The 115,297-nt window shown below is 36.1% G+C and overlaps 1 protein-coding gene across 2 annotated transcripts; it reads left to right on the top strand.

Moving 5' to 3' along the window:
- Window positions 1-10,239: 10,239 nt before the first annotated feature.
- LRRC9 (leucine rich repeat containing 9) lies at window positions 10,240-94,263 on the top strand. 2 transcript variants are annotated; one of them, XM_045580042.1, is made up of 30 exons: window positions 10,240-10,445; window positions 11,607-11,747; window positions 12,245-12,308; window positions 12,902-12,972; window positions 18,003-18,185; window positions 21,091-21,246; window positions 24,371-24,567; window positions 25,714-25,845; window positions 30,917-31,093; window positions 31,407-31,524; window positions 36,989-37,121; window positions 39,286-39,408; window positions 40,233-40,348; window positions 47,780-47,899; window positions 51,773-51,964; window positions 53,798-53,923; window positions 56,612-56,746; window positions 58,015-58,192; window positions 60,445-60,665; window positions 61,832-61,954; window positions 65,636-65,766; window positions 67,957-68,065; window positions 68,658-68,797; window positions 75,307-75,443; window positions 78,943-79,160; window positions 83,000-83,068; window positions 84,629-84,769; window positions 90,401-90,545; window positions 93,150-93,318; window positions 94,167-94,263. In XM_045580042.1, exons 1-30 carry the CDS (start codon window positions 10,254-10,256, stop codon window positions 94,222-94,224), a joined length of 4,215 nt encoding a protein of 1,404 aa, XP_045435998.1. In that variant the 5' UTR covers window positions 10,240-10,253; the 3' UTR covers window positions 94,225-94,263. The 2 variants fall into 2 exon arrangements, with proteins under 2 accessions (XP_045435998.1, XP_045436000.1); XM_045580044.1 differs by lacking the exon at window positions 39,286-39,408.
- Window positions 94,264-115,297: the final 21,034 nt, after the last annotated feature.

Raw genomic sequence — 115,297 nt, 5'->3', positions numbered from 1 at the left:
AACAGGTACTCTATCTTTGGGTACATGTTGAATTGTGGTACAATCATATTCTGGTTGAGTTTCACACAACTCCAGGTACCTGGTCTATTTGCTTATAAAATTCTGGATTGTTGCTAGCAACACGGGCTCTCTGCTGCACTGAATCAATCCAAATATGAGACAGTAAAGCTCAGTTCTCTGGAATTATCTCCTCTTAGTACATTCAATGATTTGCATGATTGGGCAAGGCCACCGAGTTCCAATAGTCTCTACTATTTTGGGGGTTTGTGGAATAGATTGATAATATCTATATATTATTCTTTCCGTATTTCTCCATCCTGTCAAGCTTACCAAAATGCTTAAGGAAAATAAGCAAAGCACCATAAAAGACCTAAAACGCATTTAAAATCACAGAAATGATCCATCCTGCATCTGTTCTAGTATACCCAGATTATTAGGGTCTTTCCTCCCCAAGCAAACGTTCTGAACACACAATAGAGGAATATATTCTCAAAGTATGGGCTAGAGACCAGCTACATCAAAATCACTTGATTCTACCTTAACATGCTTATTCCTGGGCCCTACCCCAGTTCTAATGAGTCCAATTGCTGGAAATAGGCTCAGTAATATGTAATTTAAATAAGCACCTTAAGTTATTCTTACATCTGCTAAATTTTGAAAATTATAACAGTAGCAGCATCCTTCCTAACTCAGCTCTGACTTGGCATTTTTACAAATCTATTCCATAAGTTTATCATTTTCCATCCCTTGCCCCTTCTAATGACCCAAAGTATAGGGTATAGGAGAGGACGTTCTTAATCACCACTAAAGCAACATAAAGCTTGAGAGCATTATTTGGAAGAGGACCATGTTTTCAATAGTAACAAAAACAGGCTATTGCAATGAAGAATACCACCAAATCGTTCAAAGACTAAGCCAAAGGTCAATTCTTTGGTCCTAAATCCCTCCCAATGCCAAGGTCAGAGTAGGCTAGGCCAAGTAGAGATAGCAATGAGCAGTTAGCCATAGGCAAGGAAGTCAGGTAGGTTAGGGAGAAGTATTTATAACCAAGAACTCTGAAAGACTAGTGGAGCTGGGAGTATTTAATACTAGACCGTAGCTGGTTGTATATTTGCAGCAAGATGTAGTGCTAGAAGAGCTAAAAACAGATGGGGTTAGGAAATACAGAAGACAGGGCAGGAAGAGGGCATTGACAGCACCCAGCAGGAGAATTCAAGGAACAGGCTAATCTAGTAAAAGCTATATTAATAGACACATCAAAACAATGTACAAAGACGGGTCCAAAGATAAATGTGTAACTCAGGTTTAGAAGCTACATTAGATTTGTGGTTGGAGTGGGGGTAGGATTGGGGGGGAAATTTGAGATAAAAATAAAACAAGGACCTTAAATGGACAGATGATGACAATGTGCTGTGACTGAGGAATACAATCAATGTTCTGAGCCTGCAGTATAAATAAAAGACACAAGAAAAGGAGAGAAAGAGGGAAGAATTCTCCACACAAAAAACTGGTCAGCTCTTTAGCAAATTAAGACTATCACGTCTGCTTAAATTTAGGCCATGGCCAGGTAGCTCAGTTGGTTAGAGCGTCATCCTGACATGCCACGGTTTTGGGTTCCATCTTCTGGTCAGGGCACACACAAGCATAAACCAATGGATGCATAAGTAAGTGGAACAAACAAAACAATGTTCTCTCTCAAAATAAATAAATAAATAAATAAATAAATAAATAAACAAACAGACAGATAGATAAATGCATTCTCTCTCAGTTTTCTTCTTAGAGCTAAATGCAAATATAAATGGGAGGTTAAAATGAGGAGGTTTTATTGTCTGAGAGTTAGTGCCTCCTTACAATTCCATTCTGGCTGCCTTTTAAGAAAAGCTACTAATTACATATCTACAAATCCGGGACAAAGATTATTTAATTTTTTTTAGATAGACCCATCAGAAATAGCATTCTGTTGGTCTAATTAAAACTTTACTTTAGCCAGGCCAATGTTGCTCAGTGGTTGGGTGTTGACTCATGAACCAGGAGGACACGATTCCATCCCCAGCAGGGGGCGCGCAGGAGGGAGGTAATCAATTATTTTATATCATCGTTGATGTTTCTATCCCTTCCACTTCCTTCCTCTCTCTGAAATCAACAAAAACATTTAAAAAAAAAAAACCACTTCACTTCAGAACAATTCCTAACTTTAATTGAATGATACATATTCACTGCCAGACAATAATAAGAGGCAGACCTCTGCTGATGACTTTAGAAGTGCCACATAATTATCTCTTCTACTGTCAAAGTAAACCCTAAGTTGTGCTGCACTCATTTTTTGTGTGATATATAAAATTCAAATGTGTGACATAGAATTTTCACAGATAATCTAATAAAATCAATAAACTGGAAAGTATACATTTGCATAAGGATCTAATGTTAACAGTAATATAAAAATTAAATTAGCATTTGAATTCTCCAGACTTTTGGTTATCTGGAACTAAATTTAAAGGCATTTACAAAGCCAATTGTACTCTAAAAGTCTCCAGAATTCTTTAGCAATAAGCATAGGGCTTTGGGGGAAATAAATTTAACTATCAATTTAAGAGGTTTTAATTAACAAATTACTGTGCAACTCAAGATTTTCTTATTTAGGTTTGTAAAGTCACCTCTATTTTGTTTTAAAAATTGTCTTTAAATCAGGCAGTGACCAATAAGTTTGTTACATTCAGTGGAAATAAACCTTCCCAATTGTTTTCAGATTTGAGCTGCCTTTACCCATAAATAAAGAGATTACATTTATATGTTTGTCCTTTGTCTAGGAGTATAAAGAAATCAATGAATGAAATGAAGTCTTATTTCACTTACAATATTTATTTAGTTTGCTTGATTTTCAGTGGTTTCAATTTCCATTGTTTCTTGAATAGATACATAAAACTGTATCATTAAATGTGAGAAAAGGAGATTAACAAGACTGATCACTCTTTTGTATTTTTCCTGTGGCTTTTAACTGTAATTGACTTTTGCTCAAAATACTATCTGGAATATGTTAATGACATTCTTCCTTTAAAAATTACCCAGAACAAAGGCTTTAGTTTGGCAAATCACCAGTGGTTATTAGTCTACAGCTATATAGGAACTCTAACTTAATTGTTGGCTGATCAAATCCTTGAGCTTAATCTAGAAATAACATTCTTAAAGTTACTTGTATATATAATACTGGAAGCCTGGTGCAGTGTGGTGCCTTGGTCTGGCCTGTGGGGATCCAGCCAAAACTGGCTCTCTAACATCCCCCTAGAGGTTCCAGATTACCATATGGTGCAGGCCAGGCTGAAGGACCCAACCAATGCATTATTGGTCAGGGAGAGACCACAGGAGGGCTCCAGGGTGTGTCCAGCCAGTCTCACCCAATCCCAGCCCAGCAGCATGCTAACCTACCGGTTGGAACATTTGCCCCCTGGTGGTGAGTGACTATCATAGTGACTGGTCAAATGATCAGAGGGGCAATTAGCATATTAGGCTTTTATATATATTTAGATGAAGAAAGCTGTGTGTTAGCTCTCTCCCAGACTTGTACTGCGTAGGAAAGTCACAACAGATTTCTAATACTATACTATGACAATTACTATACTTTTATCCAAAAGACCTGCATCCCCTCCCAAAAGAAAAGCTTAATGTACATAATTCAACTACTTGATTTCTTTGCCAACTTTTTAATATAAAAGGTTAGCTCTCTAAACTGTTGTCTAGTCTTTATATGCAGCTAAGATAAAAATTTGTCCAGGCGGGTCATCTTGTTCAACTAGATTTTCAGAGAAGATAATATTAAAAGTGCAGTTATGTATCAGATTTCTTTGGTATTTGTTTTAAACCCATAAAAAAAAAACCACAAGTATTTAATTAATCTGTTTTTAATGAATCAATTAATAGCATATGAAAACTGAAAGTTCTGTGAAATAAAAAATATAGAGGAGCGCTGGCCAGTGTGTTCAGAGGTTACAGCGTTGACCTGTGCACGGAGGGTGAAGGGTTCAATTTCCTGTCAAGGTCATGTACTTCGAGTTGCAGGTTCAACCCCCACCTCAGGGCATATGTGAGAGGCAGCCAACTGATGTCTCTCTCTCACATCGATGTTTCTCTCTCTCTCTCTCTCTCTCTCTCTCTCTCTCTCTCTTGCCCCCCCCCTCCTGGTGGCTCTCCCTCTCTCCCTCCCTCTCTCTCTCTCTCTCTCTCCTCTCTCCCTTCCACTCTCTAAAAATCAATGTAAACAATATCTTTGTGTGAGGATTAACAAAAAAAGGTATGTAGAGGAAAAAAGCACCTTTTTCTATATGTTTATGTATGTTTACAACAGTCAATATTAATTGAACCATGACAAATATATTGAATCATTGGTAGTTGTTAGATTGGTGGAAATATTTTTTAAGTATTTTTCTTGAGAATACAGTTTAAAACTAGAGTCTATTGAATGAGGTGGCCACCTGGTGATGGAAACGAGCACTGCAGGCACTGTTTTGTAGGTACTTTCTACACAAACCAACGGAACCACAAAAATATAGCAGCGCTGTCCAACAGAAACACAATGTAAGTCAAACATGTAATTTAAAATTTCCTAATCACCGCTTTTAAAAAGAGAAACAGGAATTTTCATAAGTTTATTTTTATTTAACCCAATATATAAAAATATTATTTCTGCATGTAAACAAGAAAAATCGTTTATTTCTTCATATTAGGTCTTCAAAATAGGATGTGCATTTGACAGCACATCTCCATTCGGACCAGCCACATTTCAAAGCATTCAAAAGTCGCACGTGGCTATGGCTAGTGGCTACCATGCTGAATAGAGCCGATCTAGAGAAGAAAATGAGAGCTGCCATTTGCTTTTAACGAAATCCATTCACTTCTCAGCCCCTATGTCCACTCTTTTAAAAGTTCCTCCTTTTCCCTCTTTAAATTTTACTTTATTCTGTAAATATTTTTTGCCTCCTTGACATTTTAGAATACTTAAACGACCCTCAAAAGCTTGTCTGAAAACAAGAATACAAGAAGACACTGGGAGGGCCCATTTCTGCGGAAGGAGGGGGGTTGGGGGCCTCTGCCTGCGCTGCCCGCCCATCAGGCTGCAGCCGCTCAGCGGCTCTGGGCAGCGCTCCACTCCCTGCATGGGCGGCAGCCGTCCTGGGCTGCACAGGGAACAACACACCGTGCGGACCAGGGACTGTCACGTCGGGCATCCTTGTGACATCACAGCGCCATGCTTTAGGGATTCCAACCCACAGAGACTACACGGGTGTCCAGGCCCTGAGGCTCAAAGATTTTCAATGAGCGCGAGCAGGGGTTCGAGGAGGCAACGAGGTCTTCGCTACGATGCTCACGACCCGCTGCTTGCAGTCGCGTCCTCCGACCCAGCGAAAGCCAGTGAATAGCCCCGCGGGCCACAGGCACCCCACCAATTTCCAAGGGGCCCTGGCCCGGCCTTCCGGGTGGACCCCGACTTCTGCTGATTGGCTGGAGGGTGCCGCCACGTGATCCAGAAACGGTTCCGCCACTGCTTCCCCTGCCTTTCCCTCCCCTCCCCACCCAGAAGTCGCCAGAGGCTTGAGCGCGTTTCCTGAGCAACCAATAGGTTGAGTGTACACAGCAGGCGGGGGGCTAGAGAGGGTGTCCTGGCTGCTGCTGCTGCAAGACAAGGACTGAGAGGTTGGAGGGGACTCGGCAGTCTTTACTGGCTCAGAATCCGTCTTCTCGCTGGGACTTGGTGAGTGTCTGTCACACGTAGTAGTCCGACCCTTGGTGTTCAGGCTCCCCTCTTGTCTGTCTCCAGCCACATTAGGAGTAAGACAGGAGAGAAGCAACATGGAAGCCAAGGGATCTAGGAATGGTGCAATAGGGATAATCATGAGACGGTGACATGGCTTCTTTATCTGAGGCCATCAGGGACCAGAGCAAAGCTTACTGGTGAGGGAGGGAGGGCAGCCCAGAGCCACTTGCACATCCCTTTCTGTGCCTGCTGAGAAGCTGGGCAGGGAGAAACCTCCTGGATAACTGCTCCCCTCCAGCCACAAGGGCATCTGCCCATCGGAGGTAATGGATGGATTCTGACCACTTTGTACCCATGGGAGGAAAAATTTGCTCATACAGGGCTTCTAGTTTGTAGAAAATAAATTTGATTCTCTCAGAATGACCCTCTACCTAGCGCTCATGGCAAACAGAATATGGTCCTTTACACTCTGTTATTATACTCTGATTGGTCATGTACAGCAAGTATTTAATTTATTCCATAAAGGACCCTATGGTATGACAATTAACTCAAACTATTCAACAAACTGTTATCAAACACCATGTGTGTGCCAGGCACTGTGATAAGTTCATGGTCTCTGCCTTCGATGAACATGTAACCTTGTAGGGAGGAAGGACCTACAAGCATCACAATACAGTGAGGCAGGTTCCATACATAGGGCATATACGCATGCAGGCCTTAAATGGAGTCACAAGGAAGAGAGTGATTATAATACTACCAGACCGAAAATCTTCACATAGAAAATTCTCAATTTAAATCTTTAAGGATGTATGGAGTATGCCATTAAGTCAAGGGAAACGACATTTCAGGTTAGGAAAAACAGCATATGCAATAGTATAAAACTATCCCAGCCTGCTCAGAAATATAATTATGGCCAAAGCCTGGGGTGGTCTAGGGCTGTGGTCAGCAAACTGCGGCTTGCAAGCCACATGCGGCTCTTTGGCCCCTTGAGTATGTCTCTTCCACAAAATACCACAGCCTGGGCCAATCTATTTTTGAAGAAGTGGCATTAGAAGAAGTTTAAATTTTAAAAAATTTGGCTCTCAAAAGAAATTTCAATAGTTGTACTGTTGATATTTGGCTCTGTGGCCTAATGAGTTTGCCCACCACTGGGAGTTTGTGACTGATGAGCTTGAGAGGTAGGCACAGAGACCATGAATACCTTCCAAGGGGACTAGTGTGAACAAATGTACCTTTCAGGAAGCTGGCTGTCCCAGTAGAGGATGGATTGGAGGGAAGTGGGACTATAGGGAGGGCCTCCAGCTAAGGTGAAATGATGAGGGCCTGAACCAAGGAAGAGGCGATTGGAATGGAGAGGAGGAAAACATTTGATAGACAATTTAAGAGGTCTGTGCAGAAGGATTTTCATGTGTGAGTGAATGTGAGGGAAAAGGAAAAGAGTGGTTGAGGGAACTCCCAGGTTTCTGACTTGGATGGATAGAAGGATGGTGTTATTTGATAAGAGAAGGCACACGTTAGGAGAAGCAGGCTGGCTGGAGAATATAATGAGCTCAGTTTTGAGCATGCTGAATTCGAGTTGTGTGTGACACATTCAGTTGGCCTTTTCCACGTGGGTAATTGGATTTGTTGCACAGGGAAGAGGGAGATACAGATTAGCAATTTTTCACCAAGAAGGAAACAATTGCTCAGAAAAGTAGGTTTGAAATAACAAGTAGAGAGAAGCCCAGGAGAAAAAGTCACAGCGAAGAGGACAACTTAAAGAAGAGAGTCATCAGAATTGTCAAATGCCATGTCAAAGTCAAGTTGAAAGCTGAAACATGCCCAGTGTCTTTGTCAATTAGATTATTGTTGTTCTTTTTTAAAATATATTTTATTGATTTTTTACAGAGAGGAAGGAAGAGAGATAGAGAGCTAGAAACATCAATGAGAGAGAAACATCGACCAGCTGCCAAACGTACATGCCCTTGACCGGAATCGAACCTGGGGCCTTTCAGTCTGCAGAACGACACTCTACCGCTGAGCCAAACCGGTTTCAGCTATTGTTGTTCTTGATCAAAGAAACTATAAGGCCTAAGATGCTCCCAATCAGATTGCATTGAGCTAAGAACTGAATAGAGATAATGGAGTATTGTTAATGACTAGAAGTTTTTCCTGTGAAGGTATCTAAAACCAGCTATTCTTAGAAGGCAGGGGGATTTTTTAAAAAGTTAGCAACCACCTAACATTCACATATTGAAGAGAAAAGAGATGCTAGAAAGGAAAAGATGAGAACACGTGAGAAAAAGGAAATGCTGACAGAACAATAGTCTGAAAGAGACTCAAAAGGATGGAATCAGTACACAGGAAGAGAGATTCATTTTGGACAAAGAAGAGAATACTTTTACTAAGACAGGAGTCAGGAAGAGAAAGAAATACATGTTTAGGAGGAGATGGAATTTAGAATGCTTGTTATGATGGCATCACTATTCTCTGGGACAAGGTTATCTCCTGGAAAAGAGAATTTGAGAAGCGTGGTGGAAGTTTAGCCTAGTCTCTAAGTCATGAGTCTCAGATCTGTAGCTCAGGTCCTGCTCTCCTTGGGAAAGGAAGCTGAGGAGGAAAATATAAAATAACTGTTGTTGAAGATCCAGCGGAAGTTAGAGGCATGCATTTGTAGTAACTTTGATTCCGCGCTGGTTATGTGAAATCTTCCTGCAGCATTCCAGAGCAGAAGAGAGAGGTGATGGAGTAAGTCAGAGATTTGAGATTTGAAGGGTGAAAGCTGCAGAAGCTCATAGTGGTTCCAGATCCCCTGGAGGGACCAGAGAAGACCTGTGGGCCTTCGGATGAGCAGGTCCTGAGGAGAGCTTTCCCAAAGTGAGGTGAGTGAGCACCAGCTGGCCACAGAATACGTGTCCAGGTGGAATCAGAAGCTTTAGCTGGAAGCCTGGAGCCTTCTTGTGACTAGAAAAAGTATACAAAGCTTGTAAGTACCAGAAAGGTCCAGGGTTCTCATAATTCATATTTAATTATGAAAATTGTCTCCTGGAAATTTGGCATTTTAAAATTATTTTTTGCTAATTAACTCTGAATTACAATATATATATATATATATATATATATATATATATATATATATATATATAAATATTCTAAATGAGGGTGTTGATGAAGGGAAAATAAGGTGAATACCAGGTTAAATTAGTATCCCAAATATGTATATTTTTCTCTATCAAGAAAAAGTCTTCTTAAATGGAGAGCTCTGCCTTGTTCTCATGAAAAACTCAAACTATAAAGATGGAAATTCTTCCTAAATTAATTTTTACAATGGAGTCTCAAAATTCCATGCGAAATTTTAAAAACCAAATACAAAATAATCATACATTTCATTTGGAAAAATAAATATTAAATAATAACCAGGATTTTTCCAAAATAGACTATGATATGGGAATTCACAATATAAATCATAGTGCTTAAAACAGGATAATACAATAGAAATAGACAGAGCTGAAAGCATAGATTGAAAAGTCCAACATTAGACTCAGTACATGTAATAATTTAGTGAAAAACAAAGGGAACAGTTAATGTCTTCTGAAAAAGCAGTCTTGGACATACACTATATATTTTGGTGACTGTGGGGGTAAATTGTATTAAATCTATTTAGTTATTAATTAATTCATATAATCTAAAATGAAGAAGTTGGCTAATTCATTTTAATCAACATATATTAACATGCCAGATATGTCACTAAGCCCATGAATTCTTTTCTTTGCTCTGTAAGTACACTTAGGAAACTAAAAGACATGAACTGGAGGCAGGGTAAGGGTGTAGATGAGAGATAACTATTGTCTTTAGGTGGTAAAATAGGCTCATACTGGGGAAGAAAATTATACTTGTTTTATATGAACCCAGAAGGTAAAATGGCAACAAATAGCAAGAAGCTATGAAGAGACAGTTAAATTCAGAATAAAAAATAACTTTCTAGCAGAAAACTTTATAGATGCAATGGACTGTCTTGGGGCCCAGGCACATACTTGGTAATGTACTGTGTGAAGATTTCAAGCCATAGGAGGGCAGTTGCACCGAAGTAGGTTTAAAAGCCCCTTCAGTATGGAATGGTATCACACTAATGTTTGATTTTTTATTTTCTTTAACAGATAACATATTATCACCATTATTTTTAATGGAAGATGATTGAATGTGAAAATATAAACCAAGAAGAAATAATTAAAGAGCTGGTGAGTTAGGGCCAAATTTATTTCCAATCACATCTGCAAGAATATTAAATAGAATATTTTACACTACTTTCTGAAGTTTACCTTGAGATTTCTTCTACAGCGTGACCTTTGGAATCCGAGAAAAATTATACATATGGTACAACATTCCTCCTTGTGAGAGTAAAACATGGCATCAGTGCAATTGACAGTTTACAATTTTTATGGCAAAAACACATTTTTATTATTTTAAATAGGTTATAACCTAGTTTCTTTTTTGAAAACAGTGTTTATGCAATGGTTTATCTTATGAGATGGTTGTACAAGAAGGATCAGATACTTCAAAACTGGAGATGTTTTTCTCAGGGTATCCCTGTATAGTCGGATTATCATTATTTCCTAATTTAACAAGTCTCACAATCATTGCTCAAGATATAAAAGAAATTTCAGGATTAGAGACTTGTTTACAACTCAAAGAACTTTGGATTGCTGAGTGCTACTTAGAGGTAAGTCTAAACATATAACTTTCTATGAAATATTTTATATTGAATTCTATGGTTTTGGAAAATAATTCATTGAAATATATGCTTGAGATATGGATCAAAACAGATAAGTGAGGGGGGAAAAGAGACCATACATGATGAATTGCAATAATACCCTTTATCCAGTAAAAGAAAACAAAACACAAAACAGATAAATGAGCAAAAGATATAAATAGATTTACACATAGGAAAACTAGAAATAAAGAATTAAAATATAGACTACTTTTAAATAAATAATTAAAATATATCTACTTTTTAGTAATTAAATCAGACCAAATAATACCCAATATTGCTTAGGAATGAAATCAGTTCACTTAGATACTCTTGGTTGTATGAAAATTATAACATTTATATTGAAAAGCAAAATTGCAAAATGTGTAAAGAGCCAAAGAAAAGTATATACTATTTGACTCGGAAATCCCTATTCTAAGATTTTGTCCTGGAGAAGTAGTTCAGCAGCAGAAAACAACTGTATTCATGAAGTTTTTTATTGCAGTATTATTTATAATAAAAATTTGAAATATAAATATGCCACATATAGGGTTACTTTAAAGAAAATGATTATAAACTTCCTGAAATATTTTGTAATTATTAAATATTTTCATATTTGAAAATTATTAAATATTTGACAATTATGGAAACATTTTAGATAGTCTTAAATTTAAAAAACACTAATCTGTAGAGTTGTTAAGATTATAACCATATAAAATTAGGTGCATAGTTGACTTAAATAAAAAAAGAATATAAAATTGAAAATAGTTGTATATAGGTGCAAAGGTTATATGTTTTTCCTTTAAAAAACTTAGTCCTGGCCGGAGTGACTCAGTTGGTTGGAGCATTGTCCTCTACACCAAAATGTCATGGGTTCAATTCCAGACAGGGCACATACCCGGGATGTGGGTTCAATTGGGTTGTGTTGGGGAGGCAACCAATTTATGTTTTTTTCTCTCTCTCCCCCCTTCTAAAAAAAAAAAAAATCACCAAAGTCCTTGGGTGAGGATTTAAAAAATTTAGTTTATTTTGTAATAAAATTTGACTTTTAAAAGAAAATGTACTTAATATCTACTTTATTATAAGGATTATGGTAAAATATAAGCTAACACTGATCTTTTTTTAAAAAAACAGAAAATTGGAGGTCTTCGAGAATGTAAAAAATTAGAAAAACTATATTTATATTATAATAAAATTTCTAAAATAGAAGGTTTAGAGAAATTATTGAAACTGGAGGTTCTTTGGCTGAACCACAATACAATTAAAAATATTGAGGTAAGATAATTTTGCTATATGTAAAGTTAATTACTACTATGGAGTTTAAACTAGAATGTCCAAAATCTTATGCTTAAGAACCAAAATACTCATGATTAGTTTGTTATTGTTAAGAAAAACTAACAAAGAGAACTTCATCTACATTATTTTCTTTACTCCTCCCACAAAACCTGAGAGGTAAAGTGTTATTTCCTCTTTGGAGATTTAAAAAAAAAAAAAGAGATTTAAAGAAGTTTATATATCATTTGACTAAGATTATAAGCACACTTTTCCCTATTCCCCCTTCCTCTTCCTCATTTCCTCTCCATTTTCTTGTTCCCTTCTCCTCCAGTAACTCTCTCCAGGTGCCAGAGAAACAAAGATGGCTTCCTTGAGGCTCCCACTTACTTCTGTGGTCAATGCTCAGAGCACCTGGAGAACTAACCAGATTGATCAGATGGTTTATAAGTATAGGTTTTATTGATTTCTCCTAAATTATATATTGTCTAAATTTTTAGGGATTGCAAACTTTGAAGAACTTAAATGATCTCAACCTTGCTGGAAATCTAATAAGCAGCATTGGTATGTACTGTTTCATTTGGAATGTAAGGTAATCTATATATACATATAAAAGCCTAAGTGACAGTCCGACCATCCGACCAGTAGCTATGACGTGCACTGACCACCAGGGGGAAGACACTCAACACAGAAACTGCCGAGCTGCCGTGACTTGGCAGCTGTGGTTCTCGGGTAACACCCCTGGAACCAGAGAGGAGGGAGCCCAATTCTAGGGTGCAGCACCCTAGAACCACCCTCTCATAATCCAGGACCCCTTGGGGGATGTCAGAGAGCTAGTTTTGGTCTGATCCCCACAGGCCAGGCTGAGGGACCCCGCTGGTGCATGAACCCATGCACTGGGCCTCTAGTGCTACAATAATATTTTATCAGTATAAAAAGTACATTTCTTTTTTTTAGACCTTTTTGTATGACATCTTTGCAAAGCATTTCCGAATCTATGATTCTAAATCAGAGGTTACTAATTATACAGTGTTGTTGTTTGTCTTGTTTACCTGCACAAGATGACGCCCATATTCAATTCAGAAATATGACAGGATATGAACAGGAGGTAAAACAAGAAATTAAATTTTCTTTCATCTTGTTTTTTGAAATTAAAGGTCGATGTCTTGATCCCAATGAACAACTGGAAAAATTAAACCTTTCTGGTAACCAAATATGTTCTTTCAAGGTATGTTTAAGTAGAATGAATTTTATTTACCAACCTACATCATGAACCATCTTATTGCAGAAAATGGACTAAATATCCAGCCCCCTTTAAAGAAATAACTTGTTCCTGTTGGACTATCCAAAACTCCTGGGAATTTTAGAGTTAGCTGACTAAACTGACCCTAATGATCTGGCACTATTAAAACCAAATAAGGTACTAATTTCTCTTAGTTTCCCCCTGGTCTTTCTAACTATACCTCTTCTGACTATTCATCCTTTCATAACATCTAAAAAATGGACTGCCCAGGTCAGTCCCAGGGTCTTTTCTTATTTCTATCTGCATTCTGTAAATATTTATATTCTGTAAATAATCTCATCATGTCTAAGACTAAATACCTTTTATCCACTATGCCTCCTAGATTGGTATCTCTACTTTCCCTCACAGCTACTGATGCATGAATCCATGCACCGGGCCTGTAGTGCTACAATAATATTTTATCAGTATAAAAAGTACATTTCTTTTTATCCGTATAAAAAGTACAATTACCTATTTAAACTATAGATGTCGCCTGTGCTGACTCAGACTGATTTCCCCTACACCGAACCTTCTTCCCCTGCAGCCTTCTCTGCCTCTCTAAAGAGATCTTCATTCTTCTAGTAACATAAGCCAAATACCGTCCTTTTGACTCCCCCATTCCTTTAACTCCATTCAATCCATCAGCAAATTCTGTTGGCTCCACCTTCAGAATATGTCCAGAGTCTGCCCATTTTTTTGCCACCTGTATCACTACTGCCCTGGTTTAAGACACCATCAAATCTAACATTCATTATGGGGGGGGGGAGCCTCCTAACAGGTCTCTCTGTGTTGAACTTTTTGCTATGATGTGTATTCTCCCCACAGCCTTCCATTCCTTTAAAACTATGTCAGATCAAATGACTCTTCTGCTCAAAACCCTCCCCTGACTTCTCTCATCTCTTTCAGAGTAAAAGCCATTAATCAGTGATTACAATGGCCCACAAGACATTAAATTATCTACCGGTAGTTCCTTAACTGTCTCTCTGACCACTCTCCCCTTTGCTTACCCCTCTCCAGCCATTCGTATCTCCTCACTGTTTTTTGCACATACTCACCTTAGGGCCTTAGCGATTGCTGGGATAGCCTTCCCATATGTTTTCATTGCTCATTTCCTCACTTATTCCAGGACTTTGGTCAAACATTATATTCTTCATGATGCCTTTCCTGCACAATTTAGGTAAAAGAGCAATAGCCCCTACTGCCCTCCCAATCCTGAAGCACTCACATATCTCTTTCCCTGTTTTACTTTTTGTCTTGGCACTGATCCACATCCCTTACTAGAATACAAGCTTCGTGAATACAGGAACTTTACCTGTTTTGTTCACTGCTATGTTCGCAAGGCTTAAAACAGTACTTGACATGCAATAAATCTTAACAAACATTTGTCGAGCACTTGAATGAAAGAGAAAAAACCATAGAAAGACTTGATGCTTATGGCACATAATGTGAGTGGAAACATGGCATTCATAATTTTGACAGTGTCAGATTGAAGGTGCATATTCCAATACTTCCCCTATACAATACTGAAGAAAGATGAGCACGTTTACAATAGAAATAATTTTAAATTGATCAGAATTAAAATAGACATTCTTTTACTCAGAGAAGAATATCAGACACCAAAAAGCTATGGACTGAGGCAGAATGTTATAAGCACCTTAAAAAAGAAATTTAAGCACAATTTTATCTTTTTGATCAAAATCAAAAGGAAATATTTGATGTGGTCACGCCTTGAAGGGTTGACAGAATTTTGACAGGCATTGTGGGCAGATCTTCCAGGCAATGGCAGGTAGGCACTCTAAGATGGGGAGAACAATATGCACAAATGCATGGAGGTCAGAAATCAAAGGGTATATTTGATCAGAGGAAGCTATGAAAGAGAAATCCAGAATGCCGTGGGAGGTGATGTTTAAACTACCAAAACTAGGAGTTACATAAGGAGTACTCATTCTGTACAAATTTGTGAACTGGTCTAAGTGGTGGAAAGGGATATAGCAAATTCAAGAAACTAAAAATCCTGTGTGGCTGAAACAGAGTGAGGAGAGAATCATGAGCTGAGGCTGAAGAAGATGAGGCAGAATGCTGGGAGGATAAGGGATTGCCCTGCCAAGAAGCCAGATGGAGGGTTACCTTATGCTGGGTAGCCGTGGTGGCCTCATGTGGCCAAGAGCCTGGACTTCACAGGGAGAAAGATCTGTCAGTTCTGGCCCTGCCACAAACCAGACGCAGTGGTAACATAAAGTTTTAGTGAAATGAAAATGTAAAGATCTCAATAGTAAACACTCAATAGATATGCAATTTTATTATTATTACTATTACATTATGTTAACCTATTCTCTTTCAATCTGGGGAGAAAATAGGGTTATTGTGAACATTTGTTGTATGGCATAATATTAAAGAGGCCCCCTATGATAATGATAGCTATCCTATATAATAAAAGCCTAATATGCTTAGTGTCTGGTTGACTAGTCGGCTTCAACCAATCAAAGTGTAATATGCTAATAATATGATAAGACCACTCAACTGCTTGCTATGACATGGACTGACCACCAGGCGCCAGATGCTCCGACTGGTAGGTTAGCTTGCTTCTGAGGTCCGGCCAATCGGGAATGGGCAAGATGGGCCGGACATGCCCTGGAGCCCTCCTGCAGTCACTCCCTACCTGGCCAACATCCCACCTCTCTCCCTGGCCTCAATCATGCACTGGTGGGTCCCTCAAGGTGGCCTATGCCCTCTTGCAATCTGGGACCCCTCAGGAGATGTTGGAGAGCTGATTTCGGCCTGATTCTGCAAGCCAGGCTGAGGGACCCCACTGGTGCAGGAATTTATGCACCGGGCCTCTAGTTTGTTGTAAAAGCATTGAACATGATTCACAGCAACTTTTACTATTCTCATCTTAAGAATATTCCTGAAACACTGTTATCTTGAATTTTTATCTCTAACCTTTCCATCCTAAAGATACTAAAAAGATACTATCCTAGTAATGATGGAATAACTTCTATGCCACTTTCCATCCACACCAGCTAGCACAACACTAATTTTCAGTGATGAAAAGGATTTCATTATCATCTGACTTTTGAGCGTGGGTGAGGGGTTTCTGTGTAACACTTCAGACTTCATAGTCTCCTAGTCCAGACTGATGGTCAAATGCAACATAGCCACCCATAAATTAAAGGGGGTCTATACTTATAAGAACGCTCTCAGATTCGCCTCCCTTGTTCCTGCAGAATTACACCAAATACCTGTTTGCACAGCTCTGACCAGAAATTGCCCTTTCAGAGCAGCTCTGCTTAGCGCCACTCCTCCCGTGGGCCCAGCCCTCAGCCGCAGCTCCTGCCTGTGAGTCAGATCCTCAGTTGTCCAGAGAGAGTTTGGAGACGCCTTGGCTACCTAACCCTGTTACTTTCTCCTCTAACAGCCTGACTTCACTACTTGCTTCCCTGTTCCATTCGTGCTTTATCTTCAGAACTACTGTTTCCTGGTTCTTGCTTTAGATTTCCCTTAACTCTGATTCTGACTGTCCTGTGTAGCATTGCATCCCCTTAAGTCCAATCCTACCATAGCACCCTCCTACCCCAGGAACCACCCTAGAAATGCTATTGTTGAGCGAAATATGGGGCTATCTTGGAGGTTGAGAGAAAGTAATAACCATTCAATTCAATTCACATATTTATTTAGTGCCTACTGTGTTCGAAATGCTGAGTGCTAGGGATGTAAAGTTAAACAGGTCACAAACCCTGCTCTCAAACAGTTTATTTCAGCAATTGCTAGACGTTTTCTATAAAAGGCCAGGTAGAAAGTATTTTAGGCTTTGTGGGTCATATGGCCTCTGTCACGTGCTCTTTTTAATTTTTTCCCCCACAACACTTTAAAAATGTAATCGCCATTCTTAGGGCCAAAGTCCATATAGATAGGTCCTTGCCTTATAGATTTATGGGTGAGCAAGCAATCGGCAGTACAGCATGATAGATTCTATCACAAAGGTAAGCCAGTGGTTAAGAGTTCATAGGAGGAGCACCTACCCCAAGCTTGGGGTGATGAAACAGGGCTCCTAGAGAAGAGGAATTTTAAGTTGAGTCTTGACAGGTTAAGAGATTAAATCAGGGTGAAGTTGAATCCACTCAAAGGCAACAGCTTGAGTGAGGGTCTAAAGATAAGATAGGGTCTGGTACATTCTGAAATTTCTAGTTGTTCAGTATGTGGCTAACGCATAGAATGCCAGGGTTTAAATTGGAAGGCAGAAGACTGAAGGGTGAAGCAAGGGCCAGATGCCAAAGGAAGGCAGGTGGAAAGATGGCTGAAACTTCAGGATAAAAGATATTAAGGAGAAACAGTCTGAAAGTGCCTCCATAGGTTGTGAGAAAAATGAGGCCTCAGGAGAAAGCTAGGTTTCAGAAGTCCTTAATAGGTAGAAAAGGCATTTACGGGGGCGGGGGGGGGGAATTGACAACTAAAAATCAGGAATTTGATGGTGACTGTAATAGAGCCAGGGCCCCATGGCCTTTGATGAGAGGAGCAGATCTGCAGGCGGAGGAAAATGGCGAGCCGTGTGTCTCAGTGGTAAGTGTAGGGAAGGCTGGGGAAGGGAGTGGGAGACCTACAGGCACAAGGGGGCGGGGTTACAAAGGAGCTATGCACAGAAGAACCATCTTACTGAATTAATGTGCTCAAGTGACTGGCTCCAAGGTTCCAGGTGAAATACATGATTTAGTAAATGTTCTTTGGCCTTTTAAAAAAGCACAATTTGCACACATAGTTATATAGAGTCTGCTATTTAATTATCGATGATCTACATATATTTAGCATGTTTTTCGTCAGATAAGGACATTTTATTGATATACATCTAAATCACTTTCGCATATTTAAGCAGATAATTAGAATGCATTACATTACATTATAGTGATCTTGAGTGTTCAGAAGCCCCCTTTAGAAATGGACAGTTGCCATTAATTAAACATTATTATTGCTGCTTGTTTTAGGACCTTACCAACTTAACCAGGCTTCGTCACTTAAAGGATTTATGTCTGAATGATCCTCAATATAAAACCAACCCAGTGTGTCTGCTGTGTAATTATTCCATACATGTACTGTACCACTTGCCTTGCCTTCAAAGACTTGACACATATGATGTGTCAGCAAAGCCAATCAAGAATCTGGCAGATGTAAGTGCATCCCTAATCAGGTATCTGTGACTTAAGTTTAATTAACTGCTTCTTTCTGGCTGTGTCCACATATGGCAGATAGTATTAGCTTGTCAGTTCTTGTCACCAAGTCTACTTTTGCCCTAGTGAGCTGGCTATTTCACACACATATATACCATTAATAAAATAATTCCTCAGATCTCAATTTTGATGACAGTACTGAAAAGTGAAATAATAAAAAAAAGTTGTTAATTTATACAAAACTAAAAGGTAATCTGAAAAATTTTAATCACTGTTAAGATTATTTGCACTAGTGCTATATATACACAAACATTAATAAAGCCTAAAGAAGGTAGAAATGAATCAAGTAACTTCCTCTCATTTGAAATTTTATGTATAAAAATGAGAAAGTATCCATGGTGGATGGTAGAATGCTAGGATTAGGTCAATTTTAATCTAATTAAAGGTGAGCCGAAACCAGTTTGGCTCAGTGGATAGAGTGTTGGCCTGCGCACTGAAAGGTCCCATGTTTGATTCCGGTCAATGGCATGTACCTTGGTTGTGGGCACATCCCCAGTAGGGGGTGTGCAGGAGGCAGCTGATCAATGTTTCTCTCTCATAGATGTTCTAACTCTCTCTATCCCTCTCTTTCTCTCTGTAAAAAATCAATAAAATATATATTTTTAAAAATTGTTGGGGAACCATCCACACTGCCAAAATCTTGAAGATCTCTGAAATCTTGAAGAGAACTATTCTGGAGCTGCTGCTGCTGCTGCTGGTGAACCTCCCAGTAGAGGGTCTACTTTGATGTGCTACTAAAGGGTCTGTAATTTCAGAATAGAGTGCATAGGGAGTCACCATGTTTATTAATAGTCGTTCCACATTATATTTTTACCTCTCCCTGCCACATTTGTTCATTCAATTAACCATCCAATACATAGTTTTGAGTAGGTACAATGTGCCAGTCACGTGGACACCTTCACATATGACCCTCCCATTCTTTCCTGTGGCTCATCTATCATCTCAATTAGATAATGTTTTTATTCTTTTATCATAACCTCTTTCTCTTCTCTTGATAGTCTGTGAATTTATTCTAAACTTTCATTCTCTCTTTTCTTCCCCCCGCCCCAAACTGGGATTATCATCCCTCCCACCCCCAGCTGAGAAATAAATTTCTTACAATATTAAGCAAAGGGCTAGAGTTCTTGTCTACTAACAGATGTTTGGAATCATTGAAGGGCCAAGAGGAATGCCTTCTCTAACAATGTTAAATTTAAAATACAGCAAAGCTTTGTAGTGAAAACCATATTTTTACATCAGGCAGTAGTTTGACATCAGGCGGTTACTGCAAAGGTGAGCAGGGTGAATGTTATTCATGATATTACTTGGCTGATTCATTCATTTAACAAATGACATCCCAGGCACAGTTCAAGGCACTAGAGACATAGAGTGACATAAGCAGGAAAAATCCCTGCTTTCTTGGAGCTCTACTGAGAGCAAACAGATAATAAGCAACTAAATAAGGAAACAGATGGTGATAAATGCTATAGAGAAAATAAAGATGAAGAAAACAGGATTGTTGGTAGGGACAACGGACAGGGTGTTGACTATTTTATATAGAATTGTTGGGGAAGGACATGCTAAACTGACATTTGAGCAGAGATTGGAAGGAAGGAAGGATGCAAGCTGTTCAGGAATCAACAAATATAAAGACCATGATGCAGAAGCATGCCTCACATTTAAAGAACAACAGAGGCTAGTGTGGCTGAAGAAAGTGAGGGTGAGAGAAATAAGAGATAAAGACAGGAGTGGTGGGGAGCAGATCATGGGAGACTAGAATGTTGAAGGACTTTGGCTTTTACTATGAGTGAGATGGGGGCCACTGATGTTAAGCAGAAGGATGACGAGATGACATGTCTTAAAGGGATCCTTTTGGATAATGGATTAACAATAGAGAATTAGAGGAGGAAAACATGAAAACAGAGAGACCAGTTAAATTCCAATAATTTGAATGAGAGATGTTGATGGTTTGATAACAGGGTTTTAGTAGAGGTGGTGGTGGAAAGTACTCTGGTTTGGGTAGTAGTCAGAAGGTAGCACTCGTCTGGATTTGCTGATAGATTAGATGTGAAGTACAGAGGAAAGTAGTACAGAATAAGTCCAAGTTATTGGCCCAAACAACTGAAAGAGGGGAGGAAATTGCTATTTCATAAAACGAGGAAGAGCATGGGAGGAGTAGGTTTAGAAGGAAGAATTACAGTTTAATTTTAAGCTTATAAATTTTGAATAACCTTTTGAACATTCAAGGAGTATATCCAATAAGTAGCTGGATATATGTCTGCTCTTTTATAGAATTGCCTGCATTGAATTAGATTGATAATTTACTCACTCTAAATAAAGTGAGTTCACTTAGAGCATCCTTTTATAAATTGGGGGGGGGGGAGAGAAAGAAACAACCCTACATGAAATCCTATTCTTAGCCATGCTTTTAAAACAATGAATTAATAATATTACATTTGCTTTTAATTCTTTTTAATATCTTTACTTTCTCCATAAGTTAATCAGATAGGGAAAATGTAGTTATGTATTTGCTTTAGTAATACTGCCTCTTTAGATAAATGATACTATTTTATAAATTAAATTCTATCTCTTTATGTTGTCATCTTGGAAGTAAATATGAATATGCCTCACATTTAAAATATAATCCACAATCCACAAGGATAATGGAATTTTATATTTCACTTACCAAGTTTAAATATAGAACTCTGTGTAGTCACTATCATTTCAACATCATCATCATTAGTAACTGAACATGCAGAGCTTTCAAATTGTTAGTTAGAACATATTGCACTCATATTGCTAATAGTTGCCTATAATGTGTGTTTTTTAAATTTCAGTTAATCTTTTCTTTTTTTCTCACTTTTAGACCACAGCAATGAAAAAGATAATGTATTACAATATGCGTATAAAAACTGTTCAGAGGCATCTTAATGAAGACCTTGAAAAGCTAACTGAACGAAAATGTAAATTACAGAAGTTGCCAGAAGAACGAATAAAACTACTCAGCTTTGTGAAAAAAAACGTAAGATATACTGCTGTAAAGTTTCAGTGGCCACATCTTAAGGAAACTGGTGGATAAAATAGCATTATATTTTCATTTTATGTATATATACACATATACACATATAATGTTATTTTAATTAATATTGAATTTCAAGTCAAGCTTAGTCCCCAAAATATATTGATTCCAGCTGTGTTACTAAACTTCATTCTGTGCTTATAAATATACAGTTCAAAAAGGTATCGGCTTAATATATAAAAATTAAAAAATTTCAATATATAAGATTTTTAAAGTAATTCAATTTGATTCAGAGTTGTAGAGATTTGTTAGACTTATTTTAGCCCCATTTTTATTAGATACTAGTAGGTTACACTCAAAATTCATTTTCATGTCTAAAAGGATGAAATATTCCTTTACTAATATTATTAAGGTATAAAAGAAGGTCAGAACTTTATATCAAGCTATACCTTAATAGTTATATTGTGTGTACCTTTTTTTACTTAGAATAAACTAGATTTCCTTTATGAAAAGTAGACCCTGAAAATTTAAGGATTATTTACTTCAAAACAGAACTTTGCATATAAAAAAAACATATATTTTTTAAGTATGAGAAAAAGTGGGTTATTCAACAAATTGTGTCACAAAACTAGTTGAACTACTTGGGGGTGGAGAAGTTGGACCCTTAATTCATATTTTATCAAACTAAATACCAATGGGGAAAATATTTAAATGTTACTCTGAAAAAATTTAAGAATATATAGATGTAACTTATCTCAGCCTACCAAATAAAAGAAACAATAGAAATTGCAAAGGAACAGAATGTAGATTTGTTTGAAAAAAAGAAGGTAAAATGCCTTTGTACAAAAAAAAAAGCATAATTAATGAAAATAAACAACAAATGACAATCTGAAAAAAATTGTTTTCAATAAACATGTTAGACAACATGATATCCTTAGTATAAATGGACCCATAAATAAAACAAGAAAAAAGTAAATAGAAAAATTGACCAAATTACATCAATTATCTATCTAATGATAGGATAATATGCAAATTGGTTGGGACACCATCATGTAATGACCAATCAGTAGGGACCTGAGACTGCTTGGCAGCTGGCTGGGGTGGGAGACCTCAGTCTGCACCCCTCTACCCAAACGCTGGTCCAGGATACCGCAGGCTGTGGCCCCCACCCCAGGGCCTGGCTGGGGGAAGCTTAGGTTGTGTCCCCCGCCTGGCAGGGCTTGATAGGGACCTCAGACTATGCTCCCTGCCCTGGTGCCAGGCTAGGTGACCTCAGGATGCACCCCACACCTCGGCCCAGTCCAGGAGACTTCAAGGCCACGTTCCCGCCCTATGCCAGGCCTGGGGACTTCAAGCTGTGCCCCCCACGCAGCAGGGCTTGATGGGGGACCATAGGCCATGCCCTCTGCCCCAGCACCAGACTGGAGGACCTGAGGCTGCACTCCCTGCCTAGTGGGGTTTGATGGGGGATCTGAGGCTGCACCCCCGCCTGACAACAGGCTGGGGGCCTAAGGCTGTGCCCCCCTCCTGGAGGGGCTTGATGGGGGGTGGGGCTGGCCAGATCTGGGTCTCTTGCAATTTCGAAGCATCTGCAGGTGGGCAGGGACTTGACTCTGGGTCCCACGGCATGCTCAAGACTCTGACAGGAGGAAGATTTTCATATACATTTTACTAATTTTCTTTCATCTCTTTTATTATAGAGAAAGGGCTAATAGCAATATTAAAATAGTTCCTCTAATTAATTCCCTTTCAATGTGCATGATTTCATGCACCAGGCCACTAGTCATTTTATAAAAGAAGAAATTAAAAATGACTAAACAAACATTTGAAAGAACCTCAGCCGATTATTAATTTCTGAATGTGAATTAAAATAATGAGCAGCCATTTTCACCTGCAAAATAGTCAAAGCATAACACATGGTAGTACTCAGCCTGGTGAAGATGGGTATGACACTATTACACCACAGATGGGAGTATAATTGGGTCAGATATAATAACAGCCTAAAAATGCTCAGAGCCTTTGACCCTGTAAATCTACTTCTAACACTCTATTCTGAAGATTTGGATATATTTCTTTTAAAAGCACCGTGTTTCCCCAAAAATAAGACATCCTCGAAAATAAGATCTACTTACAGGTTTCCTTCTAAGTGAAATATAAGGTATCCCCCCGAAAATAAGGCACACACCCCCAAGGCTAAACATGAGAGATTTGGTCCACTGATTCTGAAAGAAATGGAGTAACAAGAAATTCACCAGGAAGTTCAGGAATTGGATTGTTATGATGACGTTCCAGAAGATGATGACATGATTGTCATTGAATAAATGAGTAAATTCTTGATACTGTAGGATTCACAGTTTGTCTGGTTTGTGTTGTCAACTACTGTACTACGGTACCGTATACAGGTAATAAATTTCCTTTATTCTCATTTAACAATAAATGTGTAGTGTATTCTTCTTCAAGGAAAAATAAGACATCCCCTGAAAATAAGACCTAGCGCATCTTTGGGAGCAAAAATTAATATAAGACACTGTCTTATTTTCGGGGAAACGGTATATATTTTTTATTGATTTTTTACAGAGAAGAAGGGAGAGGAATAGAGAGTTAGAAACATTGATGAGAGAAAAACATCGATTATCTGCCTCCTGCACAGCCCCTACTAGGGATGTGCCCGCAACCAAGGTACATGCCCTTGACCAGAATTGAACCTGGGACCCTTCAGTCCGTAGGCCAATGCTCTATCCACTGAGCCAAACCAGTTAGGGGGGATATATTTCTTTACATAAAGCTATTTATTACTACACTATTAATAACAACAACAACAACAACAACAACCCTGGAAACTACCTAAATGTTGAAAATGGACAATATTTTCAAACCAATTTCTTTGCTTTTCTAACTCTAACCCTAACCCTAACCTTAATCCTAATATTTAAGGTTGTCTTTCTCTTAGCCAAAAGAAATTGGCTAACTGAATTTATACCAAAGTTATAATCACATGCTGGCCATATGTTTTATGAAGTTTGGTCTATTATCTAGATTTCTTCTTTGTTTATTTAAATTAATTAAATATTTAATAAAGTCCACTAAAAATTTTTGCTATCTGGTATCGATACATTGATTTCAACAGTTGGAACGAGAATTGGCTGAACTCAAGGGATTTGGCAAAGGGCAAATTGAAAGATCGAATAACAATAAAGTAACCGAGCTTGAAATATTAAAGAACTCTGAAACTGTCTTAGAAGAGCCAAGCTTTCAGCAGAAGATACTGACCAAACTAAATGCCTTGAATGAAAGAGTAACATTCTGGAACAAAAAACTAGATGAGTATGTTTAATAAATTATCTAGTTGTTCAAATTTAAAACATGGCAGAATATAATGTTCTGGGCCATCACTTGAGCTTAGTCCCCTTCAGGAGTGGGAAGGATTATAGTATTAAGTAAAACATGGAACGTGTTTCCTAGTAGAGATAGGCATCTTTGGTTCAAAGCTGACATGTAGTTTTTTAAAAATATGTTTTTATTGATTTTAGAGAGAGAGGAAGGGAGGGCGTGGGGGGGGAAGATCAATGTGAGAGAGAAATTATCAATTGCCTCCCATTCATGCTCCAACTGGGGATTGAACCCACAACCTGGGTTTGTGCCTTGACCAGGAATCAAACCAACAACCTTTTGGTACATGGAATGATGCTCAACCAACTCGGCCACACTGGCTTTTACAGAGGCAATACTTAATTAGGAACAGTGAACATCCACTGAGTGGCATTCTGTCACATCCCTATTTTAGTGTTTGCAATCTAAAAACATTTATGTGTCTTTTCAAACTAACTGCTACCAGTGCAAAAAGCCCATGGCATGGAGGAGACTGAGCAAAGCAAATAGACAGTTCTGTGGAATAATGTAGAAATAATTTTTTAAAAAAATGTAGGTTGCATGTTAAGTAGAAATATAAAGCAAGAAGACTTAGTAAGTATTGTGAGTTTTTAATTTTATTTACTAGGGCATCAAGTGGGTAAGTTAGTATGCCCTGCAATAATGCTAACAAAATAATAACTAACATTTATTGAATTCTTATTGTTACTCAGTGCCAAACTCTTTGCCAAGAGCTTCACATGCATTTTGCATATAATCCTCAAAAAAAGCCTACTCAGGTATTGGTACCATTAATATTGCCATTTTACTGAGAAACTTCAACATAAAAATGTTGTGTCTTGTCTAAGATCTGAGAGCAAGTGGTAGAGCCAGGAAAGTCTTTGAACCTTCACTTGTTCTGAGATTAACAAATATTAAGATGATTTTAGTGCCAGAAATATAATGTATTTTGCATGGTTTAACTATTAACACCACACTGTCTTTTTCCATTGACAAAAAAAGCCTTGTATTTTAACATCAGCTTCTTAAAAAATCAATCATAAATTTCAATGTTGTGACGTAGATAATTTCAATAGTTTGACATATTTTTTTCTTAAATAGAATTGAAACAAATTATTGTATTGAAACAAAGCGAAAGAAGAAAACTAGTGGGTTATTGATCCCGTTTTTGTCAATGGAGTTGGAGACTGTAGGAAATATTCACTTTGAAGAAGGCACTCGATCTGATGACTGGTAATTCTGTTTGAAATTTAGTTATAGCTTTAAAAATAATTCTAAGTGCTTTGGATCATCAAAATATCAACTTATAAAAATGTTAAAATAACCCACTTTCAAAACTGTTCTTATATAAAATATTCATTCATTGAGAATTGACAGTTATCTGTTTATATCATTGCATGAACTAACCTTGAAAACATCCTAATGGTATTTTATGGCCCTTTACCCAATTTCCTTTAGCCCAAAAGAAAAATATAATTTAAAAGTTCACTGGTCAAGTATTAATTTTATGTATGTTTATACTGATTATTTCTGGACAGATTGTAGTGCTGGATTCTGAATATTTGGGTGAGAAGTTAGAACAGAGAAGGAATGACAAAGCAGGATTGGCAACCGCAGATTACAAACACCAGAGAAGGCTGCCTAAGAAATTTCCTGGAGGCTCCATCATCAAAGTCAAACCAAGCTGTCTAGAGCTATCTAGAGTCCGGGTGCACATAGACTATACAAGTTAAAGTAAGGCATACACTTGAAAACCAGGAATCCAGGTGGCCAGTGAATTTAGACAAAAATAGAGAGAGCTGCCGGAAACAGAAGCAGGCAGCCAGCATCCACCCTTCAGAAACAAGGCCTCCTGGTAGACATAAGGAGGTGGTTGTGTTGCCTCAACTAGAGGATACAACCAAAAAAATAATGATCTTTTTTTTTTAAAGCCTTTACAGAAAAGTATCACTAATTATTACTTCCACATTTCTGTAATCAATTTCTCAAAATGGGAAAACACATGAAATAGCCAAAGATTGCCCTAGAACTCTGCAAACTTGGGTGTGTGGACAGAGACCAAGAAACACATAGAGCTATAGAATGGACTTGGAACTTCACCCCAGGGGATGTTTCTACTCGCAGTCCAACTCAGTGTTGAAATAAACTGTGATTCTTTGTGAAAGCAAATGCAAAATTTGCATTAACTTTTTAGAGGGGGAAAAAAAAAAAGTGTGATTGTTATGGGTTACTTTCAACCAAGCCCCCTGATTTCTAACAGATGTGGTTCTCAAGAGCCTTGTGGGTACCTGGGTGAAAAAGTGTGAGAAGCTCTGCCTCAGGAAGAAAGAGACCTTTTGAAATCTTTCTTTTGTATCAATACATCCATTTGCCCAGCAGTTACCAATGGTTGCTTACCCACCATACTTTATTTTTATGTACAAAATATAAAAGGTATTCATCCCAGTTCTCATTGCAAAGAAGTAGAGGCCTTAATTTTTCAAGTGTAATTTTTCAAGATGCATGAATAATTTTTCAGCCTGTCACTTATATGCACTCAATCTAAACATAATTTTTTGTATCTGTTTATTTTTAACTTGTTATAAAGTAAGCTCTTTGTTAAACAGGTAGATTAGTGGGAAAAATATGTAAAAGAAGTGGCCCATACACACTCTCTGTGTCTGTGGGCTATGGCCATGGGCTGTGCATAAAGCCATTTAGGTTATTATGTCAGCCTGATAGTAAATTAGATACCTTGATGGATTGTAATAAGTACTAACAATTGTTTACTTGGTTTTAATAAAAATAACCTTGATCCATTTTAAGGAGAAAATCAAATATTTGAATTCCAAGGACTGTTTTTCACTTCTAGCATACTACAAACTTGGCCTCCTTAGTTCTGATCTTTTATGTATGTTGAGAAATATTTACTAAAGTGCTTTAAATTGTACTAACTTCTCTTTTATTAATATTTTTAAAGGCAATGATTTAGCCCATGGACTGGAATAGAGCCAGAGCTCACATATAGATTACCCCTCTAGTTCAAAGAAGAGCATCTCTATGAAACCTTTCATAAACCAAAATGGTGTAAAGTGAAGAAGCATTTACCATTACCTCATTTGGGAAATTTTTTGTGCATTCCCAAATCCCCCAAATAATCAACAAAATCATATCATTTAATACATAAAACCTAAAATAACACTAACATAGTAAAAGCAGGAATGATATGATACACAGCCTATATAAAATAGAAGTAATGTATGTACAGGGTAGTTTCTTTTTCCCCCCCAATTCTTGACACTATTACAGATTACCCCATTTCTCTGCCTCCCCCCGCCCCAACCTTTGACTACCTCCACTAAGACCTTCTACCCCTTCCCTCTGGCCATCGCCGCACTGTTATCTGTGTCCATGGGCTGTGCAGATATGTTCTTTAGCTAATCCCTTCACCTTCTCTCATTCAGTCCTCCCTCCCACCCCCGCAACCCTCTCTTCTCTGACAGCTGTCAGCCTGTTCCATGCATCCATGCCTCTGTGTCTATTTTGTTCATCAGTTTATTTTGTTCATTAGATTCCACATTTCAGTGAGATCATATGGTATTTGTCTTTCTCTCACTGGCTTATTTCACTTAGTATAAAAATCTCCAGGTCCATCCATGCTGCTGCAAAAGATAAGATTTCCTTCTTTTTATGGCCATGTAGTATTCCATTGTGTAAATGTAGCACAACTGTTTAATCCACTCTTCTACTGATGGGCATTTTGGGCTATTTCTAGATCTCGGCTGTTATAAACACTGGTATAGACATTGGGTTGCATATATTCTTTCAAATAGGAATTTGGAATTCTTAGAATATATTCACAGAAGTGGGATTGCTGTCTCAAAAGGCAGTTCAATTTTTTTAAAATTTTTAAGGAAACCCCATACTGTTTTCCTCAGTGGCTACACCAGCCTGTATTTCTACCAACAGTCTATAAGGGTTCCCTTTTCTCCACATCCTCATCAGCATTTGTTATTTGTTGATTTATTGATGGTAGCCATTCTGGCAGGTGTAAGTGATATCTCATTGGGTTTTAATTTGCATCTCTGTGCTGATGTTAAGCATTTTTCATATGTCTATTGGCCATCTTTATGTCCTCTTTGGAGAAGTGTCTATTTAGGTCATTTGCCCATTTTTTAATTGGATTGTCTTTCTGATGTTGAGTTGTATAAGTCCTTTAAATACTTTTGAAAATCAACCATTTATTAGATATATCATTCTAAATATTAATTTTGTACCCTGCTACTTTTCCAAATTATTTTATCTAGTGGATTTGGTGGCATCTTTAGGATTTTTTATGTACAATATCATGTAATCTGTGAATAATGTCAGTTTAACTTTCTCCTTTCCAATATAGAAGCCCTTTATTTCTTCTTGTCTGATTGCTGTGGCTAGGACTTCCAGTACTATGTTGAGTAAAAGTGGTGAAAGCAAATATCCCTATCCTATTCCTGATCTTAAGGGGAAAGGTTTTAGTTGTTGCCCATTGAGTATGATGTTGACTGTGGGTTGGTCATATATGGTCTTTATTCCCACTTTCCTGAGAGATTTTATCTCAAATGGTTGCTGGATTTTATAAAATGCTTTCTCTGCACTTATTGATATGACCATGAGGGTTTATTTATTTATTTATTTATTTATTTATTTTTACTAAGGTATTACATGTGTACATATCTTCCCATTCTCCCCTCTCCCCCCCCTCCCTCTCCATACAATAACCATGAGGTTTTTACCCTTCAGATGTTAGTATTAGGGAGAGACCACCAATCAGGGACCTCTGTGATCTTAGTCCACACCCATGCTCAGGTCCTATGCCAGTGAGAATAGACATCTCATCAAAGGCAAATATATATCATAAAGGGTCACTTAATTTTCTTTCAAATTGATCCATTTTTAAATCTCTTAATCTAAATTCTGTGGTACTTTTTAAGACAGGACCAGAATTATTGTGAGTATGGCCAGATGAGGGCAGCAGAGAGCAACATCAGTACATTTTCTTGAGCTCTTCACATGGCCCATCCCTCCTCCTCCTCTCTCAATTCTTAGTTCAAAACCCTTCTTAAGTAGCCCCACTCTATTCCTTACCCCAAGCCTCTGTTTCTTCAAAGCCCTTATCCGTTTAGAAATTATTTCATTTATGTCTTATTTATTTCTTTGTCCAACCCCCTTGTAGCATAGGCTCCATGAGATCAGGGATCCTGCCTCTTTCACTTCTATCAATATATTCCTAGTTTGAAATTACTGCGATAAATCCCATCGAGAGATATTAGTGATTTAGAGTAGTCTAATTACAGTGGCAATGATAAAATAGGGTCATATTAAGGATGTATTTTAGATGTAGGGCCAAACAGACTTGCAGAGGACTTGGGTACTGATGAGAAAGAGAGGAGGCAAGATTTATCCCTGGTTTTTCAACCTAAGCTAATAGTGTAACCATATACTGATGTAGAAAACACTCAGGAAGAACAGGTTTAGGGGCAGGCATTGGTCAAGTTAAGTTTGAGAGGCCTATTACATATGCAAGTGAACATATCAAGTGGATAGTTGGTTATATCTAGTCTGGGTATATCCAGATAAGTTGAGTAGAGATAAAATCTAGAAATAAAATTTTGGAATATATATATATATATATATATATATATATATATATATATATCTCCCCAAAATGTATGCACACTTTAACAGCTGACAGCTCAATTTTGAAAATGGAATGTAGATTCATAAACACCATTTTTTATAATTATTAAAGGTATGCATATAAATTTGGGGACACACACACACACACACACACACATATATATATATGTAATATTCTGTATTATATATTGCCAAAGGACCAAATGAAATTATCTAGGCATAGTGTTCATGAAAATAAAGGAGAGCCAAAGACTTAGTCCTAGGTCAATCCAACATTCAAGAGTCTGTCAGAGGAAAAAGAAGGAGCAAAGAAAACCATGAAGGAGCAGCAAAGAAGAAGAAAGCAAGAAACATATAGTTTCACTGAAGCCAAATGAAAAGTGTTTCAGAAATGCAGGATTGCTCTACTAATATATTTTTAGTCAGAATAAATACATAATGATTAATAAGAGAGCTATTATTTTTATGTTTCAAAGTTTAGCATCTCTTTTATTGTTTGAACCAACGTAGAGCCACTATATGATATATCTTCGTGGCGGAAGGAACATAAAATATGGCCTATAACTATTATCATATGCAACTTTGTGTTCTTCCACATTTTGAGGAAAATATACTATTTTCTTTATATATGTTCTGTATGCCCACCTAGGTTCAATTCCTGTTATGAATTAATTCTAGCACGTTTTTGTTCATGGGACTTCAGATCATATGGTATTACAGGAGTGAAAGTAAAACGTGTCATCAAAGTTAACAACCGTATTCTGAGACTAAAATTTGAAGAGAAATTCCAAACATTTTTGGACAATGAAGATATGCATGATTCAGAGTAAGAAGTTAAATTCCATAATGAACATTTTTTTAAAGTCTGATTCTATTTTATAAAAATGTCTTTCTGTTTTAAAAGTTAACAATATTGAAAATATAACTTCTTAGTAAATATTTTCTTTTCATACATCTCCCTTGACCAAGATGACCTCTTTATCTACATTTTGGTTCTTTTTGAGACTGAGGGTGAGTGGAAGTTTAATAATGACACTGGAACATCCAATATCATTAGGATAATCCTGGGAAGGATATACAATTATCTTAACTATAACTAAGCTTTTTAAATTCCAATTTTTCCCCTCTTTATTCTTAAGGACCTACCGAAAGATGCTGGAATGCCTTTTTTATGTTTTTGATCCTGAAGTTGCAGTAAAGAAAAAACATCTGCTACAAATACTTGAAAAAGGATTCAAAGACAATGAAACAACCAAAGTAAGGAAAAAAATGTCATTTAGAACAATGCTCTCTTCCTCATGAACAAAGTTTCAGGTTAAGCATGAACTTTTTCCTAAATCCTTTAATTTTTTTAATGTTTTTATTGATTTCAGAGAGAGAGAGAGAGAGAGAGAGAGATCTTTCATAATAATATAAAAACATGTAAATTCACTGTACCTCTGCTACGCTCACAGCCAATCAGAGTAAGTATGCATATTAACCCAACAAAAATGGCGGTTAATTTGCATACATACCTGGGTCCCGGGAACCTCCTCAGCAGCCAGGTTACACACAGCTGGCCATCACAGAGGTGGGGGCGGGAGGCTTCCCAAGCCTAAAGCCTGAGGCGGAGGCTTTAGGCCAATCGTGGAAGGGGGGAGCCCAATTCCCAAGCCTAAAGCAGGGGGTGGAGGCTTTAGGCTGAGCCTATGATTGGAGGGGCTGGAGAAGCGGCTTTCCAAGCCTAAAGCCTAGGGTGGAGGCTTTAGGCTTGGGCAGAGGTCGAGCCTAGGATCGGAGGGAAGGGGAAAGAAAAATCAATGAAAGCATATCCTCAGGTGAAGATAAAAAGAAAAATAAAGAAATGTCATATCTTCTGAAAGGCACATCTTGAAAATGCCTGAAGAAAGTTGTCATTTTTTTTTTTTTCACCCCCTGCCCTCACCCCCGAAAGTTGTCATTTTTTCATGGTAAAGGGACTGGAGTCCATATTGATGAAAATACCTTGGTGGGTGTGGTGACTGGCAGTGGCTACAGCAGTGGGGTAATGGGGCTGGTGCTTTCCCCTCATCAGCCCAGTCACCTCCCACAAAGGATTGCCAGATTGTGGCTTAGGTTTGGGAGTGGGCCTAAGCCATCAGTAGGACATCCCCTGAGGCTCCCAGTATATGAGAGGGGGCAGGTTAGGCTGAGGGACACCTCCCCAGTGTACAAATTTCGTGCACTGGGCCCCTAGTCAATAATGAGAGAGAATCATTATCGGCTGCCTCCTGCACACCCTACACTGAGGATCAAGCCTGCAATCCAGGCATGTATCCTGACCAGGAATTGGAACTATGACTTCCTAGTTCATAGGTCGATGCTCAATCACTGAGCCACACTGGCTGGGGAATCTTCTTTGCTTTTTAACCATATGTATATACTAGAGGCCTGGTGCACAAAATTTGTGCACTCAGGGAGGGTTCCCTCAGCCCTGGCCTATGCCCTCTTGCAGTCTGGGAGCCCTCGGGGGATGTCTAACTAATGGCTTAGGCCTGTTCCCTGTGGGAAGCAGGCCTAAGGCATCAGTAAGACATTCTTAGCGCTGCCACAGAGGCAGGAGAGGCTCCCGCCACTGCCACAGTGCTTGCCAGCCATGAGCCTGGCTTCTGGCTGAGTGGTGCTCCCTCTGTGGGAGCACACTGACCACCAGGGGGCAGCTCCTTTGTTGAGCATCTCCCCTCTGGTGGTCAGTGCATGTTATGGTGACAAGTCATTCTGTCATTTGGTTGATTTGCATATTAGCCTTTTATTATATAGGATAGCAAACTTCTATTTCACAAAAGGCTTAGTGAAAGTACATAGAAAGTACAGCATCCTCATTCTTTGTATTGTACAAGAATAAGTTCATTAATTTATCTGCCAGACTACTTAATCTTTCTAGGTATCTTACTTTTTATTTGTGGTCCTTTTATTGATGATCTTGAAGTGTCTACTTTCATCTTTTTTCAACTTTCTAAGGTCCATCCCATCTTGGGGGGGGAAATATATATATATATATATATATATATATATATATATATATATATATATATATAATTTTTTTTTTTTTTTTTTTTTTTTACTAACACTGCTGTGCTGTCTGTCATCCTATTTTTCTCTTTCTTTTTACTGCCACCATTTATTTATTCTCTACTTCCCTGTCTGCACTTTGATGCTGACATTGCTCTATTCCTGGTCACTCCTTAGCTCCAAAATATCATCAACCCTTCTCAGTCCTCTACCTTCTTGTTGAGACAGCTGTAGCACACTGGTATAGAGCAGTGTTTTCTAACCCTTTTCATATCAGAAAACACATAAAACAAAAATATTGCTGCATTTGAATCCACTACCCTACTCACCAGTTATGGTACTTCCCCTCTCGTGCCTGTTTCTTCCTATCTTTAAATGAAGATGATAATGGTATCTACTTCACAGAGTTGTGGTCAGGATTTAGTGACATATGCATTAAAAAAGTTCTTGTATATCAGTGTCCACAACATCATTTTTGACAAGAGCCAAAAACTAGAAACAACACAATGAATGGGTAAACAAACCCATTTTTTTTCAGCCATAGAAGATAATGAAATTCTGATACATGCTATGACATGGATGAACCTTGAAAATATATTAATATATGAACAAGGGAGGTGGGGAGGATAAAGGAATAAGGAATTATTGCCTAATGAGTACAGAGCTTCTATTTGGAAAGTTGAAAAGTTCTGGAAATGGATAGTGGTGATGGTTGCACAATATTGTGACTATACTTAATGCCAATGAATTGTATGCTTAAAAGGTTCAAAATGGTATCTTTTACCATATTTTTACCAACACTTTAGAACAAAACAACAACCTCCCAGCTGCTCTGTGGAGATTGGATTGAAGGGAGTAGGAGCAAATAACAAGGGCACTATATGCAGGAGGTGCTACACAGCTTAGGTCAGAGGTGAGGGTGGCTTCAGCAGGTGGTATGGTGAGAGTGCCCTCCCTGTACTTTCTGGAAGAGAAGTATGAGGGAGGTGGGGAATTGAGAGTTTTAGAAGGTAAAGTGCTCAGGGTCTCTTCAGAGCACTGTGAACCATTATGGGCACAGAGGGTAGGGGAAGGATGGGCTAACAGTTCTGTCTGTTTTCTGCCTGCCAGACACTGTGCCAGTGCTTCAACTCCTGCATCTAAAGGAGATGCAATATCTCTAATCCTCCCAACGGCTCTCTACAATGCTCTATCCAGTACAGTAGCCACTACCCACATGTGACTGCTCAGCATTTGAAGGGCTACCAGCCAGAACAGAAATAGACTCTAAGTTTACAATATATACCAGTTTTTTTAAGACAAAGTACAGAAAACGGGACTGTAATTTCTTATATTGGTTATTTATTGAAATGATATTATTTTGGAAATATTTGATTAAGTAAAATGTGTTATTAAAATTTATCAAAAGGGCCGAAACCGGTTTGGCTCAGTGGTAGAGCATCGACCTGCGGACTGAAAGGTCCCGGGTTTGATTCCGGTCTGGGTCATGTACCTTGGTTGCGGGCGTATCCCCGGTGGGGGGTATGCAAGAGGCAGCTGGTCAATGTTTCTCTCTCATCGATGTTTCTAGCTCTCTATCTCTCTCCCTTCCTCTCTGTAAAAAAAAAATTATATATATATATATATATATATATATATATATATATATATATATATATATATATACATATATATACACACACACACACACACAAAACGGGCTTTGCCTAGTTCCACAGATGACTCATGCTCTATATATATAATTTTTTTTTTTTTTTACAGAGAGGAAGGGAGAGAGATAGAGAGCTAGAAACATCGATGAGGGTTCTTGGACCAGTTCCTGGCACATAAGATTTTTAAAATAACATTTACTACTATTGTCTGTACATTTGATACTATTAACTGATTTTTTTCCTTTCTGAAACTCTCCTTTGGCATCCATGATATTGCACTATTTTTATCCTTTTTTTCTGATTGCCCTATCTTTGTTTCCTTTTTGTTCCTTGTCTTGCTTCAAAACATCAGAATGCCCAAAGATTAGATTTTACTAACATGCCCTTCTTTCTACAACCACCACCAATTACTCTCATTGTTAAGATCTTAGAAATGGGGGACATATTGGCTGGGGGGGAAAAAACCTCATATTTCATTGTTTTATGCAATGTACATGATTTCAATAATAAATAAAACCAGTATAAACAAGTTTAGGAATGAAATTAACTGACTTTTGATAAGCATACAACATGATTGGATGGAATTAGAAGTAATTAGTAATTTTAAAAGTACTCTCTTATCCTGATTGTTACCATACTGTGGGTTATAGAGAGAATGGAAAATATTGATTAATGCTGTGAATTGGTTAAGTGGAAATTGATTAAGTGGCAAGCAGTTGGAGCACATTTGTTATATTGAAATGTAACCATTTATATGCATTTCTCCAAAAGTCCTTGAGGATAGGGTCTTTGTTTATAGATTATTAGCTGAAGTCTGAGGAATAAAAGATTGATAGTTGGGCAGATGGATGAATGGCAATCACACCTGTTCCTGTGCCTTCATATGTTTTATTCCTCTTAAAAATACTTTCATCTATAAATTTTTTGATTATTGGACTTATGTCTAATTTTAACCACTTCAGTTAAAAAAAAAAGATAAAATATTTGATGCCTGGTATTTTTTTATTATTGGGTATAGTTTCCATCCCCTCTCTTATTTGACAGCTACGACTAGGCTATAACCTCACAATGCCATATATATAGCTTGCATCTAATAAATATTAAGTGATGTTGCCAAAACCGGTTTGGCTCAGTGGATAGAGCGTCGGCCCGCGGACTGAAAGGTCCCAGGTTCGATTCCAGTCAAGGGCACGTACATTGGTTGTGGGTACATCCCCAGTAGGGGGTGTGCAAAAGGCAGCTGATCGATGTTTCTCTCTCATGGATGTTTCTAACTCTCTATCCCTCTCACTTCCTCTCTGTAAAAAATCAATAAAATATATTAAAAAAATATTAAGTGATGTTTCCTAGAAATCAAAGAAGGTTGTACTTACTGGGATGTGGAAATTGTGGTGATATGAGCCACATTTCATAATTTATTTTATAAAACTTCTGGACAACAGATTTCAATGCAAAAAAAAAGACATAGGCAATTCAGCATTTACAGAAAAGTTATATTTCTAGATAATTTGGCTACTAACATTAAACTAATAATAACTTCAAAACTGAGATAGTGACATGGAGAAGTAGAAATAAATTTAGATCACGGCTCTGCCAAATTCTACTTCTGTCTTTGGATAGATCGTACAATCTCTCTTAGCTCTATTATTATTTTTTTTTTGACTGCTAAAACTAGAGATTGCTTGCTCTTTAGAGTTGCTTTCACAACAAGTAACAGATATTTTTGATAAAACACTTTGAAGAAAGAGATCAAGTCACAGTGCAAACTAAAATTTCTATGCATTATCACAGTGATATATATCTGAAAAACAAGGTAGATTATTAGACCAGATATATTAGAAAAAATATACATGATAGAACCTTCATTAATGTAATACCTCATTCCCATAGATATTTTGGAATATGCACAATTACTAATGGGGTATCAGTGAATATGTGTAAAACTGTAGCTCCTGCACCACATAAACATAAAATAATAAACCCACTATGTTGAAGTGTTACCAATTTTATAAAAGTACTGGCTTTGTTTTTCATTACAGCTGTCTCTCAGAAAGGAAGCTGTCCCTCTTGCTAACAGCCTAAGTATGTGCGAGTGTCCCAGAATTGAACTTCTACAACAAAAGCACAAGGATGAGAAGAAAAACTCTTTAGACCATGAGCTCTTTAGATATGGTAATACAAATATACTCTATTTCTGAACTTTTAAGTTCTAAGTCTTCAAATTCATTCGTTTCATAGCATTTTTGATACTTGGCTTATTAACTCAGGGAGATTTTCTGAAACCATTTTATTTAGTATTTACGATTGAGTGGATACATGACTTTCTGATCTATTACTTTAGTCAGGTTGTCAACAAATATTGCTGAGTGATTATTATGTGTCAACATTAATAGGATGAGACTCATTTGTTACTCATATTTAATCCACATTATCTAATATAAAGTCTGCTTTTGTTCATTGTGTCCTAAAATAAACTTTAAGTATACATACATACATACATGTAAATGTTTATACATTATTTACACATACCCCAAATTTGTGGGAAAGAGAACTTGGCCCATTTATGCAATAATCATCATAGAGAGCACTCCGAAAGGCAGGCCTTATTTGTCCTTAATTATCAAAATATAAGATGATAAGAAACCTGGTTATAAGTCCAATATTGGCTAAAGACCCATTGTGAAGTATATAGATTGCTTTATAAGTTGCCTTTTTAAAGGTAATCTTTTGTTATTTCGTTGATTCAGTCATCAGAACTTTATTTACACCTTGAATAGATAGATATAAAGGCACATGACCCATTTGTAGACGCTTCTCGAAGAGGTTCCCTGGTACCTACAGATTAGGGGAAAGACCAGCTCATCATGTATTCTCTTGCCTTGCCCTCTTTCACAGTTCATTTTTCATCCCACCAGTATTTACTGAATGCTTACACACAGTGAAGCACTTGGTAGGTGATAGGGATAGTCAATGCAAACTAGACAGTCTTGTCTTTTATGGTGCCCACAAGCATTAATTATTATGCAAATTAATGTAGATTTACAATTATCATAAGAGCTACAAAGATGAAATATTAATGAATAGTATCAATTATCATAATGAGAATTGACCAGGTCAGGGAATAAGGGACACCTATTCTTTGGTCTTAACTATCCTACCTACTGAAGATTGAGCAGTCAGAAATTTGGTTAACTCATTTATAAGAGTGATATTCTAGGTTCCAGAAAATTAAGCAGATTATTGAATCTAGAAAGAACTATTTATTTGAAAAAATAACATTTAAATCTTTTTTTTTCATCCTTCTTCATTTTTATCCTAAAGATGGTGTTTTCTATCTTTCTAGTATATGCTTTCTAAAGCAATTAGTTTCTACCAATTAACATTTTATAGCTTACTAGAGGCCTGGTGCATGAAAATTCGTGCACTTGGCAAAGGGGGAGGTGCGGACGGGGGTTTCTTAGCCCTGCCTGCACCCTTTCGCAGTCCGGGACCCCTCAGGGGATGTCTACTTGTCTACGATCCCTGGGGAATTGGGCCTAAGCTGGCAGGTGGACATAATTCTGGCAGCCCAGGAGCCAGTGGGAGCAGGCCTAAGCTGTCAGTCAGACATCCTTAGTGCTGAGAGGCTCCTGCCACCACCGCTATGCTTGCAGCCGTCATGCTTGTGGCTGAGCAGATCTCTCCCCCTGTGGGCATCTACCTCCTAATGGTCAGTGTGCATCATATTGACCAGTCTTTCCTGGTCATTCCACTGTTCGTGTCAATTTGCATGTTATCCTTTTATTATATAGGATATGTAAAAAGTCATCTGAATGTAGTATGCATAATAATTAGAACTTACTCAATATGATTCAGTGACTCCTGGAGATCCTTGAGATTTAGTGAATCTCAAGGTTCCCTAAAATCTAAAGGGAAAGAAATGTTCAGCCATCAGTAGACATTTATTGAATGGCTCTTTATGCTCCAAGCCACATGCTAAATACTAATGATGCAGAGATGAATTTTTACAACAGTTAACATTAAGGACAACAGATTTCTTATTTTAAATTACTTGATAAAATATTGCTAAATTATTGGGTCCTTTCCTTCCTTTTCTGTAAAGCTTTGATTGATATAATCACAAGAATCTCCTTTTATAACTATTGCATTTATTCAACAAGTATTTCTTGAGCTATTATTTTGGATCGAGCAATGTGCTATGTGCTAGCCAATGGCAACAAGTTAGGCAGGATCTCTGCCTTTACAGAACATACAGTCAGGTATGGGGCCAATAAGGAATGTTATATTGGAAAATTACTAAAATGAACTGTTAAAAATAATTTGTTTTTCAACTTAGGCATCCTCCTCATTACAAAGGTTTTCCTTGGCCAGAGTGTTCAGGCTCGTGAACATGACACCATCAATCAAGCCAACTACCCAATGGCTAATTCAGTGTTCATCCCTCGAAAATGTGCACTAAGTATGTCTGCCAGAAAGAGAAATGTGCTTTCATCTTTCTGAATAGATGTTACAATTTAACCTCTACTTAAAGAAATTAGTAAACTTTTCTACAAAAAAATGTTCCTAGATACTAATGAACTTTCATTTTTCTAACCCCTTCATCAATGTCATTTTTGTGTGCAAATATTTTATTTGTAAAATTTTATATTTGACATACATATTATATATATATATATATATATATATATATATATATATATATATAATATGATAAAAGAGATAAAACCGTTTTAACAACAAAGGTTTTAGATAAATACATTTTTAGAAATATACATTTTATTGATTCTTTACAGAGAGGAAGGGAGAGGGATAGAGAGTTAGAAACATCAATGAGAGAGAAACATTGGTCAGCTGCCTCCTGCCCAATCCCTACTGGGGATGTGCCGGCAACCAAGATACATGCCCTTGACCAGAATTGAACCTGGGACCCTTGAGTCTGCAGGCTGATGCTCTATCCACTGAACCAAACTGATTAGGGCTAGAGAGATACATTAGTCAAAACAATATATCACATATTGAATAGAAAAGTGGAAAAGTATAAAAAGGGAAATAATATGAAAAAAAGTAAATCCTACTAGTCTACGTTGTGACAGAGTGACTAGTACGTATAGAATTAACAGTCTAGGTAGTGTGGAAAAATATAAGAAAAAACCTTCCACACTCTAACATAATAGTTGGAACTTACTGAATTTGTTATTTATGAATCTATATAAGAATGAAAAGGTATATTTTGTGTCATGTTGAAGAGTGTTTTGCCTGTTTTTGTTTCTGATTTTATTCTAGGTTCTATGGTGGGACAAAGAAACTGTGATTGCAGCTTTCGGCAGTCTAAGTGGTTTGTCTTTGATCATGACCTTGTTTTGCCAGAATACATCGTTGAATTTGAGTTCGTTACAGTGGTATGGATGTTATTTTTAATACTAGAGTTTCTTAAATGAGAACATAACATTAATTTGAAGTCTAATAATGCTATTTCAAATACATTATATAAATACACATATGTATATGCATATATATATACTCAAATTTTAAAAGCAAATCATTATGACACCTAAGTATTTTAATTATGCAAATATACTACATGAGTACCATATGGCTGGAGTCCCACTGGAAAAGATTCAAACTATATTGAAGAATCTATATATATAAAAGCCTAAGCAACCATTGCAACCAGTCACTATGATGTGCACTGACCACCAGGGGGCAGATGCTCAATGCAAGAGCTGCCCCCTGGTGGTCAGTGCATTCCCACAACCAATCTCCCACAGCTGACCAACCTCTCATGGTTCCTCATCCCAACTGGGTGGGTGGTAAGTGCACTCCCACATCCAACCTCTCATGGTCCCTTCCCCCCAGCTGGCTGGTCCCGATCAGCCCCAATCACCAGCCAGGCCGAGGAACCCCACCTATGCATGAATTCGTGCACTGGTCCTCTAGTATGGAATAAACATGAAAATCTGCTTTCACTTCAACCCCACTCCCTTTCAGGAGGCATCCATTATTAATGGCTTTGTGGGTTTGTTTTCAGACTTATTCTATACATTTACAAATATAACAACACATTTTACATTGTGAAATTAAATTCTAAGTATTCTGTGATGATTTTGCCATTAACAATAGGTTTTAGACATATTTTCACTTCAATATATATAGGTCTATACATCAGTCTTTTGGTAGGTGCAAACTATTTAGTAATAATCATTTATTTGACTTCCCTATTGATGAAACATAGGTTTATTTCAGTATTATTACTATTTAAAACAATATTTCAGTGAACATTATTGTAGACGTTTCTCTGCAACATAGATTTAAAGAATAATTTGGATAGTAAAAGGGCATATACATTTTAAATTTTGATAATTTGAGCATTCTCTGCAAAGATGTCACCATTTTATAAATTTCCAACAGTATTTTAGTGTTTGGTTTATTTTCATCTCTGCTGACACAGGATATTACCAATCCTTTTTTCCTCACTCAGATGGGAAAAAAAGAAAAAAGAAAAAGGTTATTTTATTATTTCATTTGTTATGGGTTATTTATAATTTTTTGAATCACCTGTAATATACTTTAACCATTTTCTATTGGGCTCTATTGTTTTCAAACTGATTGGAAAAATTTTATATGCATTCTGGATATTAATCCTTTATCATGCCTATATGCTGCAAGTATTTTCTGTCATATTTTTTGTAGCAAAAAACATTCATTTTAATTTGTAATTTACACATTATTTTTTAAGAATTCAGATATTTCTTTTTTTTTCCAATATGGACTCTAAATTTTATGTCTCATTTCAGAAGGCTTATATAAATTTCTTTGTTTTCCTCCCAAATCTTATATAGATTATTCTAAAACTTTTAGGTATTTAGTTCCATATAGGTATTTTTTTATATTGTGTGAGGTAGGTATGGTAACCAAATAAATTTTCTCTTAAAAATGAATAGCTACTTGACAAACATCTATTTTTCCTCTATTTAAGATACCATCTTTGTTTTCATATACAAGGGGTCGATTTATAGATCTTTCTATTCTGTTCCATTCATCTTTGTCTAATCTTAGACCCCTATCACATTGTTTTGGTTATTACAACCTTGATATGTTTTGATAAGTGATAAGGCAAATTCCCTCCTCCTGTCCCCAACTCATCGAGAAAATAAATTCTCAGCTACTCTTGAGCATTTTCTTTTCCAAATAAAATTTAGAATAAGCTTGTTAAGTTCTATTTTAAAATCCTATTAGGATTAGATTGAGATTGTATTGAATTTAAAACTTCATTTAGGGTAAAATGAATACTTTGCATTATTGGGCCTCTCATCCAGGAACATGATAAGTTGTTTCATTTACTCAAGTCTTCTCTGACAGTTTTCTTTATATAGGCCTTAATTCTTGTCAAGTATAGTTCTGGGCATGTATATTTTATATTGTTATTATGATTGAAATTGTATTAGTCAAGTATGCTTTCAGCAAAAGATTTAGAAATGCAGACAAATAATAAATAGAAAAAAACCTTAAAGTATAAGTAGGTGTGAGGTGGACAGTTCCTGACCATTCAGTGATGTCAGCAAAGACAGTAACCCCATCATTCTTCTGCCTGCCACTTCACGAGCTCTTTTGACCTGAAGATTCAGTTCCTTCTTTAGATTAGGGAAGTTTTCTTCTTGTAATTCCTTGATTATTTCCTCTGTTCTATTTTCTGGCAAGCTCCCTGGAACTAAACATTGGCCATTCTAAATTATCCTCCACATCTTGTAAATATTTTCATTTATATTTTATATCTTCAATTTTAAAATTTTGTGTTCTGGATGAGTTCCACAATATCAGCTTCCACATGGCTAATTTCATCTGCTACCATATCCAATTGGTTTGTCAAAGCATTCATCAATTCCAATTATTGTTTTTATTTCAAGGTTTTTATCTTATTTTTTCCTATATTAAATACTTTATTCTATTATAGATGTTTTATTCTCCTATGTTTTTGAAAACTCTCTTATAGATTGTTTTGTTTTTTTTCTAGAGTCACTTCTGTCTGTTCATATTTTTCTTGCTTATCACTATGTAATTTTTACCAAAATTATATAATTATCTAATTAATAATTACCTGGAGCATTCTCCTGCTGTTTTACTTGTCCACTCAGAACACCAGGTTTCTCTGGACCTGCTCTGCAGTGGTTTTCTCCTGCATGTGTTTTGGCTAGAGGTTACCTTTCTGCTCCTATTTCTCTGTTATTTCAGTCCCCTCTGATTTATGTCTCACAATTTCTAGTCTTTTGTTGTGCCCTATCCATTGTAATGTAATTTTTTGCTGATTTTAAGGAATATTTAGTGGGAGGGGATGAATACATCACACCTATTCTTAGCCCACAATTTTTAATCTACTTTCATACATTGCCTAATATGATTCTTATCACCATATGTATCTATAATAATAAAAGGGTAATATGCTAATTAGACTGGACATCTTCCAGACAAAGCCATGGTGATGGGCTTAGGCAAAGGCTGTTAGGGGTGATCAGGCAGGTAGGCAGGTGAGCAATTATGACCCAGTGATCCCAGATTGTGAGAGGGATGTCTGACTGACGGCAATCAGACATATCCCAAGGGGTCCCGATTGGAGAGGGTGCAGGCCTGTCCCATGCACGAATTTTATGCACCAGGCCTCTAGTCTATAATATAAAAGCATAATATGCTAATTAGACCAGACATCCTTTCAGATGACCTTTCAGATGAAGCCAGGGCTGAGAGGGCTGAGGCAAAGGTGGCCACTGCGGCAGGCAAGAGCCAAGAACTTTGCATGAATTTTGTGCACTGGGCCTCCAGCTACTATATAACTAAATAAGCTTATCTTTTCTAAATAGCCTATTTCTTTTTCAAAATGATAAACTCAGCAACCAAATTTTCAATATTTTAAATAAATTTTTAGGTCAAGACTTATTCTTTATTTTCTTCAGTCAACAATGCTATTCTAGAAGAAAGCAAAAAAAGTTCAGAAGGATCAGTACTGTCCCAGGAATTGAAATTTGATGATGAAGTTATAAAAATGGACCCCAGGATCAAGCCAAGACCAAAACTTATTAGTTTGGATGATAAAATAATACTTTCCCTTGCCAAGACTAACATATACAGTCATATTGTGGTAAGTATTATAATGAATAATATTTTTGGACAAGAACCTTAAATTTGGAATCAGAACCTATCATATGAAATCTAAAGATATTAAATCACCTATCTGATCATGCCAGGCATCATGTGGTCAAATTTCAAAGTACCCAACCCTTTTCTTCTATGTGGGCTACATTTGTGCTGGTCTGGTAGCAATGTTATATTAACTATACATGTAATTTAAATTTTTCTATTATTCACATTTACAGTATATATTAAAAATTGGCGCTAGTCAAGTAGGTTACTTAGTTGGAGTGTTGCCCCGATACACCAAAGTTGTGAATTCAATACCTAGTCAGGATACATACAAGAATCAATGAATGCGTAAATAAGTGGAACAACAAGTCTATGTTTCTCTCTCTCTCTCTCTCTCTCTCTCTCTCTCTCTCTCTCTCTCTCTCTTTGTCCTCTCTCTATCAATAAATAAATAGATAATAAAATTTAAATGGCAGGATTAATTTTAGTAATATATTTTAGTTAATCTAACATACCCCAAATATTATCATTTTGAAATACGATTGACATTAAGATTCATTAATCAAATTGTTTCATAGTAACTATTTGAATTCTGGAATATGTTTTACAGCACATTTTAATTAATTATCTCTTTTTTATTTTTTTATTTATTGATTAAGGTATTACTTATATGACCTTATGCCCCCATTGCACCCCCAACCCTCCCATTCATGCCCTCACCCCCCTCGTTTTTGCACTATAATATCAAGATGTCATATTTGAATAATAAAAATGTTATTATAAAACCTTAGTAATGCAAGGCATAATACGCATGAGTGTGTTTTGACTAGATTGAAATCCCATAACGTGTATTTCTGTAAAACTTAAAGGGATTGAATAAAAATTAAAAATACAACAGAAGATAGGTCTTTTGTTATCTGTAGTTTGTAAGATTAAAAAACAAACAGAGAGGAGTAAACAAACAAACAAACAAACAAGAGAGGCTTTTTCATCTTAAATTTGTTTATACTGCTTAACAGAGAGGAGGAGAATACGATTTCAGAATGCCTTAGCCTACTATGACCTCAACCTGGATGCATTAATTTGGTCAACACCCGTGAGGATGGAGAGGCTTTTTCATCTTAAATTTGTTTATACTGCTTAAAAGCCAGCAGACTCTCTAGAACTTCCAGTAAGAATACTAGATGTCACAAAAACGTTTAGAGAGCACATCCTTTGTTTTCCTCCTTTGTGCCATTACTGTAAGTTCAGGTACATACCTCTCGCTCTCCTTTTGGTCTTCCCCACCGGACTGAGTTTTATGAAAATATACATAAAAATAAAAAAATTATATAGAAATAAAAACCTCAGATTTGTAACATATGATTTTATATTTTCTTACAGCACAATTACATACCAAAAAAAAATTAGGGTTGTCAGTGATAGTCTGTTTTTTTCACTGATTTATTCATCTAGCATTTACTGAGACGGGGCTATGTTTTAGGCAATGAAGTAAATATTGGGGGTTCAGAATGAAGAAATTATTTTTTCTGCATCAAGGACATCATTTTAGTGGAGGAGACAGATATGTAAAAAAAAACATAGGAAGCTTGGAGTTGCTGGGAGAGTTCCACAGAAAGAGGTGAGTTTCGTGCAGATTTTTGAAGGATGAGCGACATTTAGTTGTTTACATATTCCAGGCAGAGGAGATACTCTACCCAGAGGCACATGGTTTTGAAAGAGCATGGTGTCTTCAGGAAACCAGAGAAACTCAGTGCGACTAGAACACAGGGTGTGTGATGGTAGAAGGTAGAGGTGTCAGTTGGGATACAGGAAGCAATAGGTGGAAGAGTAGGAGATTATAGCCATATTAGAATGGATTTTTAAAAGCAAATTTAAAAGTTTAGATTCTTTAAGAAACCTGCTCTCTGTAAAGACTCTAATTCTAGCATCTTGTGATTAGATTTCACTGAAGTCAGACTGGTGGTATGGAAATCCAGTAAAAACTATTGTAGTAGTCCAAATGACAAACAATAGTCTGAACGGAGGCACTGATAGTGAGGACAGTATGGAGTGATTGGTTTGAGAAGCATTTCTAGAATCAAATGAATGTGGAAAAGAGGTAAAGAGGGTGATCAACAAATCTGTTAGACAGATAGTGAAACTCTTAATCAGGATTGACAACATAAACTATCAAGCATATATTTAGGGAAGTTGATGCATTCAGTTGTGGACATGTTAGGTGTAAGGTATCTGTAGAATTTACAATGGATGATACCTACAAATGACCTGTAGAATAAACTGGTATGCTTAAATTGGCCCTTCTTAATTTTAGCTAAGTTTTTACAACTATTTGACATTCACTTGTTTCTCCCTACCAGGAATTTAGTTGTATCCATCCTATCTAATAAAAGAGTAATATGCAAATCTACCATCATTCCAACACACAAAATGGCTACAACCATGTGGACACAAGATGGCCGCCACAAGATGGCCAGCAAGGGAGGGCAGTTGGGAGGCACCAGGCCTGCAAGTGAGGGCAGTAGTGGGCAATCAGGTCAGCAGAGGAGAGCAGTTGGGAGGGACCAGGCTGGCAGAGGAGGGAAGTTGGGGAAAACAGCCTGGCAGGGGAGCAGTTAGACATCAACCAGGCTGGCATGGGAGTGGTTAGGGGGTGGTTAGGCTGGCAGGCAGAAGCAGTTAGGGGCAATCAGGAAGGCAGGCAGGCGAGCAGTTGGGAGCCAGCAGTCCTGGATTGTGAGAGGGATGTCCGACTGCCCAATAGGATCAGGCCTAAACAGGCAGTTGGACATCCCTCGAGGGGTCCCAGATTAGAGAGGGTGCAGGCTGGCTGGGCTGAGGAATCCACCCTCCCCCCATGCATGAATTTTGTGCACTGGGCCTCTAGTATATATATATATATATATATATATATATATATATATATATATATATATGCCTAAGTGACTGGCCAACCAGCCAACTGGCCAACCGTAAGCTAGCTATGATGCACACTGACCACCAGGGAGCAGATGCTCAATGCAGGAGCTGCTGAGCTGCAGTGACTTGGCAACTGGGGTTCTCAGGTGATGCACCTGGAACCAGAGAGGAGAGAGCTTGATTCTAGGGTACATCACCCAAGAAATGCCCACCCAAGAACTGCATTCTGGGACTCCTCGGGAGATGTTGGAGAGCCAGTTTTGGCCCACTCCCTGCAGGCCAGGCCGAGAGACCCCATCAGTGCATGAGTCCATGCACTGGGCCTCTATTATTTAACTATTTTCTTAAAATAATTTCATGCCAATTAAAGATAAACTTGGACAAAGTGGAAAATTAAATTAATCAAGAACCAGATCTAATGATGCTATAATAAACTAAACCTTCTAAAAATGCTACATTAGATTTTAAAAATATATTTTATTGATTTCAGAAAGGAAATGAGAGGGAAAGAGAAATAGAAACATCAATGATGAAAGAGAATCATTGATCAGTTGCCTCCTGCACACCCCATGTTGGGGATCGAGCCTGCAACCCAGGCATGTGCCCTGACCAGGAATTGAATCATGACCTCCTGATTCATAGGTCGTCACTCAGCCACCGAGCCACTGGCTGGGCAGGATTTTTTTTCTTCATATTGGCTCAATCTTAATGTCATTTAAGTAACTATGGTAGAGAATATAATCTGTCTTATTTTAAATTTATGTTTTATTTTACTTCAGAATCTGAATCTACATGGTAACAGCTTGAGTAGACTGAGAGATCTCTCCAAGTTAACAGGACTTCGAAGACTTAGTATCAGCTTTAATGAATTTACTTGTTTAGATGATGTATACCACTTGGTAAGAACTGTCCTTTTGAAATTATTTAAGTAAAGCAGAATTATTAATTTAATGGATAAATTGTACTTGTAATTATGACCTCATGTATACCATATTCAAGAATATATAGCCCAGATCAGGAACAAAACCTAAATAGACTATACTATTTTACTTTCTCTAAACTAGAGATTCCATTTGAAAACCAAATATGCATTTATGGCTGTATCTAATTTCTAGCTACTTCTAAAAATTTTTATTAAAACCATTCCAGATTGCTTTTAAAATATCCTTTGGAAAGTGTCGTTTTCTTTTTATTTTGCTCTTACTACCTCACATGTAATATTGTCAGTTCTTCCCATCTGTTCATTATTCATGTTATTTTTTTTTCTCTCTGCCTTGTCCTTTCTACCTGAATGTCACATGCATGGCTCTTCTTTGACTCATGTTTGTCATCTCATAGTTCATAGGACAAATACAGAAATGCTCATATACACATTAGTTTGGATCTTGTCTGGCTTTTGCTTTCCTTGTCATATATTATGTAGCAAAACTAATTACACATGTGATTTCATAACGCCAATCCAGCATTCCAAGTTTCCCTGGGTCCCAGCTCATTGACATACCTTTTCAGAATATTATTCTCAGCTCTTATTCATTCTCTTACCGGCTAGCAAGGATATCAAACCCTTGTACTGCTGCTTCTACCACTGTTGTGGGGGCAGTTACTTTGTTTATTGGCCTTAGGTTTCAGGGTTAATTAAGCTCCCTTCTTTGTATCTTGTGGTAAGCCAAAGTACTATTTATTTATTTATTTATTTATTTATTTATTTATTTATAAATTGAATTTATTGTGGTGGCATTGGTTCACAAAGCCATATAGTTCTCATGTGTACAACTCAACAAAACATCATCTGCATACTGCATCTTGCACCCATTGCCCAAAGCAAGGTCTCTTTCAGTCCCGGCTTTTCCCCTTTTTCCTATTTCTGTTTGCTCTGCTCTAGTGATTCGCTGAGACCCCACCCCACCCAATTTCCAACCCCACCTAAGCTGTGGGCAGCAGCTTTTGCATATGAATGGCCTGTCCTTTCTCAGGCTAAAAACCTGTCAAACAACCTGCAGCTTGGTGAGGTAGCCCCAAACCTATCAATAAAAGGCCCAAGACCCACTATCCTGCCTTGCTTCACAGCTGGACCTCATCTGGGCACTTCCAAACCCAATAAAAAGAGGGGAAATTTGCAGTTCTCTCTGGGTGGCCCTAGGCAGTTGCTGACTGCACCTTCCTGGAGACTCAAGAGCCAGTGTACCCAGTGATCAGTGTCAGACCATACCAGATTACAACTCTACACATTTGTAAGCAACACACTCAAGGGGCACATTCGGTGAGCACTAAAGCCCCAATGAAGCAAGTCCTGCTCCATAAGGGTGTCTCCTGCATAGCAGCGTTCCCACTGTAGTTGCAGCTGGTCCTCACAGCCAGTTGTCCTGAGGTCAATTCCTCCCAGTGACACTAAAAGCATTCAAGTCTCAACTACAACAAGACTGTGCTAACAGCCCGCAGAGAGGTGCACCTAGAAACTCTCAGCTTAGGTGACAGGGAAGGCTGAGCCACTGAGCCCTATAGGACAACTAGTACATAAGGCCACTCTATCAACTCCAGGAGACTTAGCAGCTCTACCCAATATATAGAAACAAACACAGGGAAGCGGCCAAAAAGCGGAAACAAAGAAACATGTCACAAACAAAAGTAATAGAAGAAATCAAACTATTGGATATAGAATTCAAAACCACAGTTACAAGGTTATTCAAGAATCTTCTAAAAACCTCTAAGGGACTTCGTGAGACTTTTAAGGAGCTTAGTGAGAATGCAAAAAAAGAAAAAAAGAAAAAAAAGAAAGAAAGAAAAGGACCAGTCAGAAATTAAACTTACACTGACTGAACTAAAGAATAATATACAGGGATTCAACAGTAGACTAGAGGATCCAGAGAATCAAATCAATGATTTGAAATATGAGGAAGCAAAAAGAACACCCAACCAGAAGATCAAAAAGAAAAAGAATTAAAAAATATGAAGATAGTGTAAGGAGCCTCTGGGACAATTTCAAGCATACCAACATCTGAATTATGGGGGTGCCAGAAGAAAAGAGAGAGCAAGATATTGAAAACTTATTTGAGGACATAATGACAGAAAACTTCCCCTACCTGGTGAAAGAAAGACTTACAAGTCCAGGAAGTGCAGAGAACCCCAAACAAAAGGAACCCAAAGTGAACCACACCAAAACACATCATAATTAAAATGCCAAGAGCAAAAGACAAAGATAGAATCTTAAAAGCAGCAAGAGAAAAGCAGTTAGTTACCTACAAAGGGGTGCCCATATGACTGTCAGCTGATTTCTCAACAGAAACTATGCAGGCCAGAAGGGAGTGGCAAGAAATATACAAAGTGATGAATAGCAAGAACCTACAACCAAGATTACTCTACCCAGCAAAGCTATCATTTAGAATTGAAGGTCAGATAAAGAACTTCACAGACAAGAAAAATCTAAAGAAGTTCATCACCACCAAACCAGTATTATATGAAATGCTGAAGGGTATTCTTTAAGATGAAGAAGAAAAAGGTAAAGATTAAAAATATAAACAACCAAGTGGCAATGTATCTATCAACAATTTAATCTAAAAATCGAATGAATAAAAAATCTGATGAACAGAATAAACTGATGAATGAAATAGAATGAGGGGCATAGAAATGGAACAGACTGACAATTCTCTTTCAGAGGAAAGGGAGTTATGGGAGGGGGTGTGTGGGAAGAGATTAGACAAAGATCTTTTATGCATGTATGCATTACCTATGGACACAGATAATAGGGTGGTGAGGGCCTGGGGTGGATGGGAAGGGAGCTATGGGGGAATATAGAGAGACCTCTGTAATAATCTCAACAATAAAGATTAATTAAAAAGTTAAAAAATAAAACTATCCTAATAATACACAAATTAGATAATATGCTATCATTAAAAATAATTTTAAAGAACATTTAATGGCCGAAACCAGCTTGGCTCAATGGATAGAGCATTGGCTTGGGGACCGAAGGGTCCTGGGTTCGTTTCCGGTCAGGGGCATGTACCTTGGTTGTGGGCATATCCCCAGTAGGGGGTGTGCAAGAGGCAGCTGATCGATGACTCTCTCTCATCGATGTTTCTAACTCTCTATCTCTCTCCCTTCCTCTCTGTACAAAATCAATAAAATATATATATTTTTAAAAAAGAACATTTAATGATTATGTGAGCATCTTAAAGGATACAAAATTCTATGCAATATAATCTTTTTATACAAAAAAATATATGTCCCTATAATAAAAAATTTTCAATTATTCTGAGCAATAGAATTACATGTTTTCTATATTTTCTTTGTATCTGTTTATTGTAGTTCCCAAATTTTCAACAGAAAATATGTTACTTTAATTATTTTTTAAAAATTCATGCACTTTTGAATAAGAAAATCTTAAAATAGGTTTGGTTTGTACCTCTGAAGAACAACCTTTTAACCATGTTCAATAGTTTAAAGCAAAAGCCTAAGTATTAAGAAGTGTAATTCCTTGTTTTGAGGGACAAATTATATTCCCAGTTTCTCTTTGCCCTCTCTTCTCTGAAAGCAAACAGTGCCACTCTATGTTAATAAGGGTGAAGTGTGAATTAAGAGAGAATGACTAAAATAAAATACCTGTAGCTCTATAGGGAATGTATACATTGATACCATGATTGCAGTATAACTACTGTTTTAGGTTTCTGTGAGGATTACCAAAAGCATGTAGAATACTTAGAGGATCATAGAGAAAGGAACTATGCAAATACAAACCACAATCCTTTCAGTATCACTTCTATTTGTATCTATTGCAGTACAACCTTGAGTATTTGGATGCAAGCCATAACCATGTGATAACCCTTGAGGGATTTAGAGGTCTGATGAAACTGAAGCAATTAGACTTGAGCTGGAATCAACTGAAAAAATCTGGCGATGAAATAAATATATTATGTAAACACACCACAAGCCTTCTTACTCTTGATATTCGACATAATCCATGGCAAAAGGTATGCAACAGACATAATAAATAAGCAAACAATTATTTTTATTTCAAAGCCATTTTCTCACTACTATTCGATGATAGCCAGAAATAGGCAAACTATCTTCATTACATTAGAATTTCTTCTTTAAAAAAATATTTTTATTGATTTCAGAGAGAGAGAGAGAGAGAGAGAGAGAGAGAGAGAGAGAGAGGAACATCAACAATGAGAAAAAAATCATTGACTGCCTCCTGCACGCTCCCCACTGGGAATTGAGCTCGCAACCCAGGAATATGCCCTGAGCAGGAATTGAATTGTGACCTCCTAGTTCATAGGTTGATGCTCAACCATTGAACCATATTAGTCAGGCTAGAATTTCTTGTAAGTATTTCATAAGCTGAATTTAGTATAGTAATCAAATGAATCAAATGTTGCTATAAAAAGTAACATTATAGCCTATAAGAAGGCTATAATTTCATGCCAGAAATTTTTGTAATCTAATGGTTTGATAGTATTATGGCTTTAAGAATGTTAGATGTCATTGCCATTTAGAAAACTTCTGAGAGTTTATGTAGCTCACTGTGCTAGAACTTTATTGTAATGAAGCAAAGGAACCAAGGATAATAGAGTACAGTAAAAGAAATATACTACAAAAGGGGGACAAATTTGTCATCTCCACTATATTATACTATAAAAAGAAATTTGAACACTTTTTTCTCATCAAAAAATATGTAGGTTCATGCTAAGAAATTTCATTATGCAATGATTATATTTAAAGTGTGCCGAAACCAGTTTGGCTCAGTAGATAGAGCATCGGCCTGTGGACTGAAAGGTCCCAGGTTTGATTCCGGTCAAGGGCATGTACCTTGGTTGCAGCACATCCCCAGTGGGGGGTGTACAAGAGGCAGCTGATCAATGGTTCTAACTCTCTATCCCTCCCTTTTCCTCTCTGTGAAAAATCAATAAAATATATATATATTTCTAAAATGAAGTGTATCTCCAAGTATTGAAAACAATCCCCAAGTTTATAATTTCAAGAATCCTCCTTTCTTGCTTTTCAAAGATTGGTTCTATTCAATTGGCCATATTACTGTTTATATTTCTTACATCTTGTTCCATAAAATTTTTATCAAAGCAGACTTCTTGAATCATCACAGTACACCTATATCCATGTTGTCAAATTAAATGTCCGTAGCTGACTAGCTGACTGCTGATCTAAATTAAAAGGAGGCACGGCCATTGTTCTTTGAACACTTTCACCCCAGTCACTTTTCAACAGCTTATGGGATTTCCCACTTTGTAAGAATAGAACCATCCACCTCCAACAGGACAGATTAATTCACAAATATAATTTAATTTTAACTATTATGTAAAGAACTAGAGACCCAGTGCACAATATTCATGCATGAGAGGTGTCCCTCAGTCCAGCCTGCACCCTTTCCCAATCTAAGACCACAGGCTCCTAACTGCTCACCTACCTGGGTGCCTGATCGTCCCTAACCACTCTGCCTGCCTGATCACCCCTAACCACTCTGCCTGCCTGATTGACCCTAACCACTCTGCCTGCCTGATCACCCCTAACCACTCTGCCTGCCTGATTGCCCCTAACCACTCCGCCTTGGCCCCTGCTGCCACGGCTTTGTCCAGAAGGATATCTGGAAGGACATCCAGTTGTTGGGTCTAATTAGCATATTACATTTTTATTATTATAGATAAGTTAAGCCTCTATTTTTAGATATATAATAAAATGGAAGATGCATAATTTTGAGTTATATGGGAAGGAATAAAAAAACCCTTACTACCATGCCATAACAGATGTAATATTTTGTAAAAATTTAACTTTCTGTTATTTTTCCCCAGCCAGCCACACTAAGGCTGAGTGTTCTTGGAAGACTGAAGACCCTGACTCACTTAGATGGGGTTGTAGTTTCAGAGGAAGAAGCTACAGCAGCTATGAAATTCATTAGTGGCTCAAAGATTACTCAGGTTAGATTTTACTCTTTAATACTAATTGTGATATTTTGAATATACAAATAATATTTTCTATGTTCTTATTTTGTTATTGAGATTTTATATCCTCTTAGCATGCTAATAAAAAAGCAATTAATATATAACAATTATATCCCTTGAATTTTTTTCTGTTGAACTGTATCCCATTTAACTTTTTAAAAAATATATATTTTATTGATTTTTTTTTTATAGAGAGGAAGGAAAAGGGATAGAGAGTTAGAAACATTGATGAGAGAGAAAAATAAACATTGATCAGCTGCCCCCCTGCACACCTTCCTGGGGACATGCCCTCAACCAAGGTACATGCCCCTGACCAGAATTGAACAGACGCTCCATCCATCAAGCCAAACTGGGTAGGGCCCATTTAACTTTCTATAAAGTAAAATAAGCTTAGAGGCCATGAGAAATCATTTAGTGAATTATGTACATAGTATTGATATTATATGTTTGTGTTTGAAAAAAACACAATCTATTAACTTGAAGGAGGGGAGAGGTCTATGTTACGCAGATTAATAGTGCTAATATTTTGGACAAAGTCACTTCAACATTCTAAATATCTCCAGTCTAGTTTTCTATCTATTTACTTTTGTAAGGTATTTAAATATTAGTTAATTTTTGAATCTATCAAAATGAAGGAAAGAAACTCTTTTGTTGTTTAAAAATACAATCAACTCCTGAAGAAGAGTTGGGGATTTACCCTATCAGAAATCAAAACCTACTAAAATCCTTTAAGACAGGGGTGGGAATATCTAGCCTGTGGGCTGTACTAGTAAAAGGCCAGTGAAATCATTTAGTCTGGCCCTGCCAACACATTAGGGGTGAGTTAATTAAATGTTTGAGTAAATATAGCAGACTAATTTTTGTATGGCCCACAAACAATGTTTTGGCCCTTAGCAGAAAAAAAATGTTCCCATCCCTGCCTTAAGACAATGTGGAATTGGTGAAGAATTAGACAGATAGACCAAAAGTATAGAATAAAAAGACTCAATATTGACCCACACATGCATGGAGACTTGATAAATAACAAAGCTGCCTTTATAGATCAGAGAGGCTAGTCAATAAAAGGCACAGCGACAAGTGCGTTAAGAACTTTACTGTAAAAAGAAAAACCAATATATTTTGGGAAAAAATATCAGAGATTCTCAGTGTGATCTTGAATTAGGATAGAATTTATTACACGAGAAACAGATAGCATAAAACTGTAAAAGACTGGATTTGTTTTCAGTAAAATTAATACATCTGTTCCTCAAAAGGGATACCATGAAAAGACATACTCGGAAAGGAAATTTGCAACACATATAACTAACAACAGATATATATTATATAATTAGAATACATCATGAAAATAACCAGCCATCATATAGAAATAAATGGTCCTGAGATTTAAACAGACACTTCACTGGAAAGGAAGTCAGAACAGCCAAATAACTTAGGGAAAGATGCTCTACCACATTTGTACTAGTATTCAAGAAAAATGAACATTAAAACTATAGTGACTGCTCTAGTGGCTAGAGTGTCAGCCTGCGGATCTAGGGGTCCTGGGCTAGATTCTGGTCAAGGGCATGTATCTTGGATGCAGGCTTCTCCCCTGGCCAGGGTCCTTGTTGGGGCGTGTGCAGGAAGCAACCAATCGATGTGTTTCTCTCACATAGATATTTCTCTCTGTCTTTCACTCTCTCTTCCACTCTCTCTAAAAATCAGTAGGAAGATATCCTCTGGTGAGGATTGAAAAAAAAAAAACCACAAAAAAAATTGCAGTGACTTACCAATTTATAGCCACCACTTGGCAACAATTTTAAAGCTTTTGCTTCAAGTTTTAGCAAAGATCTGAATTAACATTACAATCGGTACAATTACTTTGGAAAAACAATTTGGCATTATTTAGTAAAGCTGAATATAAATATACAACTCAGCATATATACTGGGTACATATTTGTATATACTCTAAAGAAACTCTTATTGTATACACCAGGGGTCATGCACAATAATTTTATAGACAGGAATGTCTATAAAAGCAAAGAACTGAAATCAGATCCAATGCTCATTAACAGAAGAATTAGTAGGAAATGCTACATAGCAATGACATCTAAATAATCTACAGCTACATGCAACAGTGTAGCTAAGTCTCTTAAATATAATGTTGAGTAAAAAAGCAAGTCATAGAAAACTTCATATATATTATTCAATTTACATAAAGTTCAAATATGTGCAGACTAAATTATATATTGTTTATGAACACAAACAAGTCAATAAAGTAAGTAAATGGTAGATACAAAATTTGAGAGCATTTGATCATTCTTAGGGGATCAACTGATTCACTTAAGTGATGGCTTTTGAGGAGAAAGAGAAAAGGATTAAGAAGGGTAATATGAATAGTGTAGCTCTTAAGCTGCTTTCATGGGTGGATTATATGGTGTTTGTATTACAGTATTGCTTTCACAATTTTATAAATATTACTTGTATGGTTAAATATCTGCTAAGACAAAAATAAAGCACATAATTTAAGCTTTATCTATACATTGAAAACATTTTAAGGCAAAGGAAGTGTTAGATTTTAAAATTATTAATTGGGCCACTCATGTAGGAAACAGTACTTTTAACTAGATATAAATAAACTTCTATATGTCATTTCCTTTACTCATCATGCATTTTTTATTGTGTTAGTTATCTCTCTTACGGCATGCTAGCAGTAAAGAAGAAAGACCACGGATTCTTAGTATATGGCCTTCTGCCAAAATTCTGACACAGATTTCGAAGTTAGGACCACATGCACATCTGAATGCAAACTGGCACTTGAAGGTAAAAGCTAATTCTATTAAACCCATTTTTTAAAAAAAAGCTTAATTTCAATAGATTTTTAGTTAGCTTTGGTCTGTATATCATAAAGAGGACACAGACAGGTGTCAGAAAAGTGGAAGCGTTGAATTAAAATTAAATAGGAGATCAAGTTGTATCTAGTTATTTATGGGGCTAGACTTTGACAGTAGTCCCCATCGTATTGGGGATTTTTGCATAAAGGTAGACTACAAAATCAAAGAGTAGATTCTGATAATATGTCAAAATAATCAAGCAAACTTTAAAGGTCAGAGCCAGAGATCAAACCAAAAGTTTGGGTGGCAAGGTGAAAGGGATGGAAAATCCTGGCACAGGCACCAGGGAACCTCATTTCCTTTAACCTCACAGTTAAAGGAAAAGGTTCTGAAGGCCCAGCAGCTACTTGCCACCTAAAGCACCCTTATATATCTTACCAAAGATAGAAACTGGGTTATAGAAAAGCTGAACCTTGAAAATAGAAGATATTAGTGGCATGATTTATATATATATATATATATATATATATATATATATATATATATATATATATATTATTGATTTTGTACAGAGAGGAAGGGAGAGAGATAGAGAGTTAGAAACATTGATGAGAGAGAGTCATCGATCAGCTGCCTCTTGGATACCCCTTACTGGGGATATGCCTGCAACCAAGGTACATGCCCTTGACCGGAATCGAACCTGGGACCCTTCAGTCCCCAAGCCAACGCTCTATCCATTGAGCCAAACCGGTCTTGGCAGTGGCATGATTTTTATGATGGGATATATACAGATAATTTAGCTGTGATGCAGGTCCAGTGACAGCCTTGGGACACAGGGAGTTCTGGAATTAGAATGGCCCTTTAAATTGTTCCAAGTTGGCCAGGCCTTTATATCCCTCGGTCATTGGATGCGAGGAGCGTGACCTCCTCGGGCAAGGCAGCTCTCTGCAGCTGAGGCTGTCCCTGAAGGGGCTGAAAGCTGAACGCTTTCTGCCAACAGCATTCCCAGCAGCTGCGACAAGTCTTCCGTTGCAGTGGGAATCTGACTGGCACAGCACAATGACCATATTCCATATAAGTCCCTCTTGGAGTTAAAATGTTGTCAAATTTTACTTTTTTGTAACCTAAGGGCTTCATAACATTGTGAAGGAATTCCTTTGATGTTACCACATTTGAATCATTTCACTGGTCGTTATTTATAACACCGAATTTATTGATGAGATTCAGAAGTAATATATACTGTTAATTACTCTACAGATAACTGCCTTAAATTTAGATGGGCAACATCTCTTTGAGATCACAAATTTAGAAAAATTGGAAAATTTGAAATGGGCATCATTCAACAACAACAACCTCACTAAAATGGAAGGCCTGGAATCCTGTGTTAACTTAGAAGAGCTCACATTAGATGGGAACTGCATCTCAAAGATAGAAGGTAAAGTATTTGAGAAGTTGGAAGTCAGGATATGAATATCTAATTGACAAGAGCAGAAAATGAATGGCACAGAGGATGCAATTTCTGAAGAGGAAAAGCTCTAGGGAAGTGCCAAGAAGGTTAGGAGCAGAGTATTCTAAACACCGATTAGTGGGGTCCATGACCACCTGCTGAATATCATGAGCCCAAGTAGCCGACTTTCACCTCCTCCGCCTTCCCTCTCCTCTGTGCCAGTGTTTACCAACTCTTACCAAACCTAACCCATTACAAACAGGCAGTAATTAATACTTATAGAGTTGGGGGGAAAAAAGGGGGGAAGAAAAGAATGAATGAGGTACTTTTTAAAAAGATAAAACAGCCGAAACCGGTTTGGCTCAGTGGATAGAGCGTCGGTCTGGGGACTGAAGGGTCCCAGGTTTGATTCCGGTCAAGGGCATGTACATTGGTTGTGGGCACATCCCCAGCAGGGGGTGTGCAGGAGGCAGCTGGTCGATGTTTCTCTCTCATCAAGGTTTCTAGCTCTCTATTCATCTTCCTTCCTCTCTATGCAAAATCAATAAAATATATTTAAAAATAAAAATAAAAAGATAAAACAGCCCACTTTGCTTTTCAAAATATGGAATTAAAGTTACATTTGGAAATTTGAAGACTTCAACAAAAATGAAAATTTATTCACAAGAGGTTAAAATCCAAATGTACTATGTAACCTTTTATATGGACCCACATGCAAGTACAATTAGGCAGCTTTACTAATGTCTGGGTATATACACACATACACACACATACATGGGCATCAAATATTCCTGGATGTGCATTTTAGTAACGGGAGGTCCTTGGCAAGGACTGAAGGTAAAAATTGGAACTCATAGCTGGAAAAAAGACTTAATTTATAATTTACTCATTTTTGAATTCTTGGATTACTTTTAGCACATGTATGGTGTACTACCTTTTTCATAAAATAAAAAAAAATTATGTCAAAAATTATATATGCAAACACAAATATTAAATATATTTTAAAACAGCATGAATAAATAGCATTTGTTATACTTTATGTTAATGGCTGTTAACAATATATTTCTAAACCTTGCTTGAACATAAGAATCACTTGAGCTACTTCTTGAATATACAGATTCACAGGTCTCTCTGTAGATTTTGGTTAATAAGCCTGAAGGTAGCTAAGGAATTTGTGTTGAAAACCATCAGGAGTCTTCCATTCCCATACAATAGGGTGCTAATTTAGCTTTGTACATATAATTGAGAACCCTGTTTTCTTTTTTTCCCTTCCGTAAGCTCACTAAAGGGAAGAATCCTCCAACCTATACTCCTTTTCCCTATACCTAAACTTTAACAGATATTTCTCTTCATTTTTCCAGACATGCTTGGATGGTTTTATCTTAACATACCCTGGATCGAATTAACTTTCAGCATTGCATAGTCCTATGATAGAAGTTGGTGGGAAAGGGGAGTGAGTAAAATTTACTGAGGACCAATTATTTGCCAAAAGCTATAACTGATGCTCTTCAAATGCCATGCTAATCCTGTGGCCCTTTAGAAGTATAATAGATTGTAGTATGGCCACTTTGTGGATGAGAAAAATGAGACTCAGATGTCACATTATTTACAAATCTAATAGTGATACAATTGAAACCAACTCTGATCCAAAGCTCTTATCTTTCAACTGCACCTCCTTCCTACCTACAGTTATAAAGTGCCTACACTATGTAACGTACACAGGAGTTGGACTGTGGTGAGAGGTGGCATTTTTTAAAAAGTTCTGTCTTAGAATTCTTTTAATCATACAAAGGTAAAATTAGCCTATTTGATTGTTTTTAATGCAAATAATACCACAATGAGGAATATGCTCCAGAGTATTGTACTCCAGTTCCTTACCCTCTTATTAAATGGGGTAATTATTTTTACCTTTGTGTAGAGCTTTGTGTTGCTGTGATCATGAAAAATCTTAATTATATCTCTTGAAGTTTATTTGAAAGCAAAACTTAGTATTTCCTACTACGTAATACCTTCCCTTAACAGCTAAGAAGAATGAGTCTACTTAGAATTCCAAAACTGAATTTAATACATTAGCTAAGACTTCATACAATCTATATCCTTAAGTAAAAGGAAAAATGATGATGGTTAATATTACAGAGTCTGCAGAAAAAGAGAAACAGAAAAATGAGCAGACATTTATTTTTTTAAATTAACCTTTCAGTGCTATCTGAATCTTTTCTTGGATTTGCTTATTTTTCTAGGCATTTCCAAGCTGACTAAATTAACCCGCCTCAGCATGAACAATAATCTTCTCACTGGTTTGGAAAAGCATACCTTTGATAACTTGCTTCATCTTCACTCCCTTTCTCTTGAGAACAACAGAATCACTTCCCTGAGTGGCTTACAAAAAGCTTTTACTCTAATTGAGCTATACATAAGCAATAACTATGTTGCTCTCAATCAGGAGATCTACAACTTAAAGGTGACTACCTGGGGTAATGTTTTTGTCTTTAAAAATATTGTTCCTTTGTACTATGAAAGCAACTCATGTTCCCTGTACTCCATGGGTAAATTTTTTTAGTGCTCAGATAAAATAACCCATTCCTCCTAACTCAGTATTTCTAAGAATTTCCCAAGCTGGATAGAGAGTAAGATTCTTTAACATTTCCTGTTCTCAGAGCAATTCTTAATTATCTCTCACTTACGTACTGGTTCCTATTGGTAGCCCTGTCTTTCTGGTCAACCTTGCCTTAACTTTGTTCTCTTTAGTTCTCCCAAGCTATTGTATAATAGGGTTTACTGAAAGTTTGAATAAAGTGGAGTTTACCACAGCACAGAATAGGAATTAATCTCAAATGTAATGTGTGATTTAATTGTTTATAAAGTTCAATGGCCATTTCCTACCACTGGAACTCTCACCTTGCTCCCTTTTCTTTTGCTAATACCATATTTCTAGGACTTTACGTCCTAACAAAAATGTAGGTCCATTTCCCATCTTCCCTCAAGTTCAGATTTCTCCCATCTTATTCCCCAATATAAATAGTTCTTCTAACGCTTGCAGAGGCAACCTAATCAACAATAGCAGCAACAAAATATACCATTTTACATTATGATACAAAATAGTTTCACTCCCTCTAACCTTAACCTCTTCCAGCCATATCCACTCAGGACCCTTTCTTCACAAAGGTACATTAAAATGTCTTGTCTGATAAAAAAAATTTTAAAAAGCACATTTTCCTTAAAAAACAAATTCTGCCACACTCTTAGAAGGTAAGAGCACTTTAGTTTTATCCCTCATCAGAAGGCAGTGTTCTCCATCCCAGTTATATCTCTATGCACATATACATACTATTTAATAGGCCATTATTCCATAAAAAAAGTATACTCTTTTAAACTTCCCTCCAAATTATTATTACTGATAGATGATTCATTTAGTACCAGCATTCAAAAATGGATTCTGATAATATTATACAAAATTGGACCCTAATGGTCTGACTGGGTAACACTTGTACTAAAAAGTATACTTAAAATCACTCAAATCACTATAAAATGATAAGGTAATTCAAATATTAAAATTCAAGGATAAACTCTTAAGGGAAAAACATTGAGATATATATCACTTTAAATGTATGTATTTTTATTTCCCAGAATTTATGCAACTTAGTCATTCTAAATGTGTATGGAAACATTATTGTATGGAATCAAGAAAATTACCGGTTGTTTGTAATATTTCATCTTCCAGAACTGAAAGCTTTGGATGGAATCTCAATTGTAAGTTGTTTTATGACTCAGCTTTTGGTCCATATGGAATATATGAATATTCACATATCCATAGGCCATAATCATATTTAACATTCTTTATCTCTAACTTACTCTGCTTATTAACATCTAGGTTTCCAAAACACATTATGGACCTGGGTTTCCAAATTTTTTCCTCTGGCCAATTCTCCCCACCCCCCTTTTATTAGATGTATTGGGGTGACACTGGTTAACAAAATTATACAGGTATCAGGAGCTCAGCTGTACAGTGCATCATCTGTACACTGTGTTGTGTGTTCATCCTCCTCCTCTGGCCAATTCTAATCATCTGAATTGAGGTGGCAGGGAAGCAAAGATGCTGCCTACATTTGCACCCACTAATTCAATGCCTTAGAAATAAACAGCACAATTTTATGGAACAGGAAAGAAAAAAACTGCTCTGGAACCCTACCAAAAAAAAAATGCTCTGGAATCCTACCAAAAAACTGTTCTGGAGTCCTACCAAAATAGCTCCCTATTTCCTGGAAAATAGAGTTATTATATCTAAGAAAATATATTTAAACCAACAAATGATATGTTATCATTACCAGTAAATGAACCAACAAATTACATGTCAACATTACCAGTAAACTATAAAGAAAAATAAGACAGGACTAAATATGAAAGCAATATTTAGAAACTTAAATTCTATAACAACTAAGTTAATACAGGGCTCCTATATAACACTGCCTAGCTCCTGCCAAACAATAAAATTCATCAAATCTTCTAGAAAATTGATAGTTCATAACTGTTTGGGACTCAGAGGTGCTCTGAGAAGACTGCTCATTCTGGTCTTGCTGCTCTTTGTGGTCACAAGACTAGGAAAGGAGAAGCCAATTAATCAGAAAATTTTTAAACAAGAATAGGTTTACTCCCTCCAAACACCACAAAATAAATCATGGCCCCAAACAGAATGGGAGCAAGGAGAAAAGCCTTGAAGCCCTACCCGGTTTGGCTCAGTGGACAGATCATCTATTCCTCAAAATAGGAAATAAAAAACATTCTCCCCCAACACAAACAAATTCTATAAAATCTCCTACGGGGTTTTATTTAGGTATTGGCTTTCACTGGGGGATGTTTTAAAAGTAGACTTAGGAAACGTATGTGCTCTAATGATGGTGGCGAAGATCTTATCCTTCCTATCTCTCTGTGCCCTCATTGAAGGATCACGTGAGAAAGTGCTTTTAGAAGGAAGTGTGGGAAAACTTTTTCCCCCAAGGAAAAGTTACCCTCCGTTCACTGACAATAAGTGTTGTTTAACTATTTTTCCTTTCACTTTGACTACCTAAAAGTTCAGGGTCAAATTATGGTTCAATAACAGAAAACCCTGGATTTATGGTCTATCTGTTTCTACCCCCAGTTTTTATCTATTTTGACTTAGATCATTCTTGGTCCCCATCTCCATTATTTATTATTTTCATTTTACTGTTGAATTGTATGTGCTTCCTGTAAGCTGCCACAAATTCTTTGTGGGGTGAGGTAGAGTATAAATATATGAATTAATAATGGAACATGAAGACCAGACTGAATAATTTAGACTTTAATTGAGGCATAATGGAAGGGCATTAAAGATTGAATAGGGAAGTAACATATTCAAAACTATATATTAGGAACTTTAATCTAACAGAAGTGTTTACAGTAATAGATGAGAGACCAATATGGGGCTATTAGAACAGTCTACATGTGAGGTATGGAGAACCCGAGTCAAGGGGAGTTGACTTTAAATGGAGAGCTGAAAGGTATGAGAAATACTGGGGAGAACCGACAGAAGTTAGCAATCAATTGGCTTGAAGGACAATGAAGGGAAAGAGTAAAAGATGTCTACAAGGGTTGAGTCTATACCAGTACGAGATATTGTAACAGGAATATGAATATAAGAAGAAAAGCACTTTTCAGAAATAAGATTATTAATGTTGAACACACTAACTTTTATATGATAGTGGATCATCTGACTGGAGAGGCCAGGCAAGCAGTTGAAAACACAGGACTAATTTTAAATATGGAAATTAGATTTATATTTGTTTAGATTTGGAAGTAATTTGAAGAAAGTTGATAGTTAAACCAAAAGCATATGTAAGATGATCTAAATTAAGAGAGTAGAGAAAGTAAATAAATCCAAGTGAGGCTTTAAAACTTACATTGAGGAAATTTACAGAGGAAAAGAAGCCATAAAAAGTATATGCCCAGGGAGATAGACGAGCAATATAATTCCAGAGATTTTTTTTTTTTGTTAATCCTCACCCAAGGATATTTTTCCATTGACTTTTTTTTTTTTTTTTTTTTTTTTTTTTTTAGAGAGAGAGTGGAAGGGAGGAGAGACAGAGAGAGAAACACGTCAATAGGTTGTTTTCTATATATGTGGCAAAATCCAGTCTGCATATGCCCTTGACCAGAATCGAACCCTGAACCGTCTGTCCACTGAGCCAAAACAGGTAGGGCTTCAAGGCCTTTCTCCTTGCTCCCATTCTGTTTGGGGCCATAGTTAATTTTGTAGTATTTGGAGGGAGTTAAACCCATCCTTGTCTAAAAGTTTTCTGATTAATTGATTTCCCCTTTCTTAGTCCTGTGACCACAGAGAGCAGGCTTTTTGTGGATTTTTTGTTTTTTTTTCTTATTGGCATTTTTGGATTTCTGGCTTTTCCAACATACATGAGGAAAAATGAAAACCCAGGTCTAAAGGGAAAATTCACTTCTGTGTATTTCCTTTACTCTTCCATCACTATCACACTCACAACACTTACCAGCTATGTTCGGGGGTCTTCCTCCAGGGGAATCTACAACTTGTCCATCTGTAGTCTCTCTTTTGCTGGCAGACAGAACAGTATCATTGGCATTCTGTGTCTCATATTAGGTCCATCTCTGCATTACTATAGACCCCCCAATTTTCACCTATTTCATAGGCCCACATGGCCATCTTAACTAAGCATAGGGTGATATCTGCTTGTCAATTCCAATTAATTTCCAAACTTAGAAGGAAGTTCTACAGGTATTAACATGGCCTACTTTAATGTACCCTTCAAATTTCCATAGGGCCATGCCCCATATGGGCATCCCTTTAATAGGCCAGGCTTCCATTGCCCTCCTGCCTAATCATATGGCTTAGCTAGGAACATTGGATGAAGACCATATATATATATATATATAATAAATAGCAAAACACATCAGGGAACTCACCACAATGTCATTTCTCAAGTCCCAAGGTACCTGGCTGGTCTGTTTTCTTCCCTTCAGTCTCCTTCTTTATTTTATACTAGAGGCCTGGCGCATGAAATTCATGCATGGGTAGGGTCCCTAGGCATGGCTGGCATTCAGGGCCAGTCTGGTTCCTCTCAGCCTCCCCGCCACCTCTTTCTTCTTTCCTTCACTCCCTGAGTGCCCCTGGTCCACCGCCATGTTCTGCACCACCCCCTAGTGGTCAGTACACATCATAGCAATCAATCGAACTTCCCATCTCCCAGTTGAACTCCCAAGGAGACAATTTGCATATTAGCCTTTTATCATATAGGAGGATCCCATGTGTAGGGGTTTTAGTTGTACTCAATAGGAGGAATAGAGAGAAATGAGTCCACTTTATTTTGACCTGAAACCAAAGAAAGAATGTCATTTAGTCATCTGTAGGGGAAGGCATTGCTTTCTAAATGTTCTCATATATAGGACCCACCAGAGACTGAGTGTGCAAAAGATTTGTTTGGTGGCAGACTAACTTCTGACATGATTGCAGAACGACAAGGACATTCAAACTTCACCCAAATGCAAGAATTAAATTGGACTGCATCATCCATCAGGTAAAAATATTTTATTATATGTTTTTTGTATAATTAAACATGTAATTATTATCAGTTTCTAAGGTTTATAATTTATACAGCTACCCAAATATAACTTATAATTCAGAAAATTATCTACCTTACTTCAAAATCTATGCTAACTTTGCCACCCTTTGAAATATTCTTATAATTTTTATCATCACACACTATGGTTAAAAATGTCATTAATCTCTTTCTAAGACCTTATATTTCTCTTTTCTTTTACAACCAAGCTTTTAAAAGTTAGAATAAACTAAGTTTACTTGTCACATCATACCACCCTAATTAATGCAATCCAGTTTCATTCCTCTAACACTATTCTTATGAATGTTACCACTGTCCTCAAGGTTAATAAATCCTTTTATTGCCTCTCCTTTTTCCTTATTCTGCACTAATCACACACAGAATAAGGAGAAAAAAAAAAGGCAATAAAAGGATTTAGTTTATGATAATGACCCCAACTTTTGACTAAACCTAGGCTCCGCACTTGAATATTCAATTGCTTTCTATCAATAGTGTCTAGAAAATAACATCCATGTATTGTTGCCCATGCCAAAAATCTAAGAGTTACTTCTCTCTCTCCTTTGTCCTTCATTTTTAATTAATCACCATGTTCTATTGAGTCTATGTCTAAATATGTCTCATAATTACCCTCTTTTTTCCAAAGTCACTGCCATTAGCCTAGGTTGGAAAAGAAACAATTTTAGAAACTTTCTTGACCTTTTTTATTGCCATATATAACCTTCCCTGCAAGTCCATCTACAATCCATACCATCTTTTAAGATGCAAGGTTTATCAGAACACTTCCTTTGTTAACATTGTTCAGTGGCTTTCCATTGTCTACATAATAAAATTTAAAGTCCCATTGTAAAACATAGAAAACCCTTTAATTACCTGCTTATTTTTATCTCTTTTAATCCTTACCTTTATTGCCCTATAACTCTTTATGCTCCAGAAATTCTAAATTATTATAATTCTTCAATCTCAATCATAAGATGATGTGTCATGTTTCTGCCTTTGCTTATGCCTGTTCCATTGCCTAGAACTTTTTCTTTTCTAATTTGCCTAACAAATGCCTATAAATTCTTCAAGTCTCATTTTAAGATTGTTCTCCCCTGCAAAGAAATTCCTGACTTTCCCAAATATGTTTTTCTTTTCCTAAAAGGCCATTACAACTAACTATTATAGCAATTTTTCTTCTTCTGCATCCCACTCCTTCAGGGTAGAGACAATATCTTTTGTAACCTTTTCTGACATGTTGTCTGCACTTAGGAAATAGTAATGAAAATATGTTGAATGAATAAAAGTATGTCATAATTATATTTTCAGGGGTTAGAGTTTGTTTAAAGAAATGGGCAACACAGTTATTTAGCTTTATACTCTTTCTCACAACTCAAAGGAAGGTAGAAGAGTTGTAAAGCATTCTGTTTAATTATCGAAATGTTCTTACAAAGTGGAATGCAATAAAAATTTTCAGATTTCACAAAAACCCTGCTATCAAAGATTTCACTTGCTTTCACCTTTTCTTTTCCATTCCTAACCCCTTCCTGGCATTTCAGAAATCACCTATTTCACTCATATCCTCTGCAGTTTACAATCTGAAAATCTTATGATTTACCATATCACCTTCACTATGATTTAATGAACATGTGAATTTATAAAGAAACTGAAGATGTTAATTGTTTAAAGTTTCTTTTATGATAGTGTTATAATAGACATTTTTTAAAGCAATGAAATTCTATGTCATTTTTTTTACATATGTGCTCCTCCAAAAAATGTAGTTATCTCGCCGAAACCAGTTTGGCTCAGTGGTAGAGCGTCGGTCTGCAGACTGAAAGGTCCCAGGTTCGATTCCGGTCAAGGACATGTACATTGGTTGTGAGCACATCCCCGATAGGGGGTGTGCAGGAGGTGGCTGGTCGATGTTTCTCTCTCATCGACGTTTCTGGCTCTCTATCTCTCTCCCTTCCTCTCTGTAAAAAATCAATAAAATATATTTTTAAAAATGTATTTATATCATCACTTGATCCATAAATTTTACATGAAGGCAATTCTTTTTATAGCATTTGTCAGATGAGATTTTTGAAAATGCTTTTGGTGTTGTACATGAGGGATTCACCTAAATAATTTTCCTACTAAAATTGTAACTATATTTACTTTGTCTAAATTCAGAACTGTGGATTTGATTCCAATTGACCAATTTAGAAATGTGTGTAATGTGAACCTACAGAACAATAATCTTACCTCATTCAGTGGATTAATCTATCTGCCTAATGTGAAGGTAAATCACAAATTTTCTTTCAAAGTTTTCAGTAAAAGCTGTAATCATCTTTATTTTGGATTAAAAGGTATTTTCATGTTATTAAAGAAAAACAATTCCTAAAGTGTTGTGTTTTTTTTTCACCAAACAAGAAAAGCATTACCTTCCAAAGTTATTTTGGTTGACCTCTGTTTTATGTGATTGTCTTATAAGCAGTAAATCTTACTCAGAGTAGTGGCCTCCAGGCTTATAGCTTGACTGAGCCATTTTATAGTCTTTTATTTTATAGTCTTTTAAACACAGGGAAAATAGCAATCTCTCCAACCAAACAGTTATTTCATCTAAATCAGTGTAGACTGAGAAAGTTAAACAGCTCTCTTTTGTCTCCATTATTTTATTTAAAATGTCATTTCCCAGAATGTCAAATAATTTTTTTAAAAATTCAAAGCCAAATCCAGACAATTTGCAATATAAAAATTTGTAATTTTAACAATGATATCATTAAATTATGTTGTACAGTACAACCATTTTAATAGCTTTTGAGATATTAATTCAAACATATATATCAGCATTTGTTTTTTAAAACCTGATTAATAAGATATTCTTTTGATAGGTCTTATGCCTCAACTATAATCATATTGAATCAATCATACCCAGACTAAAGCCTCAGAATCACTTGTCCAACAGACAAGTACTCTACCAAAAAGTGTCTTCAAGTGGGTATGGGCAGCAAGGAACATCAAAAATAAACAGGTACTTTTATTTTTACAATTATAAATAAATTTTGCTGGGAATTTAAAAAGCAATTAAGTCACATTAATGATAGCAGCAACATACATTTAGCTTATTTTAATGCTTATTTAATAGCTACATGCCAAAGATGAACTTCACAAGTAAAAAGGTACTCAAAATACTCCTTTGTCATTAATTTTTCTTTGCTCCCTCCATTTCACACTCATATTGTAAAAAAAGAAAATGAAAAAAAACCTTGGATGTTTAATGGCTGTGTGTGTGTGTGTGTGTGTGTGTGTGTGTGTTAATTTATATATAATTCACATATAACATTCACCCTCTATGTATAATTCAGTGATTATTTTAGTATATTCACAAAGTTGCAACCATCTAATTCCAGAATATTTTCATCTCCCTATAAAAGAACACCTAACCTAAAAGCATAGGCTTAGGTTTCTTTTGTTTTGTCTTTGTTTCTAAATTATCTGGTTACTTAATGCCCCAGCATCAATGGAAACGATAAATTATGAAGAAGTTGCGAACATACCTCCCATCTTCCTACACATTTTTGGTAGAATATAAATATAAATATAAATATATATTATATAAATTTTACCTTTTTCTATGACTTCATTTAACTATAATCATACAGTAAGTATAGTCTTTTGTGTCTGGTTTATTTTGCTTAGCATAATTCTTTTGAGATTTATCTTTTGTTGCAAGTGTCAGTGATTCATTTTTATTATTGAGTAGATTTCATTGTTCAGATTATATGACAAGTTGTTTCCTCATTTATCATTGGTGAACATTTGGGTTGTCTCCATTTTGAAGCTATTTTGATTAAAGCTTCTATAAACATTTCATTTATACACATCCTTTATATTTAGAACTATTTATAGTAGTTTTTACAGCTTTCTTAAAGTACAGTTTACATATTATGTTCACTCATTTAAGTGTATGAGTTTTACTAAATTTGGGGGGGGGGCGGAGAAGATATATGTATTACTATATGTAATACTTTAAACAATAAAAAATATTAAAAAATAAATTTATAAAATTGTGCAACTATTATTACAATACAGTTTCAGAACATTTCCATCATATTTCAAAAGGATCCTTCAGGTCCATTTTCAGTTAATTCCTTGCCCCACCTCTAGCTCCAGGAAACCACTAATTTATTTTCTATAGAGGTCTGTTTTCTAGATATTTCATATAAATGGAATCACATACTATATGGACTTTTACATCTGATGTCTTACATTTAGCGTAATGTTTTCGAGATTAATCCATATTATAGTGTATATTAGTAAGTGAACTTTTTATTGCTGAATATGTTGGGTATTCCATTGTACAGATATTTCACACCATGTTTATCCATTCACAAGTTGATGGACATTTGGGTTGTCCCCACTTTGGGGGTAGTATGAATAATACTGATATAAACATTTATGTAGAAATATTTGTGTGCATTTATATTTTCATTTCTCTTAGGTAGACACCTAGGAGTGAAATTGATGTATTGTATAGTAATTTAATGTTTAACTTTTTAAGAAACTGCCAAACTATTTTCAAAATTGGTTGCACCATTTTGCATTATCAATACTACTTTATACAGATTCTAATTTCTCCATGTCCTCCTTAGCACTTGCTATTGTCTGTATTTTTTATTACAGCCACTCCAGTGGTTTTCAAGTGCAATTTCATTATAGTTTTAATTTGCATTTTCCTCATGAGTAATGTTATTGAGCAGCTTTTCATATGCTTATTAGCCATTATTATATCTTGTTTGGTGAACTGTTTAAAACTTTTGCTTATATTTTAATTAGTTTGTTTGACTTTCTATTATTGAATTCTTTAAATATTCCAGATATAAGCCCATAATTAAATAAATGATTTACAAGTATTTTCTCTCAATGTGTGACTTTTTATTTTCTTAAATGGTGTCTTTAAAAATTTTTTTTATTTTGATAAAGTTCAAATTATCAACTTTTTCTCTTACACATAGGGATTTATGAACTCTTCCTAGAAACTCTTTGCCTAACCTAAGGTCACAAAGATTTTTCTCATTTTCTTCAATGTTTTATGTTTCTTTCTTCTTTTTTTTAATGTAATTATTGATGTTAGAGAGAGAGGAGGGGAAAGGGAGAGAGAGAGATAGAAACATCAACATTGATCAGCTGCCTCCTGCAAGACCAGGAATCAAACGGGTGACCTCCTGGTGCATAAGTTGACACTCAATCACTGGCCAAAGTCTTATGTTTAATCTCTTACATATAGGACTAAGAAGCATTTAATTTTTGTGCATACTTTGAGGTAAAATGTGTGGTCTAAATTTATATTTTTGCATGTGGTTATCTATTTATTCCAGCTCTATTTAAAATACGATCCTTTCCCTATTGACTTTCCTCGGTACCTTTGTTGAAAAGCAATTGATGGATAAATGTAGAAGTTTATGTCTATTCTATTTCATTGATCTCTGTATATGTCTTTTTACCAATACCAGATTGGTTTGGTTACTGCAGCTTATAATAAACTAGAGGCCCAGTGCACGAATTCATGTATGGGAGGAATCCCAAGGGAGGTATAGGGAGCCAAAATGTGATCGGCCCTCCAGATGGGCAGTGGGATGCCTTTGCTGGCTGAGATCTGGATCCTTCCCATTGACTTTCGCATTGGTTGTTGGGAGCCACCTGGTGGCTGCTTTTATATTTTTTCTTTTTTGTGGAGCGTCTAGGAAGGGGAAAAGACTGTGGTGCCTGAGTCTGACTTCCAGGTGGCCAGTGGCACTGTTGGGATCCAGCAGGCAGCACTGGTTTATTGGTGCCTGGCCCATTCTCTGGAGATTGGACCTGCAGAACTACTGAGGGAGTGAGTAGCTGCCACCAGGCTGGTGGGCCACCTGGATGGGTTGGTCAGCTGAGTAGTGCTCCCGCTTGTGGGAGCACCCTGACCACCAGGGGGCAGCTTCTACTCCTTGGTCGTCAGTGCATATCATAGAGACTGGTCAACCGAATGTTCCAGTTATTCTGATAGTTCAGTCGTAATGGTTGCTTAGGAATATATATATAATGTGAACCCTTCAACTTTGCTCTTTTTAAAGACGGTTTTGGATATTCTGGACTCATTGAATTTCCATACAATTGTTAAGCTAAGATGGTTATTTTCTTTCTTTAAAAAAAAAAATAAATCTTTATTGTTTAGATTATTACAGTTGTTTTTCTTTTTTCTCCCCATTGCTCTCCTCCATTTGGTTCCTATCCTACTTTATGCCCTTACTCCCTCCCCCACCCCCTTATTGTCCTCATCCAAAGGAGTAAGATTTTTGTCCAATCTCTTCCAGCATCCCACATGCCCTCCCCACTAAGAATTGTCAGTCCACTCCCTTTCTATTCCCATGATTCTATTATACTCACCAGTTTATTCTGTTCTTCAGATTTTTTATTCACTTGATTTTTAGATTCACTTGTTGATAGATATGTATTTGTTGTCACTTTGTTGTTCATAATTTTTATCTTTACCTTTTCTTCTTCTTCCTAGAGAATACCCCTAAGCATTTCATATAATACTGGTTTGGTGGTGATGAACTCCTTTAGCTTTTTCTTGTCTGGGAAGCTCTACATCTGACCTCCAATTCTAAATGATAGCTTTGCTGGGTAGAGTAATCTTGGTTGTAGGTTCTTGCCATTCATCACTTTGTATATTTCTTGCCACTTCCTTCTGGCCTGCATAGTTTCTGTTGAGAAATCAGCTGATAATCGTATGGGTGCTCCTTTGTAGGTAACTGTTTTTCTCTTGCAGCTTTTAAGATCCTTTCTTTGCTTTTGACCTTGACATTTTAATTGTGATGTGTCTTGATGTGGTCCTCTTCAGATTCCTCTTGTTTGGGTTCTCTGTGCTTCCTGGACTTATAAGTCTATTTTTTCACCAGGTAGGAGAAGTTTTCTGTCATTATTTCTTCAAATAGGTTTTCAGTATCTTGCTCTCTCTCTTCTTCTGACATTCCCATAATTCAGATGTTGGTACTCTTGAAGTTGTCCCAGAGGCTCCTTACACTATCTTCATATTTTTTTATTCTTTTCCTTTTTGATCTTCTGGTTGGGTGTTTTTTGCTTCCTCATATTTCAAATCATTTATTTGATTCTCTGGATCCTCTAGTCTACTGTTGAATCCCTGTATATTATTTTTATCTTGTCAGTGTATGCTTAATTTCTGATTGGTCATTTTTCATATTCTTGAGGAACTCACTAAATTTCTCAGAGGTTTTTAGAAGATTCTTGAGTCTTATAACCGTGGTTTTGAACTCTATATCCAGGAGTTTGCTTTCATACATTTCTTTCATTTGTGAATTTTTTCTTTGTCTCCACATTTTGGCTGCTTCCCTGTGTTTATTTCTATGTAGTGGGTAGCTGCTAAGTCTCTTAGTTGATAGAGTGGCCTTGTGTGGTTGGTGTTCTATAAGGCCTAGTGGCTCATCCTCCCCAGTTACCTGAGGTAGACACTTTTGGTGAACCCCTTTGTGGGCTGTGTGCACAGTTTTGTTGTATTTAATCCTTGATTGCTGTTGGTATCACTGGGAGGAGTTGACCTCCAGACCAGTTGGCTGTGATGACCAGCTATGTCTATACTGGAATATCTGTTGCATAGGAAACACCCTTATGGGGCAGGACTTGCTTCAGTAGAGCTTTGGTGCTCACTGAGTCTGTCCCTTGAGTGTGTCTCTTATGGATGTGAAAGTTGTAATCCACTTTGGTCTCACTCTGACCATTGGTTACACTGGCTCTTGGGTCTCCAAAGAGGTGCAAGATCAGTCACTGTCTTGAGCCACCCAGCAGGAGCTACAGAGACATCTGCAGATTCCTCCTTTTAGTATGGGGTTTGGAAGTGCTCAGACGAGGCCCAGTGTGAAGCAAAGCTGCTGCTGCTGCCAGGCAGTGGGCCTTCTTTTGGAATCTCTGGGGCTCTCTGACCCAGCTGCAGTTTTTTCTGTTTTTGTTTTTGTTTTTTTGTTTTTAGGCAAAAGGACAGGCCATCATATGCAAAAGCTGATGTGCACAGCTTGGGTGGGATTGTAAATTGGGAGGGGTAGGGTATCTAGGAATGACCAGGACAGAGCAAACAGCAATGCCTGCCCTGAACCAGAGAAGTCTCAGGTTCTCTGCATCCCATGCCCCTGTGCAGGAACAATGATCGCTGTGAGCACCTCGAAGAGTAAGCTGCCCTCATGTTCCTGTCCTGATGCCAGACAGTCCAGTTTCACCCCATATGTGCCTGGGTCCCCCAAAGTGTTGCCCGGAACTGGAGTTCAGAGAAAGTATGAGCTTATCTCTCCCAGTTTAAAAGGCAGCACATCCAGGTGCCAGCACTTTCCACGTGTCCGCACCTTTTACTGCTCTCAGTGGCTTTCTTCACCTCTCTAGTTGTGGAATTTCCACTCATCAGCTTCCCCGCAGTTCTGGGTGGTAGTTGTTCTGCTATTTATTGTAGTTGTAGTTTTGATGTGGTTGTGAGAGGCAGCAGGTATAGGTGATTATCTTGGTTTCTCTTAAGATGGTTGTTTTCAGAGGGAGCGGGCACTGCTGGGCTTTTGATAGAAATTGCATTGAATCTATTGGTTAATCTGCAGAGAACTGCCTATGTTAGTAATACTGAACTCCTAATCCATGAACATGAAATATTTTTCTGCTTAGAGCTTCTTTATCACAGCAATGTTTTATAGTTTTCTGTGTATACATTTTGCACTTATTTTGTTAAAGTTTTCTGAATTATTGTATTATTTTTATGCTATTGTAGATAGAATTTTTAATTTCATTTTCAGTTTTCTGCTGATATATAGAAATTTAAATGATTTTTGTATATTAAGTTTTTAACCTATGATTTTGCTGAACTCATTTATTAGTGCAGTTTGTGGGGAGGTTAGGGGATTGTTTTTTGTTTTTGTTTTTTGGTGAATTCCTTAGGATTTTGTAAATACACGATCATGTCACCTTAGAATAAAAACAATTTTATTTGTTCCTTTTTAATCTGGATGCATTTTTTTTCTCTTTCTTAGCTAATTGCACTTATTCTTTTTATATATATATATTTTTTTGATTTTGTACAGAGAGGAAGGGAGAGAGATAGAGAGTTAGAAACATCGATGAGAGAGAGTCATCGATCAGCTGCCTCTTGCACACCCCCTACTGGGGATATGCCCGCAACCAAAGTACATGCCCTTGACCGGAATCGAACTCGGGACCTTTCAGTCACCAAGCCGACGCTCTATCCATTGAGCCAAACCGGTTTCGGCTAATTGTACTTATTCTTGTGTTTTATTTTAAGTAACTCTGTACTTTACCATATGAAAATATTTAAAGATTACAAAATTATTATATAAAATATAGAGACAACTTATTACAGTTTAATTTGGATACATTAAGAAGTTCATCCTTTAAAAAATATTCAATTTATGATAAGTACATATAGGCTGTCTTTTTATGATATAACTTGTTTGAAATTAAGCTTATGGAATCAAACTTACATGTGTGTTTCAGGGATATAATAAGCAATGAAAATTTGCCTCCAATAATGCTCAATTTAGAAGTTCTTCATTTGGGCTACAATGGAATTTGTAATTTAAATCAGCTGCAACTAAACAGACTAAGAAATTTAAAATTCCTCTTTCTACAGGGTGAGTAGCAACACTGTTAATATCTAAGTCTTTGTTATTAAAAACTGACTTGATGGCCCTAGCTGATTTGGCTCAGTAGATAGAGCATTGGCCTGTGGACTGAAGAGTCCTGGGTTCAATTCCCAGTCAGGGCACATGGCATGTGTAAGGCAGCCAGTCAATGATTATTTCTCATCATTAATATTTCTAATCTCTCCCTCTCCCTTCCTCTCTGAAATTAGTAAAAATATATTTTTAAAAAACTGACTTATCATCCTTTTTGATAAGCAAATACATACCTCATCATTACTTAAAACAGATTCACTGATGAAAATATTTTAGTAATCACAAATGGTTTTCTCTTGGGTTATTTATATAAATAATGTCAATGCAATATTCTAGGATTATTGAATATTGCCCTAGAAAATGCAATATCCTTGGACTCTGTACAGCATAGTATTACAACATAATTTACTTTGATATCATACTAGAGGCCCAGTTCATGGATTCATGTATTGGTGGGGTCCCTCTACCTGGCCTGCACCCTCTTGCAATCTAGGACCACACCAGTGCATGATCAGGGTGGGGAGGAACTGCAGGAAGGCTCCAGGGAGTATCTGGCCCATCTTGCCCAGTCTGGATCAGCCGGACCCTAGCAGCAAGCTATCCTATTGTTGGAGCATCTGGCCTCTGGTGGTCAGTGCAAATTATAGCTACCAGTCGAACGGTCAAATGGTCGCTTAGGCTTCCTATATATGAAAGCCTAAGATATATATTCTATTTTAAAAACAATAAAATGTATGGAAAGGATACAGAAATACCAAATTATTACTATTATATATAATTTAAATCTTTGCTCTAAAGTAGTTAAAGATCTACCTATAGAAATATACTGAAACAAAAATAAATTAATATATGTTATTACCTTAAGCGCAACAATAGTTTAAAGAAATTAAAACATTAACCCCTTTATATATCTAGGAGTCTGAAAAAGTGATAGAATTTAGATTGAAAGTGAGCATGATCAAGAGTTTTGCAAGTTCAGGTATGGGGGAAGGAGAGAGTCATAAGAGCAAGATTGTGGTATCCATGGGCCAAACCTTGGAAAGGCACTAACCTGATTAAAACAGAACATATAGTTCTCTGGGTGAGTTATCAAGTTTATAAATATTATAAATTTCATGAATAATGCTCATTTTGCAGTTGAAAATAGGTAGAAATTGTAAATTTTTAGAAAAGTGGCATAAAAAAACAGGGTTTGGAACATTATCTAACAATAAAGGGGGTCAAGTATTTGGTGATGAAAGGAGATTCAACTTTGGGTGGTAAACACACAATGCAATATACAGCATAGTATTGTACACTTGAAATCTATGTAATTTTATTAACCAATGTCATCCCAATAAATTTAATTTAAAAACAAAAAATAATTATTAAATGACATCGAAGAAAGGTTGGGAGATACATCAGTGAGATATATGGGGGAGATAACTGCATAGTTTATCTGAGTATAGTAATTTTTCTCTGAAAGACAGGCTTTTCTAGACAATTTTTAAGTTTTTTTAAAATATATTTTATTGATTTTTTACAGAGAAGAAGAGAGAGGGATAGAGAGTTAGAAACATTGATGAGAGAGAATCATCGATCAGCTGCCTCTTGCACACACCCCCACTGGGGATGTGCCCACAACCAAGGTACATGCCCTTGACCGGAATCGAACCTGGGACCTTTCAGTCCTCAGGCCGACGCTCTATCCACTGGGCCAAACTGGTTTTGGCCATTTTTAAGTTTTTAATGCATATTTTTGCCTATCAAAGATCTTTGCCAGTTGGGTCAAGAACATGGAGAATTAGCCTTAAAAGAAAAAGAAACTGAGCATAACAATGTCAGATCTTTTAAAAAAGAAACATTGACATTAAAAAACAAATTTTAAAAAAAACAAACCACAGACAAACCTGGAAAGTCTATTTAATATAACAATGTATAGGACCAGTGTGTTGTGTTGCTGTGTCTATCATGGCAAATTACACTGAGGCAGCCTTATACAGGAAGTGAAGCAGTTTACTTTGACAGTAATATCTGCCACTTATTGAGTCATTGGTCAAGGTATTTTTTTACCTAGATTATCTAATTCAACCTTCACAGCATAATGTTATATGCATTTTTTAAGAAAAGAAAGTGAATCTCAGTGTGGTTAAATAATGTATCTAAATTCGTGTCAGTAAATGGTATAGTACAGGATAAAACACAGGTCTGGCTCCAAAGCATATGCTCTTTCTGGCTCCAAAGAAGAAGAATGACAAGGGGCTCAGCTATAGTAGTGACAGACAGAACAATGAGCAAGAGGTGAGTCCAAACCACAGTTTCAAAGAAGTAAACACTAGCATTTAATGACTGACTAGATATATTAGGGGAGAAAAAATAGTTCCATATGTATTTCATTATTTCATTAGGAAATTGGGCAAAGGGGGCTATTAAAGCAGAATAAAGTCATTGGGAAAAGTTGCTCATTTGCAGTATGGAAAGATCAGTTCTAGGCCTGATATTGCCATTTTTATGTCTTTGAGGAAGTCACTTAACTTCTCTGATCCTTAGTATTATGATCATTAAAAAACTATTTATCCTGTCCTATTTTGGGACTCTAATAGGAAACATATTTGAAAGTATTTTGTCAACTCAAGAGTTATCTTCTCATATAAACGATCATTAATATTTATAAAGCTATTGATTGCTATAGTAGAGAGAACTCAAAGGTTATAAAGGAAGGACTGAGCCCTAGCTGGTTTGACTCAGTGAATAGAGAGTTGGCCTGCAGACTAAAGGGTCCTGGGTTCGAGTCTGATCACGAGCATATGCCCAACTTGTGGGCTCGATCCCTAGTAAGGGATATGCTGGAGGCAGCCAATAATGATTCTATTTCATCATGGATGAATCAATCTCTCTCTCTCTCTCTCTCTCTCTCTCTCTCTCTCTCTCCCCCCACCCCTTCCTCTCTGAAGTCCATAAAAATATTTTTTAAAAGAAAGGACTGCAGTTTTAATATTATGTAATGAATTCTTAATTTTTAATGTGTTTATAGTATAAAATAGCATTTTTATGAAAGTGTATTAAGGTGTATTTTTTCAACTTAACACAACAAATTCATTTATTTTAATAATTAGATATACCGATTTGAATGCCTATTAGAATCATCAGATATACTCAGGAGCATGTCTTTTGTGGCACTTTTATATATCTACTTTTGTTAAAACAGTAATTAAGACTATTTTAGTACTTAATTACTGAACAGATATTGTGTATCTCACATTTTAATCTTTCAAACATAAAGAGAAAATTTTACAAAATATTTTTTGATGATAAGTTTACCTTCTTAAAAATCACACTTACATTTCTCCTTGGAAATATATTCCTTTAAATACTTTTTCAAAAACAAATGTATGAAAAAAACTTAAATTAAGATAGATAATCCGTTATTCAGGAAGTTTGGGCTCACTTAATATATCATCACCTCTGTTTTCAGGGAATGAAATCACTCAAGTTGAAGGGCTTGACAACTTACTAGTACTTCAGGAATTGGTAGTGGACCATAACCGCATCAGAGCATTTAATGATAGTGCCTTTGCCAGACCAAGTTCCCTCCTGGCACTTCACCTGGAAGAAAACAGACTACGAGAGCTGAACAACTTACAATCTTTGCTAAAACTAGAAAAACTTTTCCTAGGATATAATAAAATCCAGGTAACATTGTTTTGTTTTTGTTAGGAGACTTACAAGACTTACTTAACTCCTCTGAACATAAAGCTTCCAAATACACCAGTGAAAACTTTGTTAGTGGGTTACTTATCATTTATACGCCAGATAAATACTCTGTGATACAGAGGCTTATAAATAGCCTGTGATGAAAAGATGTCCATTCTGCTTCTAGACTTATAAATCCAACCAACCCACATGCATCCACCTGAGGAAAAATTTAAAAAAACAAAAAAAACAAAGGCTAGCTCTAAACGTTCTAAGGCTCGCCCAGCTGGCATGGCTCAATGGTTGAGCCTCGAAGTATGAGCCAGGAGGTCACAGTTTAATTCCTGGTCAGGACACATGACCAGATTGCAGACCTGATCCCCAGTGTAGAGCCGTGCAGGAGGCAGACAATTAATGGTTCTCTCTCATATTGATGTTTCTATCTCTCTATCCCTCTCCCTTCCTCTCTGAAATGATATATATATTAATGTCCTAAGACTCTTCTCAGCAGCTCTCTCTAAGAGATCGCCTTTGTTCTTGACTACTTACTCTTGGTCCATGCTATTTCTGCATCTCAATCCCAGACTTCCTCTGGTCCTTTAAACTTCACATATGGACTTGTTCTACCTGACATTTCAATTATTCCTAATTATGGTTTAATATTCCATTCCCCCCCCCCTCCCCTTCAAGGCTTTCTTAGGATCCTGCATTAGTTTTAACAGCTCAAAATTCAACCTACGCCATTGCCCCACCTGAGCCTGCCCAGACTGTTTCCTGAGATAGTATGCAGATGAGAGGGTTAAAAGTACTAGTATACATAACTTTAAGCAGCCCTAACATCTCTCAGTGTTTTGGTGATGATCTGTTAGTCCTCCTTTTATCAATTTTATTATTCTGCCCATACCTCTAAAACAAACTCCAAGACAAAATGGACTGTGGGCTGCCTCAAAGGGCAGGGACTGAGTCTGTCCTGCCCACATTTGTGTCAGTATACATAGAGCCTGGTTCATAATAGGTACACAATCAGTATTTGTCTGTGGCTCTACTTTGTCCAGTTCAGAAAGCCATTTCTGGGTGATCTAAGGCTAGAAGGAAATCATGAGCAGTACCCTTTTCTACATTTCAACTAGAAAATATACATTCAAAGGAAAAAAAATCATGCAATTAATTTATCAAGGTTCAACAAAATTCATCTGAAATAAGACTACAAAACCCAATGATTCTTACGAAACTTTATCCACACACACACAAAAAATCTAAATTAGGAAAATTGCTATCCTTATGAATAATCTTTCCAATAATAGCAACTGAGTTAACACAAAGGATTGTCAAGTTAGACTTACATGAATCAAATATCTTCCCTGTTATCACACTTTACAAATAATTTCAAGAATATGCAGGACCTGGGACATTCCCATGGCTTCTCAGGTCCTTTCTTTCCACACCACACACACTGTCCAGCTTAGAATATGACCTCTGAATGATATGATCCCATACAACAAGGGAGTGTTTTATTTATAGTTTATATGACATTTTATAGGGAGCCATGCCTGATAATTCTATACATCCTAGGTTTATTTATTATAAACAGTCCTTAACCAGAGAGATCCGCTAAGAGCACCTAATAAACAAGGACCTTCTAGTAAATAGCATTGATCTATTTGACAGAACATCTAGTTATCAATGTACTTGCAAGGAGTTTAGATGGGGTAACCTGCTTTTCCCTAGAAATGTCTCTAACCTACCTCCCCACCATGTTAACCCACTAAAAAAAAGTGAATGAATGGCAGATCAACTGATATAGCACCTTCCTCCTCAGTAACATAAACAGTATAATGCTTAGTCAAGCTTGTTTATTATCAAATTTAAGATAGCTAGAGGACAACTGCTAGTATAAATCATGGGAGATTGTACATTGAATGAAGGGGTATTTATTATTATCAGTTCTTATTTGTTTATTGTGTCCTTGAAATGGTATTTTTCATTGAATTTAAATTGATCATTTTACCATTAAACTTCTCCTAACCATTCCAATTATAATGCCTTAATATAACCATACATTTAGCTGGGGAAAATGAACTGAGAAGAATAAGGTTAAGTTGGAGATTCTGTTTAATTCTACTGAAAATATTGTATTTTTCAAAATTCTTAACTCTAGGTTCAACTTTTCTTTTTGGGAGCAATCTTCTCTCTAGATTCATACCAACATGGATGGGCATTAGTTTCCACAACTGGCCAATCAGATTATAATCCTTGAATAAACAATGATTTATAGCCTAGAAGGGAAAAAGTACAGAAAAATTAGCAAAATACTTCCAAAAAAGGTATATGCAGTCCTTCATTAATTTACTTTAAAGTATTTCATACACTGCATATTCTTGATAACATATTCCAGTGTGGTGCTTTTGAGTTAGCTATCATGTTTTGGAAAATTGTTGACAGTAGTTTTGCTTCTGCAAGAAGAATCACAGGATCACAGTTGAAAGATGTTATTTAATTCATCTTTATAGTCCTGCTTGGTCCTTGTGTCTAAATGATTCCCCTCTCTGGCATCGAACAATTGCATCCACTTTTAAGCATTAATTGAACCTGTGTGGTAGCTTTTTAAATGTCTGATTTGCTGTATTTATTGAATATTTGGCTTTGTGAGGTTCTCCTTTTTTCATATTTTTTTATTTCTGGTTATGGCTTTTCCTTTTCTACTTAGAGAAGACCCTTTAACATTTCTTATAAAGCTGGTTTAATTGTGATAAAGTCCTTTCTCTTTTTTTGCTTGTCAAGAAAACTCTTTATCATTCAATTCTGAATGATAACCTTACTGGGTAAACTCTTCTAGGTTGTAGGTTCCTTTCTTTCAGGCTTTAACAATGTCCTGCCACTCCCTTCTAGCCTATAAAGTTGCTCATGAAAAATCAGCTGATACCTATATAGGGTTTCCTTTTATGTGACTCATTTTTCTCTTGCCTTCCTCAGATTGTCTCTTTATTTTTAACTGTTGTCATTTAGCTACAATATGTCTCGGTGTGGGTCTCTTTGGATTTATCTTGTTTGGGACTTTCTGTGCAAAAAACTAAAATATACAGTATTTGCAAATTTTCACCAATATTAAATAAATAATCCAATCCTAGGGAAGGCAAGTAATTCAATTAGAGAAATAGTTTTCAACTACATATATTCCCAGCAAATATATCAGGATGCAGTCCACTCAATATCACATGCTTCTTTATGGTTAAGGTTGTATTCATATACACATTTGAAATTGTTTAGACTGATTCACTGTCCTAGAGAATTGACACTTCTGAGTCAATTCTCTAGGACAGTGTTTCCCAAACTTTTGACATATGTGTACTCCTTCTATAATTTTCATAACACTAAGTACCCCTCGTACTCATGAGAACATAGAATTAGGTGCACCTAAGCACAGTGCAGTGCATATCCCCACCAAACTCCGGTGCAATGCGTACCCCCACCAAACTCTTCCTGTACCCCTGGAGGTACACGTACCACACTTTGGGAAACACTGCTCTAGGAAATTAATAAACTATAATTAAAGTCCTTGAATAGATCATAACTTTTCTGAGAAAAAAAAAGTTGTCTTTTCTAGTTACTGCTTCTATACGGCCTCTTTCTATGTTAGAATGTCATCTCTGCCAATCATGTGTTTGGAATCAATATTACCCAGACTTGTCTTTAATCAATAATACAGAATATTGTCACTTAAGTTCACTTCACAGGATTCAATCATGAGCTAGCTGCAATCCAACACTTATATATAATTAGCTTTAAATAATTGAAGATATTGGATCTTACCAAATAGTAACTTATGTACTTTCGAATAGGACATAGCAGAACTGGAAAAGCTCGATGGTCTCTCTTCTCTCAGAGAGCTTACAATTTATGGCAATCCAGTGAGTATGTTGTTTTTCTAATTTACTGGTTAATTTACTTATAGTTATATATAATTTATTTTAGATAAAGTGAGGAAGGATTAATTTTGTTTGTTTTATGTATTCACAGAGTTTTCCAAGCACAATTCATTGACTAGTGTCTTCTTTCATCTATATTTCAGTCCCAATATAAACTTTCATTGTCATATATATATGAGGGTCAGTTTTAGGGTTCTACATTATATTCGTTGGCCTATTTGCCAATTTCTTTATACCAATATTACCCTGTCTTCATTACTAAAGTTTTTTTAAGTCTTGATCTCTGATAGAGTAAGCACCTCTCTTTCTATTCTACCTTCTGTTTTTCTTTCTTCACTGTCTTGGCCCTTTACTCTTTCTATGAGTTTTAGCAAACAGCTTCTTAAGTTATATGAGAATCTTAGATATTTTAATTAGAATTACATCAAATTTAAATTAATTTTGGAAGAAATTGCCACTTTTCCTGTTGGAGTCATTGAAGGCACCCTTTCCAATCCGGGACTCCTTGAGGGATGTCCCTCAAGGGATGCCCTTGGGGAATGTCTGACTGGCAGTCAGATATCCCTCTCACAATCCTAGACTGCTGGCTCCTAATTGCTCACCTGTCTGCCTGCCTGGTAGACCCTAACTGCCTCCCACTGCCGGCCAGGTCACCCCCAATTTCTCCCTCCCTGCCAGCCTGGTTGCTCCTAACTGCCCCACCCTGCCATCCTGGTCACCTCCAATTGCCCCCCTCTGCCTGCCTGACTGTCCCTAACTGTTCCCCCCTACTAGCCTGGTCACTTCCAACTGCCCCCCTGCTGGCCTAGTTGCTCCTCACTGCCCCTTCTGCCAGTCTAATCACCCCTAAGTTCTCCCAGGCCAGCCTGGTCATTCCCAACTGCAACCCCCCACCCCCCGCCTGCCTAGTTGCCCCAACTTTCTCTCCCATTGGCCTGGTCACCTCTTCCTGACTCCCCTGCTGACCTGGTCACCCCTCATGGCACCCCCTGCTACCAGCCTGATCACCCCACACAGCCTGCTTGTTCAGTCATTTGGTCATCCCTCACTAATCCCCTCTGCTGGCCTGGTCATAGGCAGCCATCTTGTGATGGTGTGAGGGTCAATTTGCATATTATTTCTTTATTATATAGGATCCTATTCTTGAGGTGGGATTGTCTGGAATTAATGAATAATATTATATACTAGAGGCCTGATGCACAAAATTAGTGCAAAGAGCTCAGCCCTCACAGACCCGGCTTCATCCAGAAGGACATCCAGAAGGTTGTTCAGCTATCTAGTCCAATTAGCATATTATACTTTTATTATTATAGATGTACTCTAAAAAAGAGACTAAACCTCCAAATGGTAGCCTTAGTTAGAAAAAATAAAAGTTCTAACTTTCATTTAGCATAACAGGGAATTGAGAAATCTTTCCAAAAAAGAGCTCATATGTGTATCACCTACCTCTTTGTTGTCCATGCTAGACTTACTTCTCTATAAAAGTTAACATTTGAAATAAAAGATTTTCTTAGGAAATAAATTATTTTTCTTTTTAATCAGATTTCTAGAAAAATAGTACATCGCCATGTGCTTATATTTCGACTACCTAACTTACAGATGTTAGATGGAATTCCTGTGAATTCAGAGGATAGGGCGAAAGCTGAATTTCACTTCTCTGAACTACAAGCAAAGAAAAATTCGGTAATAATTATATTACTTATACTTTTTCTTTTAAATATATACATTATTAGTAAATAAATATTCTATCTTGTGTATTTTTACTTAAATATTTAAACCTAGGCCATCATGTTTTTGTAGATTATTTAGTATCTTTTCAGTGATTACTATCAAAGGCTTGATCTGGTGAATAAACACACACACCCACACAACACACACACACACACAACACACACAAGCCAGGAGAGCTCTTTTTTCTAATAACATACTTTGACATAAAGCTAATTATTTAAAACTAGAGGCCCATTGTATGAAGAGATTCATGCAATAGGCCTTCCTTCCCTTGGTTTCTAGTACCGGTTTTCCTCCAACACCTGGGACCTAGGCCTTCACTCCAGCCGGAGTCTGTTGCCTTTGCTGCAGACTCCAGCCAGAGTCTGCCATCTTCATCTTCACTGAAAACTCCGGAGTCTGCAGTCTTCCACTTTGCTGCAGCCAAAGTGCCACTCCTGTAGATACCTTCACCCCCTTCCCTCCCTCTCATAGCAAGTGCCTGGAGTAGCTGGGCAGCCATCATATTTCTTCTTCTAATTTGCATATTCCCTTCTGATTGGCTTCTGGACATAGCAGAGTGATGGTTAATTGCATGTTTCTCTTTTATTAGTGTAGATGTGTGCCTCTTTCTCAATATGTCTGATAATGCTCTAAGGTAAGAAACTACAACATATCCTATATAATAAAACCCTAAGATGCAAATCAACCGAATGTCAGAATGACCGGTTGCTATGACATGCACTGACCACCAGGGGGCAGACACTCAATGCAGGAGCTTCCCCCTGGTGATCAGTGTACTCCCACAAGGGAAGCACTGCTCAGCCAGAAGCTGGGCTCATGGTTGGCGAATGCAGTGGCATTGGCCGGAGCCTCTCCTGCCTCCACTGCAGGCAGGTGGTAAGGAGCAAGGGGTCCAGGACTTAGAGAGGGCACAGGCCTGGCTGAGGGCACACTCCCCCCCCCCCCCCATCAAATTTCATGCACCAGGCCTCTAGTCACTTTTATAAACAGAAACTAGCAAAACCTCTTGTACTTAGCAGATAGGCAGGGAAGGAAGGAATTCTAACCACAACTCTCTGGACTATAGTTCATCTAACAAGATAGATGTGTATCTTTCTTTCTGTATATTGGCAAGATAATTGGGCTTTTACCCATGAACCCTAAAAAGGTATTCTTTCCTAAAAATGATAGAAAAGAAATTAGAAGAGAGAAGCCACCAAAGCATATCATAAGGAAATTCTATCATTAACCATCCTCCAAAGACTAAATTTAACACAGAAAAGCTATGAGATATATATATATATATATATATATATATATATAATTTAAGAAGCAGCATGATTAAAGCAATGCTTTTGCAAGTATTTAGGAAGAAGAGTCTAGAGACAGGGAAACCAGTTAAATGGCTTTTAAAATAATCCAATAAGGAGATTATGAAGACCTGGACTGTTAGTATCTTGGTGGGAGAGGGGCAGTGAGAAGGTAAGTGAACCTTTAATGTAAGTGAAAGCCAGAGAGCATAGACCTTAGCAAACAAAGATTACTTCTAAGAGCTATGCTGAGGAAAGAGATATGACTTACTGTAGATGCTTTCACTTAGAATATCCGACTCTCTCCATTCCCTCTGTAAAACAAACTAAGTCTCAGAAAAAACTGAATGTGCTATACTGCTCTCCAGTCCATTTCAGCTTTCAGTAATAGATTCACAGATTTTTCAAGAGTTGGCTATGTGTGTTTTCAAATTTAATGTTCTCTTATTTTAAATAAGCAGATACACTATAAATGCAAATTTTAAATTATTATTTCTCTGTTTCTATTAAAACCAAACAGGATACTTTAGAAGGTCAACCAAGCTCTCGCTCTCTCCCTCCCTCTCTCTCTCTCTCCCTCCCTCTCTCTCTCTCCCTCCTTCTCTCTCTCTCTCTCTCCCTCCCTCTCTCTCTCTCCCTCCCTCTCTCTCTCTCTCTCTCTCTCTCTCTCTCTCTCTCTCTCACACACACACACACACACACACACACACACACACACACACAAAATGTCAAATTAGATTAGGAGGGGAAATGCAAAATAGAGAAAATGATAGATTCAGACAAGAGATGTGGGAAAATTCTTTTTTAAATCTAGACAGATTCTTGTTTTCAAATTTTCTCCAGATGTCTTTTAAATTCTTGCTACTTTAAAGAAACCAAAATTAGACATTTTAGGCAAAATCTTACATGTGATTTATCCACAAGCAATCAGATAAAATACCAATCAAGGGACTCTTGCTTATAGAGAAGACCTTGGATCTTCATCAAAATATTGCTGAGTGCATGTAGTTTACACTTTACAATTTTGAAAGAGAAATATGAATTATATATATATATATATAATTCTTAATTACTCCCTAACACTTTTATTAACCTTGACTTTTTTAATTAACCAAGAAGATTCTATTATAGGTCAAAGTAACTACGGAGGCCTGTGAAACTTAAGGTGTACAATGTTAATAAAGATTAGCTAGATTAAGTCAAGGAAACTGGTTCATTTGTGGGTTATATCTCAAAAAATGTTTTCTAAAAACTATGTATGGTAAAAAAAATCTTAATTACTAATCTGTATGATATGTATAAGAAAGAGACCTATCTAATGTCATCTACTGAAATTACTGTCACAGGTTCCAGGCTTTCAAAGGACAACAAATAATCAAATAAAATTTAGTTCAGTGATTTAAGCCTCCTTTCCCTTTCTCTATTTCATATTTTTGGAACAAGTCACTACTTGCTTCCAGGAGTGTAAAACTTTGGATTCCTGTTCTTGCTATAACAAATTACCTTAGATTTAGTGTCTTGAAACAACTCAGTCATTTTACCTTACAGTTCTGAAGGTCAAAAGTCCAAAAAAAGTCAGTCTTACTGAGCTAAAATCAAAAGTATTGGCAGGGCTGCATTCTTTCTAGAAGCTCTGGGAGAGTATTTGTTCATTGTCTTTTCAAACTTTTAGAGGCTCATGGCCCTCTTCCAACAATGGCATCACTTTGACCTCTGATTCCATCATTAAATTACATCTTCTTTCACTCTGACCCTCCTGCCTCCCTTTTATAAGGACCAAATACAGTCTTATAATTGTATTGAGCCTACCTAGATAAACCAGGATAATCTACCCTTTTCAAAATCCTTAATTTAATTATGTCTAAAAAGTCCTTTTTACCCTGTAAGGTATTGTAGTCACAGATTTTGGAGATTAGGGTGTGGACATTTTTTGGGGGGATGGATTTTCTGCCTACCAAACCACATATGTGGAGGGTTTCCAGTAAGAGACCTATAATAATCATCACATTAAAATTTATAAATTCTATTTCAAGGTAATTTTGACCGAATTTGAAAAATTACATATAATTACACATAAATTCACTAAATTACATATAATGATATTACTTGGCATAACTTTAAAGATCATTAATTTCCATATATATTATTAATTAACTTAATATAGCAGAAAAATTACATAAACTCAAATTTGAGTCAATGATTATTTCACTAAAGGGTTTACATGTTGCCTATTTTTTGTTTCTCGTATAGTGAACTCATTTTCCCATTACTATGCTATGATGTTGTCTTGAGTGATTCTAGATACCTATTCTTGCATTTGAATCAGAGCCATATATAAAAATTAAGTTCTTATATATATCAACTTATTCTATAAGTAAACATTTAATTTTTAAAAATTTATCAACACATGGTCAGTAATATAAACGGGATGTTTGATGTCTTTATTCTAGGGAAACCTATTTTAAGATTCAATTTTTTTTTCGTGGCTAGAACAAAATTGAGGCATTATTTCTTTTAGTTGTTTAGGAGACAGAATACTTTTGAAGTTTATTAGTTATCTTTATATATTTTTGTTGTTGAAGATGCTGCTGTTCTTTCTTTTTTTAGCAGCAAATAAAGAAGGAATAAATGAAATATAAAATTGTCCTTTAAACCAACACATTTTTGGTGGTTTGGTTTCAGAAGAAAATTTGACAACATTCTAGATTAGTAATGGGAGAGAGCCCCAGAAAGGAATTAGTTTAGGGAATTTGGGACTCACCAGCTTTAGTAAAAGCCCTGATGTCTTAGTATTCATTACAAAGCTGCATTCTTAACAACACTCACTGAAATATGAAGGAAATAGGTTATTTTATACAAATGCAAAAGCCTATGTCTCTAAATAAATTATCATATATGTATTCAGAATTTACATTTTTAAAAGTATAAACAGTATCAGTCTTAATGAAGACACAGCAAGCACAAATTTCTAGGGAAACTAAGAGTCTCCCTCCTCTATTTACTGACTAGAGGCCCAGTGCATGAAATTTGTGCATTGGGGGGGGGGGGGGGGGGAGGAGGTCCCCCGAGCCCGGCCTGCCCCTCTCCAATCCGGGACCCCGTGGGGAACGTCCAACTACTGGTTTAGGTCCGAGCCCAGGGATTGGGCTTAAACCTGCAGTCAGACATCCCTCTCACAATCCTGGACCACTGGCTCCTGATTGCTTATCTGGCTGCTTGCCTAGTGACCCCTAACCCCCCCCACCCCCCGCCCCCAATGGACTGATCACCCCTCACTGCCTCTGCATGCCAGACTGATTGCCCCTTACTGCTCCCCCACCCCGATGGCCTGTTTGCCCCTAACTGTCCCCCGCTGCCAGCCAGGTTACCTCCAACTGCCCCTCCCTGCTGGCCTGGTTGCCCCTAGCTACCCCCCAACCACCAGCATGGTCGCCTCTTACTGCACCCCCTGCCAACCTGGTCACCCCCAACTTCCTCCTCTGTCGGCCTGGTCGCCCCCAACTCCCCCCCTGCTGGCCTGGTTGCCCCCAACTGTCCCCCTTCCTTCCCCATGATGCTGGCCTGGTTGCCCCACACAGCCTGCTGTTCAGTCGTTTGGTAGTCCCTCGCTAACCCCCCTGCCAGGCTGCTCGTAGGCAGCCATCTTGTGAGGGTCAATTTGCATATTACCTCTATTTTATAGGATTCCGAAATACTTTAAAAAGCCCCTTAATCCTCAACTAACTTAAAAGGTAAACACTATTTAGAGAGGGAGCATAATCATTACAAGTGGTTGTTATAAGATGCTTTTCTTAGTCCTCATTTTGTTGTTTTTTAAAAACTAATTCACTGCAAGGCTTCTGATGAGATATTGTGAGGATATGAAGATGCAGAAAATACAACTTATACCATCCAGAAGTTTCTGTTCAGATAAAAAAAAAATTACAAAGGGAAAAGCCTTAATTTTTATTTTCTTAATTCTACATTTTCCTTATGAAGATCTTTTGGAAAGTGGTCAGTGCATCACATTGGATTCTAGCGATGAATACAATGCATCTGAAAAGACAGAACAGAGTGTTCTGTGGGAAGTTAAGACCCAAAGACTCTTAACAGATTTTGCCTCTTACTAACTGTGAGTTTAGACAAGTATATAAGTCATAACCTAAAATAAATAAATAAATAAATAAATAAATAAATAAATAAATAAATAAATTTTTAAAAAGTATTATCAAGTGGGGCTGTGGTAGAACTAAACCTATTGACTTGAGTGTTGGAGGTGAGGGTTCTTAATTGTTTTTATTTTATTACATAGTTTATTCCTGTTGCCAACGCTCCTATGGATGGTGGACCATTTGGCCAAGTGAAAGCTTCTCCCATAAAGATAACAAATATAATTCTGCCTGGTGGATTTAGCCATTACTTGGGATCTGACTTCACTTTAACTCCTGAAGTTGAAGGTATTTTGACAGAGTTTCAAAGTGAATATTCAACAAACAAACAAATAACAAAACCCACATCATTTGAAACAAAATTCTAATTTCGATTACTCTTTAAAATTGCATGTTTTAAATTTGCATTTTAAACTTGCATGTTTCATCTGGCCACTCTGATTTCAAAGAAGTCTGTAGTATTTTTTGGTTTTGCTCAACTATTAATATGCTGTAACTAAACATTTGCTTGCAATTCGAACATTGTAATGCTTGCACAATTATTTCCTGATATTTCTTTTCAAAGTTTTTATTTCATTTTGTATATTTTATAGCAAATGACAACTAAAACCAGTTCATTAGACATCCTGCTAAAAGTAGAAAATAGAGGTTTAAAAATATTGAGAATAAGACTCGTGTGGTTTGAAAGATATCTTAGAAATAAAAGATCAGACTTTATCCTTGAAACCATAAACCAAATATTCATGGAGACAATACTAGTGTAGAATTTTAAGAGGTAGAGTTCTAAAGGAGAAAATATGCTACAAGGACAGGGCATGGAAATGGTTCATTCTACTATGTACATTTTAATTCAGGCTTAGGTCAGACCTTTCCCCTAATTCCAGATCTTCACTGACAACTATTTGGTGAAAGTGGGATTAGCTACTCCTCTGAGGGGCTCATCTCTTAATTGCTTTTATTTTTTTTTAAAGATATATTTTATTGATTGTTTACAGAGAGGAAGGGATAGGAAGAGAGAGTTAGAAACATTGATGACAAAGAAACATCAGCTGCCTCCTGCACACCTCCTACTTGGGAGGTGCCCACAACCAAGGTACATTCCCTTGACTGGAATCAAACTTGGGACCCTTGCATCCACAGGCCAATGCTCTATCCACTGAGCCAAACCAGTTAGGACTCTTCATTGTTTTTAATATTCCACATTGCTCAGGCCACTGTTGGACAATAAAACTGAACATCACAATAACTGTAAAAAGATCTAAGAGTCTACTAAGAATAACAGATTGTTCTATGAAATTATTTTTAAAGAAAATTCAGTTAAAAGAAACCCAACATAATTTACTCTGTTAAGATATTATTTTTAATTTATTTTTCATACTTCTACATACCTATGGTTTCAAGGTTTTAATCATAATCAGAATGTTTATGCTTTTATCCAGTAAACAGAGCTACCTGTAAAGCTGGATGTACCAAATTACTAGGCTCCTTAACATGATAATGCCATCTTCAGGAAAGTCATCCTATATAATAAAAGGCTAATATGCAAATTGACCGAATGGCAGAATGACCCCCCCGAGTGTACAGATTTCAAGCACTGGGTCTCTAGTCAATATATATGGCATTAGTTCAACCCTGGATTCATCTCCATAACTTTCTTCTCAAGTACTTTTCTTCAAGTTTCATTGTGCAACTATTTTTTAGGATTTTCTGGAAAGAGCCTATTTCTTATATTCTACTAGGGGCTCAGTGCATGAATTTGTGCACCTTGAAAGGAACCGTGGGCTGAGAGGTTGCAGTGGGCACAGGGTTGGGTCTCATCCCATCCTCCATACCCCTGCCTGGCCCCTCCTGCCATGGCCCCCATTCCCCTAACTGCTGTCAGCCCAATTCCCACTGCCACCGCTCCACACACTGATTGTGCCAGCCCCACTCACACTTGCTGACAACACAGAGCAATTGGTCCTAGCGCCAGCAATGGGTGCAAACAGGGCTAGTGCTGTCAGTGGGGATGAGCGGTGGCTGCTGCCCTGAAGCCCCTCAGGAGCAGGGGGAGGTGGAGAAGCCCTCGGGGACGATCAGGGCTGGCAGCCATTGCTCACAGCTGCTGATGGTGCCGAGCAATTGGTATTGGTGCCAGATACCAGCAGCGGGTACAAGTGGCAGCTCCAGCACCAGCTAGGAATGCCAACAGGGACGGTGCTGGCAGCAGATACAAGCAAAGAATTTTCAGTAACCACCAGAGGCTCGCCCCAATGACAGTGACTTGTGCCCTGCCTTGGTAAGGTGTCCCCTCTCACCTGCTCCACCATCCCACCATGGCCAACACCTGCCATGTTCCATGTACACCCCCTGGTGGTCAGTGCATGTCATAGTGACCAGTTGTTCAGTTGTTGGGCTGTTTGGTCTATTTGCATATTAGCCTTTTATAATATAGGATGCTTCGTCAGTTTTTATTTTGAGAATTATGGTCACTTTATCTATACATCTATTATAGTACACAGCTCTTGATATTTATATTCTTAAAAATTACCTAAAGAGGCAGATTGAAGAGGATAAATGGGATGAATGGTGATGGAAGGAGACTAGACATTGGATAGTTAATACATAATGCAATGTGCAGGTGAGGTACTGTAGAACTTATAGCCTATATATTTTATTGATCAATGTAACCCCAATAAATTCAACTTTAAAAAGCTGAAAAGGATCAATTTGTTTCACTAGCTCAGAGAATTAAGCAGTATTAAGTGCTAAAAATATATTACAATTCTATATTTATTTAAAAATTTAATTCATTTTATGAAGTATGTGTCGTATACATTCAGCTGAAGGACAAATTTTTATCATTTATTTTATTACTTAATGTATCTATTGTTTCATAACTCCTAATTTCAGACAAAAAAAACAAGAGTGCAGGAATTCTGACAAATAATCCTCGGAGCATCCATGCAGAAATAGCTTTTCGGCAACTCAGAGGAATAAATCTCTCTCCATCTCTTTTATCACATCAGAATACGACATCTCCAACTGCACAAATGTACCAAAGCAACCAAGATGAGGGAAGGTAAAGCTATTCTGTGCTTTAATATAACTCCTCATCATTAAAAAAAACTTTCTTAAATCTACAAATTGTGTATAAAAATAGGAAATATTGTTATATACTATTGCATATTCATTCTGAGAACTGAGAAAAACTATTACATAGCATAGACTTCTTATTCCACATTCACCAAATCTTTCCTGAAGTCCAGTATATTTGCAACATAATTCAAAAAGGCTTAGTTAGAATGGCTATCAAGGTAGAAGAGTGCTCACCTAGTACTTATGTGAGGGAAAATTGAAATAATTACATGGGAACTACTTTTAATTATATTCTCTCTCAAGTCACTTCTACTCACTGAATATGCAAAGCAGTTCACTTATGTTTTAAACAATAATTCCAACACTCTGAAATCACAACGAATTTTGTAAATTCTTCAAATCTCTCCTTATCCTATTTGCCCTACCTTCCTTCTGGACTCTAGCCCTAGAGGCCAGCTCAATGCCCAAGAGTCTGCTACGTCTCATTAAGAACTCACTCTGCTGCTCAAAATCTGTTTGCCTTCATTTCCAATAGTTACCTGTCACCAGCCTCTAGGTCATCTATTACAGGGACATACTCATACTCAGCAGCAGATCTAGCTTAGGCCTTGCTCTTGCTATACTGACTTCCCTGCTGTAATCAGCCATGTCCCATTGAGTCCTAAGGATAAGCCAATTTTTAGATAGCCAAAAATTAGGATCATTTTCTCTTTTGTATCTTTTTGAACTTTACACATATAAAATACAGAAATTACTTACTGCAGAATTATCTTAACTGATCCATTAAGAAATTGTCACCATTATTTGACTCAAATATTTTATTTCTGACAGAATTCCTGGCAGACACTTCACAAGAACAAATAGAATGGCACTACCTAAAGAGAAATGAACATACACCAAGAAATCTCTTTCTGTTTAGTAGTTGTGCTAAAACTAGCAGACAATGGGGGGAAGGGGGAGAGATAATCATGTTACTTATGTTACTAAAGCATTTCAGTTTCATATGAAGGTAATCTTTGTCACCCTGAGTGAATTTCACTTACTAACTTTTTAAAAATATTTTTATTGATTTCAGAGAGGTAGGGAGAAGGAGAGAGAAATAGAAACATCAGTGAGAGAGAATCATGGCTCGGCTGCCTCCTGCGCACCTCCTACTGAGGATCCAGCCCAACCGTGGGCATGTGCCCTGACAGAGAATCAAACCATCACTTCCTGGTTAATGGGTCGATGTTCAACCACTGAGCCACACTGGCTCTCTCTTAAACTTTCTTTATGGTTATCTTAATTATTCATTAAATTTCTATATTAGAAAAAAATTATTAATTATTATATCATACAACAATTTAAAAAGATACAAGTGACATAAAAGTCCAAAGGCTCAAATATTTAATCCTTGAATTAGAAACGTTTAGTTTTCAAATTTCATTGTGGCCTATCATATGAAGATACTAAGAAATGTAATTTTAGGAAATAAGCATACTTTCATTTGTAAAATGTCTGTTCATTTGGAGTTAACTTAAACTAAAGCATACAGTTCTTACCAAATACAATTATTACTAAAGCAAGTTGAGTTTAACTAGTTGAATCACAGATTAGTATGTTTAGGACTATTCTTGGAAAAAAAATCCTCAAACTGGGTTTGTTCTAAGAATTATTTAGAGGCAAACCTGGACATCAATAGCTAGCGCTTCCTGAAGGTGGCTAATTGTGAGTTCAATCAGTCATTCATGTTCTAAGAATAACAGTGTTATTTCATAATTTGTTAATTGCCTATAGTGTTATAATTTTACAAACAGTTTTAGGCTAAAAAGAACATGTTCACACTGAATAGACATTTAAAATTTGGACCCTTAGTAATTATATTTCACTGGATATAATTTTCTAAAATATCACATTGCATAGTGTTAGCACATATTACAAATCAAATATGATGTTTAATGTGCTTTTTTGTTAAATACAGTTCTTCAAATTAATTAATGAATAAATTACCAATCAGATTTTAATATAAATGAGCTCCATGATTCAGACCTATTCTCTTTAAATTTTTCAAATATTGGTCAACATTGCATATAGTTTTCATACTATTTTATGTTATTTACATGAAAATAAATTAATTTTACTAAAATATTTGTATTTTTGATTATTTCTGGAAATAGTTTTAAAGGTATTTTGGAAATGAATTTCAATGTGTATGCAACAACTTTGTATCTTTTCTTCTTTAAAGACTGTATGTTTGTAATTAAATCATGTAATATTTAAAATTTCAAACCCAATACAAATTGATTTTACACTTCTTAATGTGTGGTTTTTAAAAAAATATTATTCTTAGATAGAAATAAGATCCTTTGTTTAAAAAACAACTGTGCAGTTCTTAAGATGTCCAGAAGATGTCTTTGTTGCCCTTTAGTTTTGACAATTGCCTACATTACTGTGTAGTAATAAGGGTCTGCTGTTCACTATTTATTACTAACTAGACATCATCTGTCTTTTTTTTTCTTTTATGATAATGTATAAATGAAATACCAAATATATTTCACTTTTATAATAAAATGTATTTTTTAAAATAATCTGGGTGAGACAAATAAATGTAACAGGTTTTCACTAGAAAAAACTTTACAAGAATAGAAAAGTACAAGGAAGAAAAAAAACAACTCATTATCCAGCATCCACTTAACATTTGACATTTTAAAACTATTTTTCCTATTAATTTATAACATATTTCAGATCTATAATTTCATTCTTATGTACACATTATTAAATTTTGAGATATTTCAAACATTTTACTTTTATTTATTTTTAAATATATATATTTTATTGATTTTTTTACAGAGGAAGAGAGAGAGATAGAGAGTTAGAAACATTGATGAGAGAAGAATCATCGATCAGCTGCCTCTTGCACACTCCCCTACTGGGGACGTGCCCACAACCAAGGTACATGCCTTCAACTGGAATCGAACCCAGGACTCTTCAGTCCGCAGACTGATGCTCTATCCACTGAGCCAAACCAGCTTCGGCTTATTTAAAACATTTTAAAACACATCTGAATTTCTCCTTAAAGATAAATTAATTTGAAATATATAATTTGATAGTCATTCTAAGAATAATAATAAACATGTATTTAAGTATTGTTAGGTACAGAAAATAGACACAACCCCAACCTTAAAAATATTTTAATATAAATGTACAATAAATAATTTATGTGGAATAATTTACTAATATAAATATATAAAATAATTTATAAGGAGTGATTACTAACAATTTAGCATAGTCATTCTGATGGCAGATGATATTGACATAATATACAACATACTCCTCTGGGAATACCTAGATAGGTTTAGCCATTGGTTATGTATAGTTCATAAAACAATAGCTATAACTTCACCCTTTCTTATTCAACAAAACCAATGAAAATATACTTGATATGAGGGATGCTTTGTAGAAGTGACTTTAGATTTGCTCTAAATTGTTTAAGTAAGTCCCAGACTAAAATTTTTAGTTATAGTATAAATTATCTTGTAACACACTTCACAACTCATTGCAACAAAATAGACAGATAGTGCTTTAAATCTAGAAACCACTAGTCCATGTTTTAACATGGCTTATTCCAATAACAACTATATGAAGTAGAAATGAAATATCTCTTTATAAACTAGAGGCTCAGTGCACAAATTTGTGCACAGGTGGGGTATAGCTGCCCCCTCCCCCCCATCCCCTGGTTGAACTCCCTAACTCCCAGTCGAGGGAACAATTTACATATTAGCCTTTTATTATATAGGATTCATTTTAAAAGGAAAAGAGAGGATATCACACCAAATCCTAGATTTTTTTCAATTCTAAATACATTGGTTTTCAGTTACTACAAGTAAATTGACATTTGATTCTTACTAATGTGCCATTAAACAGCTGTTATAAAGCCCTAATGTATGTAAAAACTGCAAACAATTCACTTTCTTCTGGTGTATTTAGGGAAAATTTCTACAGTAAAATTAGTATTTTATTCCCAATAAATATTTTGATAGATTTCTTTTGCATGCAGTCATATACATGATTATTTGACTTGCTCTAAATTCAAGGATAATTTCATAAACAACATGGAAAGCTAAAAAATTAGGGCACTTTAACTATAGATTAGGAGCTTACTATGCAGATTTGAATATAGATGATGACAGAGTAATCTTCTGATTTTAATATATGAAGGACTATAATTAATTGTTCAATATGAGCTTTATTTAATTCTATTTTTATAGTTCTGGATTTCTCTATTGATACAAAATCAACTATGGTTGTGAACAGATTTTTGTGAGTGCTTGCAGGCACTCATGACTAGTTTTAAATTAGTCCTTATATTTAAGAAACATGTCATTTCACTGCTTATTCAAAAGTATCATACTTTATGAGAAGTGTTTAATGTTTTAAAACATTAGATCTTCCTGTTACTCATGCTGTAGTGCTTAATTACCTTCCCTGTTCCTCTCTGCACTTTTCTCCATTATTGAAATATTTTTAAAGAAAACCTATATGGAATTGCAATTTTAGTTTGCTGACAGCCAGAAGCACACAGTTATTTTATTAATAATATATTATTTCTATAACTTTTTAATCTTATAAATATATGAATTATACTATTCTATTCTTACTCCTTTTTTTCATTTGTGAATAAAATTGTTTTGTAGACATTTCTCAGATTTAATTTGTACATTTTTATTTTAAAATTTTGTTTTGATAATTGTTTTTCCTTCTAATTAAAATAAAATGAATGACTTTTTGGCAAAAACATGAAATGCTATAACCTGGAAATGCTACAGTCAAAGGACCGTAGAAAGTAGTAGTTTTGAAAATGTTAATTACCTGAAATAAAATTATTTACTGTTTATGTTCTATTTATTAGGCCTTACCTTAACTATATTCTCTTTTAGGTAAAACAAAAAGGCCAATTCATTAACATCATTATTTTCCATATAAGATATCTGTGCTTCTGAAATGCTAATTTAAATATTAGAATAGATTTTTCCTTATATTATATCATTAAAAATAAACGTATTTCTATATGCTCTGTATAAAAGCCCATTGGGATAATATAGTTTGGTAACTTCTTTGAATTAACAACATTTTGATCAAACATTAAAAAAATGTGCAATGCTTTTACAAATAATATTCTACATTTACATCTGGTTTTTAATATTATAATTCTAATTAACTTCCAATTTGTTTAAAAATCTTTTATACCAGCAGAGTTACATTATTAAACATTACAAATAAGAGAAAAGGTTAGTGATGACCTTAACTATTTTTGTAAACTAATTATAGTTTATGGTTATATAAACCATTTATGGTTATATTTATTTTTAAATAACAGTTCTTATGTAGAAAAAAAATAAGGTCATGTGGTTTAAAAGGTATAGATCTGTATATCATGCTTATAGTAAAACATTATATTTTTTTAGAAAATGTTTCAGATAATTTTAGTATTTTGGCTCTATTTGTTCCATTTTTAATTGTAACATAATGCCACTCCTCAACCCACCTTCCCCCCAAATGTTTTATAAGTATGTTTCTCAAGAACAAGAAAATAAGACTAATCTGTAAAAATATATCAATAACATTTTTAAGTTTCCAATTATTTATTATTACTATCAATTTGACTGAAAACAGATATTTACAAACAATGGTAGCCTCCTTTTTTATGGCCTTTCATTTTTTATGAAGTGCTTTAAAGAGTCCAATCAACCTTAATGGTGCATTTTTAGTTAAGGAAATAGAATGGGGAGAAGTCAATTTGAGCTCCCAGACAAACAAGTGTCTCAGAAAGAATAGGCATAAATGGATTTAGAAAACAGAGAAAGTACAAGTAAAATGCAGTGAGCAGAGCACTCAAGGAAGCCAGATACAATGAAAAGAGTAAAATACTGCAGAGCTTTTTAAGCTACATACAATTGGAACAATGGACTTGTTCCAGCCATCTATGTTAAACTGTTAAAAGATAGGTGAAAAGCAAGCTGTAATTCTATATAGAGTGTTGAGGAACAGTAGAATGAAGAGCTTTAAATTTAAAGAGAATGAATGCAGCCATTCAATAGGATGGAAATGAAGTCAAAATTGGTATATTTCCCTGGTTGATTTATCTTGTGAAGGACTCTATTCGGTTTTAGGTATTAAGCCCTTATTAACAATAAAATCATCTTTAAATTGTTACCATTATGCATCTGTGAATTTCATATATACATACTATATATACAAACACAATACATGCAAGTAAAAATACAATATAAAGGTCTCATATAACTATGATAATTTAATATTATAGCCGATCTCAGTCAGCACACTGTACATGTCAAACTTCCTATCCTACAATAACAAAAAAGGGTAATTTAGAATTAGTGGCAAAGTTTCAGGTGTACAATTACAAAAACTTGAAAATTAACCTGGATAACACATATAACTCATAGAATAGGATACTTTGAGAAGACTGAATGGCTTAATGTTTTTAATTACCTGGAAATCAATCAGAAGACTTGTTTTCTAGATTTTGGGGAAATTTTTATTAAATGTATTGATATATTTTCCTGTTTTAGAAGTAGAATAAATTAAATTTTATTTTAAATTATTTCTATAGTGCCTCAGGCTGATAGTTGTACATAATTTACAATTTTAGAAAAAAGGTAGCTAAAGTAAAGAGTGTACAATGTGAACTAGATTGAGGATATAATGTTGGAAGTTGATTATGGCAAGATCCCTGATATGTGCTTTTGTCTTCTGGCTTATTTTGTGTGTGTGTGTGTGTGTGTGTGTGTGTGTGTCTTCTTTCAACTACTATGATGCTGAAATAATTTTTCAAGTTAGATGAAACTTCTAATATATTCATGTATAGTGAATGGAAGCATCATTATGTTGTTATATTATGCTTTGAATAGAGGTATAAATATATGTATAGAAATATATCTAAAACCTCTATAAATACAAACTAAATAAACTAAAACCTAAACGTGTTAATGTTAACAGGCTGTACCATTGTTAACTCTCAAAAAGAATAACTATGAGAATGTTAACCACATAATTGTCATTGTTTAGTAATTCCGTTATTAAATGTTGTAAATACCTATTTAATATTTTAAGACTAATTAACTGATTATCAAGAAATTAAACATCTACAATAGACTTTAGGAACAGTGAAGATTACCTAGTATCATGGAATTGTTTTCATATTTTCAGATTTTTAAATACATTATAATAAAAAAATAAGAGTAGAAATACATACTTGCAGCATGAATATTTCAGAAATTATCAAAAACAGCTATTAATGTTAATAAAAGCAAAACTCTTAAAAAGCATTATTTTTGGTGGAGAAAATAAAAAAGAAAAAAAAAGTTTTTGATTAGGAATCATTTTTCTCTTGTAAATCAGAAACACCTTTTAAAAATTAGAATTTGTTTCTAATATTTGGTCTTGTACATATCTTGATCATTTTTTCAGTTATATTAAAAATATCAATAAAGATAATCCTATCTAATAAAGGCAGAATATGCAAATTGACCATCACTTCATAACAAAGATGGCAGCACCCACAGAAAATAAGGGAGAAATTTGCAAATTGATGTGATGAAGATGGTGGTGGCTGGGCAGGGCCCCTCTGGGCCTCTGAGCATCGTACAAAGGCACAAGGAGACTCAGGGCCAGAGCTAAGTAGGAAGGCTTGGCCAGAGCGAAGGCCTAGGTCCCAGATGCTGGCAGCCAGGGGAAGGCCTAATCTTGGGTGAATCTTCATGCATCGGGCCTCTAGTTTTATTCATAATGTTTATGTGTCTTTTCAGGATATTAGGGGGGAGAATATTGGGGTTTCAGTATATTGAGAACATATAATGCGGTTTCTTTCTATTCTGTTTTATTGGTCTATATGTCTGTTTTTATACCAGTACTGTGCTGTTTTAATTACTATGGCCTTATAGTACAGTTTGATACCAGGTAGTGTGATGAATCCAACTTTTGTTTTTCTTTCTCAAAATTGCTAATGTTATTCAGGGTCTTATTTTTGAAATATTCATTTTAGTTCTGTGAAATATATAATTGGTATCTTGATAGGCTGTATTGAATGTACAGATTACTTTGGGTAGCATGAACATTTTAATGATATTAATTCTTCCTACCCATGAACATGGTAGATACTTCCACTTATTTGAATCTTCAATTTATTTTTGCTCTCTTATAATTTTCCAAAAATAGGTCTTTTTCATCCTTGGTTAAATTTATTCCTAGGTATTTTATTCTTTTTGAAGCAATTGTGAATGGGACTGTTTATTAAGTTTCCATTTCTGATAATACATTATTGGTGTATAAAAATGCAGCTGATTTCTGGATATTTATTTTGTATCTTGCTACTTTACTGAATTCATTTATCAGATCTAGTTTTTTGGTGGAATCTTGAGGGTTCTTTATATACAGTATCATGTCATCTGCAAATAATGACAGTTTTACTTCTTTCTTTCCAATTCAGATGCCTTTTATTTCTCTGTCTTCTTTGATTGCTATGGCTAGGACTTTTAGTACTATGTTGAATAAGAATGGTGAAAATGAACATCTCTGTATTGTTCCTGATTTTAAGGGAAACACTTGTAGTTTTTGCCTATTGAGTATAATATTATCTGTCAGTTTGTAATTTATGGCTTTTATTATGTTGATGTATGTTCACTCTATTACCACTTTTCTGAGGGTTTTTGTCATAAATCAGTGTGGATTTTAACAAGTGCTTTTTCTGTATCTATTGATATGATCATGAGGTTTTGAACCTTCATTCTGTTTATGTGGTGTATCAAGTTTATTGATTTGCAAATATTGCACTAATGTGCAATAAATCCCACGTAATCATAATGTATGATCTTTTTAACATATTACTGGATTTTTGCTAATGTTTTTTTAAGGATTTTAGTATCTATGTACAACAGGGATATTGGTCCATAATTTTCTTTCTTTATAGTATCTTTATCTGGTTTTGGAATTAGGATAATGTTGACTTGTAAAACGAGCTTGGGGGCCTTCCCTCCTCTTGAAGTTTATGAGATAGTTTGAGGATAGGTGTTAGATCTTTTTTCCTGTATTTGATAAAATTTTCCTGTGTTTGTGAAGTAGTCCAGTTCAAAAAATTTGTTAAGAGTTTTAAAATTTTACTGATTTAATTTCACTAGTTGTAATATGTCTATTCAGATTTTATGATTCTTCCTGATTCAGCTGTTGAAGATTGTATGTTTCCAGGAATTTATCCATTTTGTCAAGATTGTCCAATTTGTCCTAACTGGTTTGGCTAGTGGATAGAGCGTCAGCCTACAGACTGAAGGGCCCCAGGTTTAATTCTGGTCAAGGACATGTACTTTGGTTGCAGGCACAACCTCAATAGGTGGCATGCAGGAGGCAACTGATTGATGTTTCTCTCTCATCGATGTTTCTGACTATCCCTCTCTCTTCCTCTCTTTAAAAAAAATAATCAATAAAATCTATACTTTTAAAAAGATTCTCCAATTTGTTGGCAAATAGTTGTTCATAATATTTTCTTAAGACCCTTAACATCTCTTTAGTATCAGTTGTTATTTCTCCTCTTTCATTCCTGCTTTTATCTAGGTGCTCATTTTTCTTGATGAGTCTCATTAAGTTTGTCAATCTTGCTTATCTTTTTTAAAAAAAACAAAAAACATCTTAGTTTCATTGTTATTGGTTTGTTTGGACTCTGTTTTCCTTATTTCTGCTCTGATTTTTATTATTTCCTTTTTTCTACTCACCGTGGGCTTTGTTTGTTGTTCTTTTTCTAGATCCTTGAAGTGTAAAGTCAGATTGTTTATTGAGACTTTTCTTGTTTCCTGAGGTAGATCTGTAATTCTATGAATTTCCCTCTTAGGACTGCTTTCACTGTATCCCACTAATTTAGAGTTGTTGTATTATCATTATTATTTGTTTCAAGCTACCTTCTGATTTCTTCCTTGATCTCACTGTTAACCCATTCATTATTGAGTAGCATGTTATTTAGCTGTGTGTTTCCTCAGTTTTTTTCCTGTGGTTGATTTCTATTGTAGATTCATATCATTAAGGTTAGAGAGATGCTTGATATGATTTCAATATTCTTAATTTGAGGACCATTTTGTGTCCTAACGTGGTCTATTCTAGAAAATATTCCATGTGCACTTGAAAAGAATGTATATTCTGCTGCTCTGAATATATCACTTAAATCCATCAGATTTAAGGCAACTATTTCCTTGCTGATTTTCTGCCTGGAAGATCCAGTCATTGATGTCAATGGGGTGTTAAAATCCCCTAGTGCAACTGTATTACTGTTCATCTCTCCTTTTATGTCCATCAAAATTTGCTTTACCTATTCACGTGCTCCTTGGGGTACATAAATGTTTACAAGGGTTATATCCTTTTGTTTGATTGCTCCCTTTATCATTATGTAGTGTCTTTCTTTGTCTCTTACTACATGGCTTTTGTTTTAAAGTCTATTTTGTCAAATATATATATATTGCTACCCCATCTTTTTTTTCCTTTACATTTCCATGAAATATGTTTTCCATCCCTTTACTTTGGCCTGTGTGTATCTTTTATTCTGAGGTGGGTCTCATGTAGACAGGTCTTGTTATTGTTGTTTTTGTTTTGTTTTTTATCCATTCAGCTACCTTATGTCCTTTAATTGGAGCATGTAAACCATTTACATTTAAAGTGATTATTGATAGGTATGCATTTATTCTTTTACCTAGATTCCTCTATTTTTCTCCACCTCTTCTTCCTCCCCCTCTTCATCTTCCTCCTCCTCCTTCTCCAATCAGGCCCTTTAACATTTCTTGTAATACTGCTTTGGTGGTAACTAACTATACTTTTAGCTCTTCCTTGTGGGGAAGCTCTTTATTTCTCCAATTTTAAATGATAGCCTTGCTGGGTAAATTCATTTTAGTTTTAGGTCCTTGCTTTTAATCATTTTGAATATTTCATTGCAATTCCTTCTAGCCTAAACTGTTTTTGATGAAAGATCAGCTGACAGTCTTATGTGAGTCCCCTTGTAAATAATTGCCTTTCTCTTGCAGCTTTTAAGATTATCTTTGTCTTTAACATTTGCCATTTTAAGTATGATCTGTCTTCGTGTAGACCTCTGTGGGTTCATCTTGTTTGGGATTCTCTCCACTTCTTGGACATGTATGTCTTTTTCCTTCAACAGATTAAGGAAGTTTTTTATCACTATTTCTTCAGATAAGTTTTGATCCCTCTCTCTCTTCTCCTTCTGGTACCTTTATGATGTGGATGCTGTTACACTTCATATTGTCCCAAAGGTCCCTTAAACTATCTTCATTTTTTATTTTTTAAAAAATATATTTTATTGATTTTTTACAGAGAGGAAGGGAGAGGGATAGAGAGTTAGAAACATCAATGAAACATCGATCAGCTGCCTCCTGCATACCCTCTACTGGGGATGTGCCCACAACAAAGTATATGCCTATGACTGGAATCAAACCTGAGACCCTTCAGTCCACAGGCCGACACTCTATCCACTGAACCAAACCAGTCAGGGCTGCATCACTAATTTCTAACAAATTACCTATCATCTAGTAAGCACACAATACATGTTTACTAATTGAACTAATGAATAAGTGAGAGTGACATTTAACTGAATCCTCACAATAACTGAATTTTATTTTGTTCAAATGAGAAGATCCATTAAAAAAAATCTTGCCAGCTTGAAGGTCTCGGTCTCTCTCTCTCTCTCTCTCTCTCTCTCTCTCTCTCTCTCTCTCTCTCTCTCTCTCTCTCTCTCTCCGTTGATTAAGGTATTACATATGTGTCCTTTTCTCCCCTTTGTCTTCCCCCACCCCACCCCACTCATGCCTTCACCCCCTGTTGTCTTCCAAGTGTAATGTAATTTTCCTCAGTTATAACCTTTCTTCTAAACAAAAAAATATTACTGTGGGGTCACTTTCCTAACTTGCCACATTTTTGTGGTATCAAAAATATAGGTTCTATTTTGTTGTTGTTTTGTTTAGTATGCAAACACACAGGGTTTATTTACCTATTCCTAGTGGGTCCTAGGCTCCGGCAAAGGCCACCTGGCCATGCATACTGAAGGACAGAAGACAAAAACAGAGACAGGCAGGCGGCTGCAGTTGGTTCAGGCTCACACAGCAGAGCAATCAGGGGCAGAAATATAGGTTCTATTTAGCATTTATGTATAAGCAAATTAAATAGTACCAGTCATACTCAACTCATCATAACTAAAGTGTAATTGGTTCTAAGTTATCCTTATTTTGTTCTTTTTTTCTTGTGAATTTTCTTCATTAAATTGCTAGTTCTTTGGTGTTAAAAGATGTTTCTTTTTTCATCTTTGTATCTGCCAAACTGACTAGCACAACATATTTTGTACATAGTAGGCGTCAATATATACTTTGGCACATTTATCATGCTATATATTAATTTTATGTTAGACCTAATTGAGAATAATTTTCAAAAATCATTATAAAATACATTATATATTCATTTAAAATATACATTATAAGGATCCCTTCTTTGTGTTAAAGTAGTAGGATAAAATTATCAGATAAAAAGGAAGCTTTAAACTACCCTGATTCAATTCGTCTTCACAGGTTGTAAATTATGGGAATGTTACCAGAACTGTCAAATTCTCCCCAAAGCAATCTTCAAGTTAATCAACACAGACAATCAGTCTTTTCATTTCTATAGCAATAAGAAAATTTTAAGCAGTATCTTTTGATTGGAGCTGTCTTGAAAAATGCTTAGTTGGAGGCCTTATTTTAAAATTCTACTAGACTGAAATATTAAATGTAATTTGTCATGCAGCCTAGAGAAAGAATGAAGCATTTGGTACATTTTCCTAATTGTTTCTGATTGCTGGCCGGGTAGCTTCAGCACTTCTACATTTTCAAAATCATCTTCAAGAGCTTCATCATCTTTAACCACTACTTTTAATCAAAGAGGCTAAGCATAAAATAATTTGGCTATTACGTAGCAGAAATCTTAACAATGCTGGCTTTGACATTTTTATTAGCTGACCTTAAAAAGAGAGACCTCAGAAAGTAAATAGTTGGTACTTAATGAATTCTGATTAAGATGACACATTACATAATGTTAATACTAAATCACTGTCCCAGGTAAAGTGGTCAATACAGAAGTTGGTAGAGTTTAGTTTACCAATAATAATCATGTTTTGTTTAGGTCTATTTAACAATAAATAAAGCTCACTCTTATGTTTAAAGTATGGTTAGAAAACTTATACTAGTACACCTTTAAAAAACTACATAAAAATGTTATATCCTATATTTATTTTCATCTATACATGATAAATTTAACACAAAAATAATACAATAGCTGATTTTTTTTAATAATTAAGTGGAAATTTAGTAACATATCCCAACCTCTTCATTTAACTAAGGAAACTGAAATCTGAAGAATTTAAGAGTCTTGCCCAATGTCAAATTATCAAGTTTCTTGCTGACAGTGAATTATAACCCAGACCTTAATATTTCTGATGAAATATGCTTTCTATAGTACCGAGAAAATCATTAGCTTTTTCCTTCACAATATTACATTTCCATTATTTTAATCTGAGAATAGAGTTCCCATGTCCATTTATCCAACAAAGAAATCAGTTATTGGGTTCATGTTTTGATAGGAGTGAGGAAAATGTTGGTCTAGTAAATGGAGATTATGAAAAGAGGACAAGTATTTCAGAGTGTTTTCAGGTAGGGCTGCTTTTGTTTCTGAACAGAATGAATCGTTCTCTTTGGGAGGAAGCAGAAATGGATGGGATATTGGAGCTATAATCAAAAGGAGGGGGAAATCTGCTCAGGACTCCCTTGTTGTTCTTAAAGATTGTACACTGTCTCATAAAATAAACACTTCACTACATGCATCAAGAGAAAAAAGAATAAAAATTCTTTCTGGGAGAATCCACATCACATTCAGGTTAGTATTTTTAAGATGTACTATATTTTTAATGAAAATATATGCTGGGTAAAGGAGATATACATAAACAAAGGAAGTCTTTTTTTTATAGAGTAAATGTAACTTATGCTTTCATAGGCCAGTGTTCTAGCCTAGAGTACTTTGGGATATGCCAATGATACAGAAACAAGCTGTCCAGGGATACTGAATTGTGGAATTTAGAGTGTATGTCTCTCTACACTAATTCAGTCATTGAAAATAAAAATATTCTATTTTATTTTTTCAGTAGATAGTATGAGTATTTGTTTGGTTTTATTACATGTGGTAGGAAGGGAGTTTATACCCTTAAAGAAAGCTTGTCTTTAAAATTTTATTCAAAATTATCACCAGGAAAAAAAAAAGCTATAAAGAAATTCACAGGGGGAAAAATTCATAGGCTAGTTTTTTATAAAACCTCAATTAAAAATATCCATAATTTGTTTCTTAGTATATAATTACCTCTACAAGTAAAGGCATCTTTCTTGCTGCTATTCTTTACTGATAAATACATTTTCTACTAATTACAAAGTCTTTTAGGAGGGAATTTTCCATTTAAAACCTTAATTTGATATTTGGCTTGAAATTCATAAATAACAGGATCTTTTAAGTTCAGTAGGATTAATAATTATTTTAATATTAATCTCTATGCATTGGTTTTCATTTAAACTAAGAACCTATGAAATGTCTATAGTAAAAGAGAAATTTTTAATTACTTGCATAAATTTTATGAAAGTTTATTTACTTTAAACTTATGTTGCTTAATACACATATGAAGATTTCTTCTATTAATATTTAGTCATTGCTGATTCAATAAAATAAGCCTGCTATGAATTCTAGTTTGCATATGATTTATAATATACTTTCTAAAAATACAATTATTTTACATGTATATATCTGTAGAAATACATTAACACATGTATATTTTACATATACTACACTAAAAATTAGGATTTTATCTGCAACATTTGAAATCTTGGGAATACATAAATTCAGTAAATGCTCTCATTTAATATAAAATAAACTAACTAAGAATTCCTATTGATATACTGAAGTAGTCCAAATTCTAAGCAGTCTCTGAGTAACAAAGCTCAAAATTTACTGGTATAGGAAATAATTATTATAATTTTCAACTCTAATATAACACTAAATATACCACTTTCCTATTAAGACATCAACAGTATAACCATTAATTCACAGAAACTAGCAAATATATTTTTAAGTGATTTTCTGGGTAAAGGTACTATTATAAAAATAAAAATTCACTATGCCATTTTTCAGGTTATGAGCAGCTTAATGTGGTTTTGGGGAGTAGAATGGATATTTTTTAATTGTCAATTTAATTGTTTCTTATTTTATGATTTAAAGATTATAAAAACAATACATATTAACTGGTAAAACCACATTTAGCAAATGTGGTTTCATTTCCCTATTTATCAGTGAAATAAACACAAAAATAAAGGTAAAACATTCTCTTATCCATCAAACCCTCAGAGTTAACTTCTTTCATAGCATCATATGTATCCTACCAAAAAAAGCATATATCAGGCATGGTTGTTTGTGCACACATCTAGTTTTTATATAAGATCATTCTATATAAACTGTAATTTTTAGACTATTTTATTTAATATAAGGTGGACATGCTTATATAACAGTACATGTAAATATACTTCCTTTACTTTTTAACTAATTTATCCAACCTGTTTCTTATTGAAAAATATTTTGTGTATTGCTACTACAACTGGTGTATGTACATCTTTGTACAAATACATTTTTGCTGCATACTTAGGTGAGATATCTGACAAAATGTAATATCTATAAAGTAAATTCATAGAGAGAACGTTTTTCTGTCAAAGGAAACTGCATTTAAAATTTTTTTACAACCAAACCAAGTTTTTTTTTTTGTTTTGTTTTGTTTTGTATTGTTTTGTTTTGAATATATTTTATTGATTTTTTACAGAGAGGAAGGGAGAGAGATAGAGAGCTAGAAACGTCGATGAGAGAGAAACATTGACCAGCTGCCTCTTGCACTTCCCCTACTGAGGATGTGCCTGCAACCAATGTATATGCCCTTGACTGGAATCGAACCTGGGACCTTTCAGTCCGCAGACCGACGCTCTACCACTGAGCCAAACCGGCTTTGGCGGCTCCTCCAAACCAAGTTTTAAAATGTACCTCTAATATACCATCCTGCCAACAATAAATATTGTTATTTACATTTTATGTATAATTTTTATTTAGCAAATGTAGTTTCATTTCCCTATTTATCAGTGAATAACCTCCCAGTTCTCATATTTTTAAATAGATTAACCTGAATTGGGTTATATAAGCTGTAGAAAGTAATTCTAACTAGAGTGGACTTTTCCATTCAATTGCAATCTTTGCAGACTCATGATACTACTAGAAGCCTGGTGCACAAATTAGTGTATGGGGGGGGGGGGGGGTCCAGCTGACCTGTGCCCCAATCCAGGCTGACAGGTCAGGCAGGCCAGCTGGGGGAAGGGACCAATGGTGGTTGGCTGATCAGCCCCGTCCCCCTGTTGAACTCTTGGTCAAGGGGACAATTTGCATATTAGCCTTTTATTATATAGGATTATTATATAGGATTCCTCTACCTTTAGGCAAATTACACCTAACTCTCCTCCCATTCTCACATTCACTTTTAATTACAAATTCAAACAAATTTTATCAGGTAACTTACTCACTGCATTTCCTTATACATTTATTCTATAGGAAAGCAAAGATAATATTCACACAATTCTAAACAGATGGTACATTTATAAACAAAGAAAATAGTAGGCAAATGCCAGAAGAAGGACATCTTATTTCAGGTTACTAACTTCAATTCTAGCTTTAGAAATTCATATTACTAATAAGAAAACATTACACCCTTGATAACACTGTCAATAGAAGAGGTTAATTAATGTTCAAAGCTTAGTATAGGAACTGGGGATAAAGACTATAAAATCTGCATAGTCAACTCTTAATTATGTATGCCAAATAAAGGGGAATTATTGTAATTCAGATCTGTGTGTAACTTAATTTTTATAGAGTCAAATGGTAAATATTCCTATGGGTATTTACAGAGTTCGGTTATTCTTAAAATTTGATCTTCCATTGAAGTTATATTCACAAACTTTTACAAAATTTAACATAATTTTTAAAATGACATTCTAGCCTTTAAAATATCCCAAATTAGTAATTTTCAGTCTACCAATAATTCTACGTTTTGTTTTTTTTTTAAATATCCTTTATTGATTTTGTACAGAGAGGAAGAGAGAGGGATAGAGAGTTAGAAACATTGATGAGAGAGAGTCATCGATCAGCTGCCTCTTGCACACCCCCTACCGGGGATATGCCCGCAACCAAGGAACATGCCCTTGACCAGAATCGAACCCGGGACCTTTCAGTCCCCAAGCCGACGCTCTATCCATTGAGCCAAACCGGTTTCAGCGATTCTACGTTCTTTTAAAATAATTATCTAAAATAAGTTTCTATCAGTGACAGATGATAACTAGACTTACATATTGATCACATTGTAAGGTGTATAAATGACAAGTCACTAAGTTGAACACACCTGAAAATAACAATACTATATGACAACATAATTTAAAACATTTTTAAAAATAAAAAAAATATCTCCAGTGGTAATAATTTTCAAAAATAATATTTAATTGAAGCACTTCTAAGTTAAAATCTGTTAAGTTATTAATATGAAATAATAATGAAGTCTAAGAGCTGCGCAAGAAAATTCAAAGTCTTTAATCAAAACCAAAATCTCAGAAACTCTATAATTTCACCCTGTCATCAGGAATTACTGTAAGATTTTCAAAACTGTAATTGAAAATAAATTGTATTTCACAGCAAAGCTTAAAACCAATTAATGGCAAAGCTATGCTTACATTATACATTGTTTAATGTTTCTATTTATGAATGCTTAAGTGATATGGTATGGTATTTTTCTATATTAAAGGAAGTTTTTATATGAAACTGTGTAATTAATAATTGGTCACTCTCTGTTTTTTATATCCCAACTCAGTGTCACCCAACCCACGTGCCTGTGAGCATGCTGGGGCACACACATTTCTACCCACCACATTTCCACTCATGTGGTTTTTGTATGCATTTATATTATGATCTGTGATATAAAGCAACGAGATAAATTTCAACAAACCATGTAAGAAATGGATCATTTTATTTCACAATCCCTTTTTTCTCCTCTCCTATGATTTCGTTTTTTTTTAAACCTCACACGCTGATATTTTTCCATTACTTTTTAGAAAGAGTAGAAGAGAGAAAGAAATATTGATGTGAGAGAAACACATCGATTGGTTGCCTCCTCCACAAGCCCGACCAGGGCCTGGGCCTGGGCCTGGGAGGAGCCTGCAGCTGAGGAATCTAACCTGGCACCCTTTAGTTAGCAAGCCCACACTGTCCACTGAGCCAAACGGGCCCGGGCCTTACGATTTTCTTCATGCCCACTCTTGACTTCTCCCCCAACATCCAATCTAATTATTTCTAACTGGACATATCCTACAAGCCCCTCAAACACATGTCTCAAAGTAGATTATGTCTTTCCAAAATTATTCTTCCTTCTGTTCTTATTTATTTTAGGGTACCTCAAACGTTGTGGTCACCCAGCTTGAAGGTTTGGCTCATCTTTTTTCTTTGGTCTTTTTACCACCACAATTCATTCCATAACCAATCCAATTTTTTACCAAATTTTAGCATCTCTACTGCCTTGCCCTGGAAACTCAGCTTCCTAATCCCAGGAGGCAATTTCACCTCCTCTTTAATCCATCCTACCCTGTGGTCATTTTCAGAACCCTCTGGAAAATGGTTTATGGGCAATGGGGGCAGAGTGAGGATTTTATGGTTTACTTTTTGTCCAAAGAAGTAACTTCAGTATAGACTGAAAATAGACAATACAATTACACAATAACATGTATCTATAATAATGCCTGAATAAACATTTTCTCTGGCTGAAAAAGCAGCTCTACATTTTTTTATGAAGTTTCATTTTATGTAAATCAGCAGGGTAACAAAAAATATGGATCCTGGAGACATATAGATATGCTCAATTCCATATCTTATCATTCATTTTACTTTTCTGATACTCAGATTCCTTATATTTGAAATGAGAATATAAGCTACCTCATAAGTTTAAGACTAAATAAGATATATGTGTTCCTGACTCTAAATATGCTCTAAATATTTGTTGAATGAATGAATGTACTCCCACTTGGAACACCTCTTCTCCCACATCTTCAGTCAGCTAACTTATATTTGTCTTTTAAAACTTAATTGCAACTCTTCCGCCATGCTGCTGGCATGAGTGGGACAGCCCATGCTAGCATGGAGATGGCTCTTTTGTTTATTGCATCGGACTTGGCTCCCTGGTGGTCCTTGGGGATCATGACTGGAATCCCCAGCCAGGACCATGAGGGACCCCGGTCTGGAGAGCCTGACTGGCCGCGGTAGGTGTGTGTTTGTCTGTGTTTTTGTGTGAGTGCTCTGGAGGGACTGCCCCTCCATCGGAGCTCTTACCTGGGTGTTTACCAGCTGCTGTGTCAGCCATTGTTTGAGTCCAGATTTGAATCTGTAATAAATTCTAGCATGCTTAATCAAAAAAATAAATAAATAAATAAATAAATAAAATAAAAAAATAAAACTTAATTGCAGCCATCTCAATTTCCCAACAATGATTTCTGTGTCCCACTTCCATGTTTCTATAGCTCCAGTGCATATCTGTTTATCACACACTATAGTTACTAATGTCCTTGTCAGTCTCCCAAGTCATATTTTGGTAAATTCCCTGAAAATATGGATTGTGTTTTATTTGACTTTGTATCTGCAGCAATTACTGTGGTTCCTGGCAAATAGCATCCACTATTTCAATAAATGTTGAGTGATTATTTTGTAAGCAACCAAACACCTGTACCAGAAGTTTTTCTAATCTTATTCTAAGATAAAGCAAAGTATAAGTATTGAAGAAAAAGAAAAATTTAACCACCAAATATCCTCTGCAGGTATTGTAACAAAAAATGGTCCTTCTGGTTGGGCCATGTGTAAGTCAAGATGATGAAAATGGGCATTATAAATACAACCTCTCTACAGAGATAACAGTTAAGCTGTGTCACTTTCCTTATTAAGAGCTTTAGTTATTTGGTTTAATCCACACAACCCCCTCTGGGGTAAGTTCTATTTCTATTATTAGCCCAGTTTTACAAGATATGGGAACCAAGTGCCAGGGAGATTTTGTAACTGAAAGATCAGACAAATAGAGCAGCGATTGGTGGTATCTGGGTTCCCACTCGGGCTTCCTAACTCCTGAGCCTCTACTCATTTTTAAAAAAATATTTTTTTACTGATTCTTTTTACAGTGATGGAAGAGTGGTATAGAGAGTTAGAAACATCGATGAGAGAGAATCATCAATCAGCTGCCTCCTGCACACCCCCTACTGGGGATGTGCTTGCAACCAAGGAACATGCCCCTGACCGGAATTGAACCCGGGACCCTTCAGTCCGCAGGCTGACGCCCTATCCACTGAGCCAAACTGGTTTCAGCCTGAGCCTCTACTCTTAACTACAATGTGCTGACTTCTTAGAAGTAGCTGATTTTTCTTTTTTACTTTTTAATGACTTAATTTTTTTTATTTAGAGAGAGATGTAGAGGGAGAGAGAAAAGAAACATCAATGTGAGACAGATCCCCACGCACCCCCACCTAACCCAAACCCCAACCTGGGCAAGTGCCCCGACCCAGAATCGAACCAGAGACCTTTCAGGAAACCACTCAGCCAACTAAACCACACTGGCCAGGGCAGAAGTAGTTGATTTTTTCAAAGATGCTTAATGTGACACTCTGACCCAAAATGGCTGGGGTTATGTCCTCCCCCAGAGTGTAAACCATTATGGATGACCTAGGGGCACATTTCACCTTCACACCTATGAAAGGTTCTACCTGTAAATTGTGATCTTGAATAGAAGATTATGCACATCCCTGATGCTGCCCAAAGTTTTCTTCCACATGCTTCCAATAAGCTACACTTTCCACCTGGTTAGTGGCATCCTTTTTTAAAAATAAGCCTTGGATTTCTTTTACTATTCACACACACACACAAATGATTCCCCCCTTTATGGCCTGAAAACCTAAATGCTTAAGAACTAAGCCATCACTTCCAGTAAAGTCAGAAAAGAAACAACAAAATAGGTCGTATATATAATTTTGAGATTAGGAGATCCAAATGAGGCAGTGCTAAGGCCGCTCAGAAGTCCAGCCTTGCAGAACGGATCCGTCCCAGTACAAGTCACAGGGGGGACACGCGGGTAGTAATACTTGTGGGGTCGAACCCTGGGTTCAAAATAAGACCACCGGAGGCTGATAGGCTGATGATTTATTTTTAAAAAGCAGGCAAAGATTTATTGAAATATCTGGCCAGGTCAGCCACAAGAGCACCACACACAGGCAGACTCTACATGACTGCACGGCTTTAGGGGCAGGTAGCTATTTTTAAAGGTTCTGAGAAGGAAAATCCCTATTTTGCAACAAACTGTTGTTTGGAATTTTCTGCTGTTCTTCCTAGATAAAATGTTGCTTTCTAGTTTGCTTTAGCCCTTTTGAAGAATGATGAAGATAAACTTAACTGTCTGACCTTGTAGGCCAGAGACCAGATATGCCCACAATCTCAATACCATACCAGGTGCACTTTTTCAATTGGATAGAACAGCATTGTTTTCAAGGCCAGCATCGCGATAACCACTAAGTGCACATAGGGCTGGCTCTTCAATAAAAAAAGGAAGTTCTGCCTGTAACCTTGCCTAGAATTTGAATTTATCCTCCCTACGCCCATCTCTCGATGAACAAAGCAAGTCTCTTCAAATCCTCACCCCTGCACCATCCGACCGCTACGGAACTCTGCAACAGTTCAAACCACAGGAATTTTCCTTTGTTCTAAATTCTAAATCCTAAAGACTATATTCTAAAAAACTGGGATCAGCCCGC

Source organism: Pipistrellus kuhlii, unplaced genomic scaffold (assembly GCF_014108245.1).
Source record: "Pipistrellus kuhlii isolate mPipKuh1 unplaced genomic scaffold, mPipKuh1.p scaffold_m20_p_1, whole genome shotgun sequence".
Taxonomy (NCBI): Eukaryota; Metazoa; Chordata; class Mammalia; order Chiroptera; family Vespertilionidae; genus Pipistrellus; species Pipistrellus kuhlii.
Note: the sequence above shows the minus strand (reverse complement) of the source record. Positions and strands in the feature narration are given on the sequence as shown.

What these genes read in the sequence shown, in the direction of transcription:
- LRRC9 (XM_045580042.1), top strand. Translation starts at nt 10,254, where the DNA reads ATGGTTGTACAAGAAGGATCAGATACTTCAAAACTGGAGATGTTTTTC. An exon ending in CAATCAAGAATCTGGCAGAT is followed by an intron (nt 18,186 to 21,090) that starts GTAAGTGCATCC and finishes TCTCACTTTTAG; the next exon opens with ACCACAGCAATGAAAAAGAT. An exon ending in AGGAGATCTACAACTTAAAG is followed by an intron (nt 60,666 to 61,831) that starts GTGACTACCTGG and finishes TTTATTTCCCAG; the next exon opens with AATTTATGCAACTTAGTCAT.